Here is a 144,179-nt window from a genome sequence, read left to right on the forward strand (position 1 = left end):
CTAAAAACTTTGCAAATAGCATATGCACTGGGAAATATCTCAAGTTAACAGTAAATCAAAAAAGCGATAAATGAACACAGATTTACTCTAAGAAAAAAACCCAAAACAAACCACCAAAAAAAAAAAAAACCATACCTGGGCACTTGCTATAAAGTATACCACATTGAAGTTCTTTCCTCCAGCTATACTATAGCACCTGTACGCACTGATGCGCGAGACAACTATAACCGCCGCTCAAGTCCTCCCTACTACCAAGCGGCCATAGTTTTAAAACACAAAAAAAAACCCAAATCACTGCATATAAATAATATCCACACAGAACTGTAAAATAACTTTATTTTATTGCTTTGTCAAAGTTGTAGATATAAATTTACAAGTGTATAAGTGTTCCAGTTACACAGTTAAAGAGACTATACCCAGATTACAGGTTTTCACCTATCCATAGGAGCGACTCATGTGAAGGGGCCAAGCATGTGCACTTCTGCTCCACACAATACATGGGGCTGTGGGGTACAGCCTTAGCTATATCTGGCAGTATAAGACCGACTGCTGCTACTCAAGAATGGGTGTGAAGTCACCGACCAAATAATCAGCTGGGCGCCCAGAACCCCTGCAATCAGAACGTAATCACCTCCGTAGATAGGAAACAACTTGTAGTTTTAATAAAAAGAAAAACGCAGGAAAAAGAAAAAACACAAAAAAAAACTATAAAAACAGTGGCAAGCAGTCAGGGCTTGGAAATACAATTATTTTTGTGCAAAATACAAGAAAACGTAGTGAGGTATTTCTGAACTTCAGGCATAGACTGTACAGATCTCCTGGGTGTTGTCCACCTGGGGTGCGTCCTGTATTGAAGAGGAGACTTTACCTGGGAGAAAAACAAAAAGTGGTTAATACAGACATCAAGAAGACATCTGCATGTACCAATATATATATACACACACACACACACACACACACACACACACACACACACACACACACACACACTAGGGAGCAGCATTCCATACTAGAACTAAGCAACACTTTAAATAAAATTAACCTAAAAAACCCCAAACCTCTACTACATATGCATTTCATAAAATAGTGTCTCCTCTATTAAATCTTGCTTTGATAGAATTAGTTTCAATAGTCTACGTGACTGCGATATGGTGTTGAAATAATATTTATTGAGAGTCCCTAGGGACAAAGCTAATTTTTTAGCAGCAAATTTATCATAGGAGATGTGCTGATACTATGAAGGATATATATTTTAAGTTGAAAGAGAGCCAGTCAGCTCGATTGATGCTGCCTCAACTATGGGCCATACGAGTCAGACTTTGGCTATGCTTTTGTACCAGAGTATGTATTATTTGGTATGGGAAGATGCCATTTGGTTGACTTCTCCTAGGCAGGTTCCTTTGCTTACTTAATATAATGGAAAGACTAGATTATTTCATGTGCATCTCAAACACCAGCAAATCTGTCAAATATATTCATGAAGGGCTATATTTGGCACTAGAGCTCCATTGCCTAGGGGGCGGAATGGGTATGAATGGAAAATTACCGTACATTCCAAAAAAACAAATGGATAGGGACTTTATATAGTCAGCCAGTGATGTCTGAAGTTCAGTGGAATATGATGGCACTATATAAAGGCAAAACCAAAAACAGCATTTTCAAGAAATGGAAGGGATTCAGATGACAGACAGGGATTCCAAGGCAGACAAAGGGAAGATTAGACCACCTATACACTGCCAGTTCTGCACACAGTAAGCGGCTGAAGGCACTATAGAGGAAGCATGGATTGGTTACACCCACAATGTGTGCAATTAGAGGTTCTCAAAAAAATTACCGGTATATAGTTTTAAAAATCATCAAGTGGTCAGGATGACAAAAGGAGAGAATTTAAAGGGGGGGCCCTAATTGACCCCAAGGGGACTTTCCCCTACCTGACCACAGAGGGTATGATGCTCCAAGTTTTCGGGCACTCCCGTTCCACATCAGCTATCCCTTTTCCTGCCCCTATGTAAAAAGATAACCCTAATAAGGAAAGAATAAAAGACACCAAAATAGGGTTGGGACAATCCCCCCCAAAATTATTTTCTGTACATTTAAATTAATAGATGCGGGCTCAGTCCATAAAATATCAGGACGCCCCTAATCTAGATCGACTAAAGCCATTCCCGACCCAGCTGGGGTGCACCACAACACCCAGCAGTACTCAAAATATCACCACCCTGCAGGAATATAAAAAGCACTACCACCAAACAAAATGTAATCATGAATATGAAAGTGGGGTAAAAGTAAATTCTTAAGCCCCAAAATGCAATAAAACAAGAGACAGTAATGAGAATAAATCCCTCATACCCTTCCCTGAAAGATGCACGTCTCCAAACCCTGCCTGGCCTCAACGCATTTCCCCTTTCCAGTTTCAAAAGTTCATCAGGAGGCTTAGGGAGAGGGCAAAGGGTCCTATTTAGTGATGATCCATGGCTGTGAGACGTTTGTATATCCTACGTGGCAGTGTATCTTTTCTATCAGCTGGGTAATCGCTTTAGTCAATATAAATTTAGGGGAGTCCTGATATTTTGTGGACTGAGCCCATATCTATCAATTTGTAAATGTAAAGAACGTTTTTTGGGGGATTGTTCCCAACCCTGTTTTGGTGTCTTCATCTCTTTCCTTATTAGGGTTATCTTTTTGCATAGGAGCAGGAAAAGGGATAGCCAAAGTGGAACGGGGCACCCCAAAAACTTAGGGAGTCATACCCTCCATGGTCATGTAGGGGAAAGTTCCCTTAGGGTCAATTAGGGCTACCCTTTAAATTCCCTCTTGTCATCCTGACCGTTTGCTGATTTTTACATCTAGAATTTGGGTTTGTGAATTTTGGGTGTATTTTAAGAACTTAAAGTATTTTTTTATTGGGGATTTGGAGGTTTTTGTTAATACTGTATTCATTTGCCCATTTCTACCTTTCTTTGTTAATTCAAATTAGAGATTCCATCTTTCAGATACCATCTAGGCCTTAACAGTACATGTCATTTACCACATTGATTGCTTCACCAATTGCATAACCCAGGGAAGACATGTATTCAGTCACCAACTGCAAAATCCTGGGGCGGAACATTGTATTGCGTCACTAATTGCATAATCCCATTGTCTGCTGGTCTCCAGGCATCCACATCTAGAAGAGACAGCATGTAACTGCTGCAGCCCACCAGCAGCCACTGACAGCTGTCCTTACCTTTCATGTCGGCGAAATACACCAGCTTAGGCTGGCTTCACACATCTGTTTTTTGCTGTCAGGCACAATCCGGCAAAATGAGGACAAAACTGATCAAGAAACCGGATCAGTTTTTTTTTTACCCCATTGACTTGTATTAGCGCCGGATGGCCTTGCGTTGCATGTAGCATCCGCCGGATCCGGCGAAATTTTTGTCCGGCTACCGGAAATGCATTTTTTTTGTGTCCAATAAAAAAAAAAAAAATAAAAAAAAAAACACGCCGGATCCGGCATGTTTTTATAATTGAAGCCTATGGGTGCCGAATCAGTCGTCATCCGGCATATGATGGAATCCAACGACACATCCTGTTTTTTGAACAGAGCATGCTCAGTATCACAACAGGTCCGTCAAACTGAAGGAATGCATAGAAAAAAAAAATGGATGCAATGGATCAGTTTTTTTCTCCGGATCAGTCGCATTAGTTTTTTTGCCGGATTGTGCCCGACGCTGAAAAAAAGTATGTGTGAAACCAGCCGTAGACAGACAAGTTTGCAACTTCTGCATTTCATCATCAATGTCCCCTCTAGAGGTGTATACCTTGAGACCAGTGGGAGCAAGAGTGGCAAGTGCAGAAGACTGGTGCCAGTCCAGAAGATAGTGTTAATAATCCCAAGATGGGGTTGGAATAGAATAAAGAAGGAAAAATAGGGGAGACAGGCAAGACCCCTTTAAAAAGGGCCAAATTAAAAAAAAGTTATCTTATTTTTTGTTGTAATTGCAGCAGTGACAGCAGTGGTTTTCTTCTTGTCATGAAACTGAGCCCTTGTGGCAGACTATGCATGTGTATTACATTCAGGTGAGAGTATGAGGGAAAAAAAAAAAAAAAATCTAGGTTGGCCGAACTGGCGTTTGACAGCTCTGGAGGTGCATGGGCACCTATAGCCTAGTGCTGCCCTACATGACAGCCATCTCTATGGTGTAAAGTCTCAGCAGAGAATGCCACTTATCTTCACTAAGAGCACAAAAGGATTGGCTCTGGAAATTAAACTTCCACAAGAAATTGTCATTGGATAGAAGGATTAAGGGAGCCAGGAAGCCACCCTAATATACCAGGTGACTATAGGCAGGTCCCACCAAACTCTTGATCAAGTGTATTTGAGGGTGGTTCACTTAGGGCAGCATGACTATAAATATGGCTGATTTCAAGTGGCCTTTTACACATTTGCTCAAAGATACAGCTTGGGGATAAAGATAAAAGATCTGTCGTCTTCCCGATCATAAATAGACAGAAGATTAGATAAAATGAATAAGCTATACAGATGCGTAGGGGTTTTGTTAACTCCTACATTAGGGCTAGAATACAATCAGGTCAAGTGTGTAAGTACCTCAATGGTTTACCATTTTGTTGTAGATTTCACAGCAGCCGAGGTAACCCACATGTCAATCTTTGCATTATAAAAGGGTGAAATCCCAAAAAGGGGGAAATGACGTGCTCCAGGTTTCAAATCCAATTTGTGAAAGCACAGTAATGGTTGGCAAATCCACTGCCTATTAAACACACAAGGGTTGGTTTTTTCCCCCCCAAGTGTTGGAGTGGTGCTTTATATCCAAGTCCCCTGCCCAGCTTTACACTTACCCTCTGGAAGTGTTATTTTTTTGTGCCATCTTGTGCTTGCAACTTTTGACTGTCCAAGTCGAAGTTATGTCACAGGCACTCAATACAAGTCTATGAAAGCCAGAATGAGGCTCTCCGTTGCATTGAGTTGTGACCTCTGCTGTACTTCATGACCTTGGAGCTGCTGGTAGGTCACAAATCACAGAAAACAGACCGAAGAGAAACTGGAATCAGATGAAGATGGCTCCAGGTGAATATAAGACACTGGCCGGGGACTTACATTTAAAGCACCACTCCAGCACAAAAAAAATAAATAAATAAATAAATAAATAGAATCCTTCAGTAGGACCACACTCCTAAGCCATCAATATATGGTGCATGAAGGTCACAGAGTGGATTATAATCCTACTCCAGTCCCCGTTACCATGTCCACTGTCCTTTCTAGATCCCAACTACCTTATTGGAGCTAGGTGAAAATGGCATAAGATTGGCAAAAACATGCAGCTAACAAATGCACCAAAAATGTAAGCAGTTTTTTTTTGTTTTTTTTTATGAAGAAAAAGCTTTTTGCCCCAGAATACTGGCATAAAAGCTTTGATGAATTGAGCACTAATTGTTTGGTAGGCCTCTTCTCTTGTACAACACTGCATACCTGCTAGCATGTAAAATACAGCATATGACAGAACATGCAAAATGCCAAGAAAAAGGTGTAAAATTACACCAAATAAAGAAAAATAAATATGATCTAAAATATTACCAAAGGATTATAAAAAGGTATATTACAAGAAAAGGGAGGAAGGGCTGCCAAAAGGAGGATACGGGGCAGGTGCAACCTCATGTCATGAATGATTTCCTCAGGGGCAAGTCATGAGATAACCAAATAGTTCACGTTGTCCTACCTTCTAGCATATTCAGGATTGTTAGAACACATGCTGGTTATCTTTAGGCATAGTCTTCACCCTTAAAAGCCCTATGAATACTATAAAGGCAAATTTGCCTTTATAGTATTCATTTAGATGAAAATTTTTATATTATAATATTTTAATAACAAACACCAGTATACCAATGTTAATTACCAATGAACGCGATAAAAATTAATATTTGGTTTATGTACTTGGACCCTTTATACATTGCATTTTGCATTTCCGTATGTCACATGCTGTATTGCAACATTTTCCATGCTAGCGAGTTTGCCATGTGATGAGTGGTATATTGGACCATAAAATCTCATGTATTCAGTGTATAGCTATGCAGTTTTGTTTTTTTTTTATGTCATCCCCACCCTTTGTAGATTTGTACGGATTCACCTCAATCATTAATTGTGCAAGGCCCTGCATTCTGTAGCTTTCCTGCAAAACCTTTGCTATACAGATTTGATTTCTCCAGCTTTTATATGCTTGTGTGCACTCCACCTAACAGTAGTTTATCCAAGTTGCAAACCCAACAATGATCATATTTATTAGCTGAACTAGAGTTAAATCATATTGGGTGGTTTGTTTTCCTTCCAAAGCATGGCACAACAATTTTTTTTTATTTTAAAACCAGTTTAAAACATAGGGACAAGGTTTTCTGAAAAACCTATTTTAAAAAACATGTCCAGTTGTAAAAAAAAAAAAAAAAAAAAAAAAAAAAAAATTGTATATGCAAGTCATGATCTATGGATTCTTACCTGTTATTTGATAACAGCCTTTGCTTGGATGTGGCTTGAATGACTGTTTAGCTTCGGCAGTGCTGAGATCTGCTGCTACTACGGTCTAGCTACAGCTCAGATCCATAGCCTGTTCAGATTGCAGCCCCCACCCTTCCTCACTGCAGCCTCTACCTCCTCCGAGTAACTACTCTGCTCTAAACCATTCGATCACAGGCTCACCAGATAGAGGCATGCATACATTTCTAAATTAGATAAATATAATATATGACCCTTTTCTGAATCATGAGGCGTCTAAGTGAAAGGGATCATCTAATAGTACATAAAACCAAAGCAGTCAAAATTCATACATTTGCTCTCGTTCTCCATTCCACAGTTCAAAAGTAAGGAATGAATGGGGGAAAAAAAACCCCAAAAAAACCAAAAAAAACTAAAAACCACCACAAAAAACACTTTCTTTCCCTTCTCTAATGTGTTGCAGAAGAGCAGCAGACTGAGGGACTGTGTTGGGGAGATTACTGGAAAGGGCTGGAGACTTATGGCTTTATAGGTTCTAGATCGCTACACAGGGCAATCCATATAACCAACATGCCGGGCAATCCATATAACCAACATGCCGGGCAATCCATATAACCAACATGCCGGGCAATCCATATAACCAACATGCCGGGCAATCCATATAACCAACATGCCGGGCAATCCATATAACCAACATGCCGGGCAATCCATATAACCAACATGCCGGGCAATCCATATAACCAACATGCAGGTGAGGGCCTGGTATAAATTTTGCAATGGGGCTCATCGAACTCTAGTTACGCCACTGAATGTGATACTGCGCTGGTAACGTGCCCTGCATAAGTGTGTCCATCCCATGACAACTATTTTAGCCACTGAAAAGTAGCAATGAAGGTTCTTGCTGATTTGCAGCAACTAGTTTTATTGAACACCACAGGGAAATGTAGACAATGTATATTAGAAAGTTATAGAATTTAAGATTTTATCGCAAAACCTTATGTATTGATACCAGTGAAAAGCTGCATGTCATGGAGAATTGCCCAACAACTGCTGGAATATTATAGACTGAAATCATAGGCATATAGTGGTATAGTGGAATTCCATAGAAGTCTATGGATTCCCTATTACAGCTCTGTGAATCCTTTTAAGTTGTAGCGCACTATGATGCCCACATGCAGGAGCCCTAAAAATGAAAAATTGTGATGTTGGACACACGTTGGGTACTCTTTTGGCCGCCAGTGAATGAAAGCCTTTGAATCCATTTAAAGCACCAATTCAGCCTTTTTTTAGGTCACCGATGGAATGGTTCTTTAAATCTAAGCCCCCTACTCCCTGTTTTATACACTCATGGTGGTTTCATCCATTTTCAGCATCGCTCAAGTCCCACAGCACCCTCTGGTGCCTCTAACTTCTGATTGGCAGGAAGTCCGACGTTAAGTCACAAGCGCTCGATACAAGCCTGAGCCATATGGTGGTTCTCTGTTGTATTGGGTTGTGACCTCTGGCACAAACACTGGAGCTGCCACCAGGTCACAACCGCTGAGCCCAACCGAACCAGCAGTGACAAGATGAAGCTGTCAGAGGAAAGTATGAGACAGGGGCGTTAAATTTAAAGCACCACTCCAACGGTAAACAAAAACCACGCTGGAGTGGTGCTTTAAGCTATGCGCCAGGAGCTCTGCTGGAACATACATTATGGGAACACTACGCAGCATATGGTTTACCTCGTGATGTTTTATTACTGTAGGCAGTTTTCAGAATTCTTGTGCAAACTATCAAAGATCAGTGTAAGATAAAGAAGCCACATAAGATTATTATCACAAGACAGAGCACTTGCAGTTTAATTTGTAATGTGACACCATAGGTCCAAGGCTCACAGCACAAGGCCATGCTGTGCATGATGTAGAAAAATAGAACTTCTGCACATGACTTTAATTAAATAAGATCCAGAATTAAGTAATTCCAGACTCAAACATTTGCACCATATAGCAAATATTTGCAGATGAATGCATCCATAACATTTTATTCCAGATTACTTTGATGCGTGTATGTACAGTGGATACGGAAAGTATTTCATTGCAGCCATTTGGTAAATTCAAAAAAGTTTTTTTCTCATTACTTTGCCCCCAATCTTAACAGGAAAAAACAAAATGTAGAAGTTTTTGCAAAGTTATTAAAACAAGAAATACTGAAATATCACAGTCATAAGTAATCAGACCGTTTGCTCGCTCATGTTAAAGTCACATGCTGTCCATTTCCTTGTAATTCTCCTTGAGATGGTTCTATTTCTTCATTGGAGTCCAGCTGTGTTTAATTAAAAGGAACGTCATCAGATTTGGGCCCTATAAGCTTCGGCCACCTCCACTGGGCTCTTATATATAGCATTCTAACCTGCTGTATACAAGAGCCCAGGCCGCTGTGTAGAACATAAAAATACTTTAAAATACTCACCTAGGAGGTCGCTCCAGTGCAGACTGGTCGAATGGGTGGCGCAGTTCTCCGGGACCAGCGACTCCTCTTTCGGCCATCTTTGTCCTCCTTCTGAAGCCGGCATGCATTACGTGTCCTAAGTCATACACACAGGCCAGTCTTTAGGTTCTGTGCAGGCGCACAATAATACTTTGATCTGCCCTGCGCAGGACCTCAGTGCCAGCGAGTGTGTATGATGTAGGACGCGTCATGCACTCCGGCTTCAGAAGGAGAACAAAGATGGCCGAAAGAGGAGGTGCTGGTCCCAGAGAACGGAGGCACCCATTCGACCAGTCTGCACCGGAGGGACCTCCTAGGTGAGTATTTTATAGTGTTTATGTTCTACACAGCGGCCTGGGCTCTTGTATACAGCATTGTAACATGCTGTATACAAGAGCCCACTGGTGGTGGCCGCAGCTTCTAGGCCCCAAAACTGGTGACAGGTTCCCTTTAAACTGATAGGTATGTGTCCTTTCCAAAGGAAGTCCTTTCTATATAAAACCTCACAGCTCACAGTGCATGTCAGATCAAATGAGAATCATGTGGTCAAAAGAAACTGCCCAAGGAGCTCAGAGAATTGTGGCAAGGCACAGATCTGGCCAAGGTTACAATAGAATTTCTGCAGTACTCAAGGTTCCCAAGAGCTCAGTGGCCTCCATAATCCTTAAAGGGAACCTGTCAGGTCTAATATGCACCCAGAACCAGGGCTGTGGAGTCGGAGTCGTGGAGTCTGAGTCTGAGCTCATTTTGGTGGAGTCGGAGTCGGTATAAAATGCACAGACTCAGACTCCTAAAATATATAATAAATTGGGGACAGTAGTGCAATGCAGAATGTGCTGAATATTTTACTAAATAATAACATTTAGTATAATGCTTATATTTAAGTGAAAAATTTATTAGTACAATGTGAACATTAGACATTTAATTATTTTTATGATACAATAAGATATTTAGCTAGAAGAAATATATTTATTGGAGTACAACTTTAGAACACAAAAAACTAAAATTGTAAATATGATAGATATAGAGAGATACATATATATACATACATATATATACATATACACACGATATATATGTAATCTACTGTATATTACATAGTGTATTACATATTTACAATTTATTACAGTTTGTGTTCTAAAGTTGTAATAAATATATTTTATGTTCTATCCAAATATCTTGATTATTGTATCAAAAATTATTAAAATGTCTGATGTTCACATACACATGTTCATGTATTACAATAAATTTTTCACCTAACTATAAGCAATATATGTAGGAGTCAGAGTCTGAGTCGGTGCAAGAGAAATTGAGGAGTCTGAGTCGGAGTCAATGGTTTGGTTTACTGACTCCACAGCCCTGCCCAGAACCACGAGCAGTTCTGGGTACATATTGCTAATCCCTGCTTAAACGTCCCTATATATACACACATTAGCATAAAGAGATCTTTAGAAAAAGTATTTCTAAAGATTTTATTTTATGCTAATGAGCGAGGGGACTAGTCCTCTGGGCGTTCGTTCCATTGCCAGTCAGCTCCATTAGCATGTTAGTACGCCCCTGTGGGTGTGCCATCATGCTAATTAATGTGCAGCGTCGGGATGATCTCACTCACCTCTCCGCTGCCATAGTGTCCAATGCTGGGGTTTGGCTCAGTGTGCACTATGAAGCCAGGTGTATGTGTCCTGGCTTCAAACTGAAGTAGTGCGCATGACTGAAACTCCAGGGTCATGCGCACTAAGCCAAAATCCAGTGTCTGATTCAATGGCAGCTGGAGAGGTGAGATCATCCTCTGACACTGCACAATCATTAGCATGATATAACACCCACAGGGGCGTACTAACATGCTAATGGGGCCGACTGGCAAGGGAACGCCCAGGGGACTAGTCCCCTTGCTCATTAGCGGATGATAAAAGTTCTTTAGAAATACCTTTCCTAAAGATCTCTTTATAGGGATGGTTAGGCAGGGATTAGTAATATGTACCCAGAACTGCTTGTGGTTCTGGGTGCATATTAGACCTGATAAACTTCTATTTAAACCAGGGCTGTGGAGTCGGAGTCGGAGTCGTGGAGTCGGAGTCGGAGCTCATTTTGGTGGAGTCGGAGTCGGTATAAAATGCACCGACTCAGACTCCTAAAATATATAATAAATTGGGGACAGGAGTGCAATGCAGAATGTGCTGAATATTTTACTAAATAATAACATTTAGTATAATGCTTATATTTAAGTGAAAAATTTATTGTAGTACAATGTGAACATCAGACATTTAATTGTTTTTATGATACAATAATCAAGATATTTGGATAGAACATAAAATATTTATTGGAATACAACTTTAGAACACAAAAAACTAATAAATTGTAAATATGTAATATATATATATATATATATATATATACACATATATATATACACACAGTGTATATACACACAAGATATATATGTAATCTACTGTATATTACATAGTGTATTACATATTTACAATTTATTACAGTTTTGTGTTCTAAAGTTGTATTCCAATAAATATATTTTATGTTCTATCCAAATATCTTGATTATCGTATCATAAAAATTATTAAATGTCTGATGTTCACATACACATAGGGGCACTTTGCACACTGCGACATCGCAGCCCGATGCTGCGATGCCGAGTGTGATAGTCCCCGCCCCCGTCGCAGCAGCGATATGTGGTGATAGCTGGCGTAGCGAAAGTTATCGCTACGCCAGCTTCACACACACACTCACCTGCCGTGCGACGTCCCTGTGGCCGGCGACCCGCCTCCTTGTTAAGGGGGCGGGTCGTGCGGCGTCACTGCGACGTCACACGGCAGGCGGCCAATCAGAGCGGAGGGGCGGAGATGAGCAGGATGTCAACATCCTGCCCACCTCCTTCCTTCCGCATATCCTACGGAAGCCGCAGTGAGGCCGGTAGGAGACGTTCCTCGCTACTGCGACTTCACACACAGCGATGTGTGCTGCCGCAGGAGCGAGGAACAACATCGGACCGTCGCGTCAGCGTAATCATGGATTACGCCGACGCTGCACCGATGATACGATTACGACGCTTTTGCGCTCGTTAATCGTATCATCCAGCCTTTACACACTGCGATGTCGCATGCGATGCCGGAAGTGCGTCATTTTCAATTTGACCCCACCGACATCGCACCTGCGATGTCGCAGTGTGCAAAGTGCCCCATATTCATGTACTACAATAAATTTTTCACCTAACTAAGCAATATATGTAGGAGTCGGAGTTGGAGCCGGAGCCGGAGTCGGAGTCGGAGCCGGAGTCGGTGCAAGAGAATTTGAGGAGTCGGAGTCGGAGTCGAAGGTTTGGCTTACCGACTCCACAGCCCTGATTTAAACGGAACCCAAGACCACCAGAACTCTTCCTAGACCTGGCCATCCAGCCAAACTGAGCAATCGTGGGAGAAGAGCCTTGGTGAGAGGTAAAGAAGAACCCAAAGATAACTGTGGCTGAGCTCCATAGATGCAATAAGGAGATGGGAGAAAGTTCGACAAAGTCAACCATCACTGCAGCCCTCCACCAGTCGGGCCTTTACGGCAGAGTGACCCGACGGAAGCCTCTCTTCAGTGGAAGACATACGAAAGCCCGCATAGTTTGCAAAAAAAAAAAAAAAAACAAAAAACCCACACATGAACTCCCAGACTATGAGAAATAAGATTCACTGGGCTGATGAGACGAAGATAGAACTTTTGGGGGGATAATTCTAAGCGGTATGTGTGGAGAAATCCAGGCACTGCTTCACCTAGCCAATACAATCCCAACAGTGAAACATGGTGGCAGCATCATGCTATGTGGGTGTTTTTCAGCTGCAGGGATAGGATGACTGGTTGCTATTGAAGGAAAGAGGAAAGATGAGCGAGGCCAAGTACAGCGATATCCTGGAAGAAAAGCTCTTCCAGAGTACTCTGGACCTTAGACTTGGCCAAAGGTTCACCTTTTAAGACAATGACGCTAAGCACACAGCTAAATTAACAAAGGAATGGCTTCAGAACAAATCTGCCCAATTCTTCACTGGCCCAGACAGAGCCCCGACCAAAACCCAATTGAGCATCTCTGGAGAAACCGGAAAATGGCTGGCCACCAACGTTAATCATCCAACATGACGGAACTGGAAAGGATCCCCAGATCCAGGTGTGAAAAATATGTTGCATCATTCCCAAGAAGACTCATGGCTGTACTAGCACTAAAGGATGCTTCTACTCAATACTGAGCAAAGGATCTGAATACTTCTAACCAGGTAATATTTCAGTTTTTCTTGTTTAATATATTTGCAAAAATTTCAACATTTGTTTTTTTCGGTTAAGATGGTGTGCAGAGTACATTAAAAAAAAAAAATTTTGAATTTACCAAATGGCTCTAATGAAAGTGAAAAAAATTGAAAGGTCTGAATACTTTCCATACCCACTGTAGTGATGTGCAGTCCCTTTTATTCCTTGGACAGCACACAGAGCCATAGAGTTTTACTGATCCATATACAGTACCTTGAAAAAGTAGTCATACTGTGTGTGGTGGCAAGTACAAACATTTTGGGATTTTATGTGATAAACCAACAAAGTAGCAAGTATTTGTGAAGTGTAAATGACATACATCGTTTTAGTCTCAGTATAACATCTGTTCTCAAACCTCTGAGGCTTGTACGGAACATTAAGGCCTTGTGCGCACTAGGCGTTTTTGCCGTGTTTTTAGCGGCGTTTTTTACCGCGTTTTTGTGCTGAAAACGCAGTGACATTGCTTCCCCAGCAATGTTTATGGGTTTTCAGAAGTGCTGTCCGCACACAGCGTTTTTTTGTAGCTGCGTTTTTGTGGTGACCACAAAAATGCAGCATGTCAATTATTTCTGCGTTTTCACTGCGTTTTTCACCCATTGAGTTCAATGAATGTTCAACAACGCAATGAAAAACGCATATAGCCGCGTTTCTATGACTAAAAACGCAGCTATAAACACAAGGGGTGGGTACTACAGTGACGTGTACAGGAAGAGGATTCCTTCTGTTGGTAAACACAGAAGCATGAATCCTCCCGGTACCATCACCGCTGCGTCCACAACCCGCCCGGTGCCATGTCAGCTCCGTGCGGCGCCATGTCTGGGCGGGAGGTGGAGGCAGCGGCGAAAACCAAAGTGAACAGTAGAAAAAAAAAATGTCATATATACTCACCTGTCTGCAGGGTCCCGGTGCCATGCCCGCTCCCACCTCCTGTCCCGGTACCGCTGCTCTGGCTGTGTGCAGTCTCCCCGGGGCAGGACCTTGCTTGCAGGACCTGGCGGTGGATCACCTGATGCAGTCACCTGACGCATCAGCTGATCGTAGTCTCGCCGGCTTTTTCGCGCCCGGCCGGCTATCAGCTGATCCTGCCGTCAGGGGACTTCATCAGCTGATTACCGGCAGCTCCTGCAGCGATCGGACAGGATCAGACTCCTGTCCAATCGATCGCTCCAGGAGCTGCCGGTAATCAGCACAGCACAGACGTGAGTATTTTTTTTTCCACTGATGCATCAGCTGATTGTATATAATTTTATACAAATCAGCTGATGTGTGATGTGATTCAGGCACTTGATCCTGACATCTGATCGCTTTGCCTTCCAGCAAACCGATCAGATGATATTGGATCGAGATTGGACGACGCGGGACCCTGACCCAGGATTACTGCGGAGGGGGGGGGGGGGGGTGTCTTTATTTCAATAAAGATGGAGTCACTAATTGTGTTGTGTTTTATTTCTAATAAAAATATTTGTGTTTTTTTTTTTTATCATTACTAGAAATTCATGGTGGCTATGTCTAATATTGGCGTGACACCATGAATTTCGGGCTTAGGGCCAGCTGATAATATACAGCTAGCCCTAACATTATTACCTAGCTAGCCACCCGGCATCAGGGCAGCTGGAAGAGTTGGATACAGCGCCAGAAGATGGCGCTTCTATGAAAGCGCCATTTTCTGGGGTGGCTGCGGACTGCAATTCGCAGTGGGGGTGCCCAGAAATCTTGGGCACCCTGCACTGTGGATTCCAATCCCCAGCTGCCTAGTTGTACCCGGCTGGACTCAAAAATTAGGCGAAGCCCATGTCATTTTTTTTTAATTTCATGAAATTAATGAAATTAAAAAAAAAAAAAAAAAAAAAAAAAAAAAAAAAAAAAAAAGGGCTTCTCTATATTTTTGGTTCCCAGCCGGGTACAAATAGGCAGCTGGGGGTTGGGGGCAGCCCGTACCTGCCTGCTGTACACGGCTAGCATACAAAAATATGGCGAAGCCCATGTCATTTTTTTTTCTTTTTGGGCAAAAAAACTGCATACGGTCCTGGATGGAGGATGCTGAGCCTTGTAGTTCTGCAGCTGCTGTCTGCTCTCCTGCATACACTAGTTCTGCAGCTGTCTGCTCTCCTGCATACAATGAACATTTTGAAGAAGGAAATGACACTTTTTTTCATCAACAATCTTTAATGGCATTGTGCACTGATTAAAAATGCAGTGAGCAAAAACGCAGCAAAAAACGCACCAAATCGCGGCAAAAACGCATGCGTTTGCCACTTTTTTTAGCCGCGGGTGCGTTTTTTGAGACAAAAACGCACATAAAAATGCAGCGTGAAAAAAAACGCCTAGTGCGCACATACCCTAAGGAACACACCAAACAGGTCAGGGATAAAAGTTGTGAAAAAGTTCTGAACATCTCAAGGCAAGATTGCAAACCTGCCAAGATATGGCCACTCTAAACGAATATCTCAAGCATGATAATCACTAATTAGGGAAACAGCCAAAAGTCCATGGTCACTCTGGAGAAGCTGCAGAGATTCACAGCTCAAGAAGAAGAATCTGTCCATAGGTCCAATCAGTGATACTCTACAAATCTGGCCTTTCTGTACGAGTGGCAAGGAGAAGGCCCTTTTGAAAAAGAAAAAAAAAAGCCATAAAAGACGTCATGTAGCCAAGTAGGGGACAAATCCAGAATGTGGAAGGTGGTATTTTCGTCAGATGAGAGCAAAAGTTTAACTTTGAGCCAAATGTAAATCTCAATGTGCAGTGGAAAACTAACAGTCAGTGGGAATAGCATTTTCAGGTTGATGCAAAACCTGGTGCTGGCAGAATCATGCTGTGGGCATGCTTTTCTTCAGCAGGGACAGGGAAGCTGCAGTGTTGATGTAAAGATGGATGGAGCCAAATACAGGGCAATTCAGGAAAAACTTGATAGCGCTGCAAAAGACTTAAGACTGGGGCATAGATTCACCTTCCAGCAAGAAAATAATCCTAGACATACTGCCAGAGCTGCAATATACATATATATATGCCATGAATCATTTGTATTACAAATACTTGCTACTGGTATATATTACATAAAAACAATAGAAAACATTCAAAGGGGTTGTTCACTACCCCAACAACCCCATACCAAAATCCATAGGTTCCCTTTTAAAATGTACTCCTTTCTAGTGCCATTCCAGCAGTGTCAGCACTCTGTCCCAGGATTGCATTCCAATAGGAAAGTCATACACAGCACTCCAGTGTGAACTGTGGTGACCAAGTAGGGTTCCAATGGGTATAAAATACAGTAGTAGCGATGAAACAGCACACATTGAGATTATTTTATAGGAGATTTAAAATCAACGTGACCGTCAATTGACAATATGATGTCTCGGTCTATTGACCATCAGATAAAAAGTTTGTGGACTGCAAACTAATGTAGTAGCACATGTGCTAATGGAGAGGTCATGGATCGTGATGGCTTGAAGGCTTTGACAGGGTAGACTGCGATAAAGAGATGCCAAAATTAGGAATCTCGTTGATTAAAATCACCTACAAATTAGTCTCATTGAGTGCAGAGTTTGATTGCTACTAATGTATACCAAATGATATGTCATGCGATGTCTGCGTCCAATCAGCAGCCACTTCTCTCCCTGCCTTGAGAAGGCTTACATATGGATGTAAGATTTCCCGAAGGGGAGAGAAGTGGCCACTAATTGGCTACACGCAACACTAGTATGCAATCACCTCTAGAATGGCACCAGAAGGGAGTAGAAGTGTCATTTTAAAAAGGGAGAAACATGGTTTGAGAAAAAAAAAAAAAAGATGAAATCGTGGACAACCCTTTTAAGTTTGATTGTGTAATATTGAAAAGTTCAGAGTATGAATACTTTTTCAAGGCACTGTACATATCAGTTTCAAAAACCGATCTGTGCGTTCAGTCCACGAGACTGGTTGGCAAAACTGATAAATAGGACGTACCCAGTTCTGCAGTTTTCAGCATTATGGTATTTGGAATATTTGATAAAACAATTAACCGGAACAAATATGTATAAAATGGTCTGCTGAAATCTAAGAAAAAAAAAAAAAAAGTACATGGGAAAGGACTCCCTCCTTTCCCATGAAACCTAAAGCCTGCAACCGAATTCTGAAGTTAGTTTGATGGCAAAGTGAGTGGACACCCATCCTGGGGGGAGGGGAGGGAGACTTAAATTTCATTTTTATCTCAAATCAATAGTGCACATGAAAATAAGCAACTTTGTAATACATCTTATCAGACAAATCTGCTTCTTTCTCTACCAGAATTGATAGGTCATAATCAAAATTCTCAATTCTGAGGTAAAATCTGTATTCAGTGACGACTCATTACTGAGATTGGAGAGAGCAGCTATTACTGAGGAGAGTCTATATAGATAGAAGTGGGAGGAAGGAGAATAGCTGATTGGCGAGGTCTTTTACCCTAGCTGATTAACATTGTTCACCTATACTTGGATACACGTAGCGACGTTCCAGCGATCCCGACAATGATACAACCTGGTCAGGATCGCTGGTACGTCGCTAGTGAACTGGCAAACAGGCAGATCTAATTAACGACGCAGCAACAATACAGCAATCCGTATAACAACTTTGGCGGTCGTTGAGACCCTATCACAGCAGCTATTCTGACTACTCAGACCTAGATAGACCTCACCAACGAGGTCACTCGTCGTTATGGCGTCAAACAGCGATGCATGCTGCCCAGCAGTACACCAACAATCAAAAAATGAACCAGGACGTTCAGGTATGATTGGTGATATAGCAGCAACTGGCCTCCCGCTGCGATGTGTCACACGTAGAGATTGCTAGCGAGGTTGCTGTTGCGTCACAAAACCTGTGACATTTCAGCGATCTCGCTAACGACATCACGGTAACAGGGGCTTTAGGCTAGGTCATCAATGCCTGAAGTAGTTAGTGGACAACCTCTAATCTCACAGAAGGTTTAAAAGCATAGTAAAGCTAAATAAATAGCTATTGTTGTATTTAGTGCTGTTCTAGTGACCTGTTCTAGCGGGCATATGCTGTATGCCAACAACCAGCTGCAATTACGTCACCCACAGTGCACTGCGATGGCAACTTATACAGGGAAGATTCCGGTCTGGCTATTCCCTGGGTAGTAGTGAGGAGATCTAGATTATAAGTATAAAAATGTCCTACACCAGACAAAATCCTAAACAAAACTGCAGAAAGTTCTACGTAAAAATGAGCCAGAATTCCTGCATTATTCCCTCATGATAACTTCACCGATGTCAGGGGAGCACAGCTCCTTTTATAGACCTATTTATGTATCCCAATTTCATCGTTCAGCTCCTATAATGGATATATAACGGCAGTGCCGAGTCAGCCTCATGATTGACACCAGTTGTGCCCCAAACAATATTCATGGACTCCATTATAGGTGATCTATCAAAGTGGCCATGTACTGGACAAGGTCTGGCATTTTTGGTTGAAACTGCAATTGAGACCCCCAGACAAGGTCTCCAACACAAATGTGAACCCAAGACCTGAAATCATGAAGGAGACTCACTTTGTCTATTAGTGGCAATCTGCACACAGCTTTCCCCACCAGATGGGTAACAAACAGCTACTGCCATTACCAAAGTCTATAGCTTTATTCTACCTTCACATAAAAAATATATAGAATATATTATAAATTTCTCAGAATAAAAAACAAAAACTTCTACAAGACTAAATGGACAGTTCAAGTTCTGTGCAATATCCAGAGGCATGTCAACTGTATATATAAAAAATCCTTTTGGAGTATGAGCATTGTAACAGAAGCATGGACCGATTAGGCTTTTCGTTTTCTGACTGGTAAAATGACAGCTGCAATCTGAGCCATCACTGGCAACTTCTATACTTTGGCTCCAATACCTCACGCACAAGGCCTGCAGTGTAATTAGTGCCAACTTAAGATTGCAGGACAAGAAAAAAAAAGTAAAAAATAAAAAATAAAAATTAGCCACTTGGGTCTCGAATATTAAAAGCTTTGGGAGTTGTAGTAGATCAGGTTCGCATGTGCTTTCCTTTCTTATACCCTAGAAATACAAAGGGACTCATTAAGAAAGATCAAGTGTATTGAGCATATTCAACAACATACTGAGCACAGATATTAAAAATTTATTAATTTTTTTTGAGAATTTGACTTTGGCCCCTGCCGCCAGGTTAGAATCACATATTGGATTATTTTTCTAGCAAGTTTCAACCAGACCGCACATTGGGAAAGAAAATGTAGATGTGAAAAGTAATTTTAGGGCTTGGACAACACCTTGTTCCCCGCACCCCCCAAAAACCTGTACTCCCCTCTGGTGCCGGCCTCCAGTTATAGCAGTGTTTGTGGTGTCACTCTTGGGATTGGGCACATTTGTGATGTCACACGACCCTGTCAGCCAATCAGCAGCTGCTTGACTCCCAGCCGAACAAAAATCAGTACAGCACTCTTCCTCTGGATTAAAGATGTCCAAAAGATGGAAAGAAGCGGCTGCTGATGACTGCCAGGATCTTGTGACAGTTATGCAATCCCAGGAGAGACATCGATGGCATCAAAGGAGATTAGCAAGTAGTGGACAATGACTAATGTAGGTTGTCAAGGTACAAGTGCAATCTGTTGATGTTGGCTTATGAAGGGCATTTTAGGTCAACAGAAGGGTACTGACTGACCACAAGGATCAAAGTAATGAGCAACTGACAAGTGATTTTCTACTTAAAATGTATGGAATATCAACTAATAGGGGAAAAAACAAAAACGACTTTCTGTAGAAAACAAAAGTAAAAAGCAAGCTAATGAAAATGGCCTGCACAAAAAATGGTACCCTTTACTTAATAATTTTGTTGCACAACCTTTTGAGGCAATCTCTGTATACAATTTCTTTAAGAGTACTTTCACACTTGCGTTTTTTCCCTTCCGTCACAATCCGCCCTTTCGGAAAACAGTGGAATCAGTTAATGGATTCCGCTGTTTCCCAAACTTTTATGGTTGACGGATTGTGCCAAAAGTACCTGCGTTCCTTCCGCTGGCCGAGGCTGCGTTCCTTCCGCCGGGCGGAAGGAATGCAGCATGTCACTTTTTTTGAGCGGCAGAATCCTTTCACTGCGCATGCTGATTTGTTGTTTTTTTTTTTTTTACTTTAAATCACAAACTTTATTTTGTCTCTCGGTGGCCGAATGTTCAGCTGATCGCCCGGCCGCCGGCATGTCAGCTCTCAGCTGAGCGCCCGGCAGCCGACTTTTGAGAGCGATCAGCTGATCGTTCACAATAGTCTGCTGCCGGTAAAACTAAAGAAAAAAAAAAAAAAATTAAAAAAAAAAGCTTTGTTTTGTACGATCCATTGCATCCATTGTGCCATTATATGCAACGCATCCGTCACACAATGCAATGCAACGGATACCGTTCAACGCAAGTGTGAAACTAGCCTAACTCTCAAACAAGTCTACACTTGTCCAAAAGGTATTTTGCTCCACTCATGAGTAAATGGTTCCAAGCTGTTAGGTTTGAAGTGTGTTCAAGACTGCAGCTTTCAGCTCAATCCTCAGATGTTCAATAAGATTTAGATCAGGGATCACAGAAGCCACTTCAGAATAGGCCAATGCTTTACGGTTAGCCATTCTAGCTGTATATGCTTTGTGCCCTTGTCCTGTTGGAGGATCCATGACCTGTGCTCAGACCAAGCTTTCGGATTTTGGACAGCATGTCATTCCAGAATGCTGTGTTAAGGCCCAGTCACACACACAACGACTTACCAGCGATCCCGAAAACGATGCAACCTGATAGGGATCGCAGGTAAGTCGCTGGGAGGTCGCAGGTGAGATGTCACACAGTCAGATCTTACCAGCGATGCAGGAACAATACAGGTCGCAGTAGCGACCTGTATAACGATCTCAGCAGTCACTGTGTCCCTGTCACACAGTGTCAAACACAACGATGTGTCCTGCACAGCAGGACATCGCCTTTGAAGAAAATGGCCTGGACCATTCTGCAACGATTAGCGATCTCACAGCAGGGGCCTGATCGCTGGTAAGTGTCACACATAACGAGATTGCTAACGGGATCGCTACTGCGTCAAACGGCGACTCAGCTGAGATCTCGCTAGCGATCTCGTTATGTGTGACAGTACCTTTAGTCTTGAATCTGTGCTCAATTTAACACCTGGTTTTATGACTCACTACATGGGACACTTCACACCTCCACCAGAAGAACTTCAGAAGTGATCTGAACAGACCACTTCCAACTCATCTGCATTTCTAACAAAAACCCTTAATTTGATTTCCTCAGCTTATGTTTAGGAGGCATCATCTTTCCCATGTCCTGTTGTAACATTCATTTAAATGTGATTTTGTCTCAGTAATTTATTTGTAATTCAGCCTGAAGGAGCCTTGGTGCTCTGAAATCTTGCTAATATATTTTTTCTGGTTAGCCTATAAAAGGAATTACTCCTAAATACTTTGAAATACTATGTCCCAAGAATGACAATTGATTTTTCTGGCTAAGGCTACTTTCACACATCCGGCTTGAGCTCTGCGGCTCAATCCGGCTGTGCAAGCTATGCAACGGATGCGGTGAAAACACCGCATCCTTTGCATAAGTTTTTCCTTTGCGGCCAGTCCGGTTTTTGCCGCTTGCGGCATGCTACTGAGCATGCGCAGTGGCAAAAACCGCATGCGGCGGCCGGATGCGGTTATTGCCGCATCGCGCCGCATCCGGCCGCCATAGGCATGCATTGAAAAATGCGCCGCATCGGCCGAATGTGGCGCGATGCGGGTTTTTTTGCCGCACGAAAAAACGTGCCAGGCAACATTCCATCCGGCCGCCGCATCGGCTAAATCTGCCGCATGCGGCAAAAACCGGACGGAACGGAAGGCCATGCGGCACAATGCGGCACTAATTAAAGTCTATGCAGGAAAATCGCAACCGGCAGCAAAAAAAACGGTTGCGATTTTCCTGCAAATTGCCGGATTGTGCCGCATAGCAAAAACCGGAGGTGTGAAAGCAGCCTAACACCGTACCACAATATTACCTTGTATTGCACATTGCATGGTACAACGAAATCTTAAGACACCCTGTACCAGACGCAGCCCCAAAACAGTGAATACTCCATATTTCACAGTAGTTACAAAGTTCTATCCTTTGTATGTTTCATTTTTTGCATTTGAACATAATGCTGATGAGACAAAACTGGAGATTTTTCCCCAGTCATATCAACATCGTCCAAAGAACCTTTGTAGCTTGAAATTATGCATTTTGGCAATTCCAGCCAAGCCTTTTGCGATTTGCCTTTAACAGCAATTTCCACCTCGGTCACGTTCCATTAAGTCCATGTTGCCCAAGACTGACAGATCTTGAAGTTCCCCTCCAATCTCTAAGGAAGTTGTTCTTGGCTCTTTGATAACAAATTGGTTACCATTTGCATTGTCTGTATCTTTAGTTTTACTCTTGAAGTCATGCCCAGGGAGATTGGCTTCAGTCCCACACAGGGGCGGACATATCATTGGTGCAATCTGTCAGGGGACCCATTTCTACCACCAAACCAAATGGAATTGTGTGTTTTTAAAGAGCTATTGGACTGCAAAAGGCCCATAAATTATTCTTGCACAGGGGCCCTTTTCAGTTTGCTAGTAACGCCTGAATCTTCTGAATATGTGCAACTGTAACAGGAACATCTTCTAGCCTTTACCATGTTTGTGTATACTTTTCTTTCTAATCTCTTGAATATCTTAGCCTTCTTTGCTCCATGTTCAGTGAGGGGCACACCTTCATGCCAAAACCACAACTACTACTTTACAAGTTTGTAGACACCTGTGATAGCAATTACAGAACACCTTCGTTTGACATGTCCCTTAAGTTAAATTATTTTCAGTCTTTCCAGGGGGACCATTATTTGTGTTTAGGCCATTTTCACAAGTCATCCCCCCTGCTGAACAACTTAAAAAGCAAGGTTATTAGTTGATATTCAGTAAATTGAAAAGGATTGTCAGTTTCAATTATTTCAGTAATCATGGTGAGCTTTTCTTGAATTTTGACCATGTGTGATAGCACAATTCCAACAGATACATAGGACAGTTTTTACATACGATTTTCCCCATTACCCTGTAGATTTTAAGTGTGCAGGCAGGGTCCAAATCTGCAGTGGAAAATTGATTCACATTATGTGGGAATATGTTATAATAAATTGTCCATTTTGTTTAGAAGTGTGCCCACTATGTCCAGCTAATAAAATAATTATTTCTTACTAGCACTAGAGTACATATTGCATAAAGCTTATTGAAAAAAAAAACCAAACATCTTACACTTTCAAAACCGTACTAGCAGGAAAGCAGCCACAAAACAGCCAAAAGACAGATTCACAAATCATAGTTTTGCACAATTTTACAAAACTTGCTAACTGCAACAAATACTAACTGCTCCTGAAGAGCAATACATTCAATAGCACCAACGATAGCAAAGCCTTTGCACGACCCACAGAAGAGGGTAAGGGGAGGGGGGGGAATGAAAATAAAAAAAATAATTTTTAGAAATCCCATCCACTTTGCATGAACTGTAAGGCCCAAGACCCACGGCGTGAAAATTGGAGTGAGTGGAATGCGATAAAAACATCGCATTCCACTCTGACCAATATTTGCCTATGTGCCAGCACCCATGAGTGATTATTTTCTCAGCCCTAATCTGACCAAGAAAATAGTCAGCATGCTGCGAGTGCAGTGTGATCCTGGTTTCTCTTGCACCCATTGAAGTGTATGGGGCGAGAGAAACATTGCACTTCACTTGCATTACACCAATGCAATGCGTGTGCAGAGCAAGAATGGTAATAGCTGGCTACGGAGGAGAGAGGGAAATAAATCCCTCCCCTCCGCAGCGCCGTCCCTACCCTCCTGTGCCGACCCGCCCTCCGCAGCTGTGGTCATATCGGACCTCAGTAGCAGAGACACTTGCATGACACTCTACTCCTGCTGTGCTGCCAGCGTGAGCAAAGTGTCATGCAAGGATCGCAGTAGTCCCCGTGTGGCCCCTACCTAAAACTCTGCATTTTTTATGTCCCATATTTTTGGCGTCAAAAATACAAAAAAAAAAAAAACCACAAACCAAACCCTGAATGTGGGCAGGGAGTTGGAAAATAACTGCTCAATTTATCCTGGAGGGTGTACAGACAGACAACAAATGAAAGCCAAAAGCCTGGTCTATACAATCCGGCTGGTTGTGAGCCTTTATTTTTTGTTTACATGTGCCACATTAACATTTGCAAGTTTTTTTGCACCACAGCAGTTCATGCCATCTCCTCTTCCCCCTTATTACCGACCAGCAATAAAAAGTAAATTTTGTAGTCAAATTCATGTTTGAAAATTAGCCTTTAGCGGCGGAGTATCCCTTGTGATGCCAGTGATCCCTTTTGAAGGAAGTATAGGTTTACGCCAATCAGTTTGTTGTCAGCATTCATGGTTTGTGTAGCCTTTTTCATGAGCGCTGTAGTATTAAGTTGTTAACAGGCACTGGTCACCTTTTAGCAGCTTAGTCCTCTAATCCCAGTGACATTAGCCTGGCGTGACTCAGTGTGCAGGGCAAGTATACACTGTTTACAACTGGGTTATGGTCAGCCATGACAAGTTTATCACTTATTCCATTATCTATGGGTTCAAGTGTGAAATGGTTTTCAAGGGAATGTAAGTTTCCTAAAACAAGACCTGTCAGGGAAGAATTTTGCAGTAACATTGTCATTACTGTATTATTCCTCCTAAAAATATTTAGTAAGGTGACACCAGGCAAGCCAGTCATTGGCTTTAAAGCCTCGTCTCAAATCAGTGCAGACTAAAGGCCTTTCTATAAACATATGCATGTTAGTTGATGCTGCAAGAGGGTTTCACAGCTCTGTCTACAAATTATATAGGGAAAATTAAAAATTGGGCACATTTATTCTGACAGGAGATTAGTACCCACCTGAGGTTTTCCTTTTTCATTTAGAACGCATGCAAGCATGGACAATCCAAGTTTATATAAAGTGTTAAAGGCAAAAAGGGTCATGATCATGTGCAGTACTATAAAAATATCAATATGTTGTGGGAAAATGAAGCAGATTGAGCAAAGAAATATATATTGGTATAGAATCACATAGTAATGACCAAACTGAAAAGGTGGAGAAATTATACATGGAAAACACAACTAAAATAAACATACCCTGAAAAACAACAAAAAAAAAAAAACAACTTGTTTTTCCTCCCATTTTTCGTGAGGTGAACCCCAAGACTTTTTCTATGTACACAAAAGGCCTTTATCTAATTGTTCACAAATTTGTCTAAATCTGTTAGTGAGCACTTCTCCTTTGCCGAGATAATCCATCCTCCTCACAGGTGTGGCATAGTAAGATACTGCCTAGACAGCACGATTATTGCACAGGTGTGCCTTAAGCTGGCAACTATAGACGTTTTACAATATTGTGGCCTGTGGCTTGTTGGTCCACTCCTTTGTGTGAAATTGCTGGATATTGGTAGGAATTTAAACACGCTGTTGTATATGAAAAAGCCAGAGCATCCCAAACATGGTCAAAGGGTGACATGTGGAACATAGATCACACCTGGCTAGTAAGTGGAGGCACTAGATGGTCAAAGGTTGAACTAGATGGACCTAGGTCTTTTTTTCAACCTATGTAACTATTAGGCCCAGATATAGGTGCCTCGTGGGTGGTATGGGTTTTCTAAGGTTTTGTGCATCATTTTGCTCCTATCTGTAGCTCCAAATCTGTTCCCAGGGTACATCTGTATGCTGTAGGTAGGAATAAGGCAAACCAGACCCGGATATGAACAGTTCACTCTTTCTGGATAACACTGATTGCTTACATCTTCTGAAGCATTTACCTGCCACACTGGATTTCCATACAGGCGTTCGTTGGTTGGCAACTGGACTGTGTTTTGATATAGAAAAATTATAACTTTGGTTGAGTCCTACTGCGATGGGCTCTGAAAAGACTGTCTGGCAAGGTGCAGGGCATTAGCAGCCCTAGTCACCCTGCATATCACCCCAAGCCCAGCTTGTCTCAACTGCAAACTCTCTCCATTTACCATAGTGACCAGGCGATGGATGTCTGATCAATATCCTCTAATACACTGTGTGCAGAATTAGGCAAATTGGTATTTTAATCACATGATACTTTATACATGTCCTACTCCAAGCTGTATAGGCGTCAGAGCCAACTACCAAGTAAATCAGGTGATGTGCATCTCTGTAATGAGGAGGGGTGTGGTGTAATGACATCAACACCCTATATAAGGTGTGCTTAATTATTAGGCAACTTCCTTTCCTTTGGCAAAATGGGTCAGAAGAAAGATTTGACAGGCTCTGAAAAGTCCAAAATTGTGAGATGTCTTACAGAGGGATGCAGCAGTCTTGAAATTGACAAACATTTGAAGCGTGATCACCGATCAATCAAGCGTTTCATGGCAAATAGCCAATAGGGTCGCAAGAAGTATGTTGGGTAAAAAAAAAAAAAAAAAAAAAAAAAAAAAAAAAAGCGCAAAATGCCCATGAATTGAGGAAAATCAAGCGTGAAGCTGCCAAGATGCCATTTGCCACCAGTTTGGCCATATTTCAGAGCTGCAACGTTACTGGAGTATCAAAAAGCACAAGGTGTGCCATACTCCGTGACATGGCCAAGGTAAGGAAGGTTGAAAAACGACCACCTTTAAACAAGAAACATAAGATAAAACATCAAGACTGGGCCAAGAAATATCTTAAGACTGATTTTTTCAAAGGTTTTATGGACTGATAAAATGAGTGACTCTTGATGGGCCAGATGGATGGGTCAGAGGCTGATCAGTAAAGGGCAGAGAGCTCCACTCCAACTCCAGCAAGGTGGAGGTGGGATACTGGTATGGGCTGGTATCAAAGATGAACTTGTGGGACCTTTTTGGGTTGAGGATGGAGTGAAGCTCAACTCCTAGACCTACTGCTAGTTTCTGGAAGACAACTTCAAGCAGTGGTACAGGAAGAAGTCTGTATCGTTCAAAAAAAAAAACAAAAAAACAAAAAAAAACCATGATTTTCATGCAGGACAATGCTCCATCACATGCATCCAACTACTCCACAGCGTGGCTGGCCAATAAAGGTCTAAAAGATGAAAAAATAATAATGACATGGCCCCCTTGTTCACCTGATCTGAACCCCATAGAGAACCTGTGGTCCCTCATAAAATGTGAGATCTACAGGGAGGGAAAACAGTACACCTCTCGGAACAGTGTCTGGAGGCTGTGGTGGCTGCTGCATGCAATGTTGATCGTAAACAGATCAAGCAACTGACAGAATCTGTGGATTGTAGGCTGTTGTGTCATCATAAAGAAAGGTGGCTATATTTTTAGGTTTTGTTTTTGCATGTCAAATTGTTTATTTCTAGATTTTGTGCAGTTATATTTCCATCTCACTTGTTTATTTTCACCAAGTAAACCAATATATTTGTTTTTTTTTTATTAAGTTGCCTAATAATTCTGCACAGTAATAGTTACCTGCACAAACAGATATCCTCCTAAGATAGCCAAATCTAAAAAAAAAAAAAAAAAAAAAAAACACAAAAAAAAAAAACAACTCCAACTTCCAAAAATATTAAGCTTTGATATTTATGAGTCTTTTGGGTTGATTGATCAAAAACTGCTCAATCATAAAAAAAGCCTCTAAAATACAACTTGCCTAAATTCTGCAGTGTATACAGTCCCTTGAGAACACATACCACCACCTGCTGTTCTCCAGTGGAATTGGAGCAATCAGTTACAGTACATTTGACAGAATGACACCTGGCAATACATAAAACCATACATTATTCTACAGACTGACATGCATAAACTTTTGTAATGGCTCCTTCTGGGTCATTACACATGTCTGGTGAGTATGTTGGTCGTGCAAGAACTGGGATGTTTTCAGCTCCCAGGAATGGTGTACAGAACCTTACAACATGCGGCTGTGCATTATCATGCTGCAACATGAGGTGATAATTGTGGATAAATGGCACAACAATGGGCCTCAGGATACTGTCACGTTATTTGTGCATTCAAAATGGCATCAATAAAATGCACCTGTGTTCCTTGCCCATAACATACGGTTGCACATACCATAACCCCACTGCCACCATGGCCTACTCAATTCACATTGTTGACATCAGGAAACTGCTCACACACCACTCCATACATGCAGTTCTGATTTGCACTGTACAGTGTAAACCAGGATTTATCCATGAAGAGAACCTCTCCAACGTGCCAGAAGCCATCAATGTGCGCATTTGCACACTTGAGTTGGTTATGACGATCTGCAGTCAGGTAGTGACCCTGATGAGGATGACGAGCAGCAGATGAGCTTCACTGAGACGGTTTCTGACAGTTTGTGCAGAAATTCTTTGGTTATGCAAACTGTTGCAGCATCTGTCCGGGTGGCCGGTCTAAGAATGTGAAGATGCTGGATGTGGAGGTCCTGGGCTGGTGTGGTCACACGTGCTCTGCGGTTGTGAGGCCGGTTGGATATACTGTCAAATTTTGTGAAACACCTTTAGAGACGGCTCTGGTGGACATTCCTGCCGTCAGCATGACAACTGCATGCTCCCTCAAAACTGGTGACACCTGTGGCATTGTGCTGTATGATAAGGCTGCTTTCACACATCCGGTAGGTGCAGAGCCGGCCAGTCCGGCTTTAAAACCTATGCAATGGATGCGGCGAAAAAGCCGCATCCGTTGCATAAGTTTTTTAAATGCGGCCCGTCCGGTTTTTGCCGCTTGCGGCATGCTACCGAGCATGCGCAGTGGCAAAAACCGCATGCGGCGGCCGGATGCGTTTTTTGCCACATCACACCGCATCGGGCGTCCATAGGCATGCATTGAAAAATCTGCCGCATCGGTCGGATGCGGCGCGATGCGTTTTTTTTGCCGCACAAAAAAACGTGCCAGGCAATGTTCCATCCGGCCGCCGCATCGGCTAAATCTGCCGCATGCGGCAAAAAACGGACGGAACGCAAGCCCATGCGGCACTAATTAAAGTCTATGCAGGAAAAACGCAACTGGCAGCAAAAAAAAAAAAAAAACTGTTGCGTTTTTCCTCCAAAGTGCCGGATTGTGCCGCACAGGAAAAACCGGAGGTGTGAAAGCCGCCTAATACTGCACAATTTAGAGTGGCCCATTATTGTGGCCAGCCTAAGGCACACCTGTGCAATAATCATGCTGTCTAATCCGCACCTTGATACGCCACACCTGTGAGATAGATTAATTAGCTCAAAGGATAAGTGCTTACTAACAGATTTGGACAAATTTCTTACTGAATGAAGGCCTCAAAGATAAAAAAATAAATAAACGTTTAGATCCTAGAGTTCAGCTCATGAACAATGTGAGCGAGAACAAGTGTTGCATTTACTTTGTTCACTGTATATAAAATCACAAGAAATAAAATATTTTTTTTTTTTTTTTTACACACCTCCACAAAATCTCATTACCATTGGATTTTATGTAGCTAATGATCCATCTTTGTAACAATATACTTTATTAAAATCACATTAAAAATTCAAATGGCACATAAATATATCAGAAGTTTCTAGTGCACAGGTAATAGGGGGAGGAAAGGAATACTGATGACCCCTACAAAATATCCTCCCACTTATGCATTACTTGATGTGAGGTAAATCCGGAGATATGACGATAAATCATGATATTCAAGTATGTCAGGAAGCCCTCTCCTGGTGTCACCCCCCCTTTCCTTCACACAACTGGTTTAGCAACAAATCCCATGGCCATGTCCTGTGATATGGAAATGAGGTGGTGTGGGAACAATGGACACAGGATGACTCCCTGCCGTCACCCTGTAGTAGGAGCTGCTAGCTAGTTAGCAAGGCTATGGAAATAGCCAGACAGAACGACTCCAGTAAAAAATGGTTCATATCTCGCAAGCCATATTTCCGATAAATATGGCAACCATAAAAATGGTGTCTCCGCATGTGGACGATGCCGGCACCCCCTTTTTATGGGAGCAGGACATTGGGAAATGCCCCAGGCGTGATATCAGCCAATGGGGAACTGGCAGACAGGTCATGAGTCCCCTCGTTCTGTAGCTAAATTCATAACTGTCACAATGAGAGCATTGGCGTCTGCCTACGACGCTCCCAGGCAAAGTTATGGCCAATATCCCCTTTGCTGGATAATTCTGATCCATGCAGGGGGAGTGGCAGTGCTTCCCTGTGAGGTCACGAAGGTAGGAGGGGACCTGGATCTGCCCAGGTTGATAACCCTACTTCGGCCATTTTCCAGGGTTCTTTCGCTGGGGGCACGTGCAGGAAACATCTGCGGGAGTTCCTAGAAACCTGGTCTACAGCGCCCCCCTGTGGCCAGACGCACAAGGTAACTGATTGAATTGCATACCTGTTGTAAACCATGCTTTATCTGTAACTGTACTCTGACATATGTATATTCTGTAGATTCCCTATTGTATATATTGTAGTTCTAGTGTGCTTTAGGCTGATTAAATTATATAATTAATCTTGGGCTGTTCTGTTATCTCGATCTTGAATCCCACGTCTGTGTGTTCGGCTAATAGTTACCGTGAAGCGGTTGGTGGCAGCGAGTTGTGCCAAGGATTATTGTGGGGAGGCCAGTGAGATTCGGGAAGATATTATATATTCCGCCCGCGGAGGTCGGGGGAATATATACCTTACTCTCACCGGGGACCCTTCAATAATCGGCATAAGTAGTATAGCGGCCTCCTTGCTTATTGTCGGGCAATTCCATAATTGGCCTGACTATAAGAGGGGCGCTAGAGAGCGCGTCACGTGCTCTGTCTGTCGGTCGGGAGGTATAAAGGAGGGGTGACCCCCACTTGTTACCCCCCGATTGTGACGTACTGGTAGCCAGCGCGGGGGATTTCTGAGTGACCCCCCCGGTGGTTTGTGACATATTGGTGGCATAGCGGTGGGATCGAGATAATAGTGTGTGTGAGTGTGAGACCCATACTCCCAGACACTAAAGACTGCCTGCAGCAGCTGTGGCTGCTGGGGTCTTCAGACTAGCTCAACACTAGAGTGTCAGAGTGCAGATACTGTAAGGTGTGTGGAGGCATTAGGTGTCAGTTCTGTGTCAGTGACCAAAAGTCTGCAAGAATGGCTGATGGCACCAGGAGCAGAGCTATGCAACTGGCCAATGCTAAAGCAGGAGCCGAAGAGAGGGAGGACGGTGCTGTGGGCAGTAATGAGGAGGTTGCCCACGAATCCTCCAGGAGCTCGACGCCAGAAAACCGTTCTGCAGAGGACAGCGCACAAGCTGGCAATTATGGACAAGATGAGGAGCAGCTCACCCAAGGGTCCTCAACGAGCCAGATGCCAGCCCTCCGCTCTGCAAGGGACAGTGAATCACCAGGCTCAGCAGCGGGCCGCAGATCACCACGTGCCATTCCACCGAGCCTGGGAGGCTCGGATAGCCTTCTTCAAATGGCTATGGCCCTTCTCCAGGCTGGAGACCAGGAGGGCTACAAGGGACTCCTGGCAGAGCGCAGGGCAGAGCGGCAAGCAGCGCGTGAGGCTGAGGCTGCGGAGCGGCAGGCAGCGCGTGAAGAGCGCCAGGCAGAGCGTGACTACCAGCTGCAGCTAGCTCAGCTCCGGCCCTCATCAGCCACACGTGACCTTCAAGACACCAAACTTCCAAAGGTCCGTGTTGAGGACTTCCCAGTGCTGGAGAAGGATGGAGACTTGGACTCTTTCTTGACTGCGTTTGAACGGACTTGCTTGCAGCACCATCTGAACAAGGACCAGTGGGCCAAATACCTGACCCCCCGTCTAAGGGGTAAGGCCCTGGATATCCTTGGGGACTTGCCTGCTGAGGCAGATCAGGGCTACGACACCATCAAGCGGGCCCTGATCCAACAGTACAACCTCACTCCGGAGTCCTACCGCAAGAAGTTCCGGACCCTGCAAAAGGGACCAAAGGACTCCTGGGCTGACCACCGGCGGGCACTTGCCCGAGCTGCCGACCACTGGACCCAAGGCCTGCAGCTTTCCACCGGACCGGAGATCCTGGACTTGTTCATCACGGAGCAACTCTTGTGGAACTGCCCTGAGGATCTCCGCCAGTTCATCCGAGACCAGAAGCCAAAGGGGTCCACGGCTACAGCTGCCCTTGCCGATGACTACACCAACAACCGGGCCCCTGAGGCCAGGAGAGCGGCCACCAGCAGCACCTGGAGAGGGGGTAAGATGAATTCTGCGACTGCCCCACCTGCCCCTAGACTGCAGGGGGTGTCCCCCTCAACTCCCCTCTCCAGGCCCGTGGCAGAACCAAAACGGTGCCACCAGTGCAACCTACCTGGACACTTCAAGGCCATGTGCCCTCAGCGTCCCAAGGCCCCGGCTCCGTCCCCGTCCCAAGGGCCGCCCAAGGTGTATTGTGTGGGTGGGGGTGGTGGTAGGTCCCTGGACAGCTTCCAACCTGTCACCGTCGGCCGGTCTGTGACCATAGGACTGCGAGACAGCGCCTCGGAGGTGACTCTGGTGCGGCCTGAGATGGTGTCCCCCCAAGACTTGATCCCTGGAAAAACCCTCGCTGTCTCCGGGATTGGAGGCATTGACCCGGCGCTGCCTGTTGCTGACATTTATGTGGACTGGGGCGCAGGGCGAGGGGTGAGAGAGGTGGGGGTAACTGATCGGATCCCTGCAAACGTGCTACTTGGGACAGATTTGGGGCAGATAACCTCCCAGTTTGGGCCCCCCCCAAGGGCTGAACCTTCAGCCCGTACTGACATGACTCCTAACAATGTTAATGTGTTATCTATGAATGATGTAAGGGAGGAGGGAGTGAACTCTGATATTTCTGCTTGCATAGACACCATAGACACACACTCAGCTGCAGCTGTGACAGGGGAGGGGGTCAGAGAAAGGTGTGACAATGCCTCTACAAGTAACCAGCCTGTGAGCTGGGATCTGTTGCCCTCTGCAGGGATAAGCAGAGAGCAGGGTGCTGCAGGGGGAGGACCAGTGTGTGGGGTGGGGGCTACCACAGCAAATGTGGGGTCCCCAGAGATTTCACAGCGGGGTTCTGTTGCTGCAGGAGGGGAACAGGCAGGTGAGATTGGGGCCGGTCCAGGAGCGGAAGTGCTCCCAGGTAAGATCTCGGTGCATGGTTCCCCCACAACCGGGGTGTCAGGAAGCCAGGTAGGTCTGCCTGAACCGGCGACTTGGTCAGGAACGGAGGAGGAGCAGGCACGACCCACGGTCGCAGCGGCTGTGGCCGCTGTCACCCGCAGTGGGAGTGCTGGAAGCCAAGGGGCCTCCCGGAGGTCCGATAGCTCTTCCCCTTCTGACCAAGTGGCAGCCGAGTCAGGTGGAGGCCAGGACACAGGTCCCGGGGTACTGACTGAAGATGTGACAGTCTCGTCGATTCTGGCCACATCTAGTCAGGGGTTTCAGGCAGCGTTAGAAGCTGACGACAGCCTGAAAGCTCTTAAGGAGCAGGCGGCACAGCCTCCCTCGGACTCGGACCCGGAGCGAGTGGTCTGGGACCAAGGACGGCTGTACCGGGCCACGGTCCAGCAGGGTTCACCGGAGGCGTGGCCCAGGGACCGACAGTTGGTGGTACCCTATCCGTCCCGGACGGAGTTGTTGCGGATCGCACATGAGATTCCGATGGCCGGACACCTAGGGATCGCTAAGACCAAGGCCAGGTTAAACCAGCATTTCTACTGGCCAAAAATGGGGGCCGATGTGGCTGCCTACTGCCGTTCGTGTGAAACCTGTCAGAGAGTGGGGAAGGCGGGGCCACACCACAAAGCCCCACTAGTATCTCTGCCAATCATCGATGAGCCTTTCAGGAGGGTGGCTGTGGATCTGGTCGGCCCGCTGGCCATCCCCAGCAGCTCCGGGAAACGCTTCATACTGACGGTAGTGGACTATGCCACCCGGTACCCAGAAGCAGTGGCCTTGTCGTCCATTCGGGCTGACAAGGTGGCCACCGCATTGCTGGAGATTTTCTCCCGAGTGGGTTTTCCCCAGGAAATGCTCACTGACCGGGGGACCCAATTCATGTCCCAGCTGATGGAGGCCCTCTGTAAGCAAGTCCAGGTGCGACATCTGGTGGCCAGCCCGTACCATCCACAGACTAATGGCCTGTGCGAGCGGTTCAATGGCACCTTAAAGCAGATGCTTAAGATGTTGGTCGACTCCCATGGGCGTGACTGGGAGCGGTATCTCCCACACCTGTTATTTGCTTACCGGGAGGTTCCACAGGCCTCAACAGGATTCTCACCGTTTGAGCTCCCGTACGGGCGACGTGTGCGGGGCCCCCTGGCTCTGGTGAAGGAGGCTTGGGAAGGGGATTTGGCCACCCCTGGAGTGTCGGTTATCGAGTATGTCATGCGCTTCCGGGACAAAATGCAGGCCTTGACGCAACTGGTACACGACAATATGGCTCAAGCCCAGGCCGATCAGAAGCGTTGGTACGACCAGAACGCTTGTGAGAGGACCTACCAAGTGGGTCAAAAGGTGTGGGTACTGGTCCCCGTACCACAGGACAAGCTTCAGGCAGCCTGGGAAGGCCCATACCTCGTGTACCAGCAGCTCAACCCTGTGACGTACCTGGTCACCCTGGACCCTGCCCGTGGAAGGCGGAAGCCCTTCCATGTGAACATGATGAAGGCACATCATGAGCGGGAGGCATGTGCGCTCCCCGTGTGCAACCTGCCCGAGGAGGGAGAAGCGGAAACCCTCTTGGATATGCTAGCCCAGGTTAGGGCAGGCGGATCCATTGAGGATGTGGAGGTTGGCCACCAGCTCTTGGAAGACCAACGGTCCCAGCTGTGGGCCACCCTCCTCCCCTTCCGGGGGTTGTTTACCAACCAGCCCGGAAGGACTGACTTGGCTGTCCATCACGTGGACACTGGGGATCATCCCCCGATCCGGCGTTCAGCATATCGGGTCTCCCTGGAGGTGCAGCAACACATGCGCCAGGAGATTGACGAGATGCTGAAGCTGGGGGTGATCCAGGCATCCAACAGCGCTTGGGCCTCGCCTGTAGTCCTCGTCCCTAAGAAGGACCGAACCACTCGGTTCTGCGTGGACTACAGGGGGCTCAATGCGGTCACGGTCGCCGATGCGTACCCAATGCCACGCATCGATGACCTGCTCGATCAGTTGGCCGGGGCTCAGTACCTGACCATCATGGATCTGAGCCGGGGATATTGGCAGATCCCCCTGACTCGCAAGGCCAGGGAACGCTCTGCCTTTATTACCCCATTTGGACTATACGAGTCCACGGTGATGCCATTCGGGATGAGGAATGCCCCTGCCACTTTCCAGCGGATGGTCAACACCCTGCTCAAGGGACTTGAAGGGTACGCGGCCGCGTACCTGGATGACATTGCCGTCTTCAGTCCCACCTGGGAGGACCACCTAGAGCATCTAGCACAGGTGCTCAGGCGGATCCACCGGGCAGGTTTGACCATCAAGCCGGGAAAGTGTCAGCTGGCCATGAGCGAGGTCCAGTACCTCGGTCACCGGGTAGGTGGGAGAACACTGAAGCCCGAGCCTGAGAAAGTGGAAGCCATCGCATCCTGGCCCACCCCCAGGACCAAGAAGCAGGTGATGTCCTTCTTGGGGACCGCTGGGTACTATAGGAGGTTTGTTCCATGCTATAGTAGCCTGGCAAAGCCCTTGACGGACCTCACCAAGAAGAAGCTGCCCTCTGCAGTCGATTGGACAATGGACTGCGAGACAGCCTTCCGGGCCCTAAAGGACGCCCTGTCCAGCCCGCCCGTGCTACAGGCAGCCGACTTCACGCGGCCGTTTGTAGTACAGACCGACGCCAGTGACTTCGGCCTCGGTGCGGTGCTCAGCCAGGTGGACTCTGCGAGCCAAGAGCACCCAGTCTTGTACCTGAGCAGGAAGCTGTTACCAAGGGAAGTTGCCTATTCCACGATGGAGAAGGAGTGCCTGGCCATAGTGTGGGCCCTGCAGCGTCTGCAACCCTATCTATACGGGCGCCACTTCATCGTGGAGACGGACCACAATCCCCTCAGCTGGTTGCACACCGTCTCTGGGACGAATGGGCGATTGTTGCGATGGAGCCTTGCGCTCCAGCAATACAACTTCACCATTCGCCACAAAAGGGGCCGTGACCACGGTAACGCAGACGGGCTGTCCCGACAAGGAGAGGTCGCGGACGGGCGCACGGGGGAACACCGGAGTGTGCTGCCCCCTAGCGCCCTCAAAAGGGGGGGAGGTGTGAGGTAAATCCGGAGATATGACGATAAATCATGATATTCAAGTATGTCAGGAAGCCCTCTCCTGGTGTCACCCCCCCTTTCCTTCACACAACTGGTTTAGCAACAAATCCCATGGCCATGTCCTGTGATATGGAAATGAGGTGGTGTGGGAACAATGGACACAGGATGACTCCCTGCCGTCACCCTGTAGTAGGAGCTGCTAGCTAGTTAGCAAGGCTATGGAAATAGCCAGACAGAACGACTCCAGTAAAAAATGGTTCATATCTCGCAAGCCATATTTCCGATAAATATGGCAACCATAAAAATGGTGTCTCCGCATGTGGACGATGCCGGCACCCCCTTTTTATGGGAGCAGGACATTGGGAAATGCCCCAGGCGTGATATCAGCCAATGGGGAACTGGCAGACAGGTCATGAGTCCCCTCGTTCTGTAGCTAAATTCATAACTGTCACAATGAGAGCATTGGCGTCTGCCTACGACGCTCCCAGGCAAAGTTATGGCCAATATCCCCTTTGCTGGATAATTCTGATCCATGCAGGGGGAGTGGCAGTGCTTCCCTGTGAGGTCACGAAGGTAGGAGGGGACCTGGATCTGCCCAGGTTGATAACCCTACTTCGGCCATTTTCCAGGGTTCTTTCGCTGGGGGCACGTGCAGGAAACATCTGCGGGAGTTCCTAGAAACCTGGTCTACAGCGCCCCCCTGTGGCCAGACGCACAAGGTAACTGATTGAATTGCATACCTGTTGTAAACCATGCTTTATCTGTAACTGTACTCTGACATATGTATATTCTGTAGATTCCCTATTGTATATATTGTAGTTCTAGTGTGCTTTAGGCTGATTAAATTATATAATTAATCTTGGGCTGTTCTGTTATCTCGATCTTGAATCCCACGTCTGTGTGTTCGGCTAATAGTTACCGTGAAGCGGTTGGTGGCAGCGAGTTGTGCCAAGGATTATTGTGGGGAGGCCAGTGAGATTCGGGAAGATATTATATATTCCGCCCGCGGAGGTCGGGGGAATATATACCTTACTCTCACCGGGGACCCTTCAATAATCGGCATAAGTAGTATAGCGGCCTCCTTGCTTATTGTCGGGCAATTCCATAATTGGCCTGACTATAAGAGGGGCGCTAGAGAGCGCGTCACGTGCTCTGTCTGTCGGTCGGGAGGTATAAAGGAGGGGTGACCCCCACTTGTTACCCCCCGATTGTGACGTACTGGTAGCCAGCGCGGGGGATTTCTGAGTGACCCCCCCGGTGGTTTGTGACACTTGACACCAGAAGTGGGCACCCTAAACTATCATGTAGAGCGAGTCAGGGCAGTTTAGGGATAGCCGACGGGAAGTGCGGGCGCCATATTGCAATTTTAGGGTGCGGACCTCCGCTGTCAGGTAGTGCACAGGAGGGAGGATATATTGTAGGGTGTCATCACTATTCCTTTCCTCCTCCTATTATCTGTGCACTAGAAGCTTCTGATATATTTGGTGCGTTCTATGCCATTTGAATTTGAAGGTGATGCAATATAGTATATTTTTGAGAAGGTAGATTATGTTAGCCATGTTGTATGAGCCCTTTGTAATCCATTTAATTCTATACAAAATATATAGTACTGTACAGCTGATTTGTTCTTGTTCTTCGATCAATCTGCTTTATTTTTCTATAATATATGGTGTCTGATTCTCTTGTTTCTTACAATACTGCACATTATAACCCTTTGTCTCCTGCACAGCAGTCTGACATGCCACAGTACAGTATATTCATATCGCAGTGTAGACGGAGTAATGATAAATCCTGCTGCTTAAACAGAGGAAAACAAAAAGATCGGACCTTGACAAGATAGCCAGCCCTGACATCTATGTTCTATCCCATGCAGTCTTCAGATTACATAGCAAAAACCTGCTGACAGATTCCCATTAAAGCAGTGGTGCACATGCGCTCCTTGCTTTTGTGTGTTTGCTCTGACAGTCTCTTGGCCTTTGATCATGTAATCTGGTGCCTGCTTGAGTGCATTAAGAAGCGCAGTCACCAATCAACGACGGCGTTTCTCTCCACTGGCTTCCAACACCTGTAACCTGTATGCTCATTGGTTACTGCCTGGTATTTAAGGAGGCGTTAGGATGTGATGCCACTCTCCCAGAAGGAAGCACCATAACCAGCATTAGGCTATGTGCGCACTAGAAATGTCATGTTTCTCAAGAAACTGAGACATTCTGGGAGCTGAAGATTCTTGCATGTGCGGAAAAAAAATCGGCACCAAATTCGCGGCAAAAACGCATGCGTATTTGCCACGAATTACCCGCGGATTTTTCCCTGCAGATTTTTATGAATGGATAAGTGCAAATCCGGGGGTAATCCGCAGGAAATAATGAACATGCTCATTTTCTCAAGGAAGTTTCTCGAGAACATTTTCTCATGAAACTTTCCTTGAGAAAAATCCGCAGTGTGCGCACACTTTTTTCCATAGGTTTTGCTGGGAAATGTCTGCAGAAAGATTTAACACCTTTCTCAAGAAATTTCCGCAGCAAATCCGTGGGTAAATCCGCGGGTAAAACGGTCTAGTGCGCACAAAGCCGCCGGGTCTGTCATTGCACCACAACCAGGGTAATTATTATAATACTGTGACCGTTCTATTATCTTCAGACTTTATACAAGCTTTGAGACCATGTTATGCAATATCCTACTGCTCTATTAGCAATTGCCTGGATTATATAGCAGATGTACTTCATTGATCTATTCCTTCAGTACAGAGCGATAATCTCAGCAGTACAATGCATGGCTAACAGTGTGCCACATCTTGTTGTGGTGCACTGCCATCTAGTGGCTACTTCATTTATTTTCATTTTTTTTCTGCCTCAAGTTGTAAATATGTAGTTTTTGTCTAAAAAAAAAAAATTGTAATATCGGTTCAGAGTGCACATTTATTTAACTTGTGGTGAATTGACTGGTTAACGCAGAACCTTATCTAGCTCCCTATTGCTGTTATGTTATAGATTGTATTAATACGCTATATAGGTTACATGATATACACAGTCAGGATTTTTTCCTGTTTTGTGAACCACCTCTGGTTTTGCGGTGTTATGAAAACAACGAACATGTCAATTCTTTTCAGTGCTTTTACTATGTCTAGTGACAGGTGGACTCGCAGATACCCTGGATCAATTCTGGGCCAGAACCGGGTTTTTAATTAACCCGGTTAGACCCGCTGATCCTGGATATCTGGCTGGCACTTAAAAATGCTGGCGGGGGATAGGTGGATTGGAGCAGAACACTATTTACCGAATCACCGATGCGGCTGTGCGCTCCCACAGCTCCTCCACTTCCCAGCTCAATACATATTCACTGCCTTCATCTGTGATTGGTTGCAGTCAGATGGGATAGGCTGGAGGCACATCTGACTGCAACCAATCAGACATGGTCTGTGGGTCTAGCACAGAAAGAATGAGCCGCTCATTCAGCAGTGACCTCACTCAGGCTATTTATGGTCACCGGTATCGCCAGCTGTGACCGAGCATCACCTTAGTGAAGTGACCGCTGATCGTGCAGCTCATTCTCTGGAGCTCACAGCAAGGCTAATGAGCAGCATCGAAAGTGGGAGGGGCCATGGGAGCAGGTACTAGAATGTATGGGCTCCTTCCAGTTTAGTGGGCGTGACCAGCTGGGTTAGTGGGTGTGAACGGCTTGGTTAGAGAGTTTGGCGAGGTTTGCTCCCTTCCTCTGCAATCATGCTTTGCCCCCCATGTAATAGCGGCCTGTTGAATGACGTTATACCTGGAAGGAGCCCAAACACTGTAGCACCTACCAGAGACTGTTAAGTATAGAGCGCATATTTTTATTTTTCCTCCTCAAGTGCCAGATCCAGGTCAATAGCTGCCCGGCCCAGCACACTGGTACTCTTGAACCCTTGCTGCTTTTGACATCACAAAAAAAAAGGCTGTAAAAACACCGCGAAAAAACTGCACCAAAACTGCAGATTACTCCCAGGAGACATCCTGCCACAAGATCAGGTTTTGGTCAGGAAAACAAAAAAAAAAAAAAAAAAAAAATTAATAAGAACCACAAAATAGGGAAAAGCAGAACAGCATATTTGAGCAATTCTCCATTTAGGCTTGGCAAAACAAAAAATAAAAAAAAAAATAAATTGCACTTTCAAGCTAGCACATAGCCTAAAGACTCGTTCACAGTTGGGGCAACACACACACGCAGATATCAGCAGGCTTAGCCAAGAGTCTACCAACTCTACTTGGGATGAGTGTTTAAGAGACTGTTAATCATTTTGACCTCTGCTTGTGACTTCATTTGACCAAAAAGACTGGCAGCAGCGGTCTTATAGAAAACATAAAAGCGCTTGGCAAATAGAAGTCGAGAGAGCTGGCAGATGAACAGTTAGCCTGCAACTATTGTGTGGGGCCCTTTCTACAGCCAGCCGATAAAGCCTTAAATTGCACAGCTTCATCTATGACTGCCGTCTGCGATCAACATCTCAATCAGTTTTATTTTTCACAGACCCATAGGGGTAGCGGTAATTTTGATTTGGAACTTGGGTCAAATAGATTAGTCTCTGATTGTTTTGCAGACATTTGGCCAACACCCACAGACAGGTGAATAGCACCACAGACTAAAGATTACAGGTTTTATTATGAAAAATGGATAGAATATGTGCACGATACACAGACAACTGAATGAGGCCCAATACTCAGGCTAGACTGACAGAGCAGCAAGAAACATTAGCGAAATTGGCCTTGATAAAGTAGTGTACATCCACTGATTGCAGCCTCACAGACCAAGTGATGACCATTAACAATTAAAAAAAAAATGCTGGGCTAAGAATAATTCCCAGGTACAAATATGTGAAAAGAATTTAAAGAGGATGTACTTACAAAACCGCACGTTTATGGGCCAGATCATTATGGAGCTCAGAGACAAAGCAGCCACTAGAGTCACAGCTCCGGTTATGGTCACCATTACCCAGTGATAAAATGAAGTACAGGCTGGACAACAGTACTGCATTCTAAAGGGGACAAAAGAGAAAAACAGATTAAGTAATTCTTCATAAAATCTCAAAATATGAATTGCTTAGAAAAGGGAGTGCCTGTAGGATTTCACCCCTTACACAATTCTGAGTGTGTAGCCCTTTCAAAAACCACTCCAGCAATATCTTTACATGGCCAGTCCATTACTTGGTTATGGAGAAATCAGCAATTTATATGAAAAAATGAGGTTAAAAATCTACATCACTCCAGCTCTATTCCCCATCCTGCTTGACTGACAGCCTCAATGTTGTGCGACTTCAAAGTCAAAGTTAGTCAAGTGGAAGGAGGCAGCACTGGTTGGGGAAAAGAGCTGGAATGACATGCTTCAATTCTACAATTGAATATAAATTTAAACATGGATTTCTCAGTTATGCCCTGTGCCCACAGGACAAAATTCATGAGGATTTTGCTATGGAAAACCTGCAGATTTTCTGTATTTTCCAGACAAATCCGCAGGTTTACGCAAGTACAGACACTCACCATGTTCTCCTATGGGATTTGGGGAGTGCTGTTTCAAGGCTGCGGAATTTGCACCTGCGGGAAATGCTGCGAATTTCCTGCAGCCGCAAAGCACATGTCAATTATTCATGCAGATTGTTCCGTGCGGATTCCTATACTCACCTGCCTTTATTAAAGACACCGGAGACTCTTCCTTCGGTGTAAAAGAGCGGGACGGAGCCAGAGCGGGATGCACGAGCTGCGGTCATGTGACTGCCCGAGCTCCAGTCATGCGACGGCTGGAGCTTGTCCAGGGCCTGCCCATCTTCTCCAGGAGCTGTCCGGCAACCAAGTTGCTGCGTGATACAGGCAAGTATGAACTCCCCTCCCCGATCACTCCAGCACTTGTTCTGCATTGAGGATGCAGTTCCCAAGCCATGGTACTGTATCCTCAATGCAGGATGCCCGCTGGACTTCCGCACCAAAAGTGCACTCAAAGTTGTGCTGCAGATTTCTGAGAGCTCCTGCGGAATGTCCTGCGGATACATCCTCAGGACACTTTCCCCGTGGGCACATAGCCCAACAGGATGGGACCGGTCATGTAAAAGCAAAAAACACAACAAAACCACACAACCTGAAAAAGTAACTATATAACCAACCTTCTAAACATAAGAGCTTTTAAATTTGCTGAAGTTGAACAGATTAATATTCTAACCAACAATCTTACTGGGGAGGCTGGCAATGTCTTGCAGCAGCTTATTCTCTTGTGCTTTCACATCAATAGATTTTTGCCGGTAGGCAAAAAGCTGCAAACTGCATATGACCATATCCTTTACAAACGTGGTGTCATTTCTATGCATTTACAATGGAATCGCGGCAATATGCGGTCACATGCAGCACAAACTGGATCCGGTGTTGTGGTATTTTACAGGGTTTCAAAAAAAAAAAAACCAAAAAAAAAAACCAACTACTTGTTGAGTTTTTGACCTCTGTCAAAATACCGCACTGGATCCGATGCATTGCGGCGGTACCTGCAATATAGTTCAATGAGCGCGAGATCCTGCTCTACTGGAAGTAACCACATTCTGAAGGCAGGATCCTGTTGTCTGTACTGAGCATGCCCAGGAAGTAGTTCCTCCCCCGTGCTTTGTGATATAGCAGAGCTGCATCAGTTACAGAAGGCAGAAGAAAGAAGGCCAGGATCATGGAGGGATAAGAGGGAGTAATAAAGATGGAGTCCCTAAGCGTGTGTATTTATTTCTAAGTATTTCTCTGCGTGGTGTCTTTTTTACACCTTTATTGGAGATTCTTAATGGCCGGGTAAAACTTGGCCTGACATTAAGAATCTCGAGCTTTATACCAGCTGATAAAACAAAGCTGGTATTAACCCCTTATTACCCAACGTGCCACCCGGGCCGCTGGACGAGTTGGATACAGCGCCACATGGCACTTTTATGAAAGCACCATTTTCTGGGGCAGCTTCGGACTGCAATTCACAGCGGGAAGGGGGGGGGGGGGGGAACTATAGAGCTTGTGCCACCCTGCGCTGCGGATTCCAATCCCCAGCTACCTGGCTGGATCCAAAAATGGGCAAAGCCCATGTTTTTTGTTTGTTTTCTTAAAAATTATTTCATAAAATAAAAAAAGGCTTCCCTATATTTTTGGTTCTCAGCCAAGTACAAATAAACAGCTGGGGCAGCCTGTGGCCGTACCTGGCTGGCATACAAAAATAGGACGAAGCACACTTTTTAGTTTTTGGGCAAACACATTTATATTATATCTATATCTAATTTCTCGACATGGGCCCATAGAGCCCCCGGGTATTTTACTGCTCACTCATCCCTACTCCTGACTACTACATAGCCAGCAGAACAAGTAATCAGATCAGCTGACTCGTGTCGGACGATTACTTGTTTTGTGTCACCTGCATCCATCGCAGCATGTGCGGGCTGTGAGGTCAGCAGAGTTCTGCTGGCACTAGTCAGCTGATCTGAACTCAGCTGACCTCACAGCCCACATACTGCGATGGCGGCAGGTGACACAGAACAAGTAATCGTCCGACACAGTAGTCAGCTGATCTGAACTCAGTTGAACTCAGCCAGCAGAACAAGTAATCAGATCAGCTGACTCCAGTGTTGGCCGAACTCAGCTGACCTCACACGCTGCGATGTATGAAGCGAGACACAGAACAAGTAATCGGCCGACACTGGAGTCAACTGATCTGTACTCAGCTGACTCCTGACCACACACGGTCCCACGTTAGCCGCAGCCAGTGACTGCTGTTAACCTGCATCCATCGCAGTGTGTGGGCTGAGAGATCAAGAGTTCAGCTGACTCCAGTGCTGGCCGATAAATTCTGTCTCGCTGCAGAAAAATCCGGTAAAAACAACAATTGCAGTTGCATGCGTTCCAGATTCAATCCATAGGATCCGGTCATATGCGGTTTGCTTTTTTTGCCGACTAGCAAAAACCGCTGATGTGCAAGCACCCTTAAACACGCACTTTGTGCCTTACTTTTTGAACTGGAGTGCCCAGGTAATATCCACAAATACCCAATTGTATTTATTGCAAAGCAAGTAAAGATAAATCAGAACTATGGGTGTTTTATCTGTTCAGTAAAAAGGCTGGAAACACTTACTGGCATGGATGCAAAGACTGGATAGTCACAACGGCCAGTCCGTTGGCCACTTTATCAGTAAAGCTCATTGCTCCATACACAAAGGCTCCACTGTGCTGGAAAATCAGAGGGAATTAACAGTATTTTAAAAGTCATGAAAGTCACATTATGCATACATTTTATATATATATATATATATATATATATATATATATATATATATAATATATATAATATATATATATATATATATATATATATATATATATATATATATATATATATATATATATATATATATACACATACACACAGTGCCTACAAGTAGTCTTCAACCCCCTGCAGATTTAGCAGGTTTGATAAGATGCAAATAAGTTAGAGCCTGCAAACTTCAAACAAGAGCAGGATTTATTAACAGATGCATAAATCTTACAAACCAACAAGTTATGTTGCTCAGTTAAATTTTAATACATTTTCAACATAAAAGTGTGGGTCAATTATTATTCAACCCCTAGGTTTAATATTTTGTGGAATAACCCTTGTTTGCAATTACAGCTAATAATCGTCTTTTATAAGACCTGATCAGGCCGGCACAGGTCTCTGGAGTTATCTTGGCCCACTCCTCCATGCAGATCTTCTCCAAGTTATCTAGGTTCTTTGGGTGTCTCATGTGGACTTTAATCTTGAGCTCCTTCCACAAGTTTCCAATTGGGTTAAGGTCAGGAGACTGACTAGGCCACTGCAACACCTTGATTTTTTTTCCCTCTTTAACCAGGCCTTGGTTTTCTTGGCTGTGTGCTTTGGGTCGTTGTCTTGTTGGAAGATGAAATGACGACCCATCTTAAGATCCTTGATGGAGGAGCGGAGGTTCTTGGCCAAAATCTCCAGGTAGGCCGTGCTATCCATCTTTTCATGGATGCAGACCAGATGGCCAGGCCCCTTGGCTGAGAAACAGCCCCACAGCATGATTTTGCCACCACCATGCTTGACTGTAGGGATGGTATTCTTGGGGTCGTATGCAGTGCCATCCAGTCTCCAAACGTCACGTGTGTGGTTGGCACCAAAGATCTCGATCTTGGTCTCATCAGACCAGAGAACCTTGAACCAGTCTGTCTGAGTCCTCCAAGTGATCATGAGCAAACTGTAGACGAGCCTTGATATGACGCTTTGAAAGTAAAAAAGGTACCTTACGGGCTCGTCTGGAACAGAGACCATTGCGGTGGAGTACGTTACTTATGGTATTGACTGAAACCAATGTCCCCACTGCCATGAGATCTTCCCGGAGCTCCTTCCTTGTTGTCCTTGGGTTAGCCTTGACTCTTCGGACAAGCCTGGCCTCGGCACGGGAGGAAACTTTCAAAGTCTGTCCAGGCCGTGGAAGGCTAACAGTAGTTCCATAAGCCTTCCACTTCCGGATGATGCTCCCAACAGTGGAGACAGGTAGGCCCAACTCCTTGGAAAGGGTTTTGTACCCCTTGCCAGCCTTGTGACCCTGCACGATCTTGTCTCTGATGGCCTTGGAATGCTCCTTTGTCTTTCCCATGTTGACCAAGTATGAGTGCTGTTCACAAGTTTGGGGAGGGTCTTAGTCAGAAAAGGCTGGAAAAAGATAATTAATCCAAATATGTGAAGCTCATTGTTCTTTGTGCCTGAAATACTGAATTGAATACTGGTTGACTAATAAATGACCCTCTGAATAAACTTTTCACAATTTAAAAAAAAAATAAAAAAAAAAAAAAAAAAGAAATTATTTTTTGCTGCAGTGCATTTCACACTTCCAGGCTGATCTACAGTCCAAATGTCAGAATGCCAAGTTAATTCCGAATGTGTAAACCTGCAGGGGGTTGAATACTACTTGTAGGCAACACACACACACAAACTTTATGGTTTAGTTAATTCCTGAACTATAGACCCAACTTACAGCTTGCCATTTCCCCCTAATGGATAAAATATGTACTGCAGAATATGTGCTATGAAATCTACTTACCGAGTGGGGTCCAATGAGATCAGCAGTCATGGATAGAGATGTGACCAAGATTGTAGCGGACCCAGATCCCAAAATAACTGCAGCGCCATACACTGCCACACTGAGCTCAGGATCGAGAGCTACCCAGGCGGAAAAAGCCGCAATGGCCAGCAGACCTAGAAAATAGGTAATCTAGAGGCAAAGGAGAAGGGGTTCACAAAATACCACTGAAATAAAAATGGGTACATGTTCCATTTTCTGATTTGAGACTTAAACTTACATTGCGTCCAATATATTTGTTGATAGGCTTCATAAGGAATGATGAAACAAATCCACTCACATACATGACCAGTGGAATTGTAGCAATGTAATTCTATTAAAGAAAACAAAGATGTAAGAAAACATCCACAACTAGCATTTCCCCTATCAGACCTATTGGGCATATCGGGGCCATGTTGACTAAGGATTATTCCCATGTATATGGCATAAGTGTCCTTAGAGAACAGGGCCCCAACCTGCACTACTGAATGGAGGAGATCTGGCCACACATGTAGTTGCGAAAGCGAGAATTCCACATTAATCCCTCCCCAATCAGGCAATTGAGTGTTTTGTTTTTCCTCTCTTCTTCCAAGAGTCATAACAATTTTTCTGTCAGCCATATTAGGAGGAGACATTGTACTTTGAAAGTTTTTAACATTTATGCAGTCATTTAAAACACAGCAATATTATATAATATCTAGTTGTAGGAGGGCTTCTTTTGGGGAAAGTCAGATTCTTTTGGTACATAGGATTTTTAGTTTTTTTTCATCACTATTGTTCATGTCTTTTACCAAAGATTGAACGAGGGGGGGGGGAATTGGGAGAAAACAAAAAATAGTTCTTAATTTTTATGTTGTAATAAACGTTACATTTTATTATCCATGTCAATGCAATTACCAATATAGTTATGCATTTTATATATACACAATAAAGTTACAAGGTAGGTTGAACTTGGTATTGATCTCACCAAATGTTGTTGTGAGGTCGTCTATTATGATATCCAACATTTAATTTTGTGAGCCAAAATTAAATTCTAGCAGAGATTTCTCATTTTTTTTCTTTCAGCATTCAAAGTGCATAATAGGCTTTATTTTGTAGTACAGGTTATTACAAAGGAGATATGTCAAAAACTTATTGTAAAAGTGGGGTGTAATATTTTTTTTATTTTTTTTTTAGTATATGCTTTTTGGGCCTCCAATGAACAGCGATTAGTTGACATACAAAAATAGCAAAATATAAAACTACAATAATAGCTACATGCCATTAAGATCTTTGGATGAGGCTTAAGGCCCCGTCACACTAAGCAACATCGCTAGCAACATCGCTGCTAACGAACAACTTTTGTGACGTTGCTAGCGATGTTCCTGTGTGTGACATCCAGCAACAACCTGGCCCCTGCTGTGAGGTCGTTGGTTGTTGCTGAATGTCCTGGGCCATTTTTTAGTTGTTGCTGTCCCGCTGTGAAGCACAGATCGCTGTGTGTGACAGCGAGACAGCAACAACTAAATGTGCAGGCAGCAGGAGCTGGCTTCTGCAGAGGCTGGTAACCAATGTAAACATCGAGTAACCAAGAAGCCCTGTCCTTGGTTACCCAATATTTACCTTTGATACCAGCCTCCCCCGCTCTCACTGCCTGTGCTGCCGGCTCCTGCTCTGTGCACATGTAGCTAGCTGCAGGACACATCGGGTTAATTAACCTGATGTGTGCTGTAAGTAGGAGAGCAGGGAGCCAGCGCTCAGTGTGCGCTGCTCCCTGCTCTGTGCACATTTAGCTGCAGCACACATCGGGTAATTAACCCGATGTGTGCTGTAGCTAGGAGAGCAAGGAGCCAGCGCTCAGTGTGCGCTGCTCCCTGCTCTGTGCACATTTAGCTGCAGCACACATCGGGTAATTAACCCGATGTGTGCTGTAGCTAGGAGAGCAAGGAGCCAGCGCTCAGTGTGCGCTGCTCCCTGCTCTGTGCACATTTAGCTGCAGCACACATCGGGTAATTAACCCGATGTGTGCTGTAGCTAGGAGAGCAAGGAGCCAGCGCTCAGTGTGCGCTGCTCCCTGCTCTCTGCACGTGTAGCTCCGTGCAGTGGTAACCAAGGTAAATATCGGGTTGGTTACCGATATTTACCTTAGTTACCAAGCGCAGCATCTTCCACGCGGCGCTGGGGGCTGGTCACTGGTTGCTGGTGAGCTCACCAGCAACTCGTGTAGCCACGCTCCAGCGATCCCTGCCAGGTCAGGTTGCTGCGGGGATCGCTGGAGCGTCGCAGTGTGACAGCTCACCAGCAACCTCCTAGCAACTTACCAGCGATCCCTATCGTTGTTGGGATCGCTGGTAAGTTGCTTAGTGTGACGGTACCTTTAGAAAGCTGAGAAGATCTTGCTCTTAAGCAAGAGCATGTGCCAATAATTCGGAAGAGGTCTTACCTTTGGAAGATGCAAGGAATAGGTCAAGTAGACAGCTATATATGTTTGTGATAAGTTTACAATGAGCCGTGTGCACATATATAAAAGAGCCACCTGAAACAAACAAGTTGGGTGAAATGAAGATGGAACAAAACCCTCCACATATGTCACTGCCACTACGACAGACAAGTTACCTGATAGAAAGAGGGTTCTAGAAGCCAGTGTTTCCACAGAAGCAATGGCTCGGGCGAGCTGGAAAGTGGCTTTTGATGATCTCCATTTTCATCATCATCTGTTTCTGGAAGGCGTTGAAAAGTAGAATTCTCCTTTGTTCCAATGTGGAATAATAGAGAAAATAATGCCCCAATGCCCACTACGATGAGGGCCAACGTCTGCAACACAGAAACAAATTTAGTTTTTTCATAGACTCTGCAAAGTAATAGATTTAATACACTTGCATGTGTTACATTAACAGTTTCTAGGAGAGAAAAGCATTGTAAGGGTACTTTCACACTTGCGTTCAGCGGAGTCCGTTACTATGGAAAATAGCGCAGTCCGTTAACGCACTGCGCTATTCTCCATAGACTTGTATGGACAACGCACTGTAACGCAAGTGTCTGCGTTGCATCCGCTGGACGACGCAGCGTCGTTATTTTGACGCTGCGTCGGGCGGAAGAAACGCAGCATGTAACTTTTTTGAGCAGCGCAATCCGTAGGATTTCACTGCGCATGGTTTGTTTTTTTTTTTAAAATCAAACTTTTTTTGTCTCGCGGTGGCCAAACGTTCAGCTGAGCACCCCCCCCCGCCATGCCCGGCAAGTGAGCGCTCAGCTGAGTGCCCGCCGACATGCCCGGCCGCCTGCAGGTGACAGTGCTCAGCTGAGCGCCCGCCCGCTGGCATGCCCGGCCGCCGGCAAGTGAGCGCTCAGGTGATAGTTTACAATAGTCTGCTGCCGGTAAAACTAACAAAAAAAAAAAAAAAAACTTTTGTACGATCCGTAGCATCAGTTGTGCCACTATATGCAACGCATCCGTCACACAACGCAATGCTACGGAAACCGTCCAACGCAAGTGTTAAAGTAGCCTTAAGGCCCCTTTACACACAGACTTTCTAGCGATCCCACCAGCGATCCCAACCTGGCCGGGATCGCTACAAAGTCTCTGGTGAGCTTTCCAAACAGGCAGACCTGGCCAACGACGCAACAGCGATCCGGACCTGCAGAACGACCTAGATATAGTCATTGGGGACGTTGTCAGGCCTAAAACACATCCGTGAAAACCACCGTGAGAACTGTCGGCAGACAGCTGACAGTAGCGCGATAAAAATGAACTCGGGTGAACTTCACCCGACTTCATTGTCATGCTGCGGCTGTCTGTGTGCCGTGTACTGATTAGCGGTCACCTGTGAAGGATTCACCGGTGACCGCTAATCCCCCGAGTGACTGAAGTGTCCCCCCCCTCATACTCACCGATCCCCGATCACCGGCGCTGCACGGCGTTCACACTGCTCCGGCGGCTTTTTCCAATTTGAAAAAGCCGGCCGCTCATTAAACAATCTCGTATTCCCTGATTTCCCCGCCCACCGGCGCCTATGATTGGTTGCAGTGAGACACGCCCCCACGCTGAGTGACAGGTGTCTCACTGCACCCAATCACAGCAGCCGGTGGGCGTGTCACTATGGAGTATAGAAATAAATTAAAAAAACCGGCGTGCGGTTCCCCCCATATTTAATACAGAATCCAGGATTGTCCAGCGTCGCTTCCAGCTCTGCTGCATGAAGGTGACCGGAGCAGCAGAAGAAACCGCCGCTCCTGTCACCTCCACGCAGCAAATGGAGAGCCGCGTGATCGGCTGAGCTGTCACTGAGGTTACCTGGATCCAGCGGTGGATGCAGCGGTGGCCGCGGGTAACCTCAGTGACAGCTCAGCTGCTAGCGATACTCACCGCCGCTCCGGTCAGCTCCACGCAGCAACTGAGGTTAGTATCGCGATCAGCTGAGCTGTCACTGAGGTTACTCGCGGCCACCGCTGCATCCACCGCTAGATCCAGGTAATCTCAGTGACAGCTCAGCCAATCACGCGGCTCTCTTCATTTGCTGTGTGGAGGTGACAGGAGCAGCGGTTTCTTCTGCTGCTCCGGTCACCTTCATGCAGCAGAGCTGGAAGCGACGCTGGACCATCCTGGATTCCGCCGGACATGGAGGGCTTTTTGGGGCTGATTAAAGTGGTGAACCAGGGAATGTGTTTGTGTTTTTTATTTCTAATAGAGGATTTTTCAGTTGTGTGTGTTTATTTACTGTAATTTACAGATTAATCATGGAAGGTTTCTCCGGGAGACGCCTGACATGATTAATCTAGGACTTATTGGCAGCTATGGGCTGCCAATAACTCATAACCCCGATTTGCCAACGCACCAGGGCAAATCGGGAAGAGCCGGGTACTGTCCCAGAACAGTCGCATCTAATGTATGCGGCCATTCTGGGCGGCTGCTGACTGATAGTTAGGCTGGGGGGCTCCCCATAACGTGGAGCTCCCCATCCTGAGAATACCAGCCTTCAGCCGTATGGCTTTATCTGGCTGGTATTAAATTTGGGGGGAACCGCACGCCATTTTTTTTTATTTATTTAATTTTCTATACTCCATAGTGACTGATTGGGTGCAGTGAGACACTTGTTACTCAGCGTGGGGGCGTGTCTCACTGCAACTAATCATAGGCGCCGGTGGGCGGGGAAAGCAGGGAATACGAGATTGTTTAATGAGCGGCCGGCTTTTTCAAATTAGAAAAAGCCGCCGGAGCAGTGTGAATGCCGTGCAGCGCCGGTGATCGGTGAGTATGAGAGAGGGGGGTGGACACTTAAGTCACTCGGGGGATTAGAGGTCACCGGTGAATCCTTCACAGGTGACCACTAATCAGTACACGGCACACAGAGCCGCGGCATGACAATGAAGTCGGGTGAAGTTCACCCGAGTTCATTCTCATCCAGCTACTCTGTCTTCCGACATGTAGTAACGACATTTTGCATCACACACGTACATTTCTCGGAAGATCAAATAACATGCACGTGTGCCTTTAAACATAAAAAACATATGTGCACGTTTGGTCGTATCTCCGGTATGTACGGAAACGGACCAAACACGCACGTTTTAAACGGATGTGTGTTGCAGGCCTAAAGCAGCTTTTTGAAAGGGAAGTTGCTAACGAAGTCGCTGTAAAGTCCCCTTTACACTGAGACTTTGCTGCACAGCGGGAAACAAAGGACCAAAGAATGGTCCTGAACGATTTGTAGCGATCAGCAACTTCACAGCAGGGCCCAGGTCGCTGATGTGTTTCACACACTGCAATGTCGCTGGGGAGGTCGCTATAACGTCACAAAACCGGTGACGTTACAGCGATGTCGTTTGCGATGTTGCAGTGTGTAAAGCCACCTTTAGCCACCTGTAAAATAACCTTTGTTGCACCAATAAATTAGGTGAATACAAAGCCATGAGCAGTCCATAAGCAGCCCCACAGCAGGTAACAAGATAAAAATGGTCAAATTCATTGATGAGTGTTGCAAAGGGTTCCCCTATAAAGCCTGGTAAAAGTAAAGCGAGAAGGTCACACACCCTCCTGAGAGGATATAGGGCTGTACTGGGCATCTGCTCTATAGTATTTGGGCAGGAGCACCATTTAAAACCCTACTTTATTCTCAAGTGACATGTAGGACTAGGGCCCATCTGCACAGACACCACCATGGGAAGCTATATAAATGAAATACATCATGCACTGCAACTCTAGAATCTCAAAGTCATTAACGTCCCAAAGATGTAAAGAAAGTAACTCCTTGCACACACACAAACACAAACACCTCTTAAGCCCAATATTTTAAATAAAATAAATTTATTTTTTACATAAAAAGGAAATAGATTATGGGAATAATTATGGGAAAGAGATTATACCTGCCACTTTAAGGAATCAAGGGCAAAGTCGTGGGATTTTTTGCAGAGAAAATGATAAAATTCTGAACAATGAGGGTAATATTCTTCTGGTAAATCGAAAAGAAAAAGGACACCATCCTGCTCATATCCTAGAAGGTATATATTTTCTTACTTTCAGCATTATTCTATCAACATTTAGATAAAAACCCTATCTTGGGGATCAGTCTTCCAGGCTGATGAAATTGCAATCCTAAAATGCTAAGGGATTTTTGTATAGCAAATACGGTATAAAATAGGCTAACATTAGGTTACCAGGATTGTTGACATGTTGAGCTGCTCATGAATCCTAGGGAGGAGAAGCAGAAGCTTTACATAAAGTGTAACTAAACTAACCAATTAGTATGACTAAACAATCCACTGTATAGGTGGCTTTACACACTGCAACATCGCAAACGACATCGCTGTAACGTCACCGGTTTTGTGACGTTATAGCGACCTCCCCAGCGACATTGCAGTGTGTGAAACACATCAGCGACCTGGCCCCTACTGTGAAGTTGCTGATTGCTACAAATCGTTCAGGACCATTCTTTGGTCCTTTGTTCCCCGCTGTGCAGCATGATTGCTAGAAAGTCTGTGTAAAGGGGACTTTACAGCGACTTCGTTAGAGACTTCCCTTTCAAAAAGCTGCTTTACAACGTCCCCAATGACTAGCTAGGTCGTTCTGCAGGTCCGGATCGCTGTTGCGTCGTTGGCCAGGTCTGCCTGTTTGGACAGCTCACCAGCGACTCAGAGACTTTGTAGCGATCCCGGCCAAGTTGGGATCGCTGGTGGGATCGCTAGAAAGTCTCCGTGTGTAAAGGGGCCTTAAGTCAAATGTTCTGAAACTGAGCCAAACTGTGGGAAATAGTGTATGAATCTGCATGCCGTCAAGACTAGATCTAGGATTTCCCACTGTACACAGCAAGAGATGTCTGAATGAAGGGACAAGGTCTTTAGAAGCTGGGAAAGTTCCACTACCCAGTTAGCGACTGATGGAAGGACGACTGCAGATAGAGCCAGATGTGGCTCTAGTGCCCTGACTGACCTAAGGAGCAGCTTGTTGGAAGTCTGTCCTCGACAGTGCCCACTCTAAATAAACTCAGACACCGTCAACCATATTTACAGAATGTTGATTGGAAGGACCACCACTTCTGGTAACCAGGAGCGCTGTACTGCTTGCCAGCTTTCAGGGCTGTGGGGCAGTTTTCAGTTTGTTTTGGGAACTATTCATTGAAGCAGGAGGAATACGCCCGGTGGGATGGTTAGCTAGGAAAGCCACAACTAGAGGGCACATTGTACAACCAAAGAAGCAGTCTATAGCAGACTACTAATACTGGTGAATGGATCCTAGTGGGCTAGACTAAGCTGTTGGAAGAAAGTCCAGAATTGGGCTGTAGAAGAAGGCCTTCACCGATTAGATCATGCAGCACAGAATTTGCACACGACAGTGCAGGGAAGTCTGTGGCTCCTTTTAATCAAATATGGAGGTATAAGGCAGCAGTCCGTGAAATGAACCTGTATTAACCCCTGCAACGTTTCATCTCCAGTGATTTTCTCAAGCATGCATCAGAAAAGCTGACTGGAGATGAAATGTCATGTTTATAAAAGGATAATGTCCCACAACGGGCATGGCGAGTGTTTAGACCAACCAAGATCTGATGCGGAATGAAAATACACAAAAAAACCAAAACACAAAACCCACCACAGACAAAGGGGGAACCACCAAAAGGACAATGGCGAGTCCTGGCACTAGCGAGAGGGTAGATTGTCACCTAACCACCTGACCCTGCTCTTCTAACCAGTCCCTATGCAACTGTCGTTGAGCAGCACCCTTGGTCCCTAAGAAACACTGATTAGTGAGGCGGGTGAGGTTCACTAGACCCACCACCGCACTTGAGACAAAAAGGGTAGGGAGACAAAAAAAAAAAAAAAAAAGGAAGAACCAAAAGAGGAGAGGATACGGCTTCCAGACTATCTGCAGCAGCTTCCTTCCTTTGAAGCAGCTTTCCTACAAATGATTTGTATAGTCAAAGCTTGCTGGGATACCTTGCCATTTCATGACAAGGGGGTGTGTCAACAAAACAGGTGCAGGTGACCTCAACTGCAGCAGAGCTGCAAAACAGAACTGCCATTAACTACTGTAGTGCCAAAGGAAGTAAAATGACATTTAAATGCAGAGCCCTTGAGATTAGTGGCAACTTGAGGTCTGGAGCCCCTTGTCTCCAAAAACAAGGAGACAATTGTGACAGTTAATGTCACTGCATGTGCTGCCTCATTCTCCATACTTGTTGGCTGTTTGATCAAGTCCTTAGAGGAGTGCAAGCTCTCAAATTGCATGGGCTGCCGCCTTTCCTTCAACTGACTCCTATTAAAGGATGTTCCCTGAGCACAGCTTCTCCTGGCCAAGAAGGGCAGAGACCAACTTCATCCAGCGAGAACCTTTCTGGTAATCTACAATGCAAGAAAGATCCAGAGTAACATGGAGGCTGGCCATAATTTCAGAGATGCATGTCAGCAGTTTCTTATTAAAGTGACAAATTCAGACTGAAGAACTATCAAAACACCGGCAGAGACCTTTGGGTGACCGCTTTTAGTGTTTTTCCACAGACTAGGTTTGAGTGTTTTTGTGCCAAGTGTCTTGAAATCCAGGGATTTTAGAAGGGATTTACTTTTAGGGGTGCTTCACACACAGCGAGCTCGCTGCCGAGATCGCTGCTACGTCACGCTTTTTGTGACGCAGCAGTGACCTCATTAGCGATCTCGCTGTGTGTGACACTGAGCAGCGATCTGGCCCCTGCTGTGAAATCGCTGCTCGTTACACACAGCCCTGGTTCGTTTTCTTCAAAGGCGCTCTCCCACTGTGACACACAGATCGCTGTGTGTGACAGCGAGAGAGCGACAAATGAAGCGAGCAGGAGCCGGCATCTGGCAGCTGTGGTAAGCTGTATCCAAGATAAACATCGGGTAACCAAGGTGGTTACCCGATATTTACCTTAGTTACCAGCCTCCGCAGCTCTCACGCTGCCTGTGCTGCCGGCTCCGGCTCTCTGCACATGTAGCTGCATTACACATCGGGTTAATTAACCCGATGTGTACTGTAGCTAGGAGAGCAAGGAGCCAGCGCTAAACAGTGTGCGCGGCTCCCTGCTCTCTGCACATGTAGCTGCATTACACATCGGGTTAATTAACCCGATGTGTACTGTAGCTAGGAGAGCAAAGCTAAGCGGTGTGCGCTGGTAACTAATGTAAACATCGGGTAACCATACCCGATGTTTACCTTAGTTACCAGTGTCCGCAGCTTCCAGACGCCGGCTCCGTGCAAGCGCAGCGTCGCTTGCACGTCGCTGCTGGCTGGGGGCTGGTCACTGGTCGCTGGTGAGATCTGCCTGTTTGACAGCTCACCAGCGACCATGTAGCGATGCAGCAGCGATCCTGACCAGGTCAGATTGCTGGTCGGATCGCTGCTGCATCGCTAATGTGTGAAGGCACCCTTAAGGTACTGTCACACATAACGAGATCGCTAGCGAGATCGCAGATGAGTCACCGTTTGGTGACGCAGTAGCGATCCCGTTAGCGATCTCGTTATGTGTGACACTTACCAGCGATCAGGCCCCTGCTGTGAGATCGCTAGTCGTTGTAGAATGGTCCAGGCCATTTTCTTTAAAGGTGATGTCCTGCTGGGCAGGACACATCGCTGTGTTTGACACTGTAACAGGGTCACAGTGACTGCTGAGATAGTTATACAGGTCGCTACTGCGACCTGTATTGTTCCTGCATCGCTGGTAAGATCTGACTGTGACATCTCACTAGCGACCTCCCAGCGACTTACCAGCGATCCCTATCAGGTCGCATCGTTTTCGGGATCGCTGGTAAGTCGTTGTGTGTGACTGGGCCTTTAGTCACAGATAGTATTTTCCAAAGTGTCTTGCCTGTCAGATAAAAGATGTACACTTGATAGGGAGGTCTGCTATGTACACAGTCCTTGAACAGTCATTTGAAGGTGCGACAAGCTTGTATGGTCCTGCAATAGAAAATACCAACCGTTTTGTGGCGTCACGATGTGACCTGTGTATGTATATAGTGAAATGCGTCATAGGAAGCAGCTGTGCTGATCATGTCAGGTAACGTGTTACATAACACTTAAGATAGGAATGTTACGTATGGAATGGTAAATGTCTGTAGTAGGTACAGTGATGCCAGTGTAAGGAAGCATTTAGTGGGACAGGAAGCTTGTTCAGCTACTGACTGTAGGGCAAGCTGTGGGAATAACCTACAAAGGGAGGAGCTGGTCTCGAGGACAGACTCCATCTTAGACTAGTGTCTGGTGAGTGACCAGGTCAGGCGTGCATGTCCACAGGATACTTAGGCTGCATCTTCAGTCATTTACCCAACTGAATGGCGAGATTAGAGCTCCTGGGAAGGATGCGGAGTGCAGACATACATCCGTCCCACTATGGAGTACTCCAGGCCCTGGACTCTAGAGAAACTGTTATCAAACAGACATGGCCAGTGTTCACATCTTCCCTAGCCATTAAGGTACTGACTCCAGTAGTACGAGTCCTTGGGAGAATGCTTAGCATAGACCAGGGAGAACAGACAAGTACAAGAACAGACGTGAGACTAGGTGTATAGTCCGTGCACGCCGGTCGATAGTTGAATGGTTAGCAAACAGCCTGTGCTTAGAAAAGCCAACGGGGACTTAAAAAGGAATCTGTCACCAGGTTTTTGCTCCCCCATCTGAGAGCAGCATAATGTAGGGGCAAAGACCCAGATTCCAGTGATGTGTCACTTACTGAGCTGTTTGCTGTCATTTTGATAAAATCAATGTTTTCTCTGCTGCAGATCTAGCAGTTATACAGAGCTCATGAATATGCTGGACTACCTGGCAGCAGGACACGTAGTCCTCTAATGAAAATCTACTGCTGATTATACGGTTACTTTATGAAAGCTACACTAATCATTCCAGTAAGTGACACATTGCTGGAATCAGGATCTCTGCCCCTAAGTTATGCTGCTCTCAGATTAGGTAGCAAAAACCTGGTGACAGATTCCCTTTAATGACTGAAGTGCAAAAATTGTGATATGCTAGGCTGGGACCAGTAACAGAAACCAATAGTTATGGAAGAGTTTCAGGAAGTCGTAGATCTTAAAAGGGGTTTTCCCAACACGAACGTTGGTTTCAAAAGTCCACAGTACAAACCTCATGGGGTAAAGAGGGCCAGCCAGCAGTGTTTGCCGTCACTGAAGATAGACTCGGCCGGCCCCACTTAAGCAGCCACGGTGGTAAATGCAGTGGGGCCCGGGCTGTATGCTCAATAGAGGTTGTTGCTGGCTGTATACACAATAGAGGCTGTGGGTTATATACGCTGTGTACACAATAGAGGTTGCATACACAAGAGTCTGAGGGCTGTATGCACAATAGAGGCTCTGGGGTGTATACACAATAGATACTGCATACAGACTATACAAACCAGAGGCTGTGGGCTGCATATACAACAGAGGCTATATACATAAATCGAGGCTATGGGATGTATATAGTTCTACACAGCACAACACTATATACAGACACCACTACAGGCTATAGTGTGGACCTGTATATGCAGTATGGTGATTTGTATGTGAGCCAGGAACAGGAAGATAGACGCACAAAGATCATACTCACCATCCTGCAGTGCTTTGTGGTGATTGGCGGATACTCTTCTTCCGGTGAGCTCGTTTGTACTGCACATTGTAGCCTGTTTAGCGCATCCGCAGTACAAACCTCATGAAGAAAAGTGGGCCGGCCAGCAGCGTCTGCTGTAAGAGGTCCCACTGCAGTTACCACCGGTCACTGAAGCAGGGGAGGTGGGCCCGAATATTAAGTGTAAGTAATTACCCTGGGACCTGGGCCCGACTCTTCCCCAGGCACCGCACATCAGTAATTGTTGTAACACCCTGATGGCGGCCCCGATTCTCTATGGGGTTTAGGTCAGGAAAGTGTGCTGCCCAATCAAGCACAGTGGTTATTAAACCAGGTATTGACACTTTTGGCAGTGTGGACAGGTGCTAAGTTCTGATGGAAAATGAAATTTTGAAAAGCTTGTCTGCAGAGGTAAGAACAAAGCTCTAAAATTTCCGGGTAGACTGCTGCAATGACTTTGGTCTTGATAAAACACAGTGTACCTACACCAGCAGATTACATGGCTCCCCAATCCACTACTGATTGAGGTCTAGTGTGAAGTTTCCACAAGCAGCTTTCATTGTGACCTCCACTCATCCTCCAGACTCTGCATTTTATTTGGAGATCGAGGTCCCAAAGTTTACTTTCATCTGCAAACACCTTGGACCATTGAGCAATATTCCAGTTTTTTCTCCTTGGCCCAGGTAAGACGCTTCTGGCGTTGTCAATTGGTTATGAGTGGCTTGACACAAGGAATGTAACAATTTTAGTCCATGTCCTTGATACGTCTGTGTGGTGGCTCTTGAAGCACTGACTCCAGCAGCAGTCCACTTGTGAATCTCAACCAAAATTTTTGAATGGCCTTTTCTTAATACTAAAAGGCTGCGGTTATCCCGATTGCTTGTGCACCTTTTTCTACCACACTTTTTCCTGCTATTCAACTTTCCATTAACATGCTTGGATACAGCACTCTGAACAGCCAGCTTCTTTAGCAATTACTTTGTGGCTTACCCTCCTTGTGGAGTGTGTCAATGACTGACTTCTGGACATCTGTCAAGGCAGCAGTCTTCCCCATGATTGTGTAGCCTACTGAAGCAAAGGGACCACTTTAAAATGTTTAGGAAGTCCTTGCAGGAGTTTGTGGTAATTTAATTTTCTGAGATAATGACTTGGGTTTTCTTTGGCTGTAAGCTATAATCATCAACATTAACAGAAATAAACACTTGAAATACACTAATGAGATATAGAATGAATATATTATATCATATTTTCCCTTTTTGTATTGAATTACTGTAAATAAATTAACTTTGATGATACTTTGAACTTTGATGCATTTATTGCAATGCACTTGCATGTGTCCCTGCTATGTACTGCGTAATGGTTGTGTCTGACCATAAAGGAGCATTGTCTAATCACCACATCTACTGTGCAGAAAAGGAGGTAAAGTATTTTTTAAACCAGGTGGTAAATGCTTTATCTCAAAATCAAAAAAAAAAAATCCGATACAATCCCATTCTGCATTCTGTATACTCGTGTCTGCCCCGGCCCAGGAGATATGGTATGATCAGACAGTGTCCCTGTACAGTCAGACACGGCAATTACACAGTACATAAAAAGGGGTCTAGCCATGGCCCCTGCTAAGTGAAATGCGTGCCGAGAGAACCTTGTCTAATGTTCAGTAAAAGACTTTATGAAAAGATCCGCGTCTTTGTCACAGTCTTCCTGGTGGATAGGTCCTGGTGAAGACAAGCAGCTTAACAAGGTATGCCTTGCACCCCAAGACTACGGCATTCATCAACCCCTTTGCACGGTGAGCAGGGCATCCCTTGCCCGTTGGCTACCGCCCCAGACCACCCTTACACATACAGCTGTGCAAGATACTGGATATGAAAGACAGTTTGCAACATGGAATTCCATTGACAACGTGGAAAAGGAGTTTCCTGCTCAGTGAACAAGCATTAACTGGGGTAGATTAAGAGGAAAGAATGACAGCAAGCTAGGTAACAGAAGGAAGCTAGTCCCAATCTGGCACGCCAAAAATTTTCATATTAACAAATAAAGGGGGTGTCAGTACAGGTGAAGCACTGCTGTAACAAAATGTGTCCTCTGAAAACCAGTCCGAGTGTCTGCTCCGGTAAGTAGGCAAGACAGGTGCTGGCAGTGAGGGAGGAATTCAATTAGAGGAACAGATTTAGCAATCTGTCAGACTGTTGGACAGTGTGTGGTCTTCCTGGCACTTGAGTCCACTGAGGATTGGAGGCAATAGAATACTGGGTGGGACTGGGGAGGACGCAGCAGTCATGGTGCACATCGGCACCAATGACACTTTTGGAGGGAGGCCCTTAGAAGTGATTTTATTAATTTTGGCCAGAACTATAAAAAGGTAGCATTTCTCATACTATTTATGCTATGCCAGAGAGGCAGTGGAAAATTAGGGTGGTAAATATGGCCCAGCAATTAGTGTTTGGGAGTTTCTGGAGAAATTGGCTAACTTGTTAGCTACAGGCCCTATGCTAGGGATGTTCTGCACCTTAGTGGTGAGGGTGCAATATATATTATATATATATATATATATATATATATATATATATATATATATATATATATATATATATATATATATATATTTGAGCCATTTGTTGCGTTTGCTGGCCCTGACTTACAGTGAGCACACGCTCAATGTTCACGATTAAGCACTGTTACTGTGCATGCATTGTAGTATTACGTTTTCACACTAGCCAGTTCCAGTGTGAGGATGTACTTTTTGGCAGCATTTGCACGCAATATGCTCTCATCCCACAGGTCAGAGCAGTGGCAGCCCCACCATTCTCAGTGCTGTACTGTTACGGATGACAGTCATGTGGTGTCCGGCAACAGACGGTCATAACATTTGGATGCTCAAACCTATCATTCTTCCTTAGTTTTCATCCCTTTTAGACCCTGGGGTGTTCAGTCTGTCAGCTGCTTTGAGATATAGACAGACACACACTATTTCTCAGTGCTAGTGATATTTGTTACATCTTTAATCAAGTCTTCAGTGCAAGCAGGCTGCTTGCATACATCAGGAGAGTCTTGGTGGTTGTTGCAAGTTCCCTCACAGACAACTAGAGATAAGTTTGTAGTTTTCCCTGGTTTGTTATCCCGGTGTCCTTTAGTGCCTAGTGCGGCTGATTAAGAGCTAATCCCATCTGCTCCCTACCTACGGCCCAGATCAGGGTCAGGTATCTAGTGCGATGCATAGGTGTGAAACCCATCCAGTGTGGTGATAGAACCCAGGGTGGTTGGCTTGGTCAGCAGGGGGAGGGGGGTGTTTATAATCCAGAAGTGGGACTCACGTGAGCATAAGACTCGTTTTTGGGGTGGGGAAATGGGGATGAGTCTATAAACCAGATAAAGCTTGCCAGATCAGAGTAGGGGGAGGGGGGTGTCAGAGGATAGAGGGTTGGTGATACTGTGGCTCAGGGTTGTTGCAGCAGGCACCATCAAGTCTGCTGTCTGTTGCGCAATAGACCTCAAGAAAATGGCAGTACAAGTTGCACATACGCAGATTGAGATCTTAGAGAGCCAAGAGCTAAATCCGCGCACGCTCTGCTTCCACGGCCATTTTCTTTAAGTCTATTGCGTCAATCGCCAGCCGGCTTAAAGGAGCCCGCCGGTAGGCTTTATGGCACCTGCTGCAACACCCCTGAGCCACAGTATAACCAACCCTCCATTCTGTGACCCAACTGCCAACCAGGTAAGCTTTATCCAGATTATAAGTAGCACCCCCATTTTAACATTAAAAACTAATTTTTTTCCAGTTTTCCTTCTCTAAATTTAAATAAATTTTCCCGTTTTTTGTGGTAAACTTAGGTGCCTCATGTTCTATTCTGGTCGACTTACATGGTAAATACATCACCATATAATGGATCCAACTGACACTTTAAAAAAGTGCATCATGCTTTGGGGGAAGGTTAAGGAAATGTACAATGGTGTAGGACAGAATAGGACACGGGGCGGGGGGGGGGGGGAGCTTTGTATAGCATATCCCTAATCTTGTCCTAAATGAAAAATCTTTCCACTGCCCTGCCATGGATGATGGTACCCTAGGTGAGTGGCATCCCCACTCCGACAGTTGACCCTTTAACTCTACTTGACAAACAAATACTGTCAAAGGGCTAAGCTATTCTCTTATTAGAATTAGGATGTTAAATAAGTTAATTGTAGTGATTACTCCCAGTCACATTTCAGAGGTCCTCATCCTGACAAGTTTCCCCCTTATGTAATTCATCAGTGAACGTGCCATAATCACCCATGAGCCTGTAAGGTGGGCTATGGCAACAACGCTAAAGCACCACTATGAATTTAAAATTAAGGGCAAACAGTGAGTATACTTACCCCACAGGTGTGTCACAAAAATGTTATACTATTGGGTGGTGAGATTATATTTATGTTGTCTTAACCCCAGATTTTTAATTTTTACAAAAGGGAATAGGGGCAGAAAATACAAATACAATAGGGCCCATAATGTGTTATGCAATTTCTCCTGAACATACAGCTTGGCCACACTGATTTTTGGAGTACACATTTTCCTAGAACAGTTTGTGGACACCATTTGCAGATCCCCTAAGTGTCAAAACAGCAGAAACCCCCTCAAGTAGTCAAATATGGAAAGTACACCCCTATGGGAATCAATCTATGGGTGTAGTGATGATTTAGTTTCTGGGAAAAACACCCATGTTTGGAAAACGCAGTGAATGTTGCAGAACAAAATAAAGTGGGGTGAAACAGTGAATATTCATGAGTGCTAATCCAGAAGTAGTGTGACACCTACAAGGGAGACTTAGGGTACTTTCACACTTGCGTTGAACGGTATCCGTTGCATTGCGTTGTGTAACGGATGCAACGGATGTGTTGTATATAGTGGCACAACGGATGCAACGGATGCTGCAAAACAACGCAATTAGTTTTGATTTTTATTTTTTTTTTACAGTTTTACCAGCGGCAGACTATTGTAAACGATCAGCTGATCGCTCCCTGCAGCTGGCCGCCGGGTGATCAGCTGAGCGCTGTCACTTGCCGGCGGCCGGGCATGCCAGCGGGCGGGCGCTCAGCTGAGCGCTGTGACTTGCCGGCGGCCGGGCGCTCAGCTGAACGTTCGGCCACCGCGAGCCAAAATAAAGTTTGATTTATTAAAAAAAAAAAAAAAAAAAAAGCATGCGCAGTGGAATCCAGAGGATTCCGCTGCTCAAAATAACGTTACATGCTGCGTTCCTCCCGCTGGGCGGAAGCAACGGAGCGTCGCCCAGCGGAAGCAACGCAGGTCCTTTTGGTACAATCCGTCACCCATACAAGTCTATGGGAAACAGCGGAATCCGTTAACGGATTCCGCTGTTTTCCAAAAGGGCGGATTGTAACGGAAGGAAATAAACGCAAGTGTGAAACTAGCCTTAGGCTGCTTTCACACTACGTTTAACATCTGTCATTAACGTTTTTTAACGCAAAAACGGATCCAGTGCAAATGCGTTTTCATTTCAAATGCATTTGCAATGGACTCGCGTCAACATGCGTTCACCTGCGTTTGCGTGCGTTATAGTGAGGATCCAGCGACTTGCAGTTTAACTTATTTAAAAAACGCTACTTGTAGCGTTTTTGAGCTGCGTCCAGATACTGCAAATTGCTGGATCCTGACTAAACACGCAAACGCATGTGAACGCTGGCATGCTGATAGGCAGGATCCTGCTTGCTCTACTGAGCATGCACAGAAGCCAGCCTGGTGTGATCAGTCTCTCCCTCCCCCTCCCTGCCTGAGAGCGGAGGACGCTCTGTAACCAAGGTAAACATCGGGTAACCGCGGTCTTAGTTACCCGATGTTTACGTTGGTAACGTGTGCAGGGAGCCGGCTCCTAGCAGCTGCAGACGCTCGTAACCAATGTAAATATCACGTATCCAAGCAAGTTACCCGATGCTTACCTTGGTTATGAGCCTCCACAGCTGTTAGATGCCGGCTCCCAGTCTCACGTTCAATTCCCCTCACTCCCGATCACATAACTCCAATGCCCGCCCATAAACTTAAAGTGACAGGATCCTGCAAAATAACACATGCGTTTGCATGCGTTTTTTTGCTGTAAAAGCAGGATCCGCTTTTGCTGCAAAAAACGTTCATGACTCGTTAAAAAAATGTAGTGTGAAAGCAGCCTTAGGCTGCTTTTACACATCCGGTTTTTGCAGTCAGGCACAATCCGGCGAAATGCAGATAAAACTGATCCAGCAGATCAGTTTTATTCACCATTTACTTGTATTTGCGCCGGATGGCCTTCGTCCGGCTGCCGGAAAGGACGCAGCATGCAACGTTTGTCTCTGGCAAAAAAAACTGACCACGCCGGATCTGGCGCCGTCCGGCATGTTGTATAATGGAAGCCTATGGGCGCCGGATCCGTAGTCATCCGGCATATGCCGGAATCCAACGACTGATCCGGGTTTTTTAACTGAGCATGCTTAGTATCACAACGGATCTGTCAAGAAACGTTTTTTTTGCCGGATCCGTCACATCAGTTTTTTTCGCTGGACCGTGCCTGACAGCGAAAAATGGATGTGTAAAACCAGCCTAAGTAGAACTGTTTTGCAGCCCCCTAGCTTTTACAACCACCATTTTACAGCATACCAGTTAGAGTCCCCATAGACCTATTCAGGTTAATGTCCTGTCTTTTTTTCTTCTCCCTTCTATTAAAACTAGTGCTCTACCAGGATACAGCTAAACCCCCACTAAAGTGGAAGCATCACAGGTGCAAGAGCACTACTTTTTGGCCTGGGCCCAACTTGCTGTGAGTAATACTTAATTTTTGGAGGATATTATCCTGTTTTTGTTGCCATTTTTTATATTCCTTCTATTAAAGTCCAGTCAGACCCGCCAAACATCTGGGGGTTCACATGTCTATTGTCTGGTGGTCATCATGCTGTGTGGACACATTGTATGGAGGGCTGTGTTGAGGCCATCATACTATGCTTAGGGCAGGGGGCATCTTAATGCTTTGGAACACTAAAGAGGCTTTAAACGAAAGAAAATTACTTTTTAAAAAAGGGCTTTAAAGTGGTGAGCAGCATGGTGGCTCAGTGGGTGATGTAAAATACTTCCAAGGACAATATCGGCAAGGAATCTGGAGTGCAGGAGAAAACTGGGGAACCCAGAGGAAACCCATGCAAAGACTGAGGGAATGTACATTGTGGGCACCAGTGGGGATACTGATTTCTGTAAAGCTCTGAAATTAATGGCACTATACAAGAGTAAAATAAAAAAAGGTCTGCCTTTAACTTGAACATACCCTGAATACAGGAACATCCTGCCTTCCCAAACGCTCTGTATCCTCAGCTGCATCCAATTCAAAATGCAACAGCAGCCAGGCAATTGCATAAACCGAAATGTTTGCCAGGACTGTAAATGCATACCTGTGAAAATGCAGGGAGAGAGATTAAATATCATTTTTTTTTATACATATACTATAAAAATGTAACACACACACACACACACACACACACACACACACACACACACACACACACACACACACACAATGGCTTAATCAAAGGATTACCTTTATATCAACAAAGTGATATTTTAGTATCTGAGATTTCTCCTCAGCCATACAGAAGCTCAGCAATCACTTAATCCCTCGTTTTGAGAAGGCATAGCCAGCTTATTCTAGCATAAGAGATTGGTGAGTTGCCTAACTGAAGTTAATATGGAACTGGGAATGTTTTGGAGGAAAAACTACATGAACAGTGGCTTCATTACACCACTGGTGCTATAACTGAAAGTTCCCTGCTCCCTATATTACGCTCACTTCTGGTGTCTTCATCTATTGCAGATGTGCCGGTAGGTCACCGGTGATTTGTGACCTGCCAGCAGCTCCAGTGGCGTTATGCTGGTGGACACAACTCTATCTATGGAGAGCCTTGTTCTGGCAAGTTTGTGACAACTACTGGCCAGTCAGAAATTAGTCACAAGATGGCACCGCAGGACCAGAGACTCTGAAAAAGCATGAAAACACTAAGGCGAGTGAGTAAAAAGACAGTGGGTGGGGGTGGGGGGGGGGGGGGGGGGGGTGGGGAGTTAAAAAAAAACAAAAAAAAAAAACAAACACTAACTTTGTCCAGATCAATTATGAAAAGCATCTCGGAAAAATAGTGTCAAGTGTGTGTTTTTTGTTTATTTTTTTTTCCATTACCAAGTAAACAAAAAACCAAACTATACATGTTTACCGTAGTATCTATGTTCTTGTACTGACCTGGAGAATCATGCCAGGTTAGTATTTCCATATAGTAAACATGGTAATGGAGGAAGGAACACCGACAATAGAGGACTTGCCAGTCTCTTCCGTTCCGATTCCCAAAAGCATACAGGACCAGTGGTGACAGTCACATGACCATGGTGTCAAAGGTCCTGGAGCAATCAACATCGGAAACTACACTGAATGCCATTACCAGTGTAGCAAACACTGAGGGAAACTGGCCCATCCCCCAACACTGTTGTAACATATGCTTTGCTGGTTTGCAACAGTGTTCAGGGCACACTGCCACATTTCTTTTGTATTCCCAATGCATGTGGGTAACATGTGACCACATGTACGCAATTTGCATACCTGCGGCCACAAATTTGTACAGCGCCATTAATTCAACAGCGCTTTACATACATTGAGCCCCAATGGGGACAGTGTTGCCAATCTAAAGTCCCCATCACTGTTTTTTGTAGTATCGGAGGAAATCCACGCAAACACTGGGAACACATACAAACTCCTTGCAGATTGTGTCCTTGGTAGGATTTGAACCCAGATCCCCAGTGTTGCAAGACTGCAAGCTGAGCCACCGTGCCGCCCGTGTCTCTCCTCAGCTATAAGATTGAGACTTCTAGACTAGACAAACCCTTTAAATGCTGCTTAGGTACTGCACATCCACTGTCTGGGAATACAAAAGGGGCTGGATAAATACCAGCTCATGGTTTTTCTCCTTTCTGCAACAGAGCACATCCAGATGCTACCAGTTTTGGGAACAAGTAGTCAGCAGAGCTGCCGGGTGTTGCATTCCCACCAATAAGATATTGATGGCCTATCTTAAGGCTAGGCCATCAATATTAAAGTCCTATACAACCCCTTTAAGAAAACTTAACAACTTCCTCCCTTGTATTCAGTCACAAAAGGAGAGAGATTATTTTAGGTGACTGGTAAAGACAATTTTCCTTTTTAAATTCAGATTAAAGCCAGCTTTCACTTTTCTGACCAAGCCAAAAGTTTGTCAAATCTGACATGTGTTACTTTATGTTGTAATGGCTTGTTTAGACTGAAACATCATCAGTCGAATGGTGCGAGCGCTGGGGAGACCCTGCACCAATGACAGGTGCATGAGAGTAGAAGTTCTTTATTCAAGCATTGAAGAGATGGTTTACAGTAGTGGGAGTCACTTTTCTAAAAAAAAAAAACAAAAAAAAAAACAAAAAAAAAAACTAGCTGTAGTACCCAGCGTTGCGTGGGATAGTAACTGTCTTCCAGGTCTGTCACTTTTTATCCGTCTCACAGACCTCTTATTACCTCACACATAAGCTTCTTATACTAACAGTTTATTTTGTTCCTATAGCAACCACTGACAGTTGCTAATAGCAGCCAGTAGCTCCCACCTCCATTCAGTATAATGGAGGCAGGATTTTGGAGACATACTAAAGCGCGGGATTAAATTTTCCCCTCAAAACAGTCTATGACGTTCCCTGGGTCACATACGGCGTCTGCGCAAAAGTTCGTGATTGTAAATGCGACAGTGCAAATTCCTTTAGCGGACACATACACAGCTTTATATATTAGATAGAAGATAGTTCTTTGTCACTAAATAGCTCTAATTAAAGTAAATGTTGCCATAGGAGAGCAGAATATGAGAACTGGTTTGAGTTATGGCAGGAAAAAAAAAGAGGAACACCGTGCATGTGACATCTGCAAAAGGATAATCACTTGCACATGGAAAGGTGTGGCAACATGAGTGATTGAGCCAGTGACCACAATACTACTCAGTATGGAGTTTGGTACAGCGTGTACATCACTGCTATTATGCATAAGGTGATGCGACATTCATATGTCAGCTGAACTCCATGACAGGAATTTAAAAAAAAAAAAAAAAACAAACAAAAACACAAGCCACACTTCAGTTTTTCAACCCCCACAGTCAAAAGATTGCAGGCACTGTCCAAGTAAACCCATAATGCATGTAAAAGCAATTTATTGACTTAAATCCATACCTCTTGTCACATTGTTTGTATATTGTGAAGAGAGACTTGAAGTTTTCCTAACATGTGAGGTGGGGTTTAAGAAAATTTCATAGCACTTCCAGCTCAGTTTTCCCTCACAGGCAAGGTAGTCTCCTCAAGCGGCGTTAGGCTTTGTGCCCACGTGTGTGCTCTGCACAGCAGCATAGAGTCACTGCATGTGTGCTTCAGAGCGCAGCTGAAAAGCTCAGTTCTGAAGCTTCGGTTACTGCCGATTTCATGCGCTCTGGGTGCAGCCTCTGCCATAGACAGATTGTACAAAGAAAAGCCTGAGCACACTCGAAAAAAGGGGATTGTACATTTCTTTAGTTTGCTTTTATTCATGCAAAGATATGGAAAAATATGACGTTTCGGCCCAACACAGGCCTTTAACAAACAAATGATCTAGCTGGGTATATAGGGCACAAGGATGGTGAACAGATTGTTCACATGGGTGAACACTGAGGGGAGAGATATATACCAAAGGTAAAGAATAATTGTATCAGTTATATATAGCTTATGCAGAAAACAATAGCCCAGAGACTAAGGGAGTAGGATGTAGGTATAATGAAAAATTGAATACTTTTGACAGCTCCAGAAAAAAGGAGCTTCTCTATAACATGGTGATCATTAGAGTACTGCTGGATCATGGCCTATCAGATAGTACAGGGAAAAGAAAGGGGTATATTACAATAGGTCATAGACACTACCTCGACGCAAGGCCCTAGACCAAATACGTGGCCAGTGTAACCTACCAAAATGGACACGTCAGAAAAATATAAAGGTAGGACTCCAGGGGACACCTTGTTACATAAGTTAGAGGGTAAATTGGGTATCAAGACCCTGTATGTGTTCCCATATAGGAAACCTGGTGAACTGTAGGGACGTGCCGACTCGTATGAGAGGGTGGCCTCTGGTTCCTTGTTAGGATGCAGTGGTGGTTCCCGTGGAGGGGGCTGGGGGGTTGGAGGGGGGGGGGGGGTGAGGTCTTTTGAATCCAGGTGGTAGCATGGTATTTCACCACGTGGAGTCCAGTTCACCAGGTTTCCTATATGGGAACACATACAGGGTCTGGATACCCCATTTACCCTCTAACTTATGTAACAAGGTGTCCCCTGGAGTCCTACCTTATATTTCTTTCTGACCTGTGTCCATTTTGGTAGGTTACACTGGCCACATATTGGGTCTAGGGCCTTGCTTCATTGAGGTAGTGTCTATGACCTATTGTAATATACCCCTTTCTATTCCCTGTACTATCCAATAGGCCGTGATCCAGCAGTACTCTAATGATCACCATGTTCTAGAGAAGCTCCTTTTTCCTGGAGCACTGTCAAAGGTATTCCCTTTTACCATTTTTCATTATACCTACGTCCTACTCCCTGTGTTAGTCTCTGGGCTATTGTTTTCTGCATAAAAGCTATATATAACCGATACCATTCTTCTTTACCTTTGGTATACATCTCTCCCCTCAGTGTTCACCCATGTGAACAATCTGTACACCATCCTTGTGCCCTACATACCCAGCTAGATCATTTGTTTATTAAAGGCCTGTGTGTTGGGCCGAAACGTCATGATATTTTTCCATATCTTTGCATGAATAAAAGCCAACTAAAGAAATCTACAATCCCTTTTTTCTTGATTAAGTGTGCCAAGGCTTTTCCTTGTACTCTTGGTCTTTTTTCTTGGAGGCACCTACTTGTTTACTGTTGAGCCAGATTCTATCATATATAATCTGCCATAGACAGAGCGGGGGGCTGCATGCAAAGCGCATGAAAGTAGTGACATGTCACTTTAGAACGCAGCGATTTGACAGCAGCTGAAGCACTGCGTTCTAATACGCCACGTGGGCATGGATTAGGCACAATCTTCATAGATTGTGCTGGGGACGCAGTTACGCTGCAGTGCAGATCGCAGCACAACTGCATGAAAATACGCTACGTGGGCACAGCCTTACTCTTCTACTTCAGATTCTGAACAAGGGTAGTCTTTATAGAGGAGGCAAGCCACACGCAACATGCACCTGATCACAGAATCAAGAGCTAGACTATGTGTGCATGCGCCGCCCCCTCTCATGAGAAGTCCTGGTAATGATTGCACCTGCGCAGCATCTTGGCAGCAGGTCGCTGAGAGAAGAGTGACCCGTCAGTCACAAAGGCCGGCATGGAATATGGAAAAAGGGAGGGCAGCTGTCAGCGAAAGTGTCCACCCTTGCGCTTAAGATTAAAACATAAAGGTTGGCCTTCCCAATTTTCATGTTAAATATTAAAACTATATATTGCTTGTAGAAAGCATTAAACTACCTTTATAACAACGCCAGTAAAGCAGGGTTTGTTTTTTTTTAACACAAGACCCAAACTTACAAGATATAGGCTATTCCAATTTTATAGACAAAATTCTATAGGCTCTTATCCATGTGCAATTTTAAAGCATTCGAGATGAGCAGACCCATTGGTAGTTCAGCTTCAACTGGACTTTAGATACCAAACGCTCTGTTCTGGACCCAAATCTCATTAGAAGTCACTGAGTAGGTAGTGTTTTCATTTTTTTTCCCCCCATCCGATTATGCTGCTGTTACCCCCAGTGCAAGCAATTCAACCAAACACTGCAAGCAGCTTGCACTGGGCCAAGCACAGATGCCCACGCAAGTGGTTCGTACACATGAAACACCAGAACGCAAACACTTTGCAAAATCAGTGTTCATACTGAACACTGAACTTTTACCGTTTGGGTTTACCAATCTCTACCAAACATCCACCCCCCTCATGGTGTAGGCCTGCAAATGGTCATTAATCAGTAGTATGCACCGGAATAACCTCCATCATATAGCACTACAGCCAGGACTGCTACCAGGAATTTCAGGGCCCCATACTGGCAGAGTTTTAAGACCCCCTTGAACCTTCCATAGTCCCATTGCCACTCTTGAAAAAAACTCCAATTTTTCAAACAGTCCTCAAACTAACCACTGTTCGTCTCAGCTATGCAGAGCAGTTGTCATTTTAACAGCCCGAAAAAAGCTGTATGTACTGTTTCAGGTTAGTAAAAATTACGAGAGCCAGACGGTATAGTCTGCAATACTGTATTATTTTCAAATCTATAATATAGAGGCTACATAGTATACACACCACCTGCAAGAGGCTCAGATGCTGAAGACAAGCTTCAGATGCAATCCTGGCACTCTGCAGTGATTAGAGAATCTCTCTCGAGAGGATGTCCTTCTGTGACAGTCCTGTTTGTAGTTAACATGGCAGACTCTTTAGCGCATGCGCAGTGTAAACTCCACAATAATGAACGGAAGGAACAAACGGCGAATTGGCAGTGTCTGATGTCACATCACCAGGCCCCTCTGCTGCGGCCATGACTGGGGCCCTTAAAAGGTTTAAAGCCAGGTACCTTTTTTGGATTAAAAAAAAAAAAAAAAAAAAAACTACACAACCCCAAAACAATTTCTTTACATCGCCAGGGAAGTTAAGGGGAGGGGTCATTAATTTTAATGTACGAGGGTAGAATAGGGGGGCAAGTCTATTGTTTGTGTCTTTCTACAGTGTGTATATATTATACACACACTGCTCTGCTACATGCGTCCACATGCACATAGCTGTTACACGTGCCCACACACCTTGCAGGACCTTCCAATTCACCTCTGGTTATGGGATCAGTCACATGACCTGAAAAAGTCCCAAATTTCCTCAGGCAGAAGGTCCTTCACCTGCTCAGCTCCTACAACCTTTGTTCTAGTTTGCTAAGCTTCCTCTCCACCACATAGATCAGTGGAGTACAGGAGGAGAGAGGGTAGCTCTGAGTGGCCAGACCCTATACACCAGTAAGGGCATAAATGCCCTGATTGCAGTTAGTCTGTATCCTGCCGTAAACTGGTGTATTAAAAAAAAAAAAAAAAGTCAGTGTATACATTTGCAATGGGCACAAATTAAGAGGAAGTGCCGCAAATGGTTTAATAGCTGCACAATTAAAGCGCTTTCAAAACATGTGACTAACTGAATCATACAGGCTGTTCTTAGACTCACATTGAATGACTCAACATATGAGGGATGAAAAATAAATAAGGCCTCAGATTTGTGATTTCTCTATGGAAAAAAAAATACAGTCAGCAAAAGAGGATGTTGTAGCTTTTACCCCTATTTGGGCTTCAAAAATATAGCAGAAGACTTCTGCCATGGTTTAGTCACTCAATACTCAAGTAGGCACCTTCTGACATCAAGGGAATTAAATTTTAGTTTGCCTTGGGATTTTGGATTATTGCAAAATGAAGATAGCACTATTTCTTGGCATCTATGAAATTTAGTGTTTACTTTTGGTAGAAAAGCCTAAATCAGACTTTAGGATTAGCCTATTTTGTAACTTAATTGAAATAGCCTTCAAATAACTTGGGGTATGTGCGCACGTTGCGTTTTGTGCAGTGCGGAAAAGAATGCACCCTCAGAACTGTAAACACTGTCAAAAAAATGCATCCAAAAATGCAAGCATTTTGGATGCATTTTGCATGCATTTTTTGCAGTGCGGTCCCACGGCATTGAGCTCTGTTACATGCCTGCTGACAGCAGACAGTCGCGCGATGAGAATGAACTTCACCCGACTTTGTCATACCGCGGCTCTGTGTGTTGCGTCCTTATTAGCGGTCACCGGTGACTGCTAATCCCCTGAAGTGAGCAGCGCGATCAGCGCTGCCGTCACTCAGGTTACCCACGGCCAGATGCTGGAGTCCTCCACCCGAGACTGCAACTCACCTGTTACGTCATCGCTGATCGTTCAGCTCACTTCAGTCACTCAGGCGACTTGCTGTCCCAGTTGGAGGATCCAGCGGTGGCCGCAGGTAACCTGACTGACATTGCTGATCGTGAAGCTCACTTCAGTTGCTGCGTGGCGCTGACAGAGCGGTCTGGTCTGTGACCGCTCCTGTCAGCTTCATGTCTTAGAGCTGGGAGCGTCGTGGGAAGTAGTGTGGATTAAAACGGACCTGTATGGGTATTTGGGGGTTAATAAAGTAGTGAAAGTGTGTTTTTGTCGTTTTTTCCAAATAAAGAAAAAACATACACCCGAAAAAATCCTTTAACTTACAGGTTAATCATGGAAGGTATCTCTGGGAGACGCTTGCCATGATTAACCTAGGACTTAGTGGCAGCTATGGGCTGCTGCCATTAACTCCGTATTACCTCGATTGCCACCGCACCAGGGCAATTCGGGATGAGCCGGGTAGAGTCCCGGGACTGTCGCATCTAATTGATGCGGCAATTCCAGGCGGTTGCTGGCTGATCTTTTTAGGCTGGGGGGCTCCCCACAATGTGGAGCTCCCCATCCTGAGAATACCAGCCTGCAGCAGTGTGGCTTTACCCTGGCTGGTATCAAAATGGGGGGGGGGAAACCGCACTGTTTTTTTTTTTAATTTATTTAACTGCACAATATAGACCCGCCCACTGGCAGAGACAGGACAGAGAAAAAAAAGCCAGAGAAAAAAAAAAAGCCAGGACAGAGAGAAAAGACAGGACAGAAAAGAGAAAAAAAAAAAAAAAAAAAAAAAAAAAACAGAAAAGACCTGCATTTTGCTCGTCAAAAAAGCATGCAGAATGCAACAAAAATGCAGTCCAAGTGCATTTTGAACTATATCATTGATTTCAATGGGTGGAGAACGCAGCTACAATGCACAAATTTGACAAGCTGCTTTTTTCCCCACAGCGATTTTTGACATCCAAAACGCTGCGTTTAAAAACGCAGCATGTGCATTGAATTTGACTTCAGACTTTTCTGGGGAAGCAGAACGCATGCCATTTGGAACTGAAATGCTGCAGTTCAAAACGCAGCGTTAACGCGGGAGAAAATGCAACGTGCGCACACAGCCTTACACCATAGTCACCAGAAATACTGTTTTGAGCGCAAGAGCCTTGGCTGAGATTTAAGTGACTGGCTCGAATGCCCATAAGGGCATTTAAAACTAAATTAAAACTAAATTTAGATTACAAGAGTCTAACCTAGAAGTATTCAGACTAGATGGGAGAAAAAGAAAAAAAAAAATTTATAGTCCTAACGAACCTATGGATCCACAGGTGATCAGCAATTTTCTGATCAAAAATGTATCTACAGCAAACACCTGAACTTTTAAAAGAAGCTGGTAGAAAGGCCCCTCTCCAGATCCATTTTGTAGAAGCTATAATACTTCTGCTATGGGAACCTCCTGGTACTGCGTAAACAAACGACCAGTAAATCACAAATATTTGTTCCACATTTTGGCATACTTCATGGAACTCACCTTTTTCCTACTAAAAAAGGAGTAGAAACTAAGCTTTCCAAAAAAAACCTCTGCTAGTATTAATCCCCTGCTTAGGACTGCAACATAGCTGAAAATCCAGGGGAAAGTCATTTTTGTCCTTCGATGCTGCTAAAGCATTTGACAGCCTAAAGTGGAGATTCTTGCGGACGGTCCGCGAGAAAATGGAATTTGGAAATAGATTTATAAATTAGGTAAGACTGCTACATGACTGAGTGACGAAGGTTAAGGTGAATGGACAGGTCTGTGTCTGAGAAGACCTACTAGACAGGAGTGCCCGCTCCCCCCCCCCTACTATTCACTACTGCAATTGAGCCATTGGCGGTTGCAATACAGATATCCAGAGTGTGTGGGATTTAAATGCAAAGCTATAGAACAGAAGATATCTTTCTATGCAGACTATTTTCTTTTATACCTAGACAGTGCACTCCTCAATTTTGCCAGCGATGGATCTTATTCGGGAATTTGGGCAGAGATCCGGTCTCAGGATTAACTGGGCGAAGTTAGCCCTAATGTCAGTGGACTCTCTCCAGACGGGCTTGTCTGACCTGCAGATACCAGTCCCCATAGTCCATAGTTTGAGAGTTCAAGCACCTGGGAATAACTTAGCCCAAACGAGTTTCGAGCCCTGTATGTCAGCTATAGGTGACACAGGCAGGTGAACGGGGCACGACATCCAACGTTAGCCATGATCTTTAAAAAGGTATGGGACAGGGGCAAATCTCTTCTGAAGGTTAATGGGTCTGCGGAGTTCTGGCCACTATGGCAGAACCCAGACCTACAATAAATTCAGAAATTTGAAGGATTTAGAGGGATCTATTCTAACAGGTTCTGCAAAATAATGTTAAGAGCTTTGAGCAATTTTGGACTGAATGTCATCTCCCACATGTATTTTTCTATTCAAATTTACAGCTGCAACATGCATTGGAGAGAGAGTAGGTCAGGCCCTGTGAATGACAATCCTACACTGCGTACTTTGGCTATGCCCGAGTCCTCTAGAGGCCTTATATCTGAACTATATAGGAGATTACTCCCAACCCACCTGGATTGATACCAGTTAACTGTCAAGAATAAATGAGAGCGGGACCTAGGCCTCTTAACTGATGACCAATAGTCTGACATATTGGAACAGATTCCTACAACTTTACATTTATTCCACAAACTCTACTGATATCACTTCTTACATTGGTATTCCAAGTTATGCAAGCCTAGAAAAAAAAAAAAAAAAAAAAAAAAAAGAAGGTTTCAGTTCTGCCTCAAACCAGGCATCCGTAGCAGCCATAGCATCAGAAATGGTGTGAAATGTGGTACCCTTTAGGCGTTTCAGGTTTGGAAACAGTCAGAGGGAGCTAGATCTGGTGAATAAGGTGGGTGGTCAACCAGCTGGAAGCCCAGATATGCCAGTTTTGCCATGGTCGCTTGTGCAGGACCAAGATTCCTTTGGACAGCTTGCTGCGCCTTTTGGCCTTCAGAGCTGCCTTTAATTGGTCCAAATGTTAAATGTCATACCTTTCATTGATGGTGGAACCCTTTTGAAGGTAGTCCACTAGCAGCACACCATCCTTATCCCAGAACAGACGCCATCACCTTAGTGGCTGATCTTTGCATCCTGATCTTCTTTGGACAAGGAGAACCACTGCCTCCACTCTTGACTGCTCCTTGATTTCAGGGTCATACAAATAAATCCAGATCGCATCCATAGTGACCAGTCAATCCAGAAAATTCTTATCAGTCTGGAAAAGCTGACAAATGGACCGGGAAGTTTACACTTGCATGCTTTTCTGATCTGTTGTCAAACATTTGTGGACCCACTTTGCAGATAGCTTCCTTATGTTCAAATGGTCATGGATAATGACACAAACACGTTAAATGGGAAGTCCCCATGATGTCTGCTATTGCTTTAGCTGACATTCGTTGATTCTCCAGTATGAGGTTGTGCACAACGTCAACGATCTCCAGAACAAGCACTATCATTCAGGACGTTCCTCATCATTGGTGCTCAAGTACCAAAATTTTAAATTTAGCAACCCAGTTCTTAACTGTGGAATATGAAGGGCATTGATCCCCCAATGTCTGCGACGTATCACCATGAATATCCTTTGCACTTTCCTTGCAGAAACAAGAATTTTATCACTCCTCTGCTCTCAGTGGCTGTGAATATCACATTAAACTCCACCATTTTGTTTTCCCGCATGGGTAGAACACCGTTTTCAAAATTGTGTTTTGCTTATGACAACAGACAAGGCTTTCATGTGACGCAACATTCATCATAGAAAAAAAAATAAAATGATCAGACTTAGCAGCCCCTCAACTTCCGTAGACTGGAAAGTAGTATCTAAAGAGGAAAGCGCTGAGTAAATTTTATAAAGTGTAGCAGCAGTTGATTGAGGCACCAGGCCTTCCCTCTGGTGTGTTGGTCCAAAACGCTATGCTAGATCTGTTATTATGCCTGCAGTAAATGGAAATAAGAATCTGGTAGCGTTTTAGGATGACAAAACCTTGAAGTGTGCTGCAGGGAGAGGTTGAAGGGGACTGATCTGATGATCAGTTCAGAAAGAGGGGTGGATAGGAGTGGAGATCAGTTACAAAGCAACGCGACTGTCAAATAATCTTCTGGCTGGACAGATGTACTGTTGTAAACTTTATGAATAAACAAAAGTTAAAAAATATAAAAAGTTATGCTGTTTAATTGCTTAGTTTATGAAAATCAGAATGTGACACATTTATACAGAGGATTGATTTGTACTGCTGAACAATATGCCATTAAGTGTGCTTTGATGTTTGTGTATATACCATATAATGTATATTTCTATTCACTCTGTTACACAAAAATAATCTGAAAAAAAAAAATCTAAATTAAAAAAAAGGTACATGTAGGATGTTTTCCCTGATTATGTAAGAGGTCATCTCAGCTGAGATTTTTGTAAAGACCCTTGCAGCCATGGAGACACTGAAGGGAAGACCTTGGTATTGCAGGTGAAACTGAACTCCCCTGATTTCTACTACCACCCTAAGGTATATCTGATGTTCTACGTGAACTGGGATGTGGTAGTTAGAGTCTTTTAGATCCATCACTGACCTGTAGTAAGACAGGTATAGGAGTTTCACTGTTTATTTTAGTGTCTCCATTTTGACTTTTCCACTGTTAAGCCCTGGTTTAGCGACTTTAGATTTATAAAATAGTCCTGAGGGAATCTGGAGGGTTTTTGGGAACACTGACCAAACCTACCGTTGGCTCCTGGGGTTCCTCACTACCTATGCGCAGAGCCAGATACCAGACCCTAGAGCTGGGCCCTAGATGGGGAACAGGTGAGATGAGCTCTTAGTTAACCCTCTAAAACACTAAAGACCCATGGAGCACACGGTGAAAGTGCATGAATACTGACTTTCTTCAAGTAGAAGATTGATAACATCAGAGCAAGCTTTGGCCCACAATCACCACAGCCCCTCCTCAACTACTCAGCCTTCTTACTCCAAATCCTGCATCTCCACCACGACAGATCATCTTTCCAGTCTACTCTCAAAAATCACATCTCATAACCTGCCTGCTTTATCCACTCCCATCCCACCTGATCACCAATCTCACCAGTCTTTATCCCAACCCTAACCCATCTCTTCTACCCATCACTAACTGGTGTATTCCCTTCATGCTTTAGGGATGCCTCCATTACACCCATCCTCAAAAAGCCCTCTTGACCCTTCCTCTGTCTTAAACTATCACCCCATATCACTTCTCCCCTATGCCTCAAAACTACTGGAACAGCATGTCCATCTTTACCGGTCTTCAAACCTCTTCCTGCTCCCTTTTACTTTTTACAATCTGGCTTCCGACCCCATCATTCCACTGAAATTGCCTTAACTAAAGTCACCAATGACCTACTAACCGCCAAAGCCAAGCAACACTACTGTCGTCCTCCTCCTCCTGGATCGGTCATCTGCCTTTGACACAGTAGACCACTCCCTTCTGCTACAAATTCTCATCTTTAGGCATCACAGACTTGGCCCTATCCTGGATCTCCTCATACTTAAAGGGAACCTGTCAGGTCCCATATGCATTCTGAGCTATAAGCAATGTGTTGTGTGGCCTAATAACTCCTTCCTACCCATCCCTGTGTTGTAATATTGTGGAATGTGAAAGTAATAAACGTTTTATTACTTACATATTCCCTATGTAAATGATCAGGAGCTCTAGCCCCATGGGTGTCACATAGCCCTGTGGGCAATTGCATGTATTCCGTGGTATCACGCCCCTGTAGGCGTGTTACTATGGATTTACATGTGTGACGTCACCATCAGCGTCTTCAGATCCCGCGCACTTACCATTCCCGCAGCAGTCATCAGGGTGCTTGCTTCTCTGCTTCAGATGCGCTCTGTGCAGGAGTCTGAGCATGCGCAGTGCGCATCTCAAACAGTAAACTGAGCACCATAATAACAGCTGTGGGAATATTAAGTGCACACATGCAGGATCTGAAGACTAATTGTGACATCGCACATGTAAATACATGGTATCACGCCCACAGGGGCGGAATACATGCAAACGCCCACAAGGCGACGTGACGCCCATGGGGCTAGGGATTCTGCTCGTTTACATAGGAAATATGCAAGTAATAAAACGTTTTTTATTATTACTTTCATATTCCACAATATTACAATACAGGGATGGGTAGGAAGGAATTATTAGGCCCCACAACACTGCTTATAGCACAGAACGCATATGGGACCTGACAGGTTCCCTTTAACCGACCTTTCAGCGTCTTCCACCACTTCCTCATCTTGCCCCCTATGTCAGTGTCCCCCAAGGCTCAGTTCTTTGACCCCTGCTGTTCTCCATTTACACCTTCAGCCTGGGACAGCTCAGAGTCCCACGGCTTTCAGCATCACCTCTACACAGATATGCAGATCTACCTTTCCAGACCTGACCACCTCCCTACTAATCAGAATCTCACAATGTCTGCTATTTCATCCTTTTTCTCTGCTAGATTCCTAAAACTGAACATGGACAAAACAGAATTCATTATCTTTTTTCTTCCTCACTCAACCCCCCACCTGACATACCCATCAATGTCAATGGCTGCTCACTTTCCCCAGTCCCACATGCTCGCTGCCTGGGAGTAACGCTAGACTCTGATCTCTTTCAAGCCACACATCCAAGCCCGACTCACCTCCTGATGCCTCCAACTCAAAAATATTTCCCGGATCTGTACATTCCTTTCCCAAGAAGCTGCAAAAACCCTAGTAGATTGCTTCCTCTCCCACTTGGATTATTGCAACTTCCTGCTCTGTGGCCTCCCTTCTAACAGTCTTGCACCCCTACAATCTATTCTAAACTAGGCTGCCCAACTAATCCACCTGTCCCCCCTGCCAATCCCTTCACTGGCTTCCCATTGCCCACCGACTAGTTCAAACCCTAACCACAGTAACTAGAAAATGCATACAGCTGCACAGTAAGAAGCCAGCAATGTATAAAAGAACTTTGGTACTGCATTACTGCTATAGGAATATATGAAGAAAAAAAAAAAAAGATATTTGGTTTATGTATGAAGAATGACAATGCTGCTGGTTCCCAGGCCCCTTGGAGAGATTTTTTTTTTTTAAATCCAAGAAGTCTTTTAGGGATCCGAAACTTCAGAAGGAAAAAGCCACATCCTTAGAAACCTTGGCAATGGTGGAGTCTATTCTTTGAGGATTTTCCCAGATTTCACATAGGTCTTTAAAAGGTCTGGGGAACAACTTTTTAACCAAAAAAAGTTTTAAAACGCATGCGTTTCCTCTTAGTTTGATACACAGCCAAGATAAGCACATGGCTGGGGACTACAGCCTCTAGCTGTGGGCTTTATCTATGCTAGGTATGACCACATCGGAGCGGTCCCTATGGCTTTTTTTTATTTAATTTTTACTGTACGCTATAGACCTGCAGACAGGGTCTAGGATAGGAAACTTCAGACACTGTCACTCCGCGTGGGGGCACGTCTGACTGCAACAGATGCCAGTGGCCAGGAATATCTGTATATACATTAAGTAATGCGCGGCCCTGGAAGTGAATGAGCGGCTGCAGACGTACAGCTGTGCCGGTGACTCAGTAAGGCAAGTTTAGCGCCACATGCTTTATTATTTTTTTTATTTTATTACCAGAGTGCTGGATTTGGATTATTGGCTGGAATGCCTTGATAATTCTGGGCCAGGCACTCTGGTATGTTTTAAACTGTGCAGATCTGGAATTTTACAGTCTGGGTCCGTCCACCATTTATGATCCAAAATCAAGAATATGGATAGAATATACATATATATTTTCCAAGGATTTTGTCCCCATCACATCAGAACATACCGGAATGCTGTAAGCTCCACTTTGTCATGCTCATTGTGAGCCAGGTCTGGAATTAAAGCCAGGTGAGAGATCTGTGTAGATGCCCATCCAAACTGGAAAATGACAATGAAAGGGATGAAGTATATCAAGCCAACCCACTGCGGTGTGTTCTCTGAACAGCCAAGGCACGGGTTGAAGATGAAGGGAAAGGAGATGAGAACACTCAACGTTCCTGCAAAGAGAAAAACTTCTGTTAGGAAAATACAAGTACCCCAAAACAGATTGGTATATAAAAAAAATCCCAAACCATCAAAAAGTCTAATGAAACAAAAAAAAAAAAAAAAAAAAAAAAAGATATATGGGCACACAGTGTTTGGTGCAGATACTTTTGTATCTTATCTATTTGGATTAGAGATAATTGCAAGTTTGACAATATATAATATATAATATAATGTCAAACTTGCAATTATCTCTAATCCAAATAGTCAGAACCCCCCCCCCCCCCCCCCAAAGAAAAAAAATTCAGGTTTGCAGACATGTTTCAGTGGTGTCACCTTGATCATTGCAGTTAAACTCTGGAGACCATGGATTTCTCACCTGACATTTTCCTGTTGCAGCCCCTCACTTTTCTGACCTCCTGACTGACCCATGAGGTCTTGTGAGTCTGGTCATCTTCTGGTGAATCCACCAACATTCACAATTTAGGCCGCTTTCACACTACGTTTTTTTAACATGCGTCATGAACTTTTTTTGCTGCAAAAGCGGATCCTGTTTTTGCAAAGAAAAACACATGCAAACGCATGTTATTTTGCAGGATCCTGTCACTAAGTTTATGGGCGGGCATTGGAGTCATGTGATCGGGAGTGAAGGGAACTGAACGTGAGACTGGGAGCAGACATCTGACAGCTGTGGAGGCTCGTAACCAAGGTAAACCTCGGGTAACTTGCTTGGATACCCGATATTTACATTGGTTACAAGCGTCTGCAGCTGCTAGGAGCCAGCTGCCTGCTCCCGTAACCAAGATAAACAACGGGTAACTAAGCCCGCGGTTACCCGATGTTTACCTTTGTTACGAGCATCCTCCGGTCTCAGGCGGGGGAGAGTGGAGAGAGAGGGAGGGGGAAGGAGGTGGAGAGAGTGGGAGGGGGAGGGAGGTGGAGAGAGTGGGAGGGGGAGGGAGAGACTGATCACGCGAGGCTGGTTTCTGTGCATGCTCAGAGCAAGCAGGATCCTGTCTATCAGCACGCCAGCGTTCACATGCGTTTGCGTGTTTAGTCAGGATCCAGCAATTTGCAGTATTTGGACGCAGCTCAAAAACGCTACAAGTAGCGTTTTTGAAAAAAGTTAAAAAACTGCAAGAAGCTGAATCCTCACTATAACGCACGCAAACGCAGGTGAACGCATGTTGACGTGAGTCCATTGCAAATGCATTGAAGTGAAAACGCATTTGCATTGGATTAGTTTTTGCGTTAAAAAAAGGTTCATGACGCATGTTAAAAAAACCGTAGCGTGAAAGCAGCCTTACTCGTTTTCTCCCCATGTCTCCACCTCTTAACCCATTCTATCCCTTAAATTGAAAATCCTGAAGTATCAACTCCATGTTTGTGTAACATGTTTAGATATGGCCAAGCTTTTCTGTACAATCATTAAAATCTGAAAGATTCCTCCTTGCACGGATTTTCAGGGGTCTCCCATGCAGCAATCCTATTGCGTTTCAGCAAGTATACTACATTCGTACTATTGCAATTGAGCATTTATTTTTTTGTAGTAGATGAAAACTTGATTTTGGTGACCAGGTTTTAACCGCTGTCTTGTCCCCTCAAGAATGTACTGGGTGACAGCACATCTCCCAACATAGGGGCTTTTTACCTACAAATCAGTGGATTAGAATTGCCCCTAGATTTTTATCCATATTGAGCATTCCAATAAGTTTTTTCTTATCTCTTCTATGCCATTAAATAGTCTCCTATATGTTACCATACTTCATTTTCTTCCCTTTAGTAGTTTGATTAATAATCATATGTCGATCTATATCTACCTATCTATCTATGTGGAATGCTCAATTTAACAACCATTTTTTTGGATAATGACGCTGGCTCAGTCTACATTTTACTTCCCCTTTCATTTTGATCACCTAATTCTGTAGATTAATTTTAACACCTCCCCAACCGGGATATTTCTAATGTGCTTCAGATGTCAGGAATGTATATGCAGAATAAAATTTGTTGCCATAACCTTGTAGGCAGAAATTATTCCTTCAGTGGTATTTCTATTTCTATATTTCTAGTCAAAGTAACATCCAAAAAATTTATTTTTTATCCTTTTTACACAGTGGGTGAATTGGAGATTCATTGTTTATAAAAATGAAAAATTCAGACTAAATTGAGATTGCCGTTTCCCTGATGCGAATATCCCGATCATGTAATAAAGGAGGATACAGTTAGACAACATCTCATGGGATCCATTCACAAGCACTGGGCCATTTACTGTCTAGTTAAGGGGAACCTGTCAGGTCCAATATGCCCCCGGACCACGAGCAGTTCTGGATGCTTATTGCTAATCCCTGCCTAACTGTCCCTATATACACTAGTATAGATAAAGAGATCTTTAGAAAATGGATTTCTAAGAATCTTTTATGATATGCTAATGAGCGCGGGGACTAATCCCCTGGGTGTTAGTTCCCCTGGCTAGTTGGCTCCATTAGCATATTAGTACGCCCCTGTGGGTGTGCTAAGATGCTAATGAATGGGCAGTGTCAGGATGATCTCACCCACCTCTCCGTTGCCATCGCGTCTAATGGGGGATTTCGGCTCAGTGCGCATGACCCTGGAGTTTGGGTCATGCGCACTATGAAGCCTGGTGTATGCGTCCTGGCTTCAAACCGAAGTAGTGTGCATGACCGAAACTCTGGGGTCATGTGCACTAAAGAGGACCTGTGAGGCAGATTGTGCAACGTTGTTACAGGAGCGTTCTGCAGATACAGGCAGCTTGTGTGAACCGGTCTGAAGGTAATCCGTGACCGAAACGTTATATTTCATTGTCACAATTTCACGCCTGTCAAAATAAATAATTTTTTCACTTCATTTACAAACCCTGAGTGCTGGATTCTCTTAATTGATTAAAGCGAACCTGTCATCAGAAATTTTGCACTAAACCTAAGATTCCCCCTCTGCAGCTCCTGGGCTGCATTCTAGCAATATTCCTGTTTATTTTGGTCAGAAAGGGGGCACATAAAGACTTTGTAAAGTGGTACCATTTTGTATTCAGATCTTGATAATGGTACACGGGGGCGGGCTCTCTGGTGTCCGTTAGTCTGCCTCCCTGTCGCTTTAGGCCGTCCCCCATCGCGCAATTTCAAAGAGGTGACGTGAGGTAAGCTGGCCAGCGCAGAACGGTGGAGGCGGCGGTGAAAGCGCGACCACGAGATTATGGGCGGGTACTTGCTGATGAAAGTCACAGCATCGCCCATAATATCGCGCATGCGCGACACTTCACCAGCAGTCACACTGTGCACATTGCACAGTCTCACGAGTGTGGCACGGCGCATGCGCGAGATTATGGTCGACGCTGTGACTTATCAAGCAAGTACCCGCCCATAATCTCTTGGTCGCGCTTTCACCGCCACCTTCACCACTCTGCGCAAGCGCTGGCCAGTTTACCTCACGTCACCCCTTTGAAATTGCGCGATGGGGATGGCCTAAAGCGACAGGGAGGCAGACTAATGGACACCAGAGAGCCCCCGCCCCCTTGTACCATTATCAAGATCTGAATACAAAAAGGTACCACTTTACAACGTCTATTTTGGTCAGAAAGGGGGCACAAACAGGAACATTGCTAGAATGCAGCCCAGGAGCTGCAGAGGGGGAATCTTCGGTTTAGTGCAAAATTTCTGATGACAGGTTCCCTTTAAAGGGGTTAAATAGCCATGGTTAGTGCCAACACTGACTGATAAAGCAAGTTGTCAGCTATAGTGTATAGTTGCTGCATTTTCACCTGTGAGGGATGGGGATGCTATTCACTTCTATCTCAGGTCAGTTTTACGTCGTATTGGTGGTCACGTGACTGACTTACTATAGCGCACACAAGTTATATCCCTGTGTGATTCATTACACAAGATTGTGTTAGTAAGAAGCCCACATCTGCCAGTTCCTCATACAGTTTGATTCTTGGCCCGCTTGAAATAAAGTAAGATATTGCACTCCAAGATCAGATTTCCCTGGTTTAGTTCCTGCCATTATACTGATCTGAGGGACGCTTCAATGGCTCAATATCAATCCAGGTCTTAAATAAATTGCTTTTTTTTGGCTCACTCAGGAGCAAAAGAAAGCACAGGTCACGCCAATCACTCCAATCCTGCGGTTCTATAAACATACTGCATGCTACACCAAGGCGTACATAGAAATTCTACCATGGGACCCCATGATTTCAACACACACACACCACACCCACACAAAGATAGATAGCAAAAATTACTGTACGACCACTGCAAAATGGTCAGTTTCTGATTTTTCTCCTTAAAAAGGTATATTTGAGTTACATGTAAAATGGTTTTTTATTCTATAAACTACTAACACATCTACAAATTTCCAACAAATACATTTTGTATTTTCTGAAAATGAGAAATGGTCATAAAAAAAAGAAAAAAAAATGCATTGCTTTCGGCCCTCAAATAATGCAAAGAAAAAAAGTTCATAATCATTTAGAAACAACAATACTAATTTTATCTCAGGAAGAATTCAGAAATCAATATTTTGTGGAATAACCATGATTTTTTTTAATCACAGCTTTCATGCATCTTGGCATGCTTCCCATCAGTCTTTCACACTGCTGTTGTGAGACCTTATGCCACTCTTGGCGCAAAAATTTCAGAAGTTTATGAGCAGTGATGAGTGAGCACACCACTCACTCATCACTGCTTTCAATTGCATCGGCCTCTGACGGGAAGGGGGGGCAGTGCCAACTCACAGGCCCCATAGCGGTCGCGTGGCCTGCCTCTATTAGCGGTACGCCAATGTGCTACATTACCAGTAAGAATGTTCCCCGATTAGATAAAACAGAAAGCTTTATTCTCAAAGGCTAGAAGTTTGGCCTTATCCAAATAATCAAACATTATTAACCCCTTTACGACCGCCGATACGCCTTTTAACGGCGGTAAATAAGGGTACTTTTTCCGATCCGCCGCTTTTTAACGGCGGTCGGAAAAAAGGGTCTAGCGCCCCCCAGAGTCAGAAAATTTCCGGGGTCTCAGCTGCCGGGGGTAGCTGAGACCCTGGAGATCATGATTCGGGCCGGTTTTTCCGGTCCCCGCTCACCTGATGACCGGTATACACCGTATACCGATCATCAAGTTATAGTAAATGACCGCGCCGGTAAAAAATGATTTATCTCCCATCTGGCATGATCAAACATGCCAGATGGGAGATAAATCTTTTTCCCGGTTCCCTCCGGTCCCCCGGTGTCCCCAAAGTGCCCCCCCCGACCCCCAACCCCCTCCCGAAAATCCAAGATGGCCGCGCGCACCGGCGATCACAGCAGCGCGCCGGCCGCATTTCCACTGTTCCTATGGTTTCTGTCGTATGTGCCATAACACATACGACAGAAACCTGCTCCCTAGGCCCTGCCGGGTCCCCCCCTACCCCCCCCCGGTGTCCCCCGGTGTCATACATACCTGTCGCAGCTCTGATCCCCCGCGGCCCCCTCCTCCGGCTCCTTCTCTGCAGACTCCGGTCACATGAGCAGAGCGCAGCTGTCAGCTTCCTGTGTTCAGGACGCTGGCTGCTCGCACACTGCAGCTGTGACCCAGGGAGGGTGGGTGCAGATTCTTTGCACCCACTCTCCTCAAATGGAGGGTCTGCCCTCCTAGAAAATGGGGGATACGTTCCCTGAACGTGTCCCCCATATTCTAGAAGGTCCAGAGTCGACGTGGGACGTCCAAATGGATTATTGTGGATTTTTTTTTTTCTTTTCAATAAATTGGTCAATCAGGGAATGTTTTGGGGAGTGTTTTTTCAAATAAATTTTTTTTTGTTGTCAATTTTTTTTTATTACTGTCAATTAGTTATGTCGGGTATCTGATAGACGCCGTGACATAACTAATTGCTGGGCTTGATGCCAGGTGACATTACACACCTGGTATCAACCCCATTCATTACCCCGTTAGCCAACGCACCAGGGCGCGGGATGAGCTGGGGCGAAGCGCCAGAATTGGCGCATCTAATGGATGCGCCACTTCTGGGGCGGCTGCGGCCTGCTATTTTTAGGCTGGGAAGAGTCCAATAACCGTGGCTCTTCCCATCCTGAGAATACCAGACCCCAGCTGTCAGCTTCACCTTGGCTGGTGATCTAATTTGGGGGGACCCCACGTTTGTTTTTTTTTTTTAATTATTTATTTATAAATAATTAAAAAAAAAAAAAACAGCTTGGGGAGCCCTCCAAATTGATCACCAGACAAGATGAAGCTGTCAGCTGTGGTTTGCAGGCTACAGCTGTCTGCTTTACCCTAGCTGGCTATCAAAAATAGGGGGGACCCCACGTCATTTATTTTAATTCTTTTTTTTTTTTTTTGGGCTAAATACAAGGCTAGGCATCCTTTAGTGTCACATGAAAGGCACTAAAGGGCGCCAGCTTAGAATATGCAGGGGGGTGGGACGTTATATATGTTTGACATCTATCCATTCATCCATTGTAGCATTTTACGCTGTGTGCCCACAATCAGGGTTTGCAACGTTTTGGGCGCAGAGTGTTTTCCCTGCGTCCATAACGCTGCGTTGTGCAGTAGAAGCACAGTGGCAGGATTTTTAGAAATCCCGTGCCCACTGTGTTTCTTTTCTCCGCAGCATAAATCGACCTGTGGCGCAGCTTCCCGAGCCTCAGGATGTCAATTTATGCTGCGGAGATGAGTGTTCTTTGCAGGTAGAATAGAACTAAAGTCCACAGCAGCCTGAACCCAAATCGTGGGCATGGGCAGCTGCGTTCTCCCGTGGACAACACTCACATTTCTGCAGGAGGCTGACACTGGGTACTAGACGCCGTGTCGCTGGATCATGGCCACATAGCCTAAAGGCTACTTTACACGCTGCGATATCGGTCCCGATATCGCTAGCGTGGGTACCCGCCCCCATCTGTTGTGCGACACGGGCAATCGCTGCCCGTGCCGCACAACATCGCGCAGATGCGTCACACATACTTACCTGCCCGGCGACGTCGCTGTGACCGGCAAACCGCCTCCTTTCTAAGGGGGCGGTCCGTGTGGCGTCACAGTGACGTCACTGAGCGGCCGCCCAATAGAAGCGGAGGGGCGGAGATGAGTGGCCGGAACATCCCGCCCACCTCCTTCCTTCCTCATAGCGGCCGGGAGGCAGGTAAGGAGAGGTTCCTCGTTCCTGCGGCGTCACACATAGCGATGTGTGCTGCCGCAGGAGCGACGAACTACATCGTTACTGCTGCAGTAACGATAATCGAGAATGGACCCCCATGTCACCGATGAGCGATTTTGCACGTTTTTGCAACGATGCAAAATCGCTCATCGGTGTCACACGCAGCAACATTGCTAATGCGGCCGGATGTGCGTCACCAATTCCGTGACCCTAACGACTCCGCATTAGCGATGTCGCAGCGTGTAAAGCCCCCTTAACAGTGAGAAATTTTTTGCTACAGCAACAGTTTTGTGAAGTACCTGTGGATTCAAAATGTTTACTATACTCCTGAATAAAATCCTTGAGGGGTCCAGTTTCCAAAATGAGGTCACTTGTGGGGGGTTTCTGATGTATAGGTGCCCAAGGGGCCCTGCTAATGTGACATGGTGCGCGCAATTTACTTCAACTTTTCCAAAATTCAAATGGTGCTCCTTCCATTCCAAGCCCTCCCATTTATCCAAACAAAGGTTTTTGGCCACATGTGTGGTATCCCTGCGCTCACAAGAAATTAGATAACAACCTGTGGGGTACACGTTTTGTTGTTGCCTCTTGAAAAAGTGAAAAATGTGTCGCTAAATCAACATTTTTGTGAAAAAAATGAAAATTTCAATATGGCAACCTAAGCTTATCAAATTCTGTGAAGTATTCGTGGATTCAAAATGCTCAATATACACCTAGATTAAAGCCTTGAGGGGTCTTATTTCCAGAATGGGGTCACTTGTGGGGGACCTCCACTGCTTAGGCACCTCAGGGGTTCTCCTAATGCAACATGGCGTCCGCTATTGATTCCAGCCAATTTTGCAGTCAAATTGCACTCCTTCTCTTCTGAGCCCTGTAGTGTGCCCAAACAGTTGATTTCCACCACATACAAGATATCAACAAACTCAGGAGAAATTGCGCAATAAATTTCATGGTGATTTTTTTCCTGTTACCCTTGTGAAAAAAAAAGCTACCTGGTTGAAGTAACAATTTTGTGGTAAAATTTTATTTTTTTATTTTCATGGCTCAACGTTATAAACTTCTGTAAAGCACCTGGGGGTTCAGGGTACTCACCAAACATCAAGATAAATTCCTTGAGGGGCCTAGTTTCCAATATGGGGTCACTTGTGGTGTTTTTTTGCTGTTTACGTACCTTAGGGGTCCTCCAAATGCGACATGGTGCCCGCAATCTTTTTCAGCCAAATTTCCTTTCCAAAATTCAAATATTGCTCCTTCCGTTCCAAGCCCTCCCATTTCTCCAAACAAAGGTTTCAGACCACAAGTGAGGTATCACCGCGCTCATAAAAAGGTGGGTAACAAACATTGGGGTCACATTTTTGGAATTACCTCTTGAAAAAGTGAAAAAATTGATGCTAAAGCAACATTTTTGAGAAAAAAATGAAAATTTTCAATGTGACAACGTAACGTTATCAAAATCTGTGAAGTACCTGTGGATCCAAAATGCTCACTATACCCCTAGATAGAAGCCTTAAGGGGTCTAGTTTCCAAAATGGTGTCACTTGTAAGGGGTTTCTGCTGTTTAGGTACCTTGGCGGACATGTAAATGCAACATGGTGCCCGCAATCTATTTCAGCCAAATTTGCTTTCCAAAATTCAAATATTGCTCCTTCTGTTCCGAGCCCTCCCATTTGTCCAAACAAAGGTTTCTGACCACATGTGGGGTATTGGCGCGTTCATAAGAAAGTGGGTAACAAGTTTTGGGGTTCATTTTGTTGTGTTATTTCTTCTAAAAGTGAATAAATTTGGGGTAGAGCAACATTTTAGGTAAAATTTTATTTTTTGCTTTTTTTCATTCCACTTTGCTTTAGTTCCTGTGAAGCACCTGAAGGGTTAATAAACTTCTTGGATGTGGTTTTGAGCACTTTGAGGCGTGCTGTTTTGAGAATGGTGTCACTTTTAGGTATTTTCTGTCACTTAGGCCTCTCAAAGTCACTTCAAATGTGATGTGGTCCCTAAAAAAATGGTTTTGTGAATTTTGTTGAAAAAATGGGAAATTGCTGATGAACTTTGACCCCTTCTAACTTCCTAACCCCAAAACATTTTGTTTCAGAAATTGCGCTAATGTAAAGTAGACATGTGGGAAATGTTATTTATTAACTGTTTTGTGTGACATAACTCTCTGGGTTAAGGGCATAAAAATTAAAAGTTTGAAAATTGCAAAATTTTCCAAATTTTCATCAAATTTCCGATTTTTTCACAAATAAAAGCAAAAAATATCGTTCTAAATTTATAACTATCATGAAGTACAATATGTCACGAAAAAACAATGTCAGAATCACCGGGATCTGTTGAAGCGTTCCAGAGTTATGACCTCATAAAGTGACACTGGTCAGAATTGCAAAAAATGGCCTGGTCATTAAGTACAAAACTGGCTTCGTCCTTAAGGGGTTAAATCAACCTGAGAAATCTCACCATAGTCAGCCCATATCCATTCACACATTAGCTTGTTAGTCAAATGTACAACAAAGGGTGAAGTTATGAAGTTACATTAACCCTTTAAAGAGAACCTGTCACCAGATTATTCTGGGGCTGTGTTCAGCAAACCTGACCATGGCATGTGAGGAGAGCTGATAGAAGGGTCCATAATGGACAGCTAAACTCAGCCGTGCTGCCCCTCTATCTGAAAAGGTGCAAGTCATACCCAGCACTTTCTAATCATGCAGGAAGGTAGACCAGAGCTGTATCACACACCAAGAAGCCTAAGCAATTGAGGAAGCATGTTCTTTTTCTGACTGCTTATAATTGGGCAACTCATACATGCAAAAGTACACCTAAGTGAAAATTAACTGAAACATCTTGGACGTAACTCCTTAAGTTCCAAATATTTTGCCAATCTCTGCAGTAGAGGCAAAAAAAAAAATAATCCAAAACACGACACCCAAAACAAACAGCAACATGCCTATGCATTTTATGTCCGCATCTGGGCTGAGGAGTACTATATGTCTCCTACACCTGAGGATGTCTGAGGCTGCTGCACTGACCTGGCAGCCACTGGCCACTTGGGGATCTGGCTACCCCTTTGGGAACTCCCAAACTGGTGCCTGCTTGCTGTGATTTGTATCATCAATCCGCTAGATTGAGCCAAGTGCCATATCTTTGTCTTTTTGTACCTGCTACTAGTAGTGTTGTATACATGCAGGTTTCTTACTATATCAGGTTGTGGTTATTATGTACTATTGTTAATCTGATATGGATATATGCCTGCTCTTAAGGGATCTCTGTTTTTAGGCATTTTGTATGTTTTTTTTCAGGCGTGCACTATAGCTCTAATATAAGCAGGTGCTAGCATTTTAAACAGTGAGCACCGTTTTTATGTGTAGTGCATTTTACCACTTTTGGTAATCTGGGTTTTACCAGTATTTATGTTTGTTGTCCACTCCTGAGGAATCTCTTATTTTGGAGGGAAAACACATCGGGTGGTCTTTGACCACTTTTTAAAAACAGTGGCATGTGTGCCTTCGCCCCTTTATTCTCCAGAACTAATCTTACTGGTTGTTTGGCATTTGTATCTTTTTGGTATTTTCCCCACTTAGAGTGTGTTCGCTACGGTACATTTTGGTAATTATACTGTCCCGTATTCCACCTTATTAGGGGCTCTAGGGCCTGTAGGGACAGTTGACTGAGCAGGGGCGCCATTTGTGCAGGATTAGGGTGCCAACCTTCATGGCAAGGTAGAAATAATAGGGTTGACTAGGGGTAGCTCTCCTTGCTTAGTGTTTACATTGTTTTTGCTTATATGATGATTAAAGGTACCGTCACACAACGAGATCGCAGCGGAGTCACGGTTTCTGTGACGCATTAGCGATCCCGTTAGCGATCTCGTTATGTGTGACGTCTACCAGCGATCAGGCCCCTGCTGTGAGGTCACCGGTCGTTGCAGAATGGTCCAGGCCATTTTCTTCAAAGTCGATCTCCTGCTGGGCAGGACACATCGCTGTGTTTGACACTGTGTGACAGGGTGACAGTGACTACCGAGATCATTATACAGGTCGCTACTGCGACCTGTATTGTTCCTGCATCACTGGTAAGATCTGACTGTGTGACATCTCACCTGCGACCTCCCAGCGACTTACCTGCAATCCCTATCAGGTCGCATCGTTTTCAGGATCGCTGGTAAGTCGTGTGTGACTGGGCCTTAATGGGAACTAATACATTTTAATGATATAATACTATTAAACAGATTAGGATTCTTTTTTTCCTTGGGTTTGATATAATTGTACTCTTAATTATCCACTTGAGCTTTTTCTTTAAATTCCACTCTGCAGCCATTTCATCCCGTTCAGAAGAAAACAAAATAAATATTGGCTAAAAAGGGCCCTTAAATGGACTGTGCATGGGTCATTGTAAAGGAAGGATCGAGCAGGGACAGTTGTGACTTTGCCTATTGTGATAGATAATCTTTATACACAGGTGATGACAAGATCCACTAGTCATTGTAATCCTATCTAAAGAAAATAGCTGGAAACGTTTCCTGAAACAGGAAACGATAGTCGAAAACAGCTACAGTTGCCAGCATGAAATATGCTAGATTTTCTTCTCTTGTATACCTCTAATATGAAAGGGGGATGGGGGAGGGGGGGGGGGGACAAACCCTGTCTAATAGAGTATCACTTCAGATTAATAAGACACCTTTATGCACCATTTACCCCCACAAACCATTGATTTCACAACACATCGGCGTATGGGCTTGACATTAACGGCACCCACTGAAATGCTTGACTTGTTTTTCGCTTCCTTGTGCGGATGAGGTTTCATCGTTTTTACTGCATCAGATTAATGAAGGAGATTATGTCAGGCCCGCTGTCTGTCTGCCGGAGATAAACGTGTCACAGCTGGTTTCATAATAAAAACGCCAATATACCACGTCTACTTCCTATTGCCTAACTGATGGCGGATAACTGTCACATGCCCCCTCCTTATTGAACCACATTTCCTCTTCAGCCTCCGGCATGACAGTCACACCTCTGCAGCAGGTTGGTTAGTGTTCAGAGGTCTGACCACCTTCACCAATGTGGTGAAATTAGCTAAATCAGGGTTTCTCAACACCAGTCCTCATGTATGAGGATATCCTAGATAACACTTATGTAGTATGAGACAGTCCCCTGCTCAATATTGAAGAGATCGTGAAACATGACCTATTGGGGGGGCCTTGAAGACTTGAGTTATGACACTGGACTAACTGGTGACATAACTTGGATAGTTTTTCGGGATCCAGGTAATCAGGGGACCATACCTACCACGGAGCCGGGTACTGCTTTGCACTTGTTCCAGGTCTTACAGTAGGCAGTACACTTTGATATTACCAATTTTGGTCCCTTCAGGAGCACATACACAAAAAGCTGTAAGGTGACCTATAGCTTGTCTATGGTGCCATTTTGTCCCGTGTGTTTATGCAAAATACATTGTACCAACTATTCAGCCAACAGTCGAAATCCAACATGTCCAATCCCTAGTTCTCCCGAACATTAGGCTAGGTTCACATTTCCGTTTTAAATCCATCAGGTCCGTCAGCAACAGATCAGTCATTTTTTTAGATGTCAACTGACGCAACGGATGTATTTTCACAGGAGTCCTTTCACAGGAATCCTGTGAAAAAAAAACAAAAACTGATGCGTCGCGTCCGTTCCATCCGCTGTGCGTCCATTTGACGGACCAGTCATGATCCGTTTGTGTTTGGGACAGCCCAGTGGGTGTGCCAAACATGCTGGGCATACTCAGTAGAGCATGACGGAATCCAGCGCTGGATTCCGTTGTAAGACAGATTACGACGGAATCCAGCACCATAGACATCCATTACAAGCGTGACGGATGGCGATTGATTCCTGCACGGTGCGTTGATTTTGATGGCCCGAAAAACGTTACATTCTGCATTGTTTCCGCTCGGCGATCAGTCCAAAAACGACTGACCGCGGCACAGCGGATGCAACACCAAGTCATCAGTCGCAATCCACCACTAATACAAGTCTATGGGACACAACGGAATCTGCTAAATGGATTGCGTCGTTTACCATAGCCGCGGATTGTGACTGATACATTTTAACAGAAATGTGAACCTAGCCTTATAATAAACATACATGCAACTCTGATACAAGGCTGGGGCTACACAACCAAACACATTTGTACAACTTTGAGCTCTTATTTTGCTATAAACATGCAAGTCAAGTACAGACGACTTACACTGACACTTTCTTGCCTGCGACCAAACTCCAACACATTTGGAAACATGTGAGTGTTGTAGTTAACAATGACAATCCATAGGAAGTTAATGCATCCAGTGTTGCAACAAGGCACTGCGATTTCAGATGAGGACTTACACCACTAGCATATACTGTATGTCAGGAACTTTACCCAGTGTATACAGGGGGGGACTGCAATTTAAAACAGAAGTCAACATCTGCATTTTTCTGTAATGAAGTATAATCAACTGTTTCACAAAACGTTAACAAAGCGTCCAAAATGTATCTAAGGCTATGTGCCCACGTAGCGTATTTTACATGGTTACGCTGCGTTCTGCACTGCAGCCTAACTGCATGCGTCCTGTGTCCCCAGCACAATCTATGAAGATTGTGCCTAATCCATGCCCACGTGGCGTATTAGAACGCAGCGCTTCAGCTACTGCCGAAGCGCTGCGTTCTAAGTAGTGACATGTGACTACTTTCGTGTGCTTTGTATGCAGCCCCCGCGCTGTCTATGGGAGAGGCAGAATCCAGAGCGCATGAAATCGACTTTTCAGTACGCACTGTTTCTGCAGCGATTTGAAGCGCACGTGTGCTGTTCAAATCGCTGCAGAAATGTCTGCAGGGACAGAACGCAACGTGGGCACATATCCTTATGCTCTTCTGATTCACCTTTTAAGTTGCGGAATTCCAAGCAAATATTTAGTGATCATTTAGATAGAAATTAGCCTGGATTATTACATGGCACACCGATTCCCAGTATCACTCCGCTCATTAACTCTGCGTGAGTGATACCGCTTCAAGTAACTGCTGAGGAACACAGTAGGACCTGACAGTGGCGTAGATGTCAGGGGTCCGGTAAGTGCCATTTTGCTGGGGTATGTCTGCCTTCTTTTGGGTGTAAAGCTATCCATTTCCCAAAAAATAAGGCCTACCCTGAAAATACTCCCTAGCACATTTTTCAGGAGAAGATTATAAAACACACACACACACACAAAGTCTTACAAGTCAGAATTATTTTTGCATATGATAAAAGACGGAGCCTTCCATGTAGTCCTAATTGTTACCTATTCTGGGCCCCCATGTTAGGGCTCATACAGGAATCAGATTTTCCACATACAGATTTGTCTGTTTTTTTATGGTTAGGATTTGTACCGTTAAGGCTATGTGCGCACGCTGCGTTTTTTTAAACCAGAGATGCAGCGTTTTTTACCCACCAAACAAAAAACCCGCAAAGACACGCGTTTTTTTCCCATTACATTCAATGGGTGAAAGACGCAGGGAAAAAAAACAAAACAAAAGAATTGACAAGCTGTAGTGGTCACCACAAAGACGCAGCTAAAAAAAAACTGCAACGTGTGGACAGGAAAAATGAAATCTCAGACTTTGCTGGGGAATGAAATGTATGCAGTTATGAGACCAAAACTGCACCCAAACAAATGTGCAAAAAATGCAGTGTGCGCACATGGCCTAAGGCTATGTGCCCATGGGACAATGTACCCGCGGATATATCCGCAGGTACGTCTGCAGGTTTCCATGAATCCGCAGCTATCCATTGCTGCGAGATTCCATAGAAATAGCTGCGGTAAGCCTGCGGACATTCGTGCAACTTACCTGCGGAAGCCCCGGCCTCTATCTCCATAGTGGAGAGCCGGGAATTCCACAGGAATAATTGCATGCAGTTATGGGCGGCTGTGGGACATCCGCAGCATATTCTGCAGCCGCACATACCGCAGCATAGACACAGCACTCCCCATGTCCCCATAGGATAACATGAGGCATGTCTGTACGTGCTAAAACCTGCAGATTTATCTAGAAAATACAGATAAATCTGCAGATGTTCCGTGGCAAAATCCACAGAAGCAAGCTCCCGTGGGCACATAGCCCATTAGTTTATATATGAACGGGACATTTTTGTGGATGGAGTGGTCCACAGCAAAATCCAGAGACCCATATGAGATTTTTATCAAGTTACGGATCAAACCAATCCAGGCATATGGGGGGGCTCCATGACGAAGAACAACAAAGATACGAAACTAATCTTTGGGTTGCCTCTGAATGAGTGTAAATATAAAAGTGAGCACATGCACTGCAATGGTAACAACTGGCTGTGCACAGGGCTGCTCTGGGCTTTGAAAGCCATGAAGCGGTTGCAATAAGTGACCGGTCCGTTCTTCCACTGGGCAATGGCTCACTTATTTCTGGAAAAAACCACACAGCAAAAAAAAAAAAAAAAGTCAGAAAAGAACAGCAGAGCAGTGTGCACAGTCTATGGTAAAGCCGGCCCCAATACATGGAGACGGGCATACACAGGTCCGGGCACCATACCCCAGACTGGCACAAGCTAATCATGTGGGTCCCTTACACTTGGTGACAGCTCAGATCTGGCCACTTGCACTCCTGGCCAGTATGGACAGCGCCACCCGTCGCCTGTGCCCTATAAGAAGCCCTCCAGATGGCACAGGCTCAGTGGCACACAATGCCCACCTTCGGAGTGTCAGACTATATGCTGCTGTCATTCCTGCCACCGTGCCCCACACCTACCGATCAGATGCCAGGACTTCCTGCGCCCATAGGTCCGAATGACAGAGTGCCGATCCGATTCGTAGCCAACCAGAGGGGTGCAGATGCCATCAGCTACCTGCCCAACCAGCAGGAGGAGCCCGGCGTAAAACGAGTCGAATCCCAGCACCGAGTGAAAGTAGACCAAGAAGTAGGTGAACCACATGGAGGCGCAGAGGTCGTTCAGGTAGTGGCCAGTGGCATAGCCCAGCTTCTGGCACAGGCTCAGGGCGGGCACAGAGTCTGCCATCACTCCGCTGTGTAATGACTGCCAGCATCTGCTCACACACCTGCCCTCATAGCCCTGTCCTGCTCAGCTGCAGCCGGCCATGGCGGTCCGGGCTATCACTACGCCGTGCTGCGACTACGAGCGGCGCCGACCATCTGAGCTGTGACTACAGCGCCGCGTTATATTCCGGGGTCTAAATCCTAGTAGGGCCACGGACCAATCACAGATGCATCAGCTCAGAGCCCAGGAGGATTGGCAGCTCGTTCACCAATCAGGAGAGCGCTAGAGGCAGAGCCTGGTTACCGCTTACTCCCGCCCCCTCGCCCAAAACTTGTGACTAGATTCCCGGTTAACCGGTTCCTTGCCGGGGTGTAGTGATTGCCTTCCTGCCGCTGGCTGTAGACAGTGAAGCGACAGAAGTTTGTGTTCCAAGAAAAGCAAATACGAGGGCACGTAACCCCCGGCATTAGAGAGACGGCTGGTGCTAGCAGGTGCGGAGCTCAGGAGACATACTAATGGTTCATTAACCCAGCAAGCACTGGCCTGATAAACGCATACGCTTTTCATTGACGCGTTTTAAGCCAAATGTATCCAGTATGATAATCGCACTCGAGTATATTCCAATATTGGCATAGTATAGTAATAAATGATGCCCCGACGATTATACTATGTCCCCCTGTATAAAAATCACCCACCCCTCCCCAGATTACACTAAGACCCCCCACAGTGCCCCCTGCTATATGTATATATACACATCACCAATATCAATCCGCCCCTCCCCAGATTATACTAAGACCCCCCACAGTGCCCCCTGCTATATGTATATATCCACATCACCAATATCAATCCGCCCCTCCCCAGATTACACTAAGACCCCCCACAGTGCCCCCTGCTATATGTATATATACACATCACCAATATCAATCCGCCCCTCCCCAGATGATACTAAGACCCCCCACAGTGCCCCCTGCTATATGTATATATACACATCACCAATATCAATCCGCCCCTCCCCAGATTATACTAAGACCCCCCACAGTGCCCCCTGCTATATGTATATATCCACATCATCGATATTAATCCACCCCCTCCCCAGATTATACTGAGACCCCCACAGTGCCCCCCTGCTATATTAATATATCCACATCATCAATATCAATCCGCCCCCCTCCCCAGATTATACTGAGACCCCCACAGTGCCCCCCTGCTATATTAATATATCCACATCACCAATATCAATCCGCCCCTCCCCAGATTATACTAAGACCCCCACAGTGCCCCCTGCTATATGTATATATCCACATCACCAATATCAATCCTCCCCCTCCCCAGATTATACTAAAACCCCCCACAGTGCCCCCTGCTATATGTATATATACACATCACCAATATCAATCCTCCCCTCCCCAGATTATACTAAAACCCCCCACAGTGCCCCCTGCTATATGTATATATACACATCACCAATATCAATCCGCCCCTCCCCAGATTATACTAAAACCCCCCACAGTGCCCCCTGCTATATGTATATATACACATCCCAATATCAATCCGCCCCTCCCCAGATTATACTAAAACCCCCCACAGTTCCCCCTGCTATATGTATATATACACATCACCAATATCAATCCGCCCCTCCCCAGATTATACTAAGACCCCCCACAGTGCCCCCTGCTATATGTATATATCCACATCATCGATATTAATCCACCCCCTCCCCAGATTATACTGAGACCCCCACAGTGCCCCCCTGCTATATTAATATATCCACATCATCAATATCAATCCGCCCCCCTCCCCAGATTATACTGAGACCCCCACAGTGCCCCCCTGCTATATTAATATATCCACATCACCAATATCAATCCGCCCCTCCCCAGATTATACTAAGACCCCCACAGTGCCCCCTGCTATATGTATATATCCACATCACCAATATCAATCCGCCCCCTCCCCAGATTATACTGAGACCCCCACAGTGCCCTCTGCTATATGTATATATCCACATCACCAATATCAATCTGCCCCCTCCCCAGATTATACTAAGACCCCCACGGTGCCCCCTGCTATATGTATATATCCACATCACCAATATCAATCCGCTCCCTCCCCAGATTATACTAAGACCCCCACGGTGCCCCCTGCCATATGTATATATCCACATCACCAATATCAATCCGCCCCCTCCCCAGATTATACTAAGACCCCCACAGTGCCCCCTGCTATATGTATATATCCACATCACCAATATCAATCCGCCCCTTTCCCAGATTATAATAAGACCCCCACAGTGCCCTCTGCTATATGAATATTTCCACATCATCAAGGTCAATCCGCCCCCTCCCCAGATTATAAGACCCTGCTGTCACGTCCCCTAGCGCATGCGGGAGCAGGGACGCGTCACCATGGCTCCCGTGCATGCGCAACGACGTAGAGACAGTGGCAGTCAGGCCATTGAGACAGGCCAGAGATCCACGCAAGCTCACAAGAAGATTAGATCTAACACGGCGGATAGGTAAGTAATACGAGCGGCTGCTGATAAGTCTTTGGCTTTACCCAGAAAGAAACGAGATAGAACGATGAAACTTTATATTTATTCCACATACCCTCCACTGATGTCAACACACTTATTACACCGGTATTCCAAGTTCTGTAAGCCTAGCAAAAAGAAGGATTTCAGTTGTGCCTCAAACCAGGCATCTGTAGCAGCCATGGCATCAGAAATGGTGTGAAATTTGGTACCCTTGAGGTGTTTCTTCAGGTTTGGAAACAGATGATAGTCGGAGGGAGCTAGATCTGGTGAATAAGTGGGGTGGTCAACCAGATGGAAGCCCAGCTCTGCCGGTTTTGCCGTGGTCACTTGTGCAGTGTGAGCGGAGGCGTTGTCTTGCAGGAAAAAGATTTCTTTGGACAGCTTGCCATGCCTTTTGTCCTTCAGAGCTGCCTTCAATTGGTCCAAACGTTCAATATAATACCTTGCATTGATGGTGGAACCCTTTTGAAGGTGGTCCACTAGCAGTACGCCCTCCTTATCCCAGAACACAGACGCCATAATCTTAGTGGCTGATTTTTGCACCCTGAACTTCTTTGGATGAGAACCACTGTGCCTCCACTCTTTTGACTGCTCCTTGTTTTCAGGGTCATACAAATAAATCCAGGTCTCATCCACAGTGACCAGTCGATCCAGGAAGTTTTTATCAGTTCGGAAACGCTGACAAATGGACCGGGAAGTTTTCACTTGCATGCTTCTCTGATCTGTTGTCCAACATTTGGGGACACACTTTGCAGATCACTTCCTCATGTCCAAATGTTCATGGATAATGACACAAATACGTTCACAGGAAATCCCCATGATGTCTGCTATTTCTTTAGCTGAAATTCGTCGATTCTCCACTATGAGGTTGTGCACATCATTAATGATCTCCAGAACAACAACCATTCTCTGTCATCCAGAACGTTCCTCATTATTGATGCTGAAGTCGCCCATTTTAAATTTGGCAACACAGTGCTTAACTGTGGAATATGAAGGGCATTGATCCCTCAATGTCTGCGACATATCACCGTGAATATCCTTCGCGGACTTTCCTTGCAGAAACAAGAATTTTATCACTCCTCTGCTCTCAATTACTGTGAATATCGCATTAGACATAACCATTTTGTTTTCCCATATGCATAGAACACTGTTGCCATAAGCAACAAACACACAATTTTGAAAACATATATTAGACACATAAGGCTTTCATGTGATGTAACATTCATTACCATAGAAACAAAAAAAAGATCACAAAGCCAAAGACTTATTAGCAGCCCTTCTTAAAGTCATACAGTCACGCATGTCCATGAACTCATCCCACGCACAGAGATCCGTTCTGTATAACAGTTTGAATGCCATTAGACATAGCTCATCTACTGTACTCTCTGTGCCAGTCTTTTTGCCTAGGTCTATGCCAAGCCTCCAATTGAGGACTAGTACCACTGGAGTCGTCCTTGACCGTAAAACCTCTCTAGAATGCGGGTCTGGTACTCATGACTTAGGACCCTCTACCCATTCCTGACTGGAGTCCTTTCTGTATGCTCTGTTCCTGGTTTGACCTTGAGGGTCAGGTCACGGCTGTCACAGACACCCACTTTCTTCAGCCTAAGGTATCTGACGGGCTTGCATAGTTTATACTACCCACTAGTACAGCTTTCTAACTACTCCTCCTCGATTGGCCTGATTGGGATGGAGTCAGGCTGTATTCTGCAGCTGGTTCCTCCTCCTGTCGGTGACCTACAGAACTAAAATTGTTCCCTGTAGGAGTGTCACTAGGTAGAACCTATTCTCTTTATCAGGGAGTAGTACCTAGGCATTGCATATATAACCACAATGCACATTATTATGATTCAACGACAATCGGTGTCTCTAGGGTAGGAGCACACGAACCTAGCCACTTTCTTGAACTATAAGCTAGGCACACACACCATCGAGCTAAGCCTTCAACTGGCAATAGTCAGACCACAGTCTGCCAGCTATATAGCCAGGTAATCGCTCTGAATGAGAGACACCTGAAAGAAACTCCGCACCTCCCTGCCCTGATTGGGCGACTGGACTGTCACTCTCAATTTCTGACAGTTTTCCATGCCCCAGCTTCAGATAGGATGGCAGATCTGTCACTCACAATACTGACAGCTCAGTATGCCCCTAAATCTATAGGGTGGCTGAGCTGTCATTTACTAAGTCCAGGACTCATTAAGTCCTGGAATCATGACACCTTCCTGACCTAGCTGCACCACATGTCCGATATAATAATAACATAGGACTGTCGCTGTCACGCGTGACTTGCAACAAAGGTGCGTCGCCATCTGCTGAAGCAGAAATTGAGGGGACAGGGAATCGGCACCGATGTTAAAGCTGCAGATGTAATGATACAGCACTTGTTAAAGCATATGCAGATGGGCAGCCCTAAACAACTGTGGTTTTCTGGTTCCTTAACGGCACTGTACCTTGCTTTAAATCATCTGTGGCTGCATCAAATTCTGTAAAATGCACCACACAATTTACGGATTATGATGTGACTATCAGAGATTCAAAATAAAGCTGCCAGTCAGCCCTAAACAGTTGCTGGGGGAGCATTTCATGGGGCATATGCTCCTCTGTTCACCAGCCTAGCCAGACCCTGGTCTGTGCTGTGAGAGAATTGTTTGGGTCACACAGACTTGTGAACCAGTCACTAGCCATAGTGGTGGCGCACTGGACAATGACCGTAAGAGAATACTCTGAGATTAGTGAGGACTTCAGGCAATGTTGGGAGCGATGCGGTGGATCCGTAACATGGATATACTGTATTTACTATTTCTACCCTTTCTGGACTCTTTCAAAAATAAATTCAGGGATGTCAACGCTTGTTTTTAAGGGGAATAAAAAAAAAACATCAATTTTGCCATTGCACATCTTCATTTGTTGGACAGTAATGCTTTGGAAAGATCATCGATGGCCACAACTCTGTCAACAGTACTCTTTGCTTACTGTGTATTACACCCCAGCAACATCTCATTCCAACTACATTGCCCCTGCCCTTTACTTCTGCCATTAATGTATGCCACTGCACCATTCAATGGAATGCTCATTCTTTTTTTAGAACATCTCCAAACATTTACACCAACATGATAGTACCATATAGAGGAGAACCCAACACCTACAGTACAAGGATCACAGACGTCTTAAGTCCGCTTGATCCAAAACAAAATACAGGGTAAAGAAATACAAAGGGCATAGAAGGGTTAAAAGGAAAATTAGAACATCGCCCAAACCCCAAATGGAACAAAACAATACAGCAAAGATAGTGCACCCCTCAAAGTATTTGCTTAAGGAGCCCGAGATGCATATTCTATCTAAACAAAGGCCTCTCTTCTGCCCCACAGGACCTATAAACGAGTTTATCCTGTTCATAGACCTAAATTACTATATTAGTTTAGACATTTCACAATTAATAAACAGCGTTCCAAATCCTCAAATATCCATGGAGAAGATTTTATATTTTTAGGCATAACCCCAGTAAGAACTAATTTGTACCCAACATTCATTTTTTATCCTACCTGACAGAAGGGAACTCATATTGAAACCTTTTACGCTTTGTAGCTGAATTCAGATCCATTCATACAGACTGGAAGTTAAGAGATTCATTAATGACACTTTTAAGCTTTTGAAACTTTATTGATATGTTGTATATATCCAAGTACATGTTTTGCTACTTATATTTTCCAGTAACCTTCGGTATCTAAAAGTGTTGTGTTCTTAACCATTACTGTATAATAAAGCAGATTTGAAAATGAAGAATATGAGGATATTGTGGAATAATCTTTGGGGTAACTTAAAGAGTAACCATATTTTCAAGGATCATTTCAGAATCTACTGTCCTGAGCATGCACATAAGGAATAACACTATAGCAGGCCGTTATATGACTCATATGACATGCTGAGTTTTCACCAGTTTTCCCCACTGCAAAGATATATCTGTTAATTTGCAATCCACTGGGAGCTGGTGGGAGGAGAGTAGTGGCAGTGATGTTTGCTGTACACTTCACAACCAACAGCAGAAATGGATTCCTGGACTTCACTAAATGTTTTAACATACAGAGACAAGCAACATGAAAGATATTATACAGCAGTGCTGAGCTGTCTGGATGTCAATCTTCTATGGAGTGAGGTAAAAGATATGTTAGAGAGTTCATCACAATCTTTATATGTTTACCTCTGCCTGTTTCTTCTCCCTTCTCCTCACTCCTCGTCTCCATTTCCCTCTCCATGGAGAACAATGGGCTGTGTCCCCTTACAACACAGTGGGCCTGCAGTCCATCTTTTCTGAGGAAGCTGGATTTGAGCTTTTTTTACTGGAGTAGATGAAAAATTCAGAGGCATGGGGGAGAGGAAGAAGTGCCTTATACGTGGGAAAGGAAGATGATTTCTATAATAAGATATATTGCAATGTTTCTTATATTTACCTATACTACTGATTTATCCAGTTTCTTGAAAGTACAGTTCCTTTTCTTTTTAATCCCTTCTCGGGAAATTATGTAAGTCATATTTTGCACACCTCCTGATCTGCCAACTAAAGTGTTCTTTTAGACTCACTTATGAGCATGGTCTAAAAGGCTTTTTTATCAATGAAAAGCTGACAGCTTTAAAGGGAACCTATCACCAGATTTGTGGCCTATAAGCTGGGGCCATCACCAGTGGGTTCTTATATACAGCATTCTAACATGCTGTATATAAGAGCGAAGGCCCCGCTGTAGAACATAAAAAACACTTTATAATACTCACCTAAACTGGTCGCTCCGATGCTGATGCACAGATGGGTGGCGCTGTTCTCCGGGTTCGGCGCCTCCTCTTTTGGCCATCTTGCTACTCCGTCTTCCAAAGCAGCGGTGCATGATGCGTCTACGTCATACACACTCGCTGGCACTGAGGTCCTGCGCAGGAGCAGGGCAGATCAAAGTGTGCCTGCGCAGGACCTCAGTGCCGGTGAGTGTGTATGACGTAGACGCATCATGCACCGCAGCTTCAGAAGACGGAGGAGCAAGATGGCCAAAAGAGGAGGCGCCGATCCCGGAGAACAGCGCCACCCATCTGACCATCAGCATCGGAGCGACCAGTTTAGGTGAGTATTATAAAGTGATTTTTACGTTCTACACAGCGGCCTGCGCTCTTATATACATCATGTTAGAATGCTGTATATTGTCACGCTCCCCGGGTCCTCTGCTCCGCTCCCCGGGTCCTCTGCTCCGCTCCCCGGCTCACCTGCCACGCTCCCCGCTCTTCAGCCTCCAGTGCCCGCGCTTCCCAGGCCTCCTGGTCCCCGCTCCCGGCGCCCGTCGGCTTCCCAGTCCCTGGCCGGCTCTGCTGCGTCCTCCTCTCAGCTTCCTGCCCTGGCTTCTGGCACCCGGGCCGCGCGCATGCGCATTAGGGCGCGCGCGCGGTCACTGACCCTTTCTTAAAGGGCCAGTGTCCACTGACAGGAAATGATGCACACAGGTACAGGGTATAAAGGGGGTTAATGTCCAAGGGAGAGGGGCCTGTTCTTCGTGTTTTCCCAAGCTAGGAGTCAGGTCTCCTTGTGTTCTGTGAGATACTTACCTCTCTGTCTTCTAGAGCCGATCCTGCATCGCCATCCGGTCCTGCTGTATCTCGAACCCCGAACGCTGCCCATCTGCCATCCTGACAGTCCGTACCATCTCGGTTCCCTGCGGTGACCCGTCATCTCGCTCCAACGGTTCCGGACCCCGCCTGACATCATCACGGCTTCCGAACCTGAGCTCCGTCACCCGGACCACCATCAGTGACCTCGTGGTCCCAGGGACTTCTCCATTGTGTTCCAGTGCACGGACTGTTCTGCTACCTAAAGTGCTCCGGCTACCGGACTCCTTTCCCTCATCGGGGAGTTCGGCCCAGTGGATCCACCTCCCGGGTCTGCCCGTCCATCTGGCCCTAACAGTAAGAACAGGCCATGGATCCCGCCGAAGCACTAGCGGCCTTGCATGAGGAACTCCAACGCCAGCGTGAAGTCCAGACCCGCATGCTGAACTTTATGACTTCCGTGGACACCCGCCTGACCACGCTACAAGCGGCAGTCACGTCTTCAACATCCCGAGCCTCCACTAGTCAATCCACGGCTCCCGCTCCCGTGGCAGCCTCCTCGGATGCTTCCAGACTGCGTTTGGCCTCACCACCCCGGTACGCCGGAGATCCCAAGACCTGCAGGGGGTTTATAAACCAATGCTCCCTCCATTTCACGCAGCTGCCACATTTGTTTGCCTCCGACCAAGCCAAGGTCGCCTTCATCATGTCTCACCTAGAGGGCGAGGCACTGGCGTGGATGAACCCCTTGTGGGAGAAGGAGGACCCTATGACCAAGAACCTCCAGGAGTTCCTGCAGGCCTTTCGCAGCACCTTTGACGAACCCGGACGCGCCTCCGCGTCTGCTTCATCTCTTCTCCGGTTACGTCAGGGAACTCTGACGGTGGGTCAATACGCCATCCGTTTCCGCACCTTGGCTTCAGAACTCGGGTGGAATAACGAGGCCCTAACCGCCGCCTTCTGGGAAGGACTCTCGGGTCGAATCAAAGATGAGCTGGCTGGACGTGACGTACCCTCCACCCTGGACGCCCTGATTACCCTAGCGACTCAAGTGGACATACGCTTTCAGGAGCGGTCCAAAGAGGTGTCCCGTGAGAGACGTCCGGTAAGGCATTCCTCTCCTCCACAGAAGCCCGCCGTACTCCAGTCAACGGCCTCTGGTGTCTCCGTCCATGAGCCCATGCAGATCGACCGTGTGCGACAGTCTGAACAACGTCGAGCAGAGCGGCTCGCCAAGGGTCTCTGCTTCTACTGCGGAGAGGGCACACACCTGCTACGCGCCTGTCCAGAGAGGCCGGGAAACTTCAAAGCCTAGGGTTGGTAGGAGAGGCCACCCTAGGTGCTGGGACTCTCTCAGACCCAGTTACATGGACTGTGCAAGTGACAACGGGAGAGATGCGGTTTACGGCTGAGGCGTACCTCGATTCGGGGGCAGCAGGCAATTTCATCCAGCAGGCCACGGTGGACAAGTACCAGGTGCCTGTTACTCCACTCGCCAAACCTCTTGTGATTGCCTCTGTGGATGGGAGACCCCTCTCCGACACCATCTCCTGGATCACCAAGCCGCTTGAACTGCGTATCGGTGCTCTGCACACCGAGAACATCGCTCTCTACGTCCTCCCACATATGTCACATCAAATCCTGCTGGGCCTTCCTTGGTTGCGGACACACGAGCCTTCAGTCAGCTGGGGCACTGGTGATATCACTCGATGGGGGTCTTCTTGCCATGAGAACTGTCTGAAGACCATACAACCTATCCGGCGACCTCCGGTTCCCGAGTCCCTACCGGGACTGCCCTCAGCCTATTGGTCCTTCGTGGACGTCTTTGATAAGAAGGAGTCCGAAGTACTTCCGCCACATCGTCCTTACGATTGTGCCATTGACCTGCTCCCGGGAACTACACCACCTCGAGGACGGATATATCCACTGTCTCCAGCCGAAACAAGGGCCATGTCTACGTACATCACAGAGAGCTTGGCTAAGGGATTCATTCGGAGATCCTCCTCTCCTGCTGGAGCAGGCTTCTTCTTCGTAAAGAAGAAAGAGGGCGACCTACGCCCATGTATAGACTACCGGGGATTGAACCTAATCACCGTAAAAAACAAGTACCCCCTGCCGCTCATCCCCGAATTGTTTGATCAGCTCAGAGGAGCTCGTGTGTTCACCAAGTTGGATCTTCGGGGTGCCTACAACCTGGTCCGTATCCGCTCAGGGGATGAATGGAAGACCGCGTTCAACACTCGCGATGGGCACTATGAATACTGCGTGATGCCCTTCGGCCTGTGTAACGCACCAGCAGTCTTCCAAGAATTAGTGAACGATGTGTTCCGGGACCTTCTCTACGTCTGTGTGGTGGTATATCTGGATGACATCCTTGTCTTCTCTCCGGACCTCCAGACCCACCGAGAGAACGTGCAACTGGTTCTATAAAGACTGAGAGAGAATCGTCTGTACGTCAAGTACGAGAAGTGCGTCTTCGAACAGTCTTCTCTCCCCTTCCTGGGATATCTCATCACCGATACCGGACTGCAGATGGATCCAAAGAAGGTCTCTTCCGTTCTCAACTGGCCTCCTCCTTCTGGACTGAAGGCAATCCAACGCTTTCTGGGATTCGCCAACTATTACCGCCAGTTTATTCCTCACTTCTCGGCCCTGACTGCTCCTCTTTCCGCCTTGACCAAGAAGGGGGCTAATCCAAAGGACTGGTCACCTGCGGCCGATGCCGCGTTTGGCTCTCTAAAGCGAGCCTTTGCCTCCTCTCCTGTACTCCACCGTCCAGAGTTAAACCGCCAGTTCACCTTGGAAGTGGATGCCTCCTCCTCGGGAGCCGGAGCAGTGCTCATGCAGAAGTCGTCCTCCGGGAAGATGGTGACATGCGGTTTCTTCTCCAAGAGCTTCTCAGCGCCTGAACGCAACTACACCATCAGTGACCGAGAGCTATTGGCAGTCAAACTGGCTCTGGAGGAATGGCGCTATCTTCTGGAAGGAGCTGTGTACCCAGTCATTATTTACACGGACCACAAAAACCTGGAATACCTGCGGACTGCTCAGCGACTGAACCCACGGCAAGCCAGGTGGTCCTTGTTCTTTGCCCGGTTCGACTTCCAGCTCCATATCCGACCCGCGAACAAGAATGTACGCGCTGATGCCTTGTCTAGGTCTTTCATGCCCATGGAGCAGGAGGAAGAGACATCCCAACCCATCATCTGCCCTAGCAAGATCATTCCGGTGGCTCCTGTCACCCTGGCCCAGATACCGCCTGGGAAGACTTATGTCTCTGAGACTGACAGGCAAAAAGTGTTACACTGGGGCCATGCCTCGAAAACAGCCGGTCATGCAGGTCAAAAAAGAACATGGAGTGCGATTGCACGTCATTACTGGTGGCCATCTCTTCGCACGGACGTCGCCTCTTTTGTCTCTGCCTGCTCCTCCTGTGCCAGGAACAAGACTCCCAAACACCTGCCATATGGCCGTCTTCTGCCTCTGCCCATACCCTCAGTTCCCTGGCAACACATAGCGATGGACTTTATTACGGACTTGCCATTGTCCTCCGGACACACAGTCATATGGGTCGTGGTGGATCGGTTCTCTAAAATGGCCCATTTCGTTCCTATGGCTGGACTACCCTCTGCCCAGGAACTCGCGGACGCCTATATACATCACATCTTCCGCTTGCATGGCTTTCCATCACACATAGTGTCCGACAGAGGAACTCAGTTCACCTCCCGCTTCTGGAGGGCTCTCTGCAAACATCTGGGAGTGACTCTGGACTTTTCTTCGGCCTACCACCCTCAGTCGAACGGCCAAGTGGAACGGGTCAATCAGATATTGACCTCTTTCTTACGACACTACGTCAACGCCCATCATGACGATTGGTCCACGCTTCTTCCTTGGGCTGAATTCTCCCATAATCACCACGTCAGTGAGTCTTCCTCCAGTTCTCCCTTCCATGTCGTCTACGGACTTCAGCCGTCTGTCCCATTGCCTGTATCCTCTTCCTCGGACATCCCTGCTGCTGATGCAGTACTCCGTGACTTTACAACCATTTGGGACTCAGTTAAGGCCTCCCTTGCACGTGCATCCCTGCGGATGAAGAGACACGCGGACAAGAGACGTCTGGATCCTCCGTGTTTCTCTCCGGGAGATCTCGTCTGGCTTGCTTCCAAATACATCCGACTGAAGATACCATCCTACAAGCTGGGACCTCGCTACATCGGACCGTTTAAAGTCCTCGGCAAGATCAATGAGGTCTCCTACAAACTACAGCTCCCGGCCACGATGAGGATACCCAACTCCTTCCACGTCTCTCTGCTCAAGCCGGTTGTCCTTGGTCCCTTCTCCCCTGCCGCCAGTCCGGCTCCTCCTCCTATTGCTGAGGACGACATCTATGTGGTAAGGGATATCGTGGCCATGAAGACCGTACGAGGTCGACAGTTCTTCCTGGTGGACTGGGAAGGGTATGGTCCTGAGGATAGGTCCTGGGAGCCCAGGGAGAACGTGGGCACTCCTCTGATCCGTGCCTTCCTGTCCCGGTTGTGGGGAGGGGGCGTGGGGGGGGGGGTACTGTCACGCTCCCCGGGTCCTCTGCTCCGCTCCCCGGGTCCTCTGCTCCGCTCCCCGGCTCACCTGCCACGCTCCCCGCTCTTCAGCCTCCAGTGCCCGCGCTTCCCAGGCCTCCTGGTCCCCGCTCCCGGCGCCCGTCGGCTTCCCAGTCCCTGGCCGGCTCTGCTGCGTCCTCCTCTCAGCTTCCTGCCCTGGCTTCTGGCACCCGGGCCGCGCACATGCGCATTAGGGCGCGCGCGCGGTCACTGACCCTTTCTTAAAGGGCCAGTGTCCACTGACAGGAAATGATGCACACAGGTACAGGGTATAAAGGGGGTTAATGTCCAAGGGAGAGGGGCCTGTTCTTCGTGTTTTCCCAAGCTAGGAGTCAGGTCTCCTTGTGTTCTGTGAGATACTTACCTCTCTGTCTTCTAGAGCCGATCCTGCATCGCCATCCGGTCCTGCTGTATCTCGAACCCCGAACGCTGCCCATCTGCCATCCTGACAGTCCGTACCATCTCGGTTCCCTGCGGTGACCCGTCATCTCGCTCCAACGGTTCCGGACCCCGCCTGACATCATCACGGCTTCCGAACCTGAGCTCCGTCACCCTGACCACCATCAGTGACCTCGTGGTCCCAGGGACTTCTCCATTGTGTTCCAGTGCACGGACTGTTCTGCTACCTAAAGTGCTCCGGCTACCGGACTCCTTTCCCTCATCGGGGAGTTCGGCCCAGTGGATCCACCTCCCGGGTCTGCCCGTCCATCTGGCCCTAACATATATAAGAGCCCACTGGTGCTGGCCGCAGATTATAGGCCATAAAGCTGGTGCCAGGTTCCCTTTAATACATTGCAATGCATTTGTTTTGCAATGCATTTGGAAAGTGATCAGAGAAATAAAAGATAAAGGGCCATAGAGACTAAGTAAAAAAGAAAAAAAAAAGAAAAATATAAAACAAAAAAAAAATTGTAACAAAAACATTATGACAATAAATAAGCATATTTTATGTTAATACAAAAATAAAAGAAAAAAAAGTCACGTATTTGATACCATTGTGTCTGGAAAAACCTGATCTATAAAACTGTTACACTATTTAACCCCTATATTAAAAAATATAAATAAACAACAATGGAAAAAGTTTGTCTTTTCATCACATCCCCGAACAAAAGATGGAATGAAACACATTAACAAAAATCTAATGTACATGAAAATGGTATCCCTGAAAACATCATCTTGTGCTGCAAAAAAATAAACCCCAATCAGATCCATCAGCAGAAAAATAAAAATGTTATAGCTCTCAGAATAAGATGATGCAAACCATTTTTGTTCTATAAAATTGTTTTATTGTGAAAAAAAACAGCAAAACATAAGGAAAACCTACCGTACATAAATGCAGTACCACTGTAATTGTACTGACGTGAAGAATAAATCCATCTTATCAGGTATACAACAAGGTGGACAATATAAATGATTTGCTGCTTCTTGTTCACTTTGTCTCCCAAAAATCAGAATACAAAGTGTTGAAAAAATGTTATGTGCCCAAAAATGATACCCAAAAAATCTACAATTCATACCACAAAAGTAGAAGCCTTCACATGAATCTATCAACAGAAAAATGCAAAACTTATAGCTCTCATAATATGGTGCTGCATGGACATCTATGATCTCACTCTTCCGAAGCATAAGAGTCACCTCCGCTGTCATGTTTGTCGAGCCAGAATTGATAGATCTTGTGATGAGCCAACTTGTTGACTCCAATATATTGCCTGGACGTCCATCTCTTGGCTTTTGAATGGATGGACGGACTTAATTTCATATTCTTCCAACTGTCATGGCACTCACATAATGCAGCTTGGCAAATTTCTTAGCTGAGAGACCACTATCGATGAGCTGGATGATGCTGTTTCTCTTTACTTGGGAAATCTTTTCCATGGCTGCTCCGTGATTCAAACCAGTGACCATTTGCTTTGGAATCAACCTAATAGCACACTGAGGTTTTAGAGAATGTGAGAACATGTTGTAATTTGTAGTATACAGGAAGAAAAAGATACTTCCACCAGCAAGAGCAAAACAGTAACAATGCAGTGACATGACAATAATTTGCATAACTAATCATGTGCTAAGTAGTTGCAAGTCAAATTTATGTATGAGATAGCCAAGATGATTGTCTATAAAATGAAGGTCGTCTCACACTCAAAGCTGTAGTGGATGGTGAGATATGGAACCTGAAAGTAAAAAGTTCAAAACATTGTTACGATTTTGCTCTTCAATGTCTAAGGGTTTTCCATGTTATTGGTAGTAAAAAGGCTATGGAAAAGTGACATGGGTCTCCCTAAATGAAATCCAGTGAAATCTGTGCTCCCAAATCCAAATGTCCTTTTCCTCTATGAGCCCACAATGTGCCTAAACCACAGTTAACGTCCACATGTTTGTCAGTACTGTAGTGTAGAAACTTAATTTACCGGGTGCATGTCTCTAGAACTACAAACTGGGCACAATATATTGTACAGTCACATATGGAGTATTGCCATTCAGGAGAAATTGTGTAACAAATTACGGTGCCTTTTTTCATCAATTTTCTCTTGTGAAAATTTAAAACCTGAGGCTAAAACATTTTAATGATAAAACTGTATTTAGTTTTTTTTCACCACCCAATAGTATAATATTTTGTGACACAACTATGGTGTCTATATGCTCACTGCAGCCCTAGATCGATTAATTGAGGAGTGTAGCTTGTGGGGAACAATGTAATTTTTCATTTTGACGTTCCAATGTCATAATTCTGTGAACGACTCATGGCTTCAATATGCTTAGAAACCAAACTAGTGAAGAACTAGGAGTACTAGTGCAAAAAACCAAAACAAAAACTTCTAAAATCAATATTTATTATATCATATTATTAAAAATGCTCCAAAAAAGAGCGCAATAACTCTTATATAATTAAGTAAACTGGTCAAGTGTGGTGGAAGGAAGGACAAAAAGAGGTGAGATCCAAAGTGATGGGGGGAGCTTTAATTTACTCAACACTCAAAATAGAGCTATAGGTAGCATAACTTCAAAGATATAGTTTTGCAGATTGAATGCCCTATTGTTCTAGGGGGTATAAAGAAGGGGATAGTCTAACCCTCCCTTTTATCTACCTACCAGCGGAGGTGCACCATAAGTTATTAGGTACCCCCCGCTCCTCGTCGGCTTTCCCTATTCTGTCCCTTTGACCCGCAAGTCGCAAGAACAACCACCACCAAGAATAAAAGGTGCACAATAGTCAGAAGGTCATTATCAAACTGGTTACCTGGATTGGCAACCCTGATGCAGCTTATCCTTTATGATAAAAGGAGAAAAGAAGATGATGCTTATTAATGTATTAGCATCAAACTTGGAAATCCATAAACAATATTTGCTAAAGTTTGGTCATCATAGATGTGATAGCCAAACTATAACTGTACACATATATGTTCCTGTACAGCTATGCAGATGCAAATAGGTAATGATATACCGATGATATTAATAATAGTATGTAATCCCAACAGGGAACTTATCTGTTAGGGTCACTGATAACAAATCCCTTCCCGACGCGTTTCCCCCCTATTTATCTCTTTAGGGGTTCATCAGGGGAAGAAAGAAGGATTTCATCATTTCCAAATCATCAGTTTCATAAACTTTCTTTCTAAAGAGAAAAAGATATCGATTTCCCAAGTTAGGACATTATATAACGTCCAAAAATCTGCATACATTCTCTACAGTACACACTATTATAGACCGAATTGTCTGTTGTCATACCTTAGTTGGTTTGGCTTTCCTCGTGATAACAGGCCGACATCAGTAGCCTTTAGTAGTGGGCAAAACGTCTGGCATGCATTACCCACTAGTGCTCGAGGTATAATGACCCCAAACACACCGGGCAGAGAGGCAGCGTACCCTTCCTTAATGGCATCTTTTTATATCTGAATGCCGGTTACATGTTTCAAAGCCACTTCCTGTATCGCGGCGTAACGCCGGAAGTGTAAAACATGTGGTAAGTACGCAACTTCCATACCTGCGTGATCAAGTCGGAAGTACGGCTGGAGTGGTCATGTGACAACAAAGACGTCACTTCCACGCCCAAACACGCCCAGACGGAAATGACGTCCGAAGTCGTAAGGTGGTAAACAAAGACGTCACTTCCGCACCTGCGCGGCAAAGCATCAGCGACGTGACCACCGCATCTACGCGGTCCAATCCCACTTATCGCTCCATGTGGTCAGATGGCAGCAGTGACGTACTTCCGCACCTGCGCGGTAAGGCGTCAGCGTCATGGCTGACAATGTTGTGGCGACGTCACAAGGCACATGCGCAGTAGAAATATACGGAAGGGTCTCGGATTCCCAGCCCATTGCACTTAAATATGACAAATCGGGACATTATCTCGTAGTAATAGCAAAGGCCGGGATCCATATATAACAACCAAGGGTCCCACATATAGGGAAAAATGTTTAAGGTAGAGAATGCATATTGACTATATCAAAGCACAAAGGGATATCATCAGAGCATATACTCCAACAATGCTATAGTGAAAATCTAGCTAAAAGGATGAATTAATACCTCTCAGGAGTAGCAAGGGCTAAAAAGCAATCAGACGAACAACAAAAAGCAAAGGAAAAAAAAGGAAAAAGAGGTAGATAAGGAAGAGGCAGGGGGCCTTTTAAATAATGAATTGTGAACAACTATCTTAGATGAAACTAATATAGCTCAAGACCTCATTGAGGCCCTTAGGGTTAACTGTATCAAGGAGGAAGGTCCAACGGGCTTCCCTCTGAAGTATTCTATTGTCCCAATTTCCCTTCCTGGTTGGCATCGGAAAGATCATGCATATCCTGAGAAAGCATTGGGGAATATTAAGGTCTGACCCAGATTTGAGTGACTTCATCACCCCCTATCCCAGCGTTACATATAGGAGGGGTAAGACGATTAAAGACCATCTGGTACATAGTCACTTTGTGCCAGAGAAACCACCTGGCACATGGCTTGAGAGAAAACCGTGTGGCACCTTCAGATGTGGGTCTTGTAAATTTTGCGCATACATAGACCAAAGTAAAACATCAGGGATTTCGTCAACTGTCGTACAGAAGGGTTAGTGTACAGGTGTACATGCACGTGTCCACTTAGCTATATAGGTAAGACAAGACGCCAACTGCGTGTTCGCATTGGGGAGCACCTGGGCGATATTGCCCACAAACGCGACACACCCATAGCCAGACACGTTAACAACTGTCACCAGGGAGACCCCAAGAGCATACAATTCCAAGGGATCGAGGTTGTTCCGATGCCAACCAGGAAGGGAAATTGGGACAATAGAATACTTCAGAGGGAAGCCCGTTGGATCTTCCTCCTTGATACAGTTAACCCTAAGGGCCTCAATGAGGTGTTGAGCTATATTAGTTTCATCTAAGATAGTTGTTCACAATTCATTTTTTAAAAGGCCCCCTGCCTCTTCCTTATCTACCTCTTTTTCCTTTTTTTCCTTTGCTTTTTGTTGTTCGTCTGATTGCTTTTTAGCCCTTGCTACTCCTGAGAGGTATTAATTCATCCTTTTAGCTAGATTTTCACTATAGCATTGTTGGAGTATATGCTCTGATGATGATATCCCTTTGTGCTTTGATATAGTCAATATGCATTCTCTACCTTAAACATTTTTCCCTATATGTGGGACCCTTGGTTGTTATATATGGATCCCGGCCTTTGCTATTACTACGAGATAATGTCCCGATTTGTCATATTTAAGTGCAATGGGCTGGGAATCCGAGACCCTTCCGTATATTTCTACTGCGCATGTGCCTTGTGACGTCGCCACAACATTGTCAGCCATGACGCTGACGCCTTACCGCGCAGGTGCGGAAGTACGTCACTGCTGCCATCTGACCACATGGAGCGATAAGTGGGATTGGACCGCGTAGATGCGGTGGTCACGTCGCTGATGCTTTGCCGCGCAGGTGCGGAAGTGACGTCTTTGTTTACCACCTTACGACTTCGGACGTCATTTCCGTCTGGGCGTGTTTGGGCGTGGAAGTGACGTCTTTGTTGTCACATGACCACTCCAGCCGTACTTCCGACTTGATCACGCAGGTATGGAAGTTGCGTACTTACCACATGTTTTACACTTCCGGCGTTACGCCGCGATACAGGAAGTGGCTTTGAAACATGTAACCGGCATTCAGATATAAAAAGATGCCATTAAGGAAGGGTACGCTGCCTCTCTGCCCGGTGTGTTTGAGGTCATTATACCTCGAGCACTAGTGGGTAATGCATGCCAGACGTTTTGCCCACTACTAAAGGCTACTGATGTCGGCCTGTTATCACGAGGAAAGCCAAAGCAACTAAGGTATGACAGCAGACAATACGGTCTATAATAGTGTATACTGTAGAGAATGTATGCGGATTTTGTGGACGTTATATAATGTCCTAACTTGGGAAATAGATATCTTTTCTCTTTAGAAAGAAAGTTTATGAAACTGATGATTTGGATATGATGAAATCCTTCTTTCTTCCCCTGATGAACCCCTAAAGACATAAATAGGGGGGAAACGCGTCGGGATTGGGATTTGTTATCAATGACCCTAACAGATAAGTTCCCTGTTGGGATTACATACTATTATTAATATCATCGGTATATCATTACCTATTTGCATCTGTATAGCTGTACAGGAACATATATGTGTACAGTTATAGTTTGGCTATCACATCTATGATGTCCAAACTTTAGCAAATATTGTTTATGGATTTCCAAGTTTGATGCTAATACATTAATAAGCATCATCTTCTTTTCTCCTTTTATCATAAAGGATAAGCTGCATCAGGGTTGCCAATCCAGGTAACCAGTTTGATAATGGCCTTCTGACTATTGTGCACCTTTTATTCTTGGTGGTGGTTGTTCCTGCGACTTGCGGGTCAAAGGGACAGAATAGGGAAAGCCAACGAGGAGCGGGGGGTACCCAATAACTTATGGTGCACCTCCGCTGGTAGGTAGATAAAAGGGAGGGTTAGGGTACCTTCACACTTAGCGATGCAGCAGCGATCCGACCAGCGATCTGACCTGGTCAGGATCGCTGCTGCATCGCTACATGGTCGCTGGTGAGCTGTCAAACAGGCAGATCTCAACAGCGACCAGTGAACAGCCCCCAGCCAGCAGCGACGTGCAAGCGACGCTGCGCTTGCACGGAGCCGCCGTCTGGAAGCTGCGGAGACTGGTAACTAAGGTAAACATCGGGTATGGTTACCCGATGTTTACATTAGTTACCAGCGCACACCGCTTAGCTGTGTGTGCAGGGAGCAGGGAGCCGCGCTTAGCGCTGGCTCCTTGCTCTCCTAGCTACAGTACACATCAGGTTAATTAACCTGATGTGTACAGCAGCTACATGTGCAGAGAGCAGGGAGCCGCGCACACTGCTTAGCGCTGGCTCCTTGCTCTCCTAGCTGCTGTACACATCGGGTTAATTAACCCGATGTGTACAGCAGCTACATGTGCAGAGAGCCGGAGCCGGCAGCACAGGCAGCGTGAGAGCTGCAGAGGCTGGTAACTAAGGTAAATATCGGGTAACCACCTTGGTTACCCGATGTTTATCTTGGTTACAAGCTTACCTCAGCTGTCAGACGCCAGCTCCTGCTCCCTGCTCGCTTCATTTGTCGCTCTCTCGCTGTCACACACAGCGATCTGTGTGTCACATTGGAAGAGCGCCTTTGAAGAAAACGAACCAGGGCTGTGTGTAACGAGCAGCGATCTCGCAGCAGGGGCCAGATCGCTGCTCATTGTCACACACAGCGAGATCGCTAATGAGGTCACTGCTGCGTCACAAAAAGCGTGACTCAGCAGCGATCTCGGCAGTGAGCTCCCTGTGTGTGAAGCACCCCTTAGACTATCCCCTTCTTTATACCCCCTAGAACAATAGGGCATTCAATCTGCAAAATTATATCTTTGAAGTTATGCTACCTATAGCTCTATTTTGAGTGTTGATTAAATTAGAGCTCCCCCCATCACTTTGGCTCTCACCTCTTTTTGTCCTTCCTTCCACCACACTTGACCAGTTTACTTAATTATATAAGAGTTATTGCGCTCTTTTTTGGAGCATTTTTAATAATATGATATAATAAATATTGATTTTAGGAGTTTTTGTTTTGGTTTTTTTTCAATATGCTTACCATACCCCTAGATTAATTTCCTTGTGGGGTGCAGTTTTCATAATGGGGTCCTTTTTGGGAATTTTGTGACATATAAGCCCCTAAAAGTTACTTCAAATGTAAAGTGGTTCTTAATAAAAATAGGTTTTGTAAATTTTGTAGAAAAAATTAAAAATTACTGGAAAACATTTAACTTTTTTACATTTTTAATAAAAAAAGTTTCAAAAATTATGCTGATGTTGTAACGTCTGCCCTTGACCACAAACTCAGGATGATTGTCATGGACGGACTAGGGCTAGCCACCAAGTCGGCAGGGTCTCCAGAACCCTGAAACCCTTTAACCCTTATACAGGGATTTTGAATTATACAGGGTCCAGGAGATCGCTGCCTATGCAACGCTGCAATCCAGGAAAGAGTGGTCGTCACGCACGGTTCAAACCCGGAGCATAACACAAAAAGGGACAAAATCAGCAGGCAGGAGCGTAGTCAGGAAATCAAGCAGAGGTCAATACCGGAGATGACAGCAAGGTACAAAAACATCAGGCAGGAGAGTAGTCAATGAGCAGGCAGAGGTCAAAACACAGGGATCAATAGTCAGAACAGGAGCCAGACACTAGCAGGAATACAAACTATCTCTGTCAGTGACCAGCAGACAAGAGGGGGGATTAGAAGGGTGGGTGTCCTCCCTTTGGCTGTAGCTGAATGGTGGTAATTTCAGCTGGAAGATATATGCCACCTACAGTCAGCCAGTGGTACTGCAACTCCCAGGGAAATCCAGCTTAGTGAATGAGCGGAACCCACGCCCACCAGAGCCACTGGCACATACTCCTTTCCTATGCCCAGCACAGTCCATGGCAGGAATACGGCAGCGCCTGGTGACTGAAGCAGAAGTCGCAGAAGCGGTCTCCAGTGAGGACGTGACAGACGTGAAGTAGACATGTATGATGTAAAGTGGTAGATGTTATTTATAAATTATTTTCAGTGGCATGACTATTTGTTTTAGGGTTTTGCTCACATCTGCAAATAAAAAAATCAGTCCTATTGTCATTCAGAAAAGTTGAACAAGTGAAATCCGTTTGTTATTCCATGTCATTTAAGTGCTATGTGAATGTGGGATTTTTTTAGCATCCTTATGACATGTGTATACTATAAATATACAATGCATTTTATTCTCAGCGTCTATAATTCTACAATCATTTACAAGACCATTTACATTGTTCCATGTTACAAAATGGTAATATATCCGTAAAAATCGGATGGTATATGGATGGTCCGTGTACCAACTGGTTTTTTTTTCATCCCATAGACTTGCATTGGCGAGTCTCAGACATTACGTGTGCTTCGTTTTTTCCTTCAGTCCAAAAACAGCTTAGGAAAAGGGACATCAAGCAATGACACAAATAAGATTGAGATTATTATTGAGATTTGTGCCATTGCTTGATGTCCTGAGGAAGAAGGCTGCAACTTCTGAAACGCGTTGACCTGACCCTTGCAATCTAATAAAGACATGGAATAATTTTATCCACTTAGTTTGATTGGTGATAGCGCAGCGAGACACCCAGTTTCTTCCTATATATCCAAATTGAATCCTTCGGGGCTGCAGCTGTTTCACTTGTACACTACGCAAGTATAGGAGTTGTGACTTTCACAACACCTATAGGTGAGTTTTCCTACATTCTACTGCTTGTTGTTTTATCTGGTAAGACCTTATTGTGCTACCTTTCACAGCTTTAATCTCCTGAATATACCTTCCTTAACGAAAGCAGGGACAGTTGACAGTTTATCATCTCTTGTATAGCTCTTAAAAAGCAGGAGACAGCAGCAGCCAGAGACAGCATCGCTGAAGACGGGTGAGTTTAAAAAGCTTTTTTATTTTAAATGTACGTGATTTTTATGGTACGTGTCCTACAGATCACTCCACTTATGGTACATGGGCCATCAGTGATGCCAGAGAAAAACGGAATCACCATAGAAGGATACTCTAAAATTTACAAATTTTATTAGGGATACATTAAAACATTCCATATCACATTTAAACACACCGGTGTACAAAAAAAGCTAAAGTGAACATGAAAATATCCCATCTACGAAATCAGGAGCAGCATACATATACAGTCATATGAAAATGTTTGGGCACCCCTATTAATGTTAACCTTTTTTCTTTAGAACAATTTGGGTTTTTGCAACAGCTATTCCAGTTTCATATATCTAATAACTGATGGACTGAGTAATATTTCTGGATTGAAATGAGGTTTATTGTACTAACAGAAAATGTGCAATCCGCATTTAAACAACATTTGACCGGTGCAAAAGTATGGGCACCTCAACATAAAAGTGACTTTAATATTTTGTAGATCCTCCTTTTGCAAAAATCACAGCTTCTAGTCGCTTCCTGTAGCTTTTAATGAGTTCCTGGATCCTGGATGAAGATATATTTGACCATTCCTGTTTACAAAACAATTCCAGTTCAGTTAAGTTTGATGGTCGCTGAGCATGGACAGCACGCTTCAAATCATCCCACAGATTTTCAACCTGCCTCATGCAGCATCAAATTCTTGTAGATTGGTGCTGGTATCTTCACTACTACGTCACTACATCATTACTACACCTGGGTAGTAATGGGTACAATATGACAGTCTAATACACAAATGGTAAGCAAATAATGATGACAGTAACACATTGAATTAAAGAAAAACAATATGTAATAAACAGTATATGCCTAAAAAAAGGATGTAACTCATTTATCACATAAAAGAGACAAGCACCCTCACCCTCCTATGGCTTGAAGGCAAAATTAACATGCATGGGGGTGTGTAGTGATTAAGCTAAATTAGCAAAAACTGACAATATATAGAAAAAAACAATAGACTTTATTTTATTAGTACAAAAACCACATAAAATCAACAAATGCTAAAGATGTTATACATTAGCCATCAGCAGAGTGTACATGTCCCCATTGATATTTAGGAGGCCGCTCCTGTTAATATATGGGACGCCATGGACCTCCTTGCACACAGGTACCGCATCTTTGAATGATTAAGCTCTGTATATACTGTATATATAATGTACAAATTGCCCAGCTATATGCCTCTCCCTGATAAAGCCGCACTTGCAGTGGCGATACGCGTACATGTGATGTGGTGTTTTACAAATGTATGCTGTCAAGAAGAAGAAAACTGTCTGCTGCTATATCTCAGTTCTCCTGGGTTATTGAAACTGTATTGTGCAGTGAAAACAAAAATAACAAGAAACAAAGAATGGAAATGTTTTCCTTTGGGCTCATTCCAACACTTACCGGTATTTTTCATTTACATCAGCGTTTTTCACTAACTTGCAAATTATATTCTATAAGGCTATTCACATGCCCTACTTTGGTCCAATTTGTGGTTCAAATTCAAGTGAATGGCTAAGGGAAAAAAGACAGCACGCTGTCATCCCAATTCCTTTCTTCTGCTGTTCATTTTATCACTGACTGGTTGCTAGTAGAAGCCTCCTCAGCTTTTTTTTTCCATCCAAGAAAAATGGATGACATGGTAAAATTGCAAACTCTTAAAGAAAAGACAAATGAAAATTGGATCCAGCACAATTATGAAAAATGATGGCCTACACTTGCTACCATGTCCTGCAGCATCTCCAGATTTGTCTCCCATCCAACACATCTGGTACTTCATTGTTCGACGATTGCAAAGGGGGATGCCAGCAGCGGATCTTGATGATTGCCTTGTAATTCATCGATTAATTCTTATGCAAACTAGTTTACAAAAGCAGGGGCTTGGTCTGCACTTACAGCTGTTTAGAATCTTGGGCCTCTTTGTCCTCCATGCGCCAAATTCTTGCCAATGATTGACAGGTCAGTCTTATCTGTGACCTACTCCTCTACCACCCCCCACAGCTGACATCTTGTGCAATGGAGAAGGATACAGAGTATCGTCCTGATGACGTTGCGAGAGCCAGAATATATATCTGTGCATGCACCATGAATTACAGCTCCTGCGCGAGATGCAGATCACAAAGACTGACATCTCGTATAGGCACTGCCACTCCCGGGGGCGGTACATACGTAGAAGGATATTCCTTACTTATCTATAGTGCCATCCCTTATTACATAGGTCACTGAGCCTAAAGGTGGTGTCACACATAGCGACGACGACAACGACGTCGCTGCTAAGTCACCATTTTCTGTGACGTGGCAGCGACGTTCCGTCTCTGTCGCTGTGTGTGACATCCAGCAACGACCTGGCCCCTGCTGTGAGGTCGCCGGTCATTGCTGAATGTCCTGCTTCATTTTTTGGACGTTGCTCTCCCGCTGTGAAGCACACACCGCTGTGTGTGACAGCGAGAGAGCGACAAACTGAAGCGAGCAGGGAGTAGGGAGCCGGCGTCTGGCAGCCTGCGGTAAGCTGTAACCACGGTAAACATCGGGTAACCAAGAAGACCTTTCCTTGGTTACTAAATATTTACCTTAGTTACTAGCGTCCGCCGCTCTCACGCTACCAGTGACGGCTCCCTGCTCCCTGCATACGTAGCTGGAGTACACATCGGGTAATTAACCCAATGTGTACTCTGGCTAGGAGTGCAGGAAACAGGGAGCCGGCACTGGCAGCGTGAGAGCGGCGGACGCTAGTAACTAAGGTAAATATCGGGTAACCAAGAGAAGTGCTTTCCTTGGTTACCCGATATTTACCTTAGTTACGCTTCCACGCGTCGCTGCTGGCTGGGGGCTGGTCACTGGTCGCTGGTGAGATCTGCCTGTTTGACAGCTCACCAGCGACCATGTAACGATGCAGCAGCGATCCTGATAAGGTCAGATCGCTGGTCGTGATCGCTGCTGCGTCGCTATGTGTGACACCACCTTTATATTAGACTCACACGTCCTGTTCAAAACAAATTACTTTTCAGGAGCTTTAACATGGCAGGCGTTGTGACCAATAAGCTAAAACTACAGACACGACCTACCATAGCTCTGACCGAGGTAAACAAGCACAGAGCAGAGTGGGGATGACAGGGTTAATAAGAAGCTATTTGATAATTTCTTGGACAGCCACTTTGAACACTTAATAAGAAAGAGAAAGATCAAAAGCGCGCAACCCCCTTTACGGATGTAAAATAAAAGACATCATTCTTATGGAATTTATAAGAAAGTTACTAATTTTTTTCTTTTTTACATAAATATAAACCACATGAAGAAGTAAATACAGTTCTTGCCACACTAATTAGTGTGATGTGGATCAAAAACCATTACATGCTCTAGATAAGTAGAGTTACAAAATGCATTATGAAACTCTTGCCTTTGAATAACTAAGTTTTACCTAAGCCTTAGTTCACATTATGTTCAAGCCACACGTTAGTGGCTCAGTTTGGCTTTCGTCTGAAACTCTGACGGAACCATTCACTACAACAGAGTCGGACTGTGCTTCATCTGGCCTCATTTCTGCCCGTGTATATCTATTTAAGCAAGCATAATAGTGTGGTCTACCTCACTTTTGTTCCCACCTAAAAAAACAAAAAAGAGGAACACTGCTGGATTGGAGGCCAAACAAAGCAGAAACTGACTCCAACAGGGGTTTCGTCCGAACCCCATTTTTTAGGCTACATATGGAAGCCATGACAGAGCCAATGTTTTTCACTGACACCACACTTTCTTTGGGGTTAGTCACGTCAGGTTTTTTTTCTAGCAGATCGATTTTCTGCATGAATAAAAATAGAGAGGTGTCCTACTTTTGTCCAATTTGTGGTCCAAAACATCAAGATCAGATCCAGCATAAAGAAAAGTAGTCCTCCTTTTTTTCATGTGAGATAAAAAGTTGACATGTTAATTCAGCCTGAATTTGAGCTTGAACAGAGCCATACTATAGTTGTACATAGGGTGCAGGAGCTCTAGAGACTTTTGTTTTGATTTTTCAAAGGTTCTCTCAGACGTCTATTATCACTGGTCTGATCTCGGATGACAATGCAACTGGCTGCGCTTCTCCCTACCCGTATGTGACAGCTTTGTATATTACCATGAAGCTGTCATGCTCGGGTCAGGAATTATGCTATACAGTCCTTGCATGGCAAGACCGAATTGTATGGATGTGTGAAAAAGCCCTAAGGGTGGGAGTTGTGTTGTAATTAGTGACAGGTGTACACGGACTATAAAAGTTCGGTCCACATAAGTTCAAAAGAACCTGAGCACTGCCCCCGTGCCCAGACTTTTCAGGGAACTCCAGGTAACGATCTGGGTATGGCAACTCAGGTAGTAAAAAAGAATGGAAGAAAATAAGAAAAAAGCAAGTGCTTCATACTTAGGGGTACTTTGCACACTACGACATCGCAAGCCGATGGTAGCGATGCCGAGCGCGATAGTTCCCGCCCCCGTCGCAGCTGCGATATCTTGTGATAGCTGCGGTAGCGAACATTATCGCTACGGCAGCTTCACATACACTTACCTGCCCCGCGACGTCGCTCTGGCCGGCGAACCGCCTTCTTCCTAAGGGGGCGGGTCGTGCGGCGTCACAGCGACGTCACACGGCAGGCGGTCAATAGAAGCAGGGAGCCCACCTGCTTCATTCCTCATTGCAGCCAGGACGCAGGTAAGGAGATGTTCCTCGCTCCTGCGGCTTCACACACAGCGATGTGTGCTGCCACAGGAACGAGGAACAACATCGTAACATCGGTCCTTCTGAAATTATGGAAATGACTGACGCTACACCGATCATACGATTTCGACGCTTTTGCGCTCGTTAATGATAGTAAAAACGATTCACATACTCCGATGTCAACAGCGATGCCGGATGTGCGTCACTTTCGATTTCACACCATCGACATCGCAGCTGCGATGCCATAGTGTGCAAAGTACCCCTTAGTCTTCGCTCGGCTGTCCACTGCTTCTGTGGCCGCTCATTATTTTCATGCATATGCACTGCTTTCCCAGCCACAGCCATCATAATGCCGACAGATAGAAGAAAAAGCTGTGGAAAACAAGCGCAAATAGTGTCTTACCCAAATATGTGGGGAGTGGGGAGAAAACTTACTCACCAAATGTAGTTATAAACTGAAAAATAAGGAGCGCTGATAGTGTAATACCAACAGATCAGTGAGGTAGATCAGGAAAAATACACTCACCTGAAAAGGTTGTGATAGTCACAACCACTGATAAAGCATAGGATGATGGCGTCTGCTGCAGCCCCACGTGGATGTGCATACAAATCAGAGTGAAGAGGGGGTTAATGCCGCGCATCAGCCAAAATGAAGATGTAGCACGTTGATGTTATAAACGTATTCTTTTATTCCATCGGTCTATACTATGTTGATGCACTGGTCCTGAAGAAGAGGTATATCCTAGAAACGCGTAGACCGATGGAATAAAAGAATAAGTTTATAACATCAACGTGCTACATCTTCATTTTGGCTGATGCGCGGCATTAACCCCCTCTTCACTCTGATTTGTATGCTCACCAAATGTAGTTGTGAGAGTCACAACTACTATAATCGCATGTACAGATCGATCCATGGCTGCAGCCACCCAATGGCAGATAACAGAAAGAAATAGAGAGGGGTGTTCAATTGCCCCCTTCCTCAGGACCGTCAGGTATAGAAATAGGGATTTGATGTTATTTCTATACTTGACGGTCCTGAGGAAGGGGGCAGGTGCTCCTGAAACGCGTAGACCTGTATGCAAATAAAGTGACATTGATCTGATCTTCCGGACGAGTGATCTTTTGGCGCGGCAATTGAACACCCCTCTCTATTTCTTTATGTTATGATAAAGACGACAGCTGCTGGGAACTGGTATTCTCAGCCTGCTGAGGCCAATGGTCATTGGGCCCCCCAGCCTAAAAATAGGAGCCCACAGCCACCCAGGATTGTCGCATCCATTAGATCTGACAATCACGTAACTTTAACTGGCTCATCCAGATTGCCCTGGTGCGGTGACAATCGGGGTAATAAGGGGTTAATGACAGCTCATAGCAGCCATTAAGGCCTAGATTAGTAATGGGAGCCATCTATGAAACTTCCCATTACTAATCTGTAAGTGATAGGTGGACCCAAGTATCTACGGGTCCACCCATCACTAGTTGTAATGCTTGTTCTGTTTCAGATTTTCAGGTTTCAGCAGAGTCAACAGCATGCACAGATTGTGGGAAAATTAATTTTTCTACTTGGGACATGTAGCAACCATTCTCTGAATCCTCCCCAAGTGGAGGTTTGACAGGAAGAAATCATTCATAAACAAACCAAGAGGTAAAGCAGCACAGTATTAACAAACAAAGCAATGTTATCTTTTGTCCCTTCACCAAAGCTGCAGCTGTTATATTTGTCCAACATGTTCGTGAACATTATTTCTAATAATTATGTGTCATCTTGATATCATTAGTAGAATAGATTAGCTTCGGCACACCAATAAAGAGAGGAAAAAAAAAATGTAATCAGAAAAACTCAATATTTATTGGTAAGATATATGAAAAAAGAAAAATGTCCAACGTATCGACCCTTGAGAGGTCTTTCTCAAGAACAATTGATTTATACAGAATACAAAATAAAGGGTACTTTACACGAGACGACGGATCGTGCGATGCATCGTCGGGGTCATGGTTTTCGTGACGCACATCCGGCATCATACACGACGTCGTCTCATGTGAAACCTCTGAGCGACGCAGTATCGCTCACAAATCGTGAGTCGTGTACTCGTCGCTCAGTTTCATAATATTGTTTATTTTTACTTGTGCCGGTTGTTCATCGTTCCCGTGGCAGCACACGTCCCTCCGTGTGACACCACGGGAGCGAAGAACTCTGCTTACCTGCGTCCCACGGCTCACGCCGGCAGTGCGGAAGGAAGGAGGTGGGCGGGATGTTTACATTCCGCTCATCTCCGCCCCTCCGCTTCTATTGGCCGGCGGCTGTGTGACGTCGCTGTGACGCCGAACGTCCCTCCCCATTCAGGAAGTGGACGTTCGCCGCCCACAGCGAGGTCGCTCAGCAGGTAAGTACGTGTGACAGGGTTTCACAACTTTGTGCGACACAGGCAGCGATTTGCCCGTGACGCACAATTGACGGGGGTGGGTACAATCGATTGTGAAATCGCACAATCGGTCGTCCCGTGTAAAGCAGGCTTAAGACAAAATAACATGATCAATTCCAATACATACAGATGATAACGATGCATACAAAATAGTACATCAGAAATAATACAGAGGTGAAATGAAAATCACAATTGACAAATAAAAGATCAATTGAAAAAGGAATATTCATATCTTCCATTAAAGAATATTGACCTGGGAAAACATAAAATAAGAGTAAGTATTAAATTGAACATACTCAGAAAACATACCTATAGAGGTAGATGTACAAATGTATTCTCCACAGGAAGTACATACAAACATGTTGAACCTTGAATTATACACCTAGGATGAGTGAGTGACAAAGGAACTAGAGAAGAAAATAATATCCAAGATATAATTGAAAATAATAATTAAAGATATTAAAGGCATACCTTAGGAACAAATAGAGATGGGCTCAATGTATAATTGGACAAAACCAGAGAATCTAAAGGGTACTTTACACGCTGCGATATCGGTACCAATATCGCTAGTGAGCGTACCCGCCCCTGTCGGTTGTGCGTCACGGGCAAATCGCTGCCCGTGACGCACAACATCGCTAACACCCGTCACATGGACTTACCTTCCCTGCGACGTCGCTCTGGCCAGCGATCTGCCTCCTTTCTAAGGGGGCGGTTCGTGCGGCGTCACAGCGACGTCACAGGCAGCCATCCAATAGCAGAGGAGGGGCGGAGATGAGCGGGACGTAACATCCCGCCCACCTCCTTCCTTCCTCATTGCCTGTGGACGGAGGTAAGGAGATGATCGTTGCTCCTGCGGTGTCACACATAGCGTTGTGTGATGCCACAGGAACGAGGAACAACCTCGCTACGTACGAGACAACGATTTTTGGTAAATGAATGACCTCTCCTATACCAACGATTTTTGTCTCTTTTGCGATCGTTTAAGGTCGCATCTGCCTGTCACACGCTGCGATGTCACTAACGGTGCCGGATATGCGTCACAAACACAGTGACCCCGATGATACAGTCATATGAAAAAGTTTGGGCACCCCTATTAATGTTAACCTTTTTCTTTATAACAATTTGGGTTTTTGCAACAGCTATTTCAGTTTCATATATCTAATAACTGATGGACTGAGTAATATTTCTGGATTGAAATGAGGTTTATTGTACAAACAGAAAATGTGCAATCCGCTATTTAAACAAAATTTGACCAGTGCTAAAGTATGGGCACCTCAACATAAAAGTGACATTAATATTTTGTAGATCCTCCTTTTGCAAAAATAACAGCCTCTAGTGGCTTCCTGTAGCTTTTAATGAGTTCCTGGATGAAGGTATATTTGACCATTCCTGTTTACAAACCAATTCCAGTTCAGTTAAGTTTGATGGTCGTCGAGCATGGACAGCATGCTTCAAAATCATCCCACAGATTTTCAATGATATTCAGGTCTGGGGACTGGGATGGCCATTCCAGAACATTGCAATTGTTCCTGTGCATGAATGCCTGAGTAGATTTGGAGCGGTGTTTTGGATCATTGTCTTGCTGAAATATCCATCCGCTGCGTAACTTCAACTTCGACACTGATTCTTGTACATTATTGTCAAGAATCTGCTGATACTGAGTTGAATCCATACGACCCTCAACTTTAACAAGATTCCCGGTGGCGGCATTGGCCACACAGCCCCAAAGCATGATGGAACCTCCACCAAATTTTACTGTGGGTAGCAAGTGCTTTTCTTGGAATACCATGTTTTTTTGCCTCCATGCATAACGCCTTTTTGTATGACCAAACAACTCAATCTTTGTCTCATAAGTCCACAGGACCTTCTTCCAAGATGTAACTGTCTTGTCCAAATGTGCTTTTGCATACCTGAGGCGACTCTGTTTGTGGCGTGCTTGCAGAAACGGCTTCTTTCGCATCACTCTCCCATACAGCTTCTCCTTGTGCAACGTGCGCTGTATTGTTGACCAATGCACATTGACACCATCTGCAGCAAGATGAAGCTGCAGGTCTCTGGAGGTGGTCTGTGGATTGTTCTTGACTGTTCTCACCACTCTTTTTCTCTGCCTTTCTGATATTTTTCTTGGCCTGCCACTTCTGGGTTTAACAAGAACTGTACCTGTGTTCTTCCATTTCCTTACTACAGTCATATGAAAAAGTTTGGGCACCCCTATTAATGTTAACCTTTTTTCTTTATAACAATTTGGGTTTTTGCAACAGCTATTTCAGTTTCATATATCTAATAACTGATGGACTGAGTAATATTTCTGGATTGAAATGAGGTTTATTGTACAAACAAAAAATGTGCAATCCGCATTTAAACAAAATTAGACCGATGCAAAAGTATGGGCACCCTTATCAATTTCTTGATTTGAACACTCCTAACTACTTTTTACTGACTTACTAAAGCACTAAATTGGTTTTGTAACCTCATTGAGCTTTGAACTTCATAGGCAGGTGTATCCAATCATGAGAAAAGGTATTTAAGGTGGCCACTTGCAAGTTGTTCTCCTATTTGAATCTCCTAAGAAGAGTGGCATCATGGGCTCCTCAAAACAACTCTCAAATGATCTGAAAACAAAGATTATTCAACATAGTTGTTCAGGGGAAGGATACAAAAAAATTGCCTCAGAGATTTAAACTGTCAGTTTCCACTGTGAGGAACATAGTAAAAAAAATGGAAGAACACAGGTACAGTTCTTGTTAAACCCAGAAGTGGCATGCCAAGAAAAATATCAGAAAGGCAGAGAAGAAGAATGGTGAGCACAGTCAAGAACAATCCACAGACCACCTCCAGAGACCTGCAGCTTCATCTTGCTGCAGATGGTGTCAATGTGCATCGGTCAACAATACAGCGCACGTTGCACAAGGAGAAGCTGTATGGGAGAGTGATGCGAAAGAAGCCATTTCTGCAAGCCCGCCACAAACAGAGTTCACTCAGGTATGCAAAAGCACATTTGGACAAGCCAGTTACATTTTGGAAGAAGGTCCTGTGGACTGATGAGACAAAGATTGAGTTGTTTGGTCATACAAAAAGGCGTTATGCATGGAGGTAAAAAACACGGCATTCCAAGAAAAGCACTTGCTACCCACAGTAAAATTTGGTGGAGGTTCCATCATCCTTTGGGGCTGTGTGGCCAATGCCGGCACCGGGAATCTTGTTAAAGTTGAGGGTCGTATGGATTCAACTTAGTATCAGCAGATTCTTGACAATAATGTGCAAGAATCAGTGACGAAGTTGAAGTTACGCAGCGGATGGATATTTCAGCAAGACAATGATCCAAAACACCGCTCCAAATCTACTCAGGCATTCATGCAGAGGAACAATTACAATGTTCTGGAATGGCCATCCCAGTCCCCAGACCTGAATATCATTGAAAATATGTGGGATGATTTGAAGCATGCTGTCCATGCTCGGCGACCATCAAACTTAACTGAACTGGAATTGTTTTGTAAACAGGAATGGTCAAATATACCTTCATCCAGGATCCAGGAACTCATTAAAAGCTACAGGAAGCGACTAGAGGCTGTTATTTTTGCAAAAGGAGGATCTACAAAATATTAATGTCACTTTTATGTTGAGGTGCCCATACTTTAGCACCTGTCAAATTTTTTTTAAATGCGGATTGCACATTTTCTGTTAGTACAAAAAACCTCATTTCAATCCAGAAATATTACTCAGTCCATCAGTTATTAGATATATGAAACTGAAATAGCTGTTGCAAAAACCCAAATTATTATAAAGAAAAAAGGTTAACATTAATAGGGGTGCCCAAAGTTTTTCATATGACTGTATAGCGTTAGCGATGTCGCAGTGTGTAAATGGCCCTTTAGTGGCCCAAGAACAATCTATGGAATGTACATATAGTGCGTATTAGGAATTGAAACAAAGAGATGCATATACATACAACACGTGCCACAAGGAAAAAAGTGCAATATTACCCAATATTACCCAATGTATGGTGGTGAGGTATTAATCACTAGGAAAATGATAAATGGAGGTAGTCACTCAGTCTGAAATCATATGATACAGAGTTAATAATAATATAGGAAAGAGTTCAACTGAAGTCAAAATATGTTTTATGAGGGAACATACCAAGCAGGAGTTAATGAATCCGAGTAATTGCGTAAGTTATCTGCAGAGTTGATTGATAGCGCAAAAAAGAGTGGTTTGCTATATGTCTACAACATGAGAGGCTGAAGAATATATAATGAGCATAATGAAATAAGAAAAGAAATGCCAAAGACAGAAGAAACAGACATATCATTTGGTATAAAGACATGTTATGCTTATATATAATGACATACTTATATGCGTGTGTCAAAGGGAAATCTGTACCCGTGTAATATAGATATAGGAAGATTTATTAGGGCCTTACCTAGAGAAATCCCATAATGTGGGATAGGGTTCGTAAACTGAAAGAGAGAGAGGCCTACTGGATTCATACACTTGGTGCACTTGAACACGCTGGGCTTAAGAGTATGAGTATAAGACATAGGGGTACTTGGCACACTACAACATCGCAGCTGCGATTAATGAGCGCAAAAGCGTTGAAACCATATCATCGGTGTAGTGTTGGTCATTTCCATAATGTCGCGGCAGCGACATGTACGATGTTGTTCCTCGTCCTGCGGCAGCACACATCGCTGTGTGAGAAGCCGCAGGAGCGAGGAACATCTCCTTACCTGCGTCCTACGGCTATGCGGAAGGACGGAGGTGGGCGGGATGTTTACGTCCCACTCATCTCCACCCCTCTGCTCCTATTGGCCACCTGCCGTGTGACGTCGCAGTGACGCTGCACGACATGCTCGCTTAGGAAGGAGGCGGTTCGCCGGCCAGAGCGACGTCGCAAGACAGGTAAGTGCATGTGAAGCTGCCGTAGCTACGGCAGCTATCACAAGATATCGCAGCTGCGACGGGAGCGGGGACTATCGTGCTCGGCATCGCTACCATCGGCTTGTGATGTCGTAGTGTGCAAAGTACCCCATACTCTTGAATGGTCCTTTTCGAAATCCAGTCCTATCTCATAACATTAGGTATTGTCATGCATTGTATCATACTATGAAGAAAAAGACATGGATCGCACATCCCAAAAATACAATGATCTAAAGCCGCTAGGCAAAAAATTAAATAGAACATGAGGTTCTTTTGTTACCATTCTGATCAGATTGTATTAAGCCCACTGCCACGTCACGGCAAACCTCTTGAGTGGGTCCCTAACCTGACCTTTTTGTGCGGCACTGTGCACTGACCACCGCCGCAGCGACAAAGCGCCAGCAGGGCGGGGCGACCTGGTGCCTCACAGCACCCATGCTGCAAGGCAAAGCCCCCAAGGCTCCAGGCCGCGCCGCCCCACTGACACCACACCACCACAACAGCAGCCACCACACAGCACCAGCACACAGTGAGAGGAGCTGTGCACTCACCTCCCACTGGCTCCCATATGTGAACTGGGAGCAAAAAGAAGGCTGACCCCTCTTGCAGTCTCCTGCTGATTAAAATCACCTGTGCCAAATGGGGAGAGTGCAGATCCAAGTAAGTAGTATGATATATATCATTCTATCCCCCTCTTTACTTGGATCTGCACTCTCCCCATTTGGCACAGGTGATTTTGGCTGCTGTTGTGGTGGTGTGGTGTCAGTGGGGCGGCGCGGCCTGGAGCCTTGGGGGCTTTGCCTTGCAGCATGGGTGCTGTGAGGCACCAGGTCGCCCGCCCTGCTGGCGCTTTGTCGCTGCGGCGGTGGTCAGTGCACAGTGCCGCACAAAAAGGTCAGGTTAGGGACCCACTCAAGAGGTTTGCCGTGACGTGGCAGTGGGCTTAATACAATCTGATCAGAATGGTAACAAAAGAACCTCATGTTCTATTTAATTTTTTGCCTAGCGGCTTTAGATCATTGTATTTTTGGGATGTGCGATCCATGTCTTTTTCTTCATAGTATGATATATTGTCATGCATTGTAATTTAATTTCTTCCTCGTATCATCCAGTTGCTATGAAAACTTATTTCTGTATATCTCAAGGAAATATTTTCTCGACTGTGTACTCTATTATTCATAACATATACTGTATGTATTTGGACCATAAAAATTGTTTTACTCATAATCGTGGACACTTAACTATACTGTATAACATTGTTATTGTGATTATCTTACATCATTTTAATCTATTTGTCCTTTCCTTTCACGCTCCGTAGTCACCCGCACTTCCCTTCACCCATCAGAGCACGTTCACCAGTATGCACTATAGCACTGTATTATTTTCAGCTCCTGGTCCCTGCACGTATATATCTCTTTTACACCAGATATTGGAAGTATGGTATAATATACATATTACCTTGTATGGTATCCTGTAAACATATTCATTTTTGTAGTCATTGTGTAGGTTCAGTGCTACCTTATTCATAATTATATACACCCTTTTATTGATTTCTCCCCTTTTTAATATCACCACCTTGCATTTTGCAATATACCTCCCGGTTGTCTCTAATACACTGATTTCCTATTACCACTCAATACGCATGCGCATATTTGCGTTCCACTTTGGAGCGCGCTCCTCTCATCTTCTCCTTCCTGACTTCTGCATATAGGCTATAGCGTGTGTTCCACTTTAGAACACACGCTCTGACACTTTTCTCATTGCTGACATGCATGCTTGAGGCATGCATTACAGTCTGGAACGCACGTCCAGACACAAACTCCTCCTTACCCTACTGGGCATGCATTTCCTATATTATTATTAACTCCCTATCATATGATTCCAGACTGAGTGACCAAGTGATAACTTACGCAATTGCTCGGATTCATTAACTCCTGCTTGGTATGTTCCCTAATAAAACATATTTTCACATCAGTTGAACTCTTTCCTATATTATTATTAACACTGTAGCATATGATTTCAGACCGAGGGACTACCTCCATTTATCTTTTTTCCTAGTGATTAATACCTCACCACCATACATTGGGTAATATTGCACTTTTTTCCTTGTGGCATGTGTTGTACGTATATGCATCTCTTTGTTTTAATTCCTAATACGCATTACAGTGCTGGCCAAAAGTATTGGCACCCCTGCAATTCTGTCAGAGAATACTCAGTTTCTTCCTGAAAATGATTGCAATCACAAATTCTTTGGTATTATTATCTTAATTTAATTTGTCTTCGATGAAAATAAAAAAAAACCTGTCATAAAGCCAAACCAAACATAAAAAGGGGGTGGACAAAAGTATTGGCACTGTTTGAAAAATCATGTGATGCTTCTCTAATTTGTGTAATTAACAGCACCTGTAACTTACCTGTGGCACCTAACAGGTGTTGGCAATAACTAAATCACACTTGCAGCCAGTTGACATGGATTAAAGTTGACTCAACTTCTGTCCTGTGTCCTTGTGTGTACCACATTGAGCATGGAGATAAGAAAGGATAAGATAAGATAAGAAAGAAGATAAGATAAGAAAGAAGATAAGATAAGAAAGAAGACCAAAGAACTGTCTGAGGACTTGAAAATCCAAATTGTGAGGAAGCATGAGCAATCTCAAGGCTACAAGTCCATCTCCAAAGACCTGAAAGTTTCTGTGTCTACTGTGCGCAGTGTCATCAAGAAGTTTAAAGTCCATGGCACCGTGGGTAACCTCCCTAGCTGTGGAAGGAAAAGAAAAATTGACGAGAGATTTCAACGCAAGATTGTGGATAAAGAACCTCGACTAACATTCAAACAAGTTCAAGCTGCCCTGCAGTCCAAGGGTACCGACGGGGGAGATCGGTCATCAACCCGTACTGTCGGTCATCAACCCGTACCGTACGGTGTCAACCCGTACTATCCGTCGGCGTCTGAATAAAAAGGGACTGTATGGTAGGATACCCAGGAAGACCCCACTTCTTACCCCGAGACATAAAAAAGCCAGGCTGGAGTTTGCCAAAACTTACCTGAGAAAGCCTAAACATTTTGGAAGAATGTTCTCTGGTCAGATGAGACAAAAGTAGAGTTTTTTGGAAAAAGCCATCAACAGAGTTTACAGGAAAAAAAAAGAGGCATTCAAAGAAAAGAACACGGTCCCTACAGTCAAACATGGCGGAGGTTCCCTGATGTTTTGGGGTTGCTTTGCTGCCTCTGGCACTGGACTGCTTGACCATGTGCATGGCATTATGAAGTCTGAAGACTACCAACAAATTTTGCAGCATAATGTAGGGCCCAGTGTGAGAAAGCTGGGTCTCCCTCAGAGGTCATGGGTCTTCCAGCAGGACAATGACCCAAAACACACTTCAAAAAGCACTAGAAAATGGTTTGAGAGAAAGCACTGGAGACTACTAAAGTGTCCAGCAATGAGTCCAGACCTGAATCCCATAGCACACCTGTGGAGAGATCTCAAAATGACAGTTTGGAGAAGGCCCCCTTCAAATCTCAGGGACCTGGAGCAGTTTGCCAAAGAATGGTCTAAAATTCCAGCAGAGCATTGTAAGAAACTCATTGATGGTTACCGGAAGCGGTTGTTCGCAGTTATTTTGGCTAAAGGTTGTGCAAACAAGTATTAGGCTAAAGGTGCCAATACTTTTGTCTGGCCCATTTTTGGAGTTTTGTGTGAAATGATCAATGATTTGATTTTTGTTTCATTCTCTTTTGTGTTTTTTCATTGCAAGCAAAATAAATGAAGATAATACCAAAGAATTTGTGATTGCAATCCTTTTCAAGAAGAAACTGAGTATTATCTGACAGAATTGCAGGGGTGCCAATACTTTTGGCCAGCACTGCATATGTACATTCCATAGATTTTTCTTGGGCCTCTAAGATTCTCTGGTTTTGTCCAATTATACATTAAGCCCCTCTCTATTTGTTCCTAAGGTATGCCTTTAATATCTTTTTTTTTAAACCGTCTTTATTGAAAGAAAAAACAAAGTACACAGACATATCCAAGATAAAATAAAAGGAAACAAAAGGAAATACAATTTGTCAGTAGTACAAAAAAAAGGAGATAAGACGGCATATTTTAAGTATAAATCAACAAATAGGGAGAACTTCGCAGAACCCCTCCACCACCTTCCTCCCCCCTCCCTAGGGCCGCATAGAAAAGTCTTATGACAAAACATTACACAAGCCTAACAGGAACTCTGCCAGCTATTTGCTCCCTCATGTACCGCCTTTAATATCTTTAATCATTTTTTCAATTATATCATGTATATTATTTTCTTCTCTAATTCCTTTGTCACTCACTCATCCTAGGTGTATAATTCAATGTTCAACATATACTGTACTTCCTGTGGAGAATACATTTGTACATGTACCTCTATAGGTATGTTTTCTGAGTATGTGCAATTTAATACTTACTCTTATTTTATGTTTTCCCAGATCAATATTCTTTAATGTAAAGATATGAATATTCCTTTTTCAATTGACCTTTTACTCGTCAATTGTCATTTTCATTTCACCTCTGTATTATTTCTGATGTACTATTTTGTATGTGTGAAGCCCCACAGGTGTTGTGTCGGTGCATTACCTTCAGGGACTCCACGTGGAGGAACAGTCTGGTCACAGGTAGGTTGCTTCTTTAGGAGTTTCGTGACGCCACTCTCAGTAATGCGGTCAGGGTGACTGCCACTGCAGATTAGGGGACGCCTGGGGCTGATGTTGGATGCAGCTAGATGTAATGGCCTCCCGAGAGTGAGGCGAGCCCCAGGGGTCTGTGTAGGTGTGTGGAACTACAGGTCGCAGAATGACTCACACGCACAATCAGAATGTCTTTCAGGGGTTTTACTCACGTTAGATGGCAGGGCGAGTAACCCGGGCGTAGCTGGGATTAACCAGGAGAAACCAGGAATTCCTTCAGGCTGACTGTGAGGGTGACTACCGACTCGCCTTCTCTAGCCCTGATGTTTTTGTGGTGACCCTGACTTGAAGTCCCTACGGGGGTCTCCCAGAGAAGTTGCTGCTGCCTGTTCTCCCCTCTTTTCGGCCCGTTTGCTTGTGGCCTGGACCAGGCCACTCCGGCTGCTTGCCTCTTGTGAGCTATGGGACCTCTCGTTGCTACGTGGCTGCGGGCTGTGTGGTGTTGTGGTGGGGGTCTGAAGTGCCCCCACTGGCAGGTTTGGCAGGAGAAAATGGAATAAATCTCTGCACTGGGACGTTACCCTTGCGGGCCTGGTACCTCCCTGGCAGTCCCCTTACTCTGCCACTCCTTTGCTCTCTCTAGCCTAAGGTGGATTTCGGGTGGCACTACCAGATGACCGATCTCCCCCGTCGGTAGTCACTGCGCGTACGTTGTCTGACTAGTGGCAGCCTCAGGTCTCCTCTTTGCATCCGCTGTCCCTGAGCTCCACTTCAGACTGGCTCACTACTCCCTCCCCACTGTGCCTGCCTACGCCACCTAGCAACCAGGCTCTCTACCACACCCCTTGAGTGGACATGGAGGCCACGCCCCCTCCTGGATTTCCCAGTGGTCCACTCAAAGGTAGATGTGTGAGACCTGATTACTATGCGCCTGTGTAGTCACTCCTCGGTTAGCCTTCTGGTTTACCTGTGTTGCACTGCCCCCAGCATGGGTGCAGTACTCAGTGGTGCCTGACCAGGTCAGGGGCGCCACATATGCATCGTTATCTCTGTATGTATTGTAATTGGTCATGTTGTTTTGTCTTATTTTCTATTCTGTATAGATCAATTGTCCTTGAGAAAGACCCCTGAAGGGTCGATACGTTGGACATTTTGCCTTTTTTAATATACCTTACCAATAAATATCGAGTTTTTCTGATCAAAAAAAAATTCCTCTCTTTATTGGTGTGCTGAAGTTAATCTATTCTACTATTGTCTATTTTGCTTCTTGGGATCCTCCCTCTATAGCTGAGCCAGGTCTTTCTTTCAGTATATACTGTATATAGTTATTTTTTACCTGAGCTCCAATTTTTTATCTTCAAGATCACCAATGTTTTTTGTTACTTTCCAAGGTTGTTACACCCAACTAATTTCTGACAGTCCCTACAGAAGAGATACGCACCCGGGATTATGACAAGGAACTCAAGAAATGTATGGCATTAGAACTTCATTGTGCGACACTTGCTGACTACTACAAGGTGCAATGGATCTCGAGAGGATTACGCCCTACTCTTTTTTCAGACAACCAATATTATTGCACTAAGTATGAAAGTATACTCAATAAGTGCTCTATGGACACTATTATACAAGCAATTGAATTTTTAGAGGAACAAACCGAAAAACTAGGATTAAAGATTAAGACAATTGAGGAACAGTTTTCCAATACCCCTCCCAAGCACTGAGTGGGATAAGATTCAAACCAAGACGAAACAGGTCATCACTGAGTTTCAGCAAACTCTACAAGCCAGAAAGAAACAAAAATGTATACGGGATCAAGAGGATTATCTTAAGAACCGCATTTATAAATGGCGTTCGTCAGATTATCAGTCCAGACGACAAACAGGTTTTGGCCAATATTCTCTCTCTTCCAGTTCAGACAGCAAACCAGGTCCATCTCCTTCTTCACGTTTTTTAGACCAGCGACGTGCACCCAAAGGAAGACAAGGAGGGGCAAGAGGAGGACCTCATCTCACCTACCAAATACAAACACGATTGAAGGTAGGACCAACTTAGTATATAATATTTCATCTAGTTATCTTTCCCACATAGAACTTCAAGTACTCCAAAAAGGACTATCTTTTTGCCCCACTCCATCTTTCAACACTTTTCTGTTAGTCCAGGAACTAAGACGATTTTATAGGACTCTCAGATAAAAAGCTCACATTTCTACAAAGGGGGACCCCACGCCTATCATTAATACACCTAATCAAGACACATTCTATCTCAAATACCTCAACTTAAAAGTACCGAGTAACTTCAGTCCTCCCAAGACATACCACCCTGTAGAAACATACATCTCATTGGTTACAAAAGACATTAATGACATGATTAAAACATCTATGGAAGGCAAACTTCATATTAAACATAATATCACAATAGAAGAAAACAAAGTCATTTTAGAACACAAAAATAGCTACTGGACCGTATAATTCACAAATTGGAACAAACAGGTAGCGAAGTGAATTGAGAATATAATAACGCCTAAAAATTACCTTTTAATAATTCAATCATAAAAAGGTCACAAATCGTAACCCAATATTAAAACAGACAATAACAGACAATTAAATGAAATGCCGTATAGCCAATGGTCACGGCAAGTACCAGATTACGGCAAATACAAGATCTGCCAATTGGTTATATATAAACAACCATAAGCATATAAGTCATCAAAGACAGTTCAATAATAACCTAATCAAGATGCTCAAAAGTCTGTTTCAAAGTGCATGAACAAGGAGAAAAAATAGGGAACAATCTCACCAATCCGCTGTGATGTCCGTTTCTTCCCTTAAAATACACCATTGCTGGATATTCTGGTTGTCTAGGGCCGGATAACCTGGTCCTCGTCCTCCTGACACAGGATCCCCATATAAAGAAAACCAGCTCCTCATAGCATCAGCAATTTTCCAACGCGTTTCACTAACATCACCAGGGGAGTAATTTATAAGTTATCCTGGTCATTCCAGTCCCACAAGGATAACAAACATGCTGTTTCAATAGACAGTGGGCATATTCCGGGCATTGCGCGCCATTTAATTGTCTGTTATTGTCTGTTTTAATATTGGGTTACGATTTGTGACCTTTTTAAGATTGAATTATTAAAAGGTAATTTTTAGGTGTTATTATTTTCTCAATTAACTTCGCTACCTGTTTTTTTCAAAGTCATTTTAGCACTAACAAATAACAAGGATATCAAAATAAAACCCGCGGATAAAGGCGGGACTATTATGGTCATGGATAAGACGTATTATGTGACAGAAATTTTACAACAGTTGAGTGACCATTCTACAAACTTACCAATTAACAGAGATCCTACATCATGCATTTCACTACTCATTAAAGAAAAAAAAACATTTTTTTTCTAAAACAAAATACAATAGACAATAAACGTGCAGATTTTTTTGATCCAAAAACATCCCGTTACACCAGTGCTCTATACACTACCTAAGATTCATAAAAATTTACATTCTCCCCCAGGTCGTCCTATAGTTGCCTCCACCAACTCGACATTACACTTGACAGAATCTTGACCCCTCTGATTCCTAAAATATCATCTTACCTGAAGGACACATTATTATTACTAATTATTAATATTTATTTATAGAGCACCATTAATTCCATGGTGCTGTACATGAGAAGGGGTTACATAGCGAATACATATCCAAGTTACAATAGACAGACTGGTACAGAGGGAGAAGGACCCTGCCCTTGCGAACTTACATTCTGTAGGATTTTGGGGAGGAGACAATAGGTGGTGTGTTGATTGGGCGGCGGCTCCGCACGGTGGTGAGGCAGTGGCGTCTCCGCACGGTGGTGAGGCAGTGGCGGCTCCGCAAGGTGGTGAGTTGGCTCTTTAAAACAGAGGTCTCAAACACGCGGACTGCGGACCGCATGCGGCCCCTGAGGCTGCTTGTTGCGGCCCCCAGACTACCTGACGATCGCAGCCCTATGCTGGAGGTCAGCACCGGCAAAGCACAGTTGAATCATTTGCAGTGCCACGTATAGGAGCTCTCTGTGCTATTCCAATGGCTACCGCCCGCCAATCAGATGCAAGAAGGTGACGTCGCTATTTGACGTCACCTCCTTGCATCTGATTGGTGGAGAGCAGCCATTTTAATAGTGCAGAAAGCTCCTATGCACGGCACTGCAAATGATTCAACTGTGTTTTGCCGGCACCGACCTCCAGCATAGGGCCGCGATCATCAGGCGGTCTGTGGCCGCAACAAGCAGGTAAGATACATGCCCACGATCAGGACTCACTGCGTACTGGATGCAGCGGGTTCTGACCTGCGGGGCCACAAGTCTCCTCTGCATGAACTCATAGGAGACCGCATCGGCCTGTGCCCACGATCAGGGTTCAGTGCGCTGCGGTCTCCTCACTGTGTTCTCCCTGCAGAGGATGCATTTGACTCAACACCAAACAACTCACATGCTGCGGCCTCTGAAAGCCGCACCGCAGGTCAGTGTTTGCTGAGGGCCGCACATGCACAGTGGGCACGGTATTTCTAGAAACCCCAACCACTCTGCTTGTACTGCACATTGTAGCGTTTTGGATGCAGCTGAAACATGTTGCCTCCAAAACTCTGCAAACACCGATCGTGGGCACGTAAGGAACGAAGGAAAAGTCAGATTTTTTTTGAGTATTACTAAAGGATGGGCACAATACTACAAGGATGGGCACAATACTACAGGGCACAAGGATGGGCACAAGGATGAGCACAATACTACAGGGCACAAGGATGAGCACAATACTACAGGGCACAAGGATGAGTACAATGCTACAGGGCACAAGGATGAGCACAATGCTACAGGGCACAAGGATGAGCACAATGCTACAGGGCACAAGGATGAGCACAATGCTACAGGGCACAAGGATGAGCACAATGCTACTGGGCACAAGAATGAGCACAATACTACAGGGCACGAGGATAAGCACAATGTTACTGGGCACAAGGATGGGCACAATACCCTAAGGATGGGCACAATACTATAGGGCACAAGGATGAGCACAATACTACAGTGCACAAGGATGAGCACAATGCTACAGGGCACAAGGATGAGCACAATGCTACAGGGCACAATACTACAAGGATGAGCATATTACTACAGGGCACACTGATGGGGGACATTACTGCAGCATGGGGACATTACTACAAGATGTTAGCTAAGATTACTATATGATGCTGCTAATTGTAAAACAATATTACAAGAAGGTGATAAAAGGTAAAAAAAAATCTAAATAAAGTATGATTTTTTTTTTGTCATTAAAAGAGAGGATTCCTCTCCCCTGATGAAGATTTGAATACCTCAAAAAGAAACATCGAAACGTACGTTGGGCGTTTTCCTGAGGCTCCTCCCCCCCCCGTGACTGGTTGTTGATAATGTCTTCTCTACCATTTGGGCACTTTGCCTACAACTTTAAATTGTATGTATACTGATGTATATGGGACTCTGGTGTTATAGGCCATTTGTGATATTGCCTAACATGGTGTATATGCTATGACTAATAACATTTTTATCTATTACATTATGTAAATGGCCTATTTACCCAGGGATTCCTAATGAATTGCATTTGATATCCGGTCCGGGTACCTTTTAAGTGCTTTTATGGATGTTCACCTCATGTCTTAATAAAAATTCTGTACCATTGCACTATAAAAACTCTTTCCTCTTTATTTGCAATACTAGTATTATACATCAGGATGGTCTCAAGGCCGTCGACTGGTTCCTTAAGAAACACAACCTTCTTTCACCAGCTCAACATTCTTTTTGTATTAATTTGATACATCTTGTCCTTGAGAACAATTTTTTTCTTTTTGAGGACCAATTTTTCTTACAGTTAAAGTGCATAGCTTTGGGGTCTAATATGGCCCCCCATGTGCCAATATATATATTATAATCCAAGAGGTAGAGGAGAAAGCAGGTTTAAAAATCTGTGCCAAGCCACAGAGAATCCAGATGCTTTTTAGTAAATCCCTTTCTTTATTTTTTTCACAGGTCTACGTGTTTCGAGGACACATCCGTCCTCATCATCAGGACAATGTACAGAGAAATCCTACTCCACACTCATGAGGGGCAATACCCCGAAACAGCTGTCTGTGGATGGATACCTGGCCTTGGTATTTCCCTTGTCATATCTTTAAACTTGTCAAAAAGTTGGATATTGACTAAAAGGGCCACTTAATATGGTGGTTATGGTGGTCTCCTAAAAAGAGTCACCCCTTGGCTGGGCTCTTCCCGGAGGGATATCTGGCTGGTTTCTGTGTTGAGACTCCTAACAGAGGCTCCACGGACCTTTTTGATTTGCATATTTCCCACGGGGCAATGTACCTAGGATTTCACTGTCTTGAGCGCCCTCGCTAGCTGCCGGCAGTGTTTTCTCTGGCTGGTCTCCCCGAGATCAGTAATTGTTTTGTCTTGTTGGTCTACTAGGCATTGCTCCCACCCAGCCAGAATCCTACTCCACACTGATGAGGGGCAATACCCCAAAACAGCTGTCTGTGGATGGATACCTGGCCTTGGTATTTCCCTTGTCATATCTTTAAACTTGTCAAAAAGTTGGATATTGACTAAAATGGCCACTTAATATGGTGGTTATGGTGGTCTCCTAAAAAGAGTCACCCCTTGGCTGGACCCTTCCCGGAGGGATATCTGACTGGTTTCTGTGTTGAGACTCCTAACAGAGGCTCCACGGACCTTTTTGATTTGCATAAATTCCCTGATGGTTATATCACTACTGATATCTTCACAAAATCCACAGATAAAAACAGCCTCTTACATTACTCAAGTTGCCATCCCAGACATACAAAACAATCATTACCCATTTCACAACTCAAAGGGGTACAAAGGATTGTCTCCAACCCTGAACAACGTATACTTAGGTCCAAGGAGATGAGTGACAAATTTATTGCTAGGGGATATCCAGCACACATAGCCAGGAGATGTGTCACATCAACAGTCCATAGACACACAGAA

The 144,179-nt window shown here is 44.9% G+C and overlaps 1 protein-coding gene across 2 annotated transcripts; it reads right to left on the minus strand.

Moving 5' to 3' along the window:
* Positions 1–347: 347 nt before the first annotated feature.
* Positions 348–97,990, minus strand: MFSD12 (major facilitator superfamily domain containing 12). 2 transcript variants are annotated; one of them, XM_075337798.1, is made up of 10 exons: positions 97,539–97,990; positions 81,425–81,635; positions 65,863–65,986; positions 49,141–49,338; positions 48,968–49,060; positions 46,787–46,879; positions 46,528–46,698; positions 44,562–44,656; positions 41,333–41,463; positions 348–868 (listed from the first exon to the last, which is right to left on the minus strand). In XM_075337798.1, exons 1-10 carry the CDS (start codon positions 97,804–97,806, stop codon positions 795–797), a joined length of 1,458 nt encoding a protein of 485 aa, XP_075193913.1. In that variant the 5' UTR covers positions 97,807–97,990; the 3' UTR covers positions 348–794. The 2 variants fall into 2 exon arrangements, with proteins under 2 accessions (XP_075193913.1, XP_075193914.1); XM_075337799.1 differs by lacking the exon at positions 348–868 and adding an exon at positions 18,810–19,287.
* Between the last annotated feature and the right edge of the window lie 46,189 nt (positions 97,991–144,179).

The sequence above is a fragment of the Anomaloglossus baeobatrachus genome, chromosome 1, assembly GCF_048569485.1.
Source record: "Anomaloglossus baeobatrachus isolate aAnoBae1 chromosome 1, aAnoBae1.hap1, whole genome shotgun sequence".
Classification (NCBI taxonomy): domain Eukaryota; kingdom Metazoa; phylum Chordata; class Amphibia; order Anura; family Aromobatidae; genus Anomaloglossus; species Anomaloglossus baeobatrachus.

Bases quoted from the DNA above. Each gene is read 5' to 3' on its own strand.
- MFSD12 (XM_075337798.1), bottom strand. From the start codon at position 97,806: ATGGCAGACTCTGTGCCCGCCCTGAGCCTGTGCCAGAAGCTGGGCTAT. The intron at 46,699-46,786 runs GTAAGTTTAAGT...CTTTGCCTCTAG, and splicing joins ACAAATATATTGGACGCAAT to ATTACCTATTTTCTAGGTCT. The intron at 44,657-46,527 runs GTAAGTAGATTT...CTGATTTTCCAG, and splicing joins ATCTCATTGGACCCCACTCG to CACAGTGGAGCCTTTGTGTA.